The sequence below is a fragment of the Anabrus simplex genome, chromosome 13 (assembly GCF_040414725.1).
Source record: "Anabrus simplex isolate iqAnaSimp1 chromosome 13, ASM4041472v1, whole genome shotgun sequence".
Classification (NCBI taxonomy): domain Eukaryota; kingdom Metazoa; phylum Arthropoda; class Insecta; order Orthoptera; family Tettigoniidae; genus Anabrus; species Anabrus simplex.
This window is the reverse complement of record NC_090277.1, coordinates 79,318,235-79,440,130: the sequence shown is the minus strand read 5'-3', so window position 1 is coordinate 79,440,130 and position 121,896 is coordinate 79,318,235. Positions and strand designations below refer to the sequence as shown.

At 39.6% G+C, this 121,896-nt stretch overlaps 1 protein-coding gene across 4 annotated transcripts; it reads left to right on the top strand.

The window, feature by feature from the left end:
* The first annotated feature begins 9,750 nt into the window (after positions 1-9,750).
* On the top strand, positions 9,751-53,354 carry Vang (Strabismus domain-containing protein Vang). Of its 4 annotated transcripts, none has more exons than XM_067157584.2 (8): positions 9,751-10,055; positions 19,691-19,916; positions 21,709-21,826; positions 26,046-26,648; positions 29,681-29,890; positions 31,165-31,360; positions 51,616-51,824; positions 52,044-53,354. In XM_067157584.2, exons 2-8 carry the CDS (start codon positions 19,804-19,806, stop codon positions 52,260-52,262), a joined length of 1,668 nt encoding a protein of 555 aa, XP_067013685.1. In that variant the 5' UTR covers positions 9,751-10,055; positions 19,691-19,803; the 3' UTR covers positions 52,263-53,354. The 4 variants fall into 4 exon arrangements, 3 of the variants coding, with proteins under 3 accessions (XP_067013685.1, XP_067013684.1, XP_067013683.1); XR_010861465.2 differs by lacking the exons at positions 9,751-10,055; positions 52,044-53,354 and adding exons at positions 11,417-11,496; positions 45,200-45,362 and having other exon boundaries at positions 31,165-31,339; positions 51,616-51,752; XM_067157583.2 differs by lacking the exon at positions 9,751-10,055 and adding an exon at positions 11,417-11,496 and having other exon boundaries at positions 31,168-31,360.
* The last annotated feature ends 68,542 nt before the right edge of the window (positions 53,355-121,896 follow it).

Genomic DNA, 121,896 nt, shown 5'->3' with positions numbered 1-121,896 from the left:
TGGAAACAACATTTAACTTTCTGCTTCAGTACAGAATTATCTCCCGCCCCCCCCAAGTGTAGTTCTCTGCAAGGAAAATACAAGAAGTGAAATTGCCACAAAATGTATTTTTAAATCAGCTAGTGAATAAATTTGGAAAAGATATGTTTGTGATAGGTGGGCTTGTTTTATTTTGCAAATTGTGCAGTAAATTAGCTGATAATTATTTATGCAAACGCAGTGCAGTGAATAGAATGGGGATGTATTTTTCGTAAAACCATTCTTACTCAGTCACTAGAATTCACGTTTGGTCAAATATTTTTCACTTTTTAAATTTATTTTATAGCATTTTCCCATAAATATAAGGGCATTTTATTGATCATTTTCAGTGATTTCATTTTTAGCTCCCTCCTGTGGGTGGGGGATGCAGGCGAAGAATAAACCCACTGTATCCCCTGCCTGTCATAAGGGGCATCCAAGGGATGATCGAATTAGAACCATGAGACTACTTGTAACTAGTAACACCACGCGGGGAACATCATGGGTCGCTTTTACTTGCGCGTAGTACCACTATGTTAGGTACACAATAGGTCTGTGATTAGTAGCACTCTATGAGCAACACCATGGGTCTGCCTTTTCTGTGATTATTACCTACTATGTGAGGAACACCACGGGATAGTATGAGTCCCTGTGATTAGTACACCTATGTGAGGAACACCATAGTTTTGCGTTGCCTGTAATAGCTCCACAATGTGTGAAACACCATATGTGTGCATTTCATTTACTGTGAGTAGAACCATAATGTGCGGAATACTGCAAGTCTACGCTACTTTTGATTAGTACCGTAACATGCCAAATACTGTACCATGGTTCTACTTTCCTAGCTATAAGTACCATTATGAGGGGCCAATGGCCTGTATTTTGGACCCCTTTAGACTACAAGAATCATCGATGCAAGATTGTGCTTTAGAAGCAATCCCTTGGTCAGTAATACTATTGTTTAACGCTAGTTTCTGGGAATGTGGGGCATTACGGGTCGGATCCACTGACTTGTTTTAAATTCATATCCATCCATTCATTCTTTGTCATCATGTTTTGAATTCTGATCAGTGAATGATTTTGGACTTTTAAATTTTCATTACCATTCATACCATTAGGGGCCGATGTCCTAGATGTTAGGCCCCTTTAAACAACAAGCATTATCATCGTCATCTTTCTTTTTTTAGCACCTCAGTCCCCTAGTGATTTTTGCAGATGACATTATGATGTGGGGAGCGAATGGAGAGGAAGTACACATGCATGCAAAAAAAAAATTCACATTCCTGTATATTGCAATAGTGCTTTTCCTTCCAAAAGATTTTGACATTTACCTAATTATTAACACGTGACCACCCAGCCCTTACTGCTTCTCTCTATGACTGGCTTGAAGCATATCTGTAGAAACAAATATGAAACAATAAACAATGTTACATTCAGGCCTGGTTTCACTGGTGATGGTGGTAATTATTGTTTTAAGAGGAAGTACAACTAGCCAACCATCCTCTATATAACACTAACCAAGAGAGAAAAAATGGAAGGGATTCGACACTTCGAAAAATGGAGGCATTGGCCAAAGAAAGACAAGGGCCACGAAGGGCATGGAAATGAAAGCGGGTGATAGGGTGTAAGGGTACATCCAAGATGCACGCTGGTTTTCTGAGTCAGACAGTCGGCGCCGAGTCGACATAAGTATGTCCTGTGTTTTTAAGCGGGACTGGCCATAATGCACCTGCTCGCAGGAAGCCTGCGCACTGGTAGTCTGACTCAGATATTTACCGGAATGATTCGTTCATTCTGGTTTCAGACAACCTGCCGCGCACAAAAGAAAACAAAACTTATCCGAACTCATTCTGAAATATTCAAAAATCTGTTTTCGTCGACAAGTAACTGTGGAAAAAGGTGTTTGTACTCCCCGTAAATAGATCTTAATTCATTAATTGGATGTATATCACTTCTCATTCGTTTTGTAACATTCTCACTTAGCAGCAATAGAGCTGCAGCCTGTTCTCTTGTTAGTTCCATGCTACACTGATCAGTTGTATTTCATATCTTTTCTTTTGTGGCAGCTCTGTCTGCGCTGATAACCAGCTTTCATAATGACCACATCCCACCTGCCACTCGGAGTCAGACATTCAAAGGTCGATTGTCTGACTCAGAAAACCAGCGTGCATCTTGGACGTACCCTAAGTGTCTCAAGAGTATCACTGTCAGTACCTAGGTGTTAATATAAGGAAAGGTCTTCATTGGCATAATCACATAAACAGGATTGTAAATAAAGGTTACAGGCTTTTCAGGCATTTGCTCTATTAACCAGCGTTTCGTCTTAGGTCTGAGGCTAGACTCATCAGAGTGGGATGTGTCAGACCCTACCCACTGATGCTGGGGTGTATGCAGGTGAACTTATCAGAAGCCTATTATAAGAGGCACAGTCTGATAATTGCATACGGGAGATAAATCTCCACAATGAAATTATTAGTTCGCATGGAGGGAATTAGATATTTTTTTCACCAATAGAGCATGTCAAAAACAGATCAGATGTAAGGCTCTTCATATGATTATAAGGGTATGTAAAGGTTCCAGTGTATGGGTCCTTCACCAGGAGTACTTCATTCAAGAAATGGAAAAGGTCCAAAGGAAAGCAGCATGATTAGTTCTGGGTGATTTCACACAAACGAGTAGTGTTATGAAAATATTACAATCCTTGGACTGGGAAGATTTGGGAGTAAGGAGAGTAGCCTTTTTTTTTAACTAATCGGTATGTCCCGGGGAGATGGAATTACATCAGTAGGTTGGAATTCAAGAGGACAAATCAGTGGTAGATATTCATTTATAGGAAGAGGAGTTAGGGATTGGAATATTTTACCAGAAGAGAGGTTTGATATATTTGCAAATTCTATACAATTATTTAAGAAAAGACTAGTTAAACAATGGATAGGGAATTGCCACCTGGGCAACAGATGTAATTGTAGATCAGTAGTAAATGAAATGAAAGCTTCAAGAACCATAGCCAATCTTGAAACTTACGAAGTGCTCATATATGTTCCCAACAATAATAAAGGTAACATCTGTAATTTGCTGTAGTTTTCTTATGTGAAGGAATGAAAATTGAAACCCAAATCTAAATGTATTTCATTTTTTATTTTTATAAAAAAACTCTGGTACAGTAAAGCCCTGGTAATTTGAGCTAATTGGAACTTATGCTCCTTCAAATACTAAAAACTCAGAAATCAGAGGATAATATGCGAATTAATGTGTTAGATACAGGCTAACATTATCAAGTCTAAAAGAAACACAAATTTTAATTTTAAAGAAATTGTCCACAGTCTTTGTTTCAAATAGAGCCTCGTTTTTTTTATCTGCAATGCCGTGCCAGTATCTAGGAAGGGCAGTGTCGATCGGTGTAGCTTCCACTTGCTACTCGACATAACACAATGCTGCATCTCGCACTGCCAAACTGTCCGTGTGGATCATCACTGGTACGGTACTTTCAGGCACTTCATTAGCAAAATCATTTAAATTATTGAAACATCGGTCAATGTTAGGGGTAATGTACAAGTGTACACACAACTGTTTGCAATAACTGACAGATACTACAGTGTAACAAACCATCTATAACAATTGGTGTTAGGGTTGATTCCAGTAAGAGCATCCGGCTGTGAAACTAGGCCAAATCCATATCTAGTATCGACCTTAATAAGTAGAGATTATGGCTGGTAAAAGAAGATTGTCTTTATTCGAATATCCTTTTAAAAAGAAGCCATATTTCAACAGAATATTGCAATCTCTTACTGAGGGCTACCTGGCCGAAATACCTAGTAAATGCATGCTCGGTTCACCCAGAAGCAGTGGCGGTTTCTGGTATAGCGCAATGGAGCAATGAACCTCCAGTTTATATCAAATTTTATTCAACTACTTAATATTCATAACTCCCTTGTCAATCTCGAAGCTCTTGCTTAGCCCATCTATCCGTTATATACTCGTACTGGCTTTCAATTCATGTGAACTGCGCACGTTCCGTGGCTGGATACTTGTCTGGAATGAACCCCCTTCGAAGGCGCTCTCTCCGTCCGTACCTGGACGAAGGGAGTGGCGAGGTGCGGGGGGACATCGGCCGGCACGTAGACAACACCAGGATATCGCAGAAACAGATATCCTTGGTTTACGCATGCGCAATATGCCACTCTCTCTAGCCGTGTTGTCGGGGGTGTTGGGGCAAGGTAGACTGACCTTGTGTTGGGGTATGTGCCTGCCATCTGTTGCCCTTACAGGAATTCAACTACGTAACAGAAAATAGTACACATAATTAGCGCTAGTGTTGAAGAGCATCATTACTGCCAGCAGTCACATTAAACTGCCAAATTCCAATTGATGTATTTTCCCAAATGTTGCCTTCTTTGGAATAATTACTTTTTGGAGAGAAAATTAACTTAAAAATCACCGAGCCAAAGAGTAGCGGGGAATATAATACCAAAGAAAACGCTAATTGCCTAGCCACAGGAGTTCTTAAAATTATGTTACCAACATTGCGAACATGCATCCCTAAAGTTTACTCTGTTTTTCAAGTGTGATGCTAGTGTTTACAACAGTTTGCAATAGTTATCATAATTCGTAATATTATTGTACGCTGTGCAAGCGTGTGAGTGTTTTTCTGCACTGTTGTGCTGTTCAGAAACTTAATTTTTAGGACATAAAGAAGTTACAATATTTTCTCTGTGTGTGTATTTTTGTGCACTGTAGTTGCGTCCATAATTTTTGTTCCCGGGAAAGGTAAGGAGCTACATAATAAGTTTGAAGTGTGATATGATACTTAAGAAGACAACCTTTCCTTCTCTCTCTCTCTTGAGCGTAAAATTAAGATTAAGGATGCCGGACGCCCAATGCCTGATCTTGATATAACGAGGCATCCTAAAAGTAAAAGTAATGAAATCGTGCGTAAATTCAGATTGGGTTTATACCGTATAAAATAATCGAGTGGATCTGTGGGTGCGAAATTACTAACATGTTGATTTGTTTTCCTTTTTTATGATTCATGAGTGATGAAAGCAAAGTGACTTGGACCAAAGTCGGAGTGGTAGATATAGGATATCTGCCCAAAAAATAATAATAATAAAGAAACACAGAAGTTCTAAATCTCATATGCTTGCCCAGTTACAATGCGATCTCCTGGGAAGACACGATAACCGTCAGTAATTGGACTGTGCTTACAGGCAGCCTGTGGAAAGAGACAACGACCAAGTACGGAAAATTCGTTATGTGCTGTGTAAAGTATGTGGCGCGTTTGAGATGGCATTGCGCGGGCATGACGAAACAAGTGAATCATCGAATCCTGGCATATTTCGAGGCCTCGTCAATTTTAATTCCGAAATTGACGTTGCATTAAGAGACCATCTGTCCAAAGCTACTGTTTTCAAAGGCACCTCGAAAGACATTCAGAATGATTTGCTTTCGTGCATGTATGAAATCTGTCGTGAGAAAAAAAATCACCACAGCGCACTTCATTTCGGTAATCGCAGATGAGACCACCGATATATCAACTACAGTACAATTTGTTATCATTCTTCCCAACGGTAAGCCAGTTGAAAGATTCTGGGGTTTTCTCTACCCTCTAGTCATGATGCTAAGACAATAGCAGAGTGTTTAAAATTTTCTTTGAGCGAAGTTGTGGATAATAGAGATAAGTTGATTTCACAAGGTTACGATGGAGCAAATGTAATGAGTGGTCACCATTCAGGGTGCAAGTTCTAATCAGGGAAGATTTTAGGCATGCACATTATGTGCACCGTTATGCTCATTCTCTGAACTTAGTCATGGCACAGGTGACAGGGGGGTGAGGAGATATTGAGGGGAGGGGATATTTCCTTCTGTTGAACCCCCAGTGACGAAAGTCACGCGCCGCCACTGCCCAGAAGGTTGTTGAAACAGGTGAGAAAGGATATTTTTCACTTCCGGAGGTGCACATAGCCCTGAGGTTCACTCAGTCTACATCTGTACGCATGGCTACTTTTTCCTTACTGGTACTGTTTGAATGACTCATGCATGGATCAGATCTAGGAACATTCTTGGATGCAGTAGCGTAACCAGGATTGACCAATGGAGGAGATTATGGTTACGAAATGATGACAGAACATAATGAAGGTGCTTGTGCGTGTTGTTATAAGGACATTGATACAAGTAAATTATGTTGATATATTGCAGTACGTACCAGTACAGTACAAAATCTTGCATTAAAATACAGAACCGAAACAATATGATCAAGGTGAATAGTTTTACAGTGAATGGTATGTCCAGATTACAATCTAAAATACAACTTTAGAGGCTTTTTAGAAATTAGATCCAAGAAATCTGTTTGTTTTAACAGTGAATCTTCAAAAGAGTGGCGTATGCTGGGATCAAGACGTGGGCTATCATTGAACTTAGGTGTCCGGCTCCATGGTTTGCGTGCTGGCCTTTGGTCACAGGGGTCCCGGGTTCGATTCCCGGCAAGGTCAGGAATTTTAACCATAATTGGTTAATTCTCCTGGCACGGGGACTTAGGTATGTGTTGTCTTCATCATCATTTCATCCTCATCACGACGCTCAGGTCGCCTACGGGAGTCAAATCAAAAGACCTGCACCTGGCGAGCCGAAGTACTCGGACACATCCCGGCACTAAAAGCCATACCGGTACACCATTTCATTTTTTTATTTTTATTTTTTAACTAGGTTACACCTTTTTGATGGTTTAATGAATGAAGTCAAGCCTTCAGCATTTTGAGCTGCAGCCAATAGCCAACGGAGAAGCCTGCTGTGTTGTCAATGCTGCTTCACAAGCTACTGCCCTGGCCTCTACTACTGCCAATGCTCAACCTCTGATCAGTGGAAAAGGTAGCCTAAGGTTTAGCAAATTAAAGTCCGGCTTTGTGGCTAAATGGATAGAATACTTGCCTTTGGTCCGATGGCCCCGGTTCAATTTTCAGAATCAACCCCCTCATACTGTTAATTCCCCTGGCTTGGGGGCTTGGGGACTGGGGTTTATGACGTCTTTGCCATTCATTTTATCCTCATTAGGTCACCAACAAGCCTATACAGATGCCATGCACTAATTATTATTATTATTATTAGCGTATTCTCCCAATAATGGAAGACGTTAAGCAAACAACTCAATCAAGCTTTCTTTGGGTTCTTCTTGTTCTTCCAATAGGCTTTCATTCTCTCTGAGAAGGCTTGTTTACGTTCTTCCGACCATTTCGGTCTGCACTGTTTTTGCTTTGGTTGCTCTGATGTAACTTCCCACTTGTTGACTTTGTGTCTGAAGGTGTCTCTTTCTAAAATGTCTGTTGCACATATGTTTGCGTTTTTGAGGTCCTTTCGAAGTTCATCCAGCCAAGGTGTTGAATTCTTAAGTGAGCTAACATAATTTAATATTCTTTTTGACAGTCGATTTTCTGGTAATCTTGTGAGGTGTCCAAAGAATTTCATTCGTCTTTTCTTAATGTCAATTTCAATGTTTGAAACTTTTTCTGTTGTTTTGATTGATTGTAGCCTGTAACCATCTTGGGTATATCTTGCTCCTAGGATTTTCCTGATGATCTTCCTCTCTTGCTTTTTTATTTCTTCTAATTCTTGTTTACTGTTAAGTGACAATGTTTCACTTGCGTAAAGGACTGTTGGTTTTATGACTGTGTTGTAATGCCGAATTTTTGTCTGTCTTGACATGCATTTTTTGTTGTAGATGTCTTGAACTAACCCTAATGCCTTCTTGACTTTTTGGAGACGGTTTTGCTGTGAGATCTTCTCAAGGCCTGTCGGTTCGATGAATTCTCCGAGGTATTTAAAGTACGAGACCCGGTCGATTTTACCGTATTTTGTTCTCAGGCTCGTGATATCTGTCTTTGAACAGAAGAATTTAGTTTTCTCAAATGAAATCTGTAGTCCCACTTTTTCTGCAGATTCCTTAAGTATCTCAAGCTGCTTGATGGCAGTCTCCTCATCCTCTGTTAAAATCGCCAGATCATTATTATTATTATTATTATTATTATTATTATTATTATTATTATTATTATTATTATTACTGGTACTATTAAATAAAAATGTTGAAATTTGCAGCAGTCGTACCCATCGTTCACTGGTTAATTAGCTTCCTCGGGAGATCAGTGGCGTTGTCCGACCCATGATCACGGCTTTGATTCCAATCAACAAAAGAGAACACTAAACCTGAAAGACTGTATTTCATTTTAGGAGATCTACCAATAAAAAGAAAACCATATTGCAGCCCTTGCAGTGACTTCCTACAAGGATGTAGAATGAAACGGGAGTGAAATACCAGCACTCTGTTTTCTATGTAATTAGGTCAGAAGTATGAGGTGAGGAAGTATATGCATGGTTGATAGTTAGCAGTGGCGATCTGATGAACCGAGCCTAGCGCACCTCTTCTCCCCGGTCACCGCTCCTATGTGATATACAGCAGCAAGCCATGACGCGTGAGTCAAGGGAAAGGGACGAGAGTCTGCGCTGCAATATCAGTTTCCGATGCCTTGCTCTCAGAAATATGTGCAACGTTTTTTCTCACTGCTTTGAAGTTTTTAAAATGGAACAATGTGTAAGATGCTTACATTATAATGTGCTTTAGACTCCCATCATTCTCAACTGAGGTTTGGGCTTCACTGATAGCCTTGATTGCCCTCAGTATATGCCACTGCAACCCATTGAATTGACTTTCACTTGTTTATTATCAGTTTCTCTTTATCCCTGCTTGGATGTATTACCACAAGGTGAAGGAGGCAACATTCCAAAGTACAGCGGCAACGGGATAGTAATAATATACGGCAGTGAAATCATGAATATTTCATTTTTTTTTTACAATTTGCTTTATGTCGCACTGACACAGATAGGTCTTACAGTGACGATGGGACAGGAAAGGGCTAGGAGTGGGAACGATGCGGCTGTGGCCTGGTGTAAAAATGGGAAACCACGGAGAACTATCTTAAGAGGTGCCGTCAGTGGGTTTGGAACCCACTATCTCCCGAATACTGGATTCTGTAGTTGTCATTAATATTTCATCCTGGGGTGTGATAAGCGAGCTTCTCATCAAAGAGACCGCGGTTGGGATTTCGCTGAAGCAACGTTCTTGTGCTTCGGATTTCATGAAAATAACTTGAAGTACCATTGCTATATATGATCCCGATATCATCAGTCATGTAAAACTTCAAGATTCGTTTAATCCTCATTACCACTGCAAGCTTCATTATGTTGTGATAATACCATAAGGTACCGATAGCAATGTTGTTGTTGTTTAATTTTTAATAATTAATAATATAAGTGAAGCCGCTGTCGGTGTCATAAGTCAAAATTCGGTTCACCTAAGCAAGGCGTAGAAGAAAAGTAACGGCAGGTAGGAAATACCGCCGCCACGCACAGGGGTAGGCTAGCTTTTTATAGGTCTTTGCCTCTTTGGCCCCGAAGATAATCTTACGAGGCTGTTAAATGAAATCAACTCTGTTAGCTTACATTGAAGAATGACGCAATGTCCTTAACAAGTACACATTTATTGCTTTTATTTACAACACCGTACTGTCTTACTGTCTTGCTGGGAACACATATTCTCGTACCGTCGTAATTCTCTTTGGATTGGATGAGGCGGGTGAGGGTCAATGGCCATATCTTTTGACGGTGTAGCGTGTAGTGAACGCGCTCTGTAGTTGTAAATTTCCGCGGAAGGCTTTCATGTTGCCGTCAAATGATAGATTTGTGTCTTGTGTGAATTTGTTTACATAACGGAGAGTGGTGTTTAAAGTGAATGAACTTCAATAAATACATGTGTAGCTGAAAGATGAAGTGATAAAATCGATATAGCATGTGTTATGAAGTTTTAACAGCGTAAACCGAGCGTGCGCGGCAGATATATCAACAGTTACTTTGGGCCCGTTTGGGCTATTATATCCGTAATCGGTCCAATTTACCGAGAAAATGGTATGCGCTTTGTCATGTAGGATTGTAATTACCTGTATCAGCGTAGATTATTGGCGTTAGTACTCAGCAATGACATATAGCTGTTTAAGGTAAGATATTCCCTAAGTATATTTATCTGCATGACGTGTATGTTCTCTTGAAATATTCATGTGTCGTTTCCATTTCTGGACATTTCTTAGCTTCTATAATGAAATGTAAGCCGTCGTATTTATAGAGATGAGTTTTCTACTGTAGTGGCCAATGAGCTGGATTTTTATGAAAGAGCTTCTATTTCAGGGCAAGATTGATAGTTCATTCGATTTTTAAATGTCAAGAGACACTTTGGATTCTTCTCTTACATTAGCTTTATTTCTTTGAAGTCTGATGTGAGAAATGGTCAGTAATTCGTCTATAAGCGATTGCAGCTTCCATTAAATGTAATAAACTTGTCAGTTTCGCTTTTCGTCATAATAGTCTCGTAGTATGATCAAGAAAATCAGTACGTCTATACTTAACCTGAAAATTCATCAACTCGGTGAATCGGATCAGCTCACAATAAGTGCTTTATTTTTAGTAAGGGATGGGAACAGTTGTAGGGACCTGTTTTCGTATTGTTTCGGTAAATACTCAATTTTGATGAACAAGCTTGTCTCAAATATCTTTTATACTTGCGTGACATAGGTGATTGTAGTACTGTGCCCATTTCAGCCTTAAATTAGACTTGTTGGGGTTCCCTTTCCAGTATTTTAAGACTCTATGTAGGTTGTATAGTCTTTAATTTTGTACAGGCATGTATTTCTGAAAGTTTCCTCATTGTCTACCATGGAACATAAACATCATATGGTTAATGAAATTAAATAAATCAGTACCCTATGGTATTCATTCTTGGAAAACTTCAGAGTGAAGACTTCATTAGTTATATTTACATAATGTTTACTCCATTGTGAGGTCCAGAGACATTTATTGCATGACTTTGGCTGGAAAAATATGTAGCTATCGTACAGCTATAGGTATAGCCTAAAATATATTTGTCATAAGACAAGGATGATTTGCCACAGACCTAATACACTGATCCACTCTGGGGCTGCAGGTGTTGCTAACAGAAAATCAGACTAGTTTCTTTGCCCTTGTCTTGCATTTGGACTGAGGACTGTTCCTAATTAAATAGGAGCTGAGGGCTGCTTTTTATGCTCCAGAGAAAATGTAGCCTACACTGAGTCAGGTGAACATACTTAACTTGATCGTACTTATTTCTAGCCTCATCTCAACACCAGTTTCATTCCTGTTCCACTTCTTGCAAAAATGTCAAAAGATATTCATATATTGGACTTACAAGCAGTAAACATTTTAGACATTTGGTTTCACATAGAAACTTATCTCAATGAGCACATATTGTTTAATGATGTTATAATTTTACTAAATTTAAAACATTCCAGCTCAGATCTTCTGATCAGCATAGAAAAGGAAAGAAAAATGAAAAAATGTATGGCACATACAGTGAATATAGAGAACAACAAACATTCAAACTAAACAACAGGACTGACAGAAAATGTAAGTTTTAGAATACAAGTAGTTTGGCTATACCACACCGCTGCCCAAAGAATCATTGGATTGATTTCATAAATAGCTATCCATTAATAAGATATATGCTGATATTTTATTATCTGATCATTTAGGAAATTTCATAAATGGCAGTTTAATATTTTTATTTTATCATTACTCCAGCCCTGTTGACAAGACTTTCACACCCGCGGAACGACTGTCGTTTGTTTACACGCTCGTGGCCTTCTCGGGAAGGATGTTGTCAAGCGGTGCTCAGTGCTGCTAACCTCTGTACTTAGGAACTGATAGTTAGGATACGACCTAGATAAGACCATTGGTCTGGAGTGGTTCTTGCTTGGATCTGGGCATCACCTGTGATGATAGGGACAAGCAAAGGGGGTCTGGGGGCATAAGGCCCCAGGTTAGAAGCTGCAAAGCATCCCTAGCCCTGTTAAATTTCCTTGCGCTTTTATTGTGCTGGGGTTGGTAACCGATTATGATTAACATTATTGACGGGAACGAGATCACGTGCCAGTTTACATTGGCCAATAGGAATGGAAGTAGCTACTTCAGAAATGAAAATGGCATGTAATACTCTTCATTAGGTTTAAAAGTAAATGTACTTCTTGGGGTGGACATTGCAATGAACACATCTCTGCTCTGAGATGCACTCCAAGTAAGATTTCATTCATTTCCACTTACTTATAACATTAGAAATGTCTTGTCAACAGGGCTGGAGTAATACCAGTAATTTAAACTGGAACTGACAGATCTGCCACTTTTGTAGCTAAGTGTTTAAGACCACTGCACAATCGGATTTGAACCATCCCGAGACCTGAGATTCCACAACAGCTAATCCAATTGTGCTGTTATCCTTGCATTTCCTCCATGCTTTTGATGTTTATATTGTGTTAAGAAAACCTTTTATCTCTTGACAGGAATTGACTTAGGGCCAGTTTATACCGAGCCACTGGTTGTAGCCTACTTCCTCTTAAAACAACTGCTGCTGTTCATGATAGCAAAACATATTCTTGATGTGAATTTCATGGATATAGTTTTGTACTTGTCCTGTCAGTGATGAATCTGAACAGCTAAAATTTTCTTATTCTCTTTGTCACCAAGATCCAGAGGGTAGTATATTGGCACTACTCCTTAATTAGAAGACCTTATGCTCCAAACAACTTAACTTCTAAATTGACAGTTCATAAATAACACGGTGACAAAACGCCTTACCTATGCTGCCAATGGTCTACTGGTAGGGGAATTGCTGATGGGACTGGGAACATTTTCTGATATGGACAATTTTCCCGTTCATAAAGGCAGGTTTTACTATATATGCAAATAAGCCCATTAGTACTACGCAAAGTACTTAAGAGGCATGCATTTGCCTTCCTGTGTGTCCATATTATTTCTTTCATTCTTTTACTGTGGGCTCCCTTTCTGTTTTCAGACCAAGTTGTTCCAGTCTTTTTCTTTGGTCTTTTTTATTATTATTATTATTATTATTATTATTCATTTGCCCTTCTAAGCAGCATGTAGAACCATTAGTTATTATTGGTCTTCTTGTTCTCATCTTCTCAAAACTTCATCATCATGGTATGAACTTGTTCTTCTTTATGACCACGTGATTTTGAGTTACATATTTCTTGGTGCCGGTTCCTTGGGTGTGAAGTTATGCGATTTGATTTACTGACCATATATAATCCTTGTAGTTGCCAGAGGGTCAATTTCGACTTCTGCAAGATCCTTTTGGGTGGCTACTAGTCAGGTTTGTTGGGTTCCATTGATGAAGATATTCTTGGGCAATTGCTAGTCGTCCATTCATGATATATATCCATAGAATTTCATAAGTCTTTCCTTTGCAACTGAAGTAAATTGTACAGTCAGTGAATTAAGTTCTTCTGAGGTATGGTGCAACCAGAAACCATTTTGGACCTTGACGCACGTGTGATAAAACTGATATAACTTGAAAACAATATTCCTTCACCCATGGGTAAATAAGACAAGTATTGAGCTTGAATTATTATTATTATTATTATTATTATTATTATTATTATTATTATTATTATTATTATTATTATTATTATTTTACAATTATGATTTTTATTATCATTATGACTTGTAATGTATAGCTACGAAGGGTTTACTTCAATTTAGTATTATTATTATTATTATTATTTACATAGTCGAATGATAACATTGTTTGTGAGGTTATGTCATGAAACATGTGCTGTACATATATAAGTTTAGTTAATGTAAGAACCTGTAATTAATTTATTCTTACCTGTACATATGATCTGTAATCCACTACGGTATTGTGAAACACACTGTAACATCCAAAATGGTACTAGATAAACGAGAACTATGGAGAATATTCTGTACATTATATCTATGTATTAAGCACTCTAGAATTTACGAGGAGGGATTTTGTAACTTATCTTTCTAGAAGCCTGGCCAGGCACCTATTTAAGGAGGTGGTCTTGATGGTAGAGACGAGTTACTGTCTAGTTGGAGTTATGGTTTAACAGGCGTTGTACTTGTGACCACATGTTGTGGATGACATGCTTGTAAGCAGTCAGTTGTTGTAAGGTTGCGATCTCCATGTGGCATGTGCTTAGTGATAGGCATTTGTTAAAGATGGTGGTGTGTGGATGTTTTCGTAGTGAAGTATTTTGTTTGCAATGGCAGTGATTAAGGTTATGTGTATTTAATTTGTAAATAATTGTGAATAAATCCGTGTACACAAGTTGACAGCATTTTGTGTGCATCATTGTGGAAACTTCAACTTCGGTCTGAATATTTTTCATAGTATCTGCTGTCTCAGTTTCTAAGATGTGGATGTCTGTCATGTGTAGTAATTCTGGGAGAACAAGTAGGTGGTAGTGATGGAGTTTAACTTGGTGGAAAGTGATTCCTTGTTGTAGATATTCCAGGTGATTGTGTAGGCTTCACATAATTTTTCTGGCCACTCATTTGCAGTGTTTCCGATAATTTTGCCCTAGTAGTTGAAGTGATTCACTCGTATGATATTACCATGTTCGGTCACAAGTGATCCAAGGTTAGGTTTCTTGGAGTCCATGTATACTTGAGGACAAAACATGATGGTCTCAGTTCCTGGAAGCCAGCAGTCACACACCCTGCTGAGTTAATGAGTTCTAAGTGATCCTTGCTTGGTCTTGGAGAGGTTGCCAAACCACTTTCTTTCATACTCTATTCAGTTTTTACCCTTCCTTCGTGTCAAGTGCAGTAGACTATTTGGCAACTCTCGCTACAGTAGACATAGTAAATCCTATAAGCCGTTGATAAGATACCGGGCTGCCGCCGGAGAGTAGTGGTGTCAAGCGAGGTCATCATGTTTTGTCCCCGCGTATACTGTGTTTGCTCATAAGAAATTTTGTGGCCAATTTGATGGCAAATTTGTGAAGCTTCTTGAAGGCATGTCTGGCTTGCTCCGGAGTCCAAGTAATTTTGCTAGATTGTCAGCGAAGGCGAATCATTTTAGGTTGATCCGTTTACCTTTTGTTACCATATTTTCGTAGGATTTTGTTCTCCCATGTTTTAACTTATATACTACCAGTATAGTTATTCATCATCCATTTCCCTTGTGCGGCTCCAGCTGGGTTGAATGTTTTTTCGCACCTTTCCATCTTTCTCTATCCAACCACCATCATTTCTTCTTAACTATGTTCCAATCCTGGTTTCTTCTATTTATACTATTTTTGATCATTTTCAACCACCTCAACCTGAGTCTCCCTCTTGCCCTTCGTCCTCTGAGTCTCCATCATCTGCTCTGGCATCCTTCCCTCTTCGACCCTCTTAACATGTCCAAACCATCTAAGTTTATCCCTCTCCATTCTGTTGTAAAGCTATTCCACTTTGATTGCCTTCCTGGCATCCTCATTTCTTACTCTGTCTGTTCTTGTCTTTCCCATCATTTCATTTCATTGGACTGGATTTTATTCTGTCTTTTTTGTTAGTATCTAGGTCTCTGCTGCATATGGAAATATTAACAGTAGTACATCTGGGAAGAAAACAAAATCCTGGAGATTGGAGAAAAGGAATCACCATCCCTTTGTTAAAAAAGATCAACTGATGGCAATGTGGAATCTTTAGGGGCATAACGTTGTCACACACTCTGAAGGTGTTTGAAAAGATCATTGAAATGAGAATTACGAAGATAGTGGAACCTTTGCTTGAGGAAGAACAACATGGATTCAGAAAAGATGTATATACTGAGGATCTCATTTTTGCTGTAAGAATGCTTACAAAAAAGTACTTGGAATGTGGAAAGGATCTTGTAATTACATTTTTGGACATTGAAAAGACCTACGACTGTGTCCCTCAGAACAAGATCTTGGAATGCCTGGAAGACCTCAAGGTGCCGAAGTACCTGACTGACAAAGTAAAAATACTATACCAGAATTGCTCCAGCTGTGTTCAGAGAGGCAGTGGAAGATCAAACTGGTTTGAGACAAAGAGAGGTGTCCAACAAGGAAGTGCCTTATCACCACTCTTATTCATAACGGTAATGGACAAGACTATCAGAAGCTGAAGTACAGAAAAAACTGACCAAGTGGAACAGTGTATTCAATAAATTTGAGATGAAGATAGGTAAAACAAAGGCTGTAGAAATGAACATCAAAAGGAAATGAAGGAACCTCTTTACTCTGGGACTGCAAAATACCACAAAAAAAGCCAAAACAACCCTTTGCCACACCTACTTCATACCAATTCTCACATATGGTTTAGAGGCATTTACTCTACTAAACAGTGACTACAGCAGAATTCAGGCAACAGAAATGAGATTCATTGAAATGAAATGGCGTATGGCTTTTAGTGCCGAGATGTGTCCGAGGACTTTGGCTCACCAGGTGCAGGTCTTTTGATTTGACTCCCGTAGGCGACCTGCGCATAATGAGAATGAAATGATGATGAAGACGACACATAAACCCAGTCCCCATGCCAAGGGAATTAACCAATTATGGTTAAAATTCCCGACCCTGCCGGGAATTGAACCGAAGACCCCTGTGACTAAAGGCCAGCACGCTAACCATTTAGCCATGGAGCTGGACATGAGAAGGACAAAATTAGAAATGAAGTGAATAGAAAAGTAATAAGGAAGCATGGACTTCAATGGTATGGGCACATTATGAGAATGAAGACCGAGAGACCTGCCAGAAAATACTTTGACCTTACTGTTCAAGGAAATGCTGGATAGACACAGTGAAATCAGATGTGGAAGAGAGGGGACTCAAATGGGAAGATGTCCTGGAACAGAAGATTTATGCACTTAAGAAAATGGGGTTGGAAAATGATATTCATGAATGCATCTTGTTAACCAGGTCTCTACACTTCATTGGTACTTCCTTCCTCCACACCAGGTGCCTCACACTCTTGGTAGAATGCTTTTTCCTGTCGAATCCTGTTACTGATCTCCATGTTCAGCCCTGTATTCTGCATCTTTTCACTTCGATAATATTCGAAGCTCTCCACAATTTCAAGGTTTTGACCCCTTTTTAAAAAAAAATAGTTCCTTTCCATTCCCTTCCTCCTCTATTTAACACCATTGTCTTACTCTTTTTTACTCTGATTTTCATTCCATAATTTCCAATAATTTCACTCACAGTGTTGCCCTTGTACTTCCTCTCTGTTTACTCCCCACACCACAATGCAGGGATAGCAAACCTTTACCAGCTAGTGTATTAATTAACCTTTTAAGTGCTGAGTTACCAGTTGACTGTTTTGGTACCTCAGTGCTGAGTTTTTTTCGTTCATATGTAAAATTTTGTTGTAGAAGCCTCAATTTTTAACTTATCAGTGGGGTGATTGGCTTAAAATGTTTATAAATGTTGGTTGTTTATAAATCTAAATGCAAATGGAAAATCCTACACTTATGTTCAATATTATTTTGAGAGAAAACAAAATTACACTTGTGTGCCCATGCGTACATTATCTTTATACAAAATAGAGAGTCCAAAATAATAATATTTCCTAAAATCTGTAGGCAAGTAATACATATAACTTCTTAGAAGTATATAAGTTGATATTTTAAAATACTTTCTAAACCTGCAATGTGGTGATAGTTAAATGTTTTCTACTGGTTGTTTGTGATGCCGATTTGTTCAACTATCTGCACCAACTCCATTGGCACAAAAGTTTTTAAAAAATCAATGATTTTCGGGTTGTCATCAAACACTACTTGGCCCTCAGAGCCTGGCACAGTTACTTAAAAGTCTGATGAAGAAAAGTAATCCGTCCGTCACGAAAATAGTGATAAAATAGCTTTTGTACTCACCGTGCTTTTCTTCCTTCCTTTAGAAGGAGGCTCTGTTTCTCTCTCACATACAATATTTTCGGCATTCACTCTATCACTCTCGCTTTCAAAGTCACTTAACAATTCGTTAAAATCATCTCCATCATCATTTTCCGCTATGGTTAATAACTGAAAGATTCTGTGATCAGAAATAACCTTGCTGCAAGAGCAATTCGATTGTTGTTCCGCCATGTTTGTTTACATCGCAGATGAACTCCACAGACATCTATAAAAAGCTCTGTTACTTCCCGAAGCTATAATCTCTGATCAATTAGTTCTACATAATGCCCAACAAATGGCAGAACATGTCAGAGATCAAATTGGCACTCGAAAGTGAACTGGGAAACTCAATAAAATTAAAATTCTCGCGCACCGTCCATAGACGGGCATAGCAGTGCTGGACTGGCCGCGTCAGCTCGTCTATAGACGGGTTACGATCGTGCTTATTATTTTTTACTACCTACTGTGCCACCGGTTATTTTCCTAAGAAATCATCATGAAACCTTTCATTTGACTGAATGTTACATGGTTTTAATTTGCAAACCAAAAATAAGGTATATTTTTCGTTTAACCTAATAAAAATTGTAAAAAAAATACGGCCTCAGAATTAATTGTCCGCCTCTGTGCTGTAGTGGTTAGCCACCCCCGGAAGCCCGGTTTCGATTCCCAGGAGGTCAACTGAGTAGAAGGGGGTTTGATTCCCACCTCAGCCACCCCGGAAGTAGTTTTCCATGGTTTCCCATTTCTCCAGGCAAATACCGGGATGGTACTTCACTTAAGGCCATGGCTGCTTTCTTCTCTCTTCTCATCCTCCACAAGTCTCCTGTTCAGCATAAAAGGTGAGGCAGCGTGGGAGAGGCAATGGACCTCCTCCCCGGTTGTATACCCCGACCCAATGACTCACGGTCCAGGACACTGCCCTTGAGGTGGTAGAGGTGGGATCCCTTGCCGAGTCCAAGGGAACAACCAACCATGGAGGGTAAACGGATTAAGAAAAAAATGAATTGATAGATACTTCTTTATTAAAGCGTAATGTTAAAGTATGCTATATTGCTGTATTTTGTACCTATTTATTACATGTTAAAACATTCACATTTATGTTAGTATGTGTCTGATGTGTTTGTGTTTGCGTGTCACCTATTGGCATGTGTGTCATAGGTTCGCCATCCCTGCCACAATATCAGCAAACACTATTTACCTTCAGCTTTCTGTTCCCATATTTTACCTGTTGTCGCCTTCACAATGTCATTCATAACCATTATAAATAAGTGTTGACAGCACACTTCCTTGTTGTAGTCTACTGTAGTTTCATTCCATTGTGTCATTATTATTATTATTATTATTATTATTATTATTATTATTATTATTATTATTATTATTATTATTATTGGACAGTTGGTTGTCTTCTTTCAATGTTATATCTTGAGTTTAGATGTGTTATTCCTTGTAAAATATGTGTGATACAAGGAACAGGATTTTATTGGTATCTCAAGTGTTTCCTGTCAGTTTTATTCCATTTCTGTCTAATAAAAAAATTCTAGAAACTTTCTGATTTGCTTCATATATCATTGTTGCACATATGAACACCACTGTGTGACATTGTTGTCGGAAAAATACTGACCTACAGTTAAAATATATAATCAAAGAACGCGAATTCTGTGATGTGACTTGTACAGTAATGAACATTAAATTCTTGGCAGAATCTTACTGGCCAAACTTCTAAGGTGAAATATTTCACATGATGGTTTTCACATGCTCAAGCATCTGTGTATTTACTGATAATGAGTGTTTCCATTCTTATATTCTTTATCTTTTTGTCATTTTCCTTTTTTTTTAATTGTACGGAATAACCTCTATTATATATTTTTATGATGCTGTCCCTAATTTCAGCTATAAGCACTGATCTATCAGTGGTTCCTGTTCTCTGGAAAGTGGTTACTCAAAGAGGGGTGCCTGATGGTGGCGGGTGGCCGCGTGGGGAGGGACCACACACGGCGAGAGGGATGGAGACGGAGTCCGTGAAGTCTGCCCTGAGCGAACAAAGCTCCAGGTCGCGGCGGTCACGGAGCCATACACACAGGAACAACCATAGACTCCATCCGAATCGTAGCACAAGGTATGGGCCTTATCATGTAAAACATACAAAATATCATTCATTTCTAAAAGAGAAACTTATATATTTGAGAAAAAATTGAGAAAATGTCTCTCAGGAAGGTTCTGGTATCCGTTTCTTCACAAGAGTAGGTTGTTTTACTAGTGCTTACATTCAAATTAGCTCTCTCGGAAGCCTTCTTTGCCTTTCAGTAAATCAGTAAAGTTTTTGTTGATTTTAAATACTTGTCTACTTAGTAACAAGGTCTAAAAATGGCCACTCTGCAGGTGTTCATTTTTATTGTGTTTGCTATCACTTATGGGGTTTGAAACAGTGTCATTTTCAAGATAAAACAGTAATAATTAGCAGTAATGTATATTTCTTATCCTTTATTTCCATCCATACATTTAAATATGCTTAAAGCTGCTTTCTGTCCAATTGAATATCAAAGTCTGAGATTTTGCATAATCAGTATTCCTCTAGCACAAAATGTTTGTCCAGCCCTCGTCCTGTTTCTCTACGGGTTCGGGTATGAGGTGAGGTGAACCTGTTGTGATGGGTTTTTATGACTGGTTGCCCTTCCTGGCGACAACCTCATCAGAGGAGTTAATGAGATGAAATGAATGACGTGATATATGATAGTAGGAAGGGAGAGGGTAAATCCAGGTGCCGGCACATAGCCTACTCCTGTCAAATAGCACCAAGGGGTCTGCTCAAGGCTTACCGTCCCCATCTCATCGATGAATCACCATCAACAGCTTCATATACCCTCACTCCATATGAGCACTGTGGAGAGGTTTGGAATTTAATCCAGGCTTTTGGCACGCAATCTAGTGATTAGAAATTGTATACCACCACCTGTACTAACCCTGCTGGTCACCATTCTGATGGTGAAAATTATTTCGACCAACGGGACTCGAACTGGCTAACCATGGTGTTAGACCAACGCCTTAATGATAATGGCCACCAGGTGGGCTAGCACCAATAATTCTTATAAATGTAATGTGAAAAGTTTGGATGATTGTACTTCTAAAGACTTGAATTACAGTGTCATCTGTTAATGAGCGTGAGTCTTAAAATAATTGCAAAATAATGTACAGCATAACTGTCTTCAGCAAAATCGTAAGAGACAGTTAAAAATTTCTACTAAAGACAGTTTCTGCTTAATGAATTGTACTGGAAAATAGTATACATTCCGTATTCATTTGCACTAGATACTGAAAACATGTGGAATATTATCAGTATACATGAAATTGTTATTTATTACTGTTACAGCTCTAGACTTTACATTCTCCAGCAGTCAGTCAGTTTTCTCAATTGATTGGTTAACTTCTCACAATAACTTTTGCCTCAGAAATTCCACCAAACTTACTCAACTCATTCTGCTGTAGGGCAAATTCCTGTAGCTGCTTTAAAATCTAATGGCATTTGATAAAGTGGTGAATTCCTAAGAAAATTGACAAGCTAGTTGCTGAGTATAGAGTACCATTATGGAAAGTGTATTGTCCAGTCGGTCGAAGGAATGTTCTGCATACAGTACTTGCCCTTGCATCACAGACCATCTAGATTGTGTAGGATGGTTAAAATATTATAAATGATCCACTTGGAGGATTGGAAATTTTCTGTATAAAGGCATATTTTGCTTCTGTTTCCACGTTTGACAGTTTCTGCTTAATCGTTGGTGGTTAGCTTTACATTATACGCCCAAGTCAAGGGACTGGGAATTTTCCATTAAAGCTACATTTCTGCTTAGAGAGGGGGCCCATTTAAGACTTGTTTTACTGTGTTTTGAGATATGTACGGATTTTGCTTGCAGGAGTAATAGAAGTCATAGGAAAGCGGATGACCCCATGGCACCTTTCCAAACATCTGTAACTTTGAGTGATGAAAATCGAGATGGGCAAGAAGTCATCGAAGTCCAGATTCTCCCTCAGGTAAACAAATCAACTTGCATATTGCTTGTATAGAGCATAGTTGGCTGTACATTATTAACATGAAGTAACAAACTGTACATGCTGAAACATGGTATTAATAATTACTTATTTAAACATATTGGGCTCGATTGCAGAGACGGTATTTAGACGATGTTTATGGTTAAACAACGTCTAAGTATGGCTGCCACATTGCAAAGATGTTATTTATCACTTAGACACTGTCTAAAACTGATGTTCAACCGGCCATATTCAAACACTGTCGAGGAAACTGTTTAACCTCAAATTTCAGGAGTGAATCGCAATTAGAGGTTATGTACCATGAAACATATGACACAAGGGACAGTCCGGTAACTGTCAACTTGACTGCAGTTCTTGACAACCGATATATTTTATTATATTTGAGATAATTTCCCTGGAATTATAGGTCACTTCGACTACATCTATATCAAAATAACTTGTCCCGATCGTCAAAGGGCTGTCACGTACATTATACGGGAGAGATTCAGTTATTACATTTAATGCCAAGTAAGCACGCGTAATAGTGACACTAAAAAAGCAGGTTGTGTGTGTGTGTGTGTGTGTGTGTGTGTGTGTGTGTGTGTGTGTGTGTGTGTGTGTGTGTGTGTGTGTGTGTGTGTGTGTGTGTGTGTGTGTGTGTGTGTGTGTGTGTGAGGGTTTTTTTTTCCCCCAGATAATCATCGCGCTAGTTCAGTTCATTTTTTTGGAAACTATGATATCGGAAAAGGCAAGGACTGAGAAGGAAGACCTGGGGCCATAATAACCCCACTATTTGCCTGATGTAAAAATGGGGAAACTACGGAAAACAGTCTTCAGGGCTGCCGATGTTGCGTTTCGAATGTATGATCTCTAGAATGCAAGCTACATTTATATGGCCCATACATCTCATTCTGTTACACAGTAATATAGTTTCATCTTCGCTTCCCAGAGGCTATTTCGATTACACTCACCATAACAGCACTATTATGAAAGCTACACTTCCTCGTGCGGTGGCGTCTCTCTTTAATGTCGATAATATTCATTTCCATCGGAAGCGGTATCTTATCTATGGGCAAGCCGTACTCGTGCTTAGCCATATTTGAGTAATGTGCAGGAAGATGACAGCTGACTAACATTGGTGTACTCGCCGATGAATTTCATTGGTTGCAACAAGCAAAGAGTTGCATGGAAGATATATCTGTTTCCATTTTCGAACCAATATTGAAACTTTAAATGACGTCTGGTTAAACACCGGTTAAACATTGTTTAGGCAAAGGAAGGTCGTGATCGACTAGGTTGTCTAGGTAGACGTTGCATAAGGCTTAAAACTAGTCATCGTTTTTGCAATCGGCCCATTATGTATTTGTTTTAAGCATTATGTACAGAGTTGTATTTTTAAGAATAACTGGTAGTATTATAGAGTAAACGAAAAATGGTTGGAATATAATTGTCCTAAATTGTCATATATGTTATGCATTTTTAAGATGTTATAAGGGGACAATCATTTAGTAATTACATGATTACTCTTTTGTTGACCCCTCAAGTTCCCGAGATTCTGAGGCAAAATGTGTGTGGACGTATAGCTGCGAGTAGCTTGTCATGACGTACTGGCATCCTGGTTCTGTGGCCCTTCACAGTTTAATCGTTTTTGCGTTGTTGTTGTTGTTGTTGTTGTTGTTGTTGTTGTTGCTCATGACTTTGTCTGTACATTCTCCTGTGATGCTGTAACATACAGACACAAATTAACCCTCCAGCAGGCGTGCTGGGGTATAAAGTACACCGCTGCTAATTTTTTCAACTTGGCAACACTGTAGCTTTTCTAAGATTGGTTGCTCGTCTGCTGTTCCTCCAGTGTGACCTTAGTTGTTGAATGTGATAGTTTGTAGTCTCCGTGAGTGCACAAAATGGCTGTATTTTAGCTTCAATTCGGAACATGTCACAGGTGGGCTACAATGTACCCCGTGCGCCCGATAGAGTATTTCGACTACATTGTTTACAAATATTTTCAAGCGCGTCACCATTTAAAACACAAAATTTATTATTATTTCTCTCTTTACAATATATTTCCCGTTTATTTATGATATTGGCGCCTGAGGAAATAGCCAAATTACTTCACGAACAGCCAGAGGAAGACAACTAGGACAGCACAAAATCAGGTGAGGAATATGAAGTGATCATGAAACTGAATATGAGGAAGGTCTCACTTCAGAGGACGGATTTGTCTCGGAAGTGAAAATGAACGTTACGAATACTTTATTGGAAAAGACAAAATCACCAGGTGGAGGAAAACTGATTTTTCAAAGGCATGCAAAACTAAAACCAAAAACGGTGTCAAAGTATTTCCTGGTCCTAAACTTAATGCAAGAGGAATCAAAGATAAAATATCTTCCTTCCATAAAATAGTTGACAGAGATATCGTAGATGACACCGTGACTCGTACGAACATGTACATTAAAACTTGTGCAGAGCCTATGTATTAGAAGATTCTTGTGTAATTGGATCAAATTTCTGAAAAGTTTTCAAGCATGCAAATAACATTTATTGTTGCATTATCACTTGCTACAGTGTATAATATGCTAACATTTGTAATAATAAGAGATGTGGATAATTAAAATTGGATGGAAATGAGATATTTACTATTATTATCTGTTGTTGTAGTGTGGGGTATAAAGTACACCAGGCGCCTGGTCATGTATCATTTTTAGGCACGCCTGCTTTAGGGTTAAATGAAACCCGACATGGGCTACTGTTTGTCCTGTCCAATATAAAAAACAAGTGTTAAGTTATTGTTCGAAAAGTACAGATAAATAGACACATATACGTATATCATACTTGTCAACTTTCCCAATTTGGGTGGGAGACTCCTGGTTTTCGGCAGTTCTTCCAGCCTCCCGATTATTCTATTATTTCTCCCGATTTTTTGTTATTTATTGGTGAACTTCAACATGAATATCGCGACGTGTTTATTGATTGTCAATCTCTTTCTCGCTTGCTATGTTCGTGTTCGTTCACATCAGTCTAGTCAATTGTAGAGACGAGTCGCTAGATTTGGAGTCATTTTTAGTAATTTAGTGACAGAATTTCAAAGCGACTAGTGACTTTTGAAATTTTAGTTGGAGACAGTTCTCGCAAATTTTACTTGATAAAAGTAGCATTGCGCTAAGCATTATCGCGCGGGCGCGTGATGAAATGTATTGATCTATGGATTTGCTAAGTAATGGTGTATGTATAAGTGCATGATTGATTCACTGGTGTGGGACACACGTCCATTTTATTTTCGGAAGGCTTCTAAGAGACAGATCATCTCACTCGTACTTCCTGTGAGGGAATAGAGATGTGTAATTTTTAGCCTTGTAGCCTCGTATACCACCAGTCTGGTTTTGAGACAATAAGTATTATATACCATAGTAGGCTACTCCTGTATTGCACAAGACATGTAGAATAAGCAGTTTTTACCAATTGTGTTTCCTGATTTTTCCTGATTTTCATATCAAAATCTCCCGATTTTTGGTTTTGTAAAGTTGACAGGTATGGTATCTAAACAGGTTGGTCAGAAACAACGTAAACTTTTTATATGAGCATTAGAGGGTTGGTCATACTGTTCAATAATTTTAAAGAAATCATTCAATATCTCGTGCAATTGTCATTTTATCAGCTGTTGGAGTTGGCCAATCAGATCGCTTCATGGGCGAATTCAAGTGGGCTTTGCGCAGCACTGTTGCTGAATCTGCACACGACTTTAGAAAAGCTTGAGAGCCCTGACAAGAAATCAGCATCAAATTCAAACATCTTTTGGTTTCACCACAGCTCGGAGGTCTCTATTCAAACCCTTCCCCTGGCGAAGTTTTATTCTTCAACTAGTGCTTTCATGTCTGTCCTAAGCCACGTACAGATTTAGCAATACAGCCTCGCAAAGGGATCTGATTGGCTAATTCCAACAGCTGATAAAATGACAACGGTGAGAGATACAGAATTATTTCTTTCAAATTATTTATCAGCATGACCAACCCTCTAACGGTGATATACACGCTTCATGTTGTTTCCGACCACCCTGTGGAGAAGAATATACTGAGATGATTTTGAAAGTAGTTTTGATCTGGACATGTCCATGAGGGTATGGCGGCCTCGGCTTGCACTGACTGTTCATTCAGAAAGAAAGAACATAATATAAACCAAAAGTAGCTTTGAGTTGGAGAAATAACATATTAATTGTTTGTTTTAGGATGACAACTGGGGTGAGAACACGACAGCAGTCACTGGGAACACATCTGAGCAGTCGGACGTCGAGGAGATTGGTGCTGGCACATGGCCGGGAGAACCTGATACAGGACTCACGTTCATGTGCCACAGATATCTGGGCTCCACTCTTACAGGAGTGTTATCTGTGGCAGCCTTCCTGAGTCCCCTTGCTATGGTAGTTCTACCCAAATTGGGTTTCTTCCCCGCACTAACCCCAGGATCTCAGGTGCTGGCGTGCGGGGCCGAGTGTAAAGGACTTCTAGTGTCTTTGGCCTTCAAGCTGGTGCTGCTGGCGGCTGGAGCTTGGGCCATATTCCTGCGTCGACCACGAGCGACTATGCCACGCATTTTCCTGTTTCGAGCTGCTGTTCTGGTCCTTGTGTTGGTGTGTACGTTCGCATACTGGCTGTTCTACGTAGTGCAAGTGACGGAAGGTGCCTTGGCCTCGACCTCCGGTGGAGAGGCGGTGCAGTATCGGGGTTTGGTGGCTTATGCTTCCAGTCTTACAGATACTCTGCTTTTCATTCATTACCTGGCTGTTGTTCTAGTGGAAGTGAGACATCTGCAGCCAATGTACTATATTAAGGTAAGACTTTGGAAGAATTTGTTATACAAATAAATTTTGCAGCTGCTATAATTAATATGGCTAAGATTTTTATGAGTAGGGACGCTGACTTTGTAAGAAATAAATTTACAAGAGGGTCCACCTTTCACAATACAATATATCAAGTAAATAATATTACATCAGTCTGGGGACTAGTTTCAGCAGCCACTTCTAATATTGCACTTCAATACAGAACAAAAATGACATTTATAGCTAATAATAATGACTTCGCAAGGCGTTTATTTGCGAAATCTGCCAAAATTGAATCAGTTGATATATTTCTGGTGATTAAGTGATTATGGAATCAACATAACACCAAATTATTTATTTTACATGAAATCACATAATAAGACTCTATTGGAAGGCTATGAACAAAATTTTAACAAAACCAGTTTGTTAGAGTTTTCAAAGTTAGGCTACTCTGACTTGCAGTCATCGACTATTGATTACGTGCTGTTAGACTGTTCTCGATTATCCGGTAGGACTTTTTTTCCTCCCTTGTTGCTTTATGCTGCCTTGTTGTTTATGGTACTATTCTCCTCTTTTACACTGATATCATCATCCTGGGACGAGGGGTTCAGAGTTGTGGTCCTGGTGAGATACAGTTGCAGATTGTGCTCTCTCTCCTTAATATGGGCTAGATCAGGTTTGTTACTTTCATTTTTTTGGTCATTGTCTCATCCTTGGCTTTGACAGTTTAAAAGTGACTGGAGTATGAGCGATACTAATAACACCATTCCTTATCCAGCCAGTCTTTATGATGAATGGTGTGAAAGTTTTGTTCAGAAAGTTCGTTTTTGAATACTTTTCAATGGGCTCGGCAAACTATTACGTAACAACACCTTCTGGTTTGGTGAGGAAAGTATCGGGAAATTAAATTATATCTCGCTCCTCATTTCCCTAGTATGCTTCTTCAGCAACACCTAGGCTACTTATGGTAGCTGATGGTAGGTCCGTCTAGGTTCCAATCAGCTATGGGCTGAGGACTCAACATACATACATTCTGTGCTAAGAGGGTTAATTTCTTTTTTAAGCAATGAATCTTCCTTTTCTTTATGTTCTCGGTATGCTCTTTTTTCTCTCTCTCTTTTTGCTTTGCAGTACATTATTTCTATAATTATTATCATTTGAGACTTGTTATAAATTTACGATTTTACTAAAGGGTTTACAACTACAGTATTTTGATCTTTTACAAGAATATTATCTGACCAAAATGTAATTTGTGTGACATTTTCATTGTGTTCTTGTTTCCTTGCCCTTATTAAAACTTACTAACCACGAACCTACTACGCTGGCGTAGCAGGGAGAGAGGTGATACTCCCAGGTGGCGGATAGAGGGCTCCTAACGGGCTTGCCGGTGGACTTGAGGGAAATTTAATACCTCTCGCGGACCAAACACACTACCCCCTGCGGGTGGGGGATGCACATGTAGAGTACAACCGCGGTATCCCGTGCCTGTCGTAAGAGGCGACTAAAAGGGGCCCAAGGGGTTCTCAACTTGGGAGTGTGGATTGGCGACCACGGGGCCCTTAGCTGAGTCTTGGCATTGCTTCCACTTACTTGTGCCAGGCTCCTCACTTTCGTCTATCCTGTCCGACCTCCCTTGGTCAACTCTTGTTCTTTTCCAACCTTGCCAGTATTAGAGCATTCGAGGCCTAGGGAGTCTTTCACTTTCACGCCCTTCTTGGCCCTTGCCTTTCTTCGTCCGTTACTTCATTTTTCGAAGTGACGGATCCCTTCCTTCTTTTTTCTCTCTCTCTCTACTCCCTGTGGGTGGGGGACGTAGACAAAAAATACACCCACGGTATCCCCTGCCTGTCGTGAGAGGCGACTAAAAGGGGCGACCAAGGGATGATTTTCTTAGAACCATGAAACTACTTTTGATTTTTACCATCACGTGGGGAACACCATGAGTCGCCTTTACTTGCGAGTTGTACCCCTATATTACATACGAAATAGGTTTGTGTTTAGTAGCAACAGGGAGGTGAATCAGTATGGGTTTTCGAGTACCCGTGAGTCGTACCCATGTAAGCAACACCGCAGGTCTGGGCGTTGCCTGTGAGTTGTACCACTATATGAGCGACACCGTGGGTCTGCGTTGCCTGTGATTAGTACCCACTATGTGAGGAACACCACTGCATAGTACGAGTCCCTGTGGTTAGTACACCTAGGTGAGGAACCTCATCGGTTTGCGTTGGCTATAAGTGGCGCCATTGTGTGAGAAACACCATAGGTCTGCGTTAACCTGTACGAAGTACAATACTTGTGAGTAGTACCATCTTGTGTGGAACACCATGAGTTCGCTACTTTTGATTAGTACCCCAACATGACAAATACCATGGTTCTACTTTACTCACGGCATGCACCATTCTGAGGACCGAGCTCGATAGCTGCAGTCGCTTAAGTGCGGCCAGTATCCATTATTCGGGAGACAGTAGGTTCGAACCCCACTGTCGGCAGCCCTGAAGATGGTTTTCTGTGGTTTCCAATTTTCACACCAGGCAAATGCTGGGGCTGTACCTTAATTAAGGCCACGGCCGCTTCCTTCCCACTCCTAGCCCTTCCCTGTCCCATCGTCGCCATAAGACCTATCTGTGTCGGTGCGACGTAAAGCAACTAGCAAAAAAAAAAACCATTCTGAGGGGCCCTAGACCTGGATTTTGGACCACTTTAGACATCAAGTATCCTTGATTCAGGGTTGTGCTTTATAAGTAGTCCCTTGGTCAGTAATACTATTATTTATTATCTTTTTTAAGTCGAATCCACTGTTTTTGTTTGCTTGTTTCTTGTTTTTTTGTCGGTTTTTTTTGGGTTCATGTCCATCCATTCATTCTTCATGACATTTTTTAAAACTTCGGTCAGTGGATGATTTTGAACTTTTTGTTGTTATTTCATTTCCTACCATTAGGGGCCGATGACCTTGATGGTAGGCTCCTTTAAACAACAAGCATCATCATCATCATCATCATCATCATCAAAACTTACTAATATCTCTGTTAATCTGTCTTTCACAGGTTGTTCGCAGTCCGGATGGAGAGAGTAGGGCGTATGCTATTGGCCAGCTCAGTATACAGCGGGCTGCTGTCTGGGTGCTCGAGCGCTACTACACAGAGTTCCCTATATACAATCCGTATTTAGAACGTATTCCTGTCTCCAAGTCTCGCAAAGGTGGATCCAGCTTCAAGTTCTATGATGTTGACGGCATGAACAACACTTCACTGCAGGTTTGTCTACTATTTGTAACGGCCTGACACATGTTTGGTAGCTATGTGTTTTTGTACTGTAGTCTCTTTTCTATCAAGGTTACTGTAAACAAAGGAGACTGTAATTGGTGGTGTTATTTACCGGCTTATATACTTCGCGTTATACACTACCTAATGAAAACTATCCGAACACCCTTCTGTATCTTTCTAAAATAATTTTTATTTTTTGAGTCCACCTTTTCAATACATTATGGTTTTTTTATTGATTTACATGAATATTTTTATATTATTGTTGTCATGTCATAAGCGGGGCATGTTTTGCCTATTTTTAGGCATCTTCAGCCACTGTTCCTACTACCCAAGATCAAAATAACCAGGATTCCGGATATTGCTTTAGTAATAAAATACTTAAAATGCTTAAGCTGGCATTAATTGTTTTGACTGAAATAATTGTGTGTCTATTCTGTGTTCTTTAGAAACATCTGGCTGATGTGGATAGTTATGACTAGTGAATTGTGTTAACAAGTACCATACATACAAACATTTAGCTTGTATACAATTGCTCTGTCTAAAAAGAGAATGAGTTTACAATTATTATACATTTGTTAAAAGCATAATGATATGCTTTAAAAAACTTGTGATGACATTCGGTTGGTTTAGGTTATATTAGTCTCTAATATCCAATGTGTATGCTCTCACTGGAATCTTCATCAGACACTGAATCTGCATGTAAATGTTGAAATACTTTGTCGTCACATAGGGCACGTAGCTATGGGCAATGATTGTACAGCGATTCTCAGCGCGTAAGAATATCATGTATAGACGAAGTTTCCATGGCTACAAAGACCGTACAATTAAAAAAAATACATTGACACTAAAATCTATGATCCCTCTACTCCATGACAGGATTGAAATTAGTTAAAATTATAGCCAACAGATAGCACAGGAAGCTACAAACTATGCCTGTGTCTAAAAACTGAGATCTCCGGGGTCCATCAACAACCACTCACCACTCCAGAGATCTCTGGGGCCGGTCATCAATGTGTTAACTTATTTGTACACTTTCATTCAAATTAATTTGATCTTTATAAAGTGGATCCCAAATTATTGCTGAATATTCTAATTTGCATTTTTCTAAATATAAATATAAGAAGTTTGGAGAGTATTTCATCTCTCAGAATGTGGATCAGTATTAAACGGAGAACAATTAAAGCAATAAGCATGTCTTATTACTTGTCTTACTGTATTTGATAAATCTTTCAATGTGATCAATGTGGACTTTTTAACTTTTCAAGCAGAGTCAATCGAGGGCTATGTTGGCTGCTCATGCTCGTCGTCGTGACTCCAGCCACAACGAGCGCTTCTACGAGGAACATGATTACGAGCGGCGTGTCAAGAAACGCAGAGCACGGCTGGTCACTGCGGCCGAGGAAGCCTTCACGCACATCAAGAGGCTCCACGGTGACCAAGGTATCTCCTGCACTGCTGCAGGTTGGTGTGAAACAGCAAATATCCATTCCCTTTTCTTTGTCACTAATATCATCAGACCCTTTATTTCTTCTCCAGAAGCACATTATTTTACACATTACTGTCTTTGTGTTGATATTTTTTCTGCAGATCAGAGAAAAATAAGTTCTTGTTGCTCTTTCAAACAAAAATTGTTTGCAACCTATGCAGTTGAGAAGAGAGGGAGGGAGGGAGGGAATAATTGAAGATTACTCCACCCCTTTATCGTTCTGCTTTTTGTTGATTGGATTGTATCTCAACTTGATTTTTGTTGTTAAATTGGATGTAATACTTTTCATTGTCGACTTAGTTAATATAACCCTTCAGTTTTTCAGTCTTTTTGACCCAGGATACAAATTTATGAAAATACTATAACATACGTGTAAAAGAAAACAGTTTAATAACAAAATTGCATTGACTGCTGCTGCGCATCAGGAAAAAAAATGCAGCGTTTGTAATAATGCTGAAAGATTTTAATTAAATGTCATTGATAGAAGGTAGCCTCTTATGTTAGACTGCTATACGGCTTAGTTTAATGGTGCTGATTGCTGTTTTAACTTGATAAGTTCTACGGTCATCCAGACTGACTTGACTTAGCAATTCTGTCAGTACTTGTTTTGTGTGGAGACGATACTATCATTCTTGTTCATTTTTAAGCGCTTAATTGATCTCTGAGATGTTCTGTCATCTTTTGGGCAATCTTTTCCATGCAGAAAATTATTGCTCCGTACTTCCTGCCACAATATTTTCGTCACATTCATAGCAGAGAGTACTCTTTCAATGCTCTATTGAACAAAGGTGTTCTTCACTGAACTTTGTCAATCAATAAATCATTGTCAGTATCCACATCTTATGCTGATTGCCCCAACACAGGTGGTAGCAATTTTGCCATTTTATATAACACGTGTTTCCATCTGCCGGGGCACACTGCAGCTGACTATTGCTGAGTGAGGTTTCATTTTGTTATCAAAAGTCAGTAGTAAAAACAAGACACATAATGAAAATGCCATGAAAGACCAGACACATTACGAAGAAGAAAATACAGCAAAAACAAGGCTACGTGTGTTGTGTGTGTTCTAATGTCTGGGCATTTGAATACGAATCCATTGATGATGAAGATGGTAGTTTCCGTTCTTCATGTAGTTGTGAGCAACATCTTTGTTCAAGGAGTTGGTTACTGTTTACCTTGGAAGCGAAAATCATTACACAAGTGAATATGTTTTTGTGTCCAGTGTGTCGGCTGCCTGTTATGTGTTGTATAATATGTGATGATGAGAGATTGAAATACATTGTCAGTGCAGGGCCTACTCCTGTCAAATAGCTCCAAGTCTCTACATCCTCATCGGACTGATGAATCTCCCTCATCAGTGTCGTGCCCTCATTTCATGTGAACGTGGTAGGAAGGTTTGAAATTGAACCCAGTCTTTTGGCATGACCCCCACTGTCAGCAGCCTATCTGTGTCACTGTGATCTAAAGCCAATTTTAAACAAAATTTGGCGTGATATCTAGTGTTTAAAAAATTGGTTACCACAACAGTTTCTATCCTGCTGGCCAACGTTCTGATGGTGTGAAATTTTTTCCACCTTAGCACATGAACGGATTAACCAGTGTTAGACCATAAAGGCTTGATGCCTTAATGATCATGGCTACTGGGCGTGCTAAAAGCAAGACATATTATCTGTTATAATTTTGCATATATCGCTTCCTTTTTTTTTTTTTTTTTTTTCTCAGTATAATATGCTTTGAAATAAGGAACAGGGCTACATCAGTCTTCACAGATATAGGATTCCCTATTTGTCTTCTTTCCCTTTGCACTGGAAGAGGAATTTGTCAAAGGATCATCCTAGGAGTGAAGTTATATGCTAATTTGTGGTTACTTTAGTAACAAAGTGCACAGAATAAATTTATATATTCAGGTTATGAGGTTTAGTTATTGCGTACTGTAAACTTATCTGGTTGTTATTTTTTCGTACATTTTAAAACCTGAGATATTGCAGGTTTTTAAGTACAATGGTTACATCGTTTCAAAAAATAAATTGTGTTTTCTGTATCATAATTATAAATGTATTCCGGTGCTTCTGTCGTTTAAGAATTCTATGACAGTGATTGGTCTATTGTGTTTTTCTCTGGAGATGTAAATAAAGAGGTCATGTTTACTAAATGTGTCTAATCAAGCATCATTGGTGTGCTACTAACAGATTATTAACACAAATTCATAATGGATCTTCGCTTGTCTCAAATACTGACCTGTAATCCTATATCTTGCTTTGCCTGTGCTTCTTAAGAATGGTTTACAGTGGAACCTGTGATACATTGTTTCTGGCGAGGGGAAAATGAAACGCTAGTTGAGCACATGAATATAAACAACTCCTATGATCGTCGAAGCTAAGACCAATATTGAACAAGACATGGACATCCTCGTATTAGCAAACAAGGGCCCTTTACTCAACATAATGGAAAATTACTACATACACCTAGACCAATACTTTAATGCCAGTCACAATCTCAATGAAATCTCAGAGAAACCCAACATACTCTTCGATCTATTTATCACTTTCCTCAGAAACAATAATGCAGCCAACCTAAACTCAATCCTAAATTTAATCAAAGGTACTTTTCCAAGACAGTTACACTTTCTCCCGCACCCTTCAGCCCCACCTTAAGCCCTCTTCCTAAGCCATATTTCATTTCAATACAAGAACTTACTGATTTCCATGATTATAATTTTTACAACACCCCATTTATACTTTATTCTTTGTTAAAAACCTCTTAGTATGTATATTCCTTGTATTATTAACTATTACCATAACATCTCACTTCACTTGTTATTCTTTAAAATAACATTTTCTTAGGATTTCGCCACAAATGATCTTTGCTCCAATACGGCTGATGATGACCCCTAGATGGGTCGAAACTAGTACCGTGTAATTTGTAATTTTGTGAATATATTGTAGTATTGAAAAGGTGGAAACGTTTACGTTGTTATTATTATTACTTATATATGATTTTGTGTAAGCGAACTGTGTGGAATTTGAATAGTGTACAGTTGTGTATGGATTCCAATTAAGATTTCATTCATCTCTTATCATTTCTATCTGATTATACAGGGTGGTCGGAGACAGCATGAACTGCGTATATCAGCGTTAAAGGGTTGGTTATACTGATGTATAATTTGAAAAGAATAATTCGATATCTTTCATGCCATTATAATTTTATCAGCTGCTGAAGTTAGCCAATCAGATTGTTCTGCGGGCGAATTGAAATGGGCTTGAAAGCACCAATCGAAGGAAAAACTTCACTAGGAGAGGGATCTGAACACGGACCTCCGAGCTGTACCAAGCACGCTACTGTGACACTGGCTGAAACCCACGGTGTGTTTGTGGCTGATTTCTCAGCGCGGCTCTGAAGGCGGTCTTAAGTCACGTGCAGATTTCGCAACACCGTCCCGCATAGCTCATTTGAATAAAATATTTGTGTTGATCTTGACGTGAATGAGAACTTGGCACCTCTGAACCTACTTTTGAACGAGTTGAGCTTTTCAAGTTCCTAGGAGTTATGATTAGCGAACAGAATCAAAGAGAAGTGGAAATCAGTGTTAGAATACAGAATGCTAACAAGGTGTACTACTCTCTACAGCTTCTATTGGGATCAAAATGTTTGACGAGAAATACAAAACTGATAATATACAACATTGTCATCAGGCCAGTTCTAACTTATGGTTCAGAATCATGAAGTTTAACAAAAAGAGAACAACATCAGTTGCAGGTTTTCGAAAATAAAGTTTGCAGGAAAATTTTTGGACTGTACTTTGATTCTATATCTCAAACTTGGAATAAAAGATCAAATGAAGAAATTCACTATCACAGTAAGCACCAGTAATCAACATCATTTCCAGAAGACTTCAATGGCTGGTCATCTTCTAAGGATGGAAAGTGAAGGATAGTCTTACGAATCTTTAAAGAACTAACAGGAAAAAGACCAGTGGGAAGACCACGTAGCTCCTGGAAAAACGAAATCTTCAAGCTATGTAGACATCTGAATGTGAACAACTGACAAGAACTCGCCCAAAACAGAGTTCAATGGAGGCAATTTGTGAGATCGGCGCAGGATCTTTGTGTCCCATAGAAACCTGCTGAGTGAGTGAGTGTGTATATTTGTGTTGATTAGGAAGAGCAATGTTTTCAGTTTTCATTGTCATTGTAATCATCAACACGGAGATGAAACTAATAAATTACATAGTTCGATTGAATATGCCCGCGAAGCACTGTGATTGGTTAATTTGAGTGGCAGATAAAATGACAACGGTGCGAGATACCAAATTATATTTTTCAAATTATTTATCGATATGACCAACCCTCTAACGCTCATATATCCCGCTCTTGTTGTTTCCAACCACTCTGTATATACAAAACCGAACTTACAAAAACACCGGGTCTCAACTGATCAACATTTAACAACAACGTGTTAAAAATGACATACATACGAACATTTGGTTCATAGTTCACTTAACATGTTAACTTGATATGTTGAAGTTAACATATTTAACGTGTTGGCGTGTTTTCCAGTGGGGTTGGAAAACATTTTAAATCAATTCATTGTTCATGCAGTATCGGCATGGCTTCAGCAAAGTTTGTGTAAGTAAACTACATTAAAATCATGCTCAGACATTCTTAGAAAGTTTTTAAATTCAAACCTATCTTTTACTTTAAGCTCATTCAGAATTTCATCCATGTTGTGCCTTCTATTCAGATATTGTTGTACCCACATTCTCCTCTCATTCCTTCTCAAGAAGGGCCAATGACCTAGATGTTTAAACAACAAGCATCATCATCATTCTTAAAATCCTGTAAGAAGCAACATTGGCAATAACAAAGGCAAAATCTTCATCTGAATCCATTGTCCTTGTTTGAAAATGCAAGAAACCAACTGAATGTATTAACACAAAGTGATACGATGAACTAGCAGAGTATAAACAAAGGAACACAAGTTTAACATGTTTATAAGTGTGGACATAATGTTAAATGAAACAGTATTTACAATTTAACAGTTAACTTGTTGGTGGTGTCACCAGTGAAGACCGGCCTTAAGATAAACACAGTGATAGGTCAGTGTGGGAAGTGTCAGAGCAGCAGAAAGAGAAAATTAAGACAAATATAAAATATGCTAAGACAATCTGTACATTTTCATACACTGCCACCTTGAAGCAATGTGTTTTCCCCTCATCAAACCCAATTGTTCTACATCTGTATCTTCTCAGCCCCCGACAGACTTGTTTCTGCTTTCCAGCTTCACCAGAAGGGCAGGCTACGGAACTCATTGAGGGGCCATCTTCCTGATCTTTTTATTTATTTATCAGTAGCGAAGTTAGGGGTCGTGGCCCTGTCTTACACAGATCACATGGAATGGCTGGGGCAGGGCGGTGCTGAGCTTGACGGAGCTTCTGTGCTTACATGTAATAAATATCTGTGCTTGTTGTTTATCCTCTTCACGTCATCGTCGTTCCTCTTCAAAGACTGAAACTGATGTAGAAACAGTTTAGCGTCAAAGTGTAAGATTCTATTCTTCTTCATCCGTTCCCTTTTCCAGATTCTCTCTGGGTAGGGTAGTGTACCAAAGCGCTCCACCTTACTCGATTTTTCCACCACTCCTCTTCTAGTACTTTATTGTGCTATCGACTCCTCTATTTGCAACTCCTCCATCTCATTCTAGGCCGTCCCCTAGGCTTCTTTGCAGTCTCTGTATCCATGAATGAATGAATGTAAGATTCTATTATAAAACAAATTTACAAAATAATGTAAGATTCTATTATAAAACCAATTTACAAAATAAAACCTATATTCACCTTTTTTTCTTTTAAAATCCTCCCTTTCCCAGTGTGTATCAAGTTCCTTCTCATCAGACACCACCTACGTCAAGACTGAAGGTTCTTGAAGATGGCCCCTCAATGACTGTCGATGCCTACCACTTGAATGAAGCTGGGAGGGGGGAACGGACTTGTCGGGGACTGAGAAGAAATGGATATGAACGGACTGGGATTGTTGAGAAAGTTGATCTGCATGAAGACAACAGTAATATAAGGGTGTGAAGTTTGTCCTGCTTCTCTCTGTTCCCACAACGACTCCTGTTTATCCCAGTACATGTTTGTATCATTGTTTTATTCTTCCTGTGTTCACAATAATTTATTATCCTTGCATAATAACAATATTTGTAATGTAATGGTTTGGGAAACTGAAAGTACACAGAGCTGAGATTTCAAGATATGCAATGCAGATCAGTTTGTAAAGAAAGATATATGTTTGCTCTGAAATGGTGTTTCAAGGTTCCATTGTAATTTTGTGTGTGATTTAGGTGCTTCTAGCCTTGTGTTGCTTAAAATGTGTCTGTATGAAATTTAATGTATTAACCTGCAATTTTTATGTTAGCTGTATGTAAATAATAAGTTGGTTAATAACTGTTTATTTTTATATTAGCAGTGTGGAACTGACAAGCTGCTTAATGACTGTGCAAATTGCTTTTAACACTAGAACGGCAGAGAATCTGACATCCTAGAACAGCGGTAAGGGGTCATTTTGACCCATCATAAGAAATGCTTGGAAACGTTCAAAATAGAACACAATAAAACATGTATTTTCTTCTAATGCGTTTCCACAACTTTATTTTACACATAAGGACATGACATTAGTGTATGGACCTTTTATATTACTGATGGACACATGAATAATCACAAACAACTGCACCATGTTTCGGTTTCTCTAAGGAGTTTTCACAAAATTAACCAATTGAACACCTTTTCTTAGTCTTCCACATTGCAACTATTATACATTTTCAGTAATTCTTTAGGCAAATTAAAAACACACTAAACACATTTTGCATACACAACTTCTACTTTTCATGCATATTTTCTGCCCACTGCTTTGAGGCACTTGCTGCAGGCATCGCTAGACTTGTTGCCTTTACACAGACCAACTTGGCACTTCTTCCATTTTTTTAAATGGACAGGGTCCCACAGCCTCCTCCTCTTGTTGTTGTTGTTGTTGTTGTTGTTGCCCTTGCTTGTCCCGCCTTGTTAGTTCACTTGCCAGTTGGAGGATGAACTTCCTACCTGTTACTTGCTCGTACATGACCCAAGCATTGATAGCTGTTGGGTCCAGGATAATGTAAAAGACATAAATTAGCCACCTCCTGCATGCACCCTTGGTGGTATACTTACGGGACATTTGGTCGACCACTCGGGCTTGTTTGTCATAAATTGGTTAAATCTGCATCTGGGTTTGCTGGGAGGTAATTGTTCATTGACTGTAATATTTTCACTTGGGCGGTAACAGTGAAGGCAACTTTCCACGAATTTGTCCCAGATTTCAGACACGAGCGAACCTGTTAGCTGGCAGGCGCTCAGCTCAAGATGATTTCTCATCGAAACAGAAGAATTTAAGAAGCTCTCGAAATCTATCTCTTGACATTGTGTCCTTCATGAACTGCTGTCCACAAGAACGCGACCATAATTCATGCACAGGCACACCTTTTGACCACAGGACACCGCGGGTATACATGATGGCAATCATAGCCTCCGACTCCTCGAGCAACACAGTCCAGTCCAGTCCATGAAGTTCTTCCTAATTGTTTGATTCGGTGTGTCGTTTCATTAGACGAAGCATAGATTCATCAAAGAGGAGACGAAAGGCACTAATGGCAGAGTCGTAAACTCGGTGGTAAGAATATGTGATGGGACCTCCCTGCTCCCTCAGGACGTTCGCTGAAGCCCGCCTTCCAGATGAAGAGTTTGAATCCAAGACCTCCCACTCGGTTCTGTCTCGGGCAACCATCTTCACTGATGAAACAACCTAACTGAGACTGAGAATCTGGGGCGAGTTCGGAGATAGATTAGCATTTTCAACTTCTCCTGCGGATAATTCATCCTCTTTCTCATTGTGATTTTCGTCCTCACTTGACTCTCTTGTCTCAAGCAAGAAAACACCATCTGAATTGGATAACTTACCTTCAGACTCAACGACATGCCTGTAAGAACACTTTCTAAATGAAAAGATAAATACAATAATCCCCCTAACTGGAGCACTCATCTGACAGTAATAATGTTATTTGCTTTACGTCCCACTTACTATTCTTTTATGGTTTTCGGAGACGCAATGTGCCAAAATTTTATCCCGCAATAGTTCTTTTCCATGCCAGTAAATCTACTGACACAAGGCCGACATATTTGAACACCTTCAAATACCACCGGACTGAGCCAGGATCGAACCTGCCAAGTTGTGGTCAGAAGCCAGCGCCTCAACCGTCTGAGCCACTCAGCCTGGTTTATCTGACAGTAAGAGCTCAACAGTACTAATAATAATGGCCGGATACACACTGTTGTCTAACAATGCAAACTGTTGTAATAAGGAATATTGTACAAGTGTCAAAATGAGCCCTCCCGCTGTCCAGGGTATGCCATATCAGAAATCAATGAACATGTAAATATTTTGCTGGGTGCGATACATCACCGTGAACGGGACGAAAAACTATGAAAAGTGAAGATATTTGAAGAGAAATGGTACAAGAGTGCACACGTTATAGAAAAATTGAAGGTGGGTGTCATTTTGACCCTTTCCGCTGTTCTAGTGTCAATATGTGATTTTTGGTGGTGTGTTACTCATTTTTGACAATATTTTTAAAGGTTATCTTCCAGCAAGCAGCAAATTTGGAAATGCTATTAAAAGTATTACACATCTTATTATTGGACTTCAGGCGCTTGCATTTGATGTGGTCCACACTGGAAGAAGTGTTGATTTAACATTTTACTTCAATACTGAACATTGGTTTTATAGAACTAGGAGGCTATTGTAAAAAATATTTTTCATTCTACAGGAAGACAGCAAGTCCAGTTCCTGGACTGAATAGTCAGCGTCGCGGTCTTCAATTCAGAGGGCACCGGGTTCACTTCCTGGTCAGGCTGGAGATCTCTTCTGATTTAGGAACTAGATGTTTGTGTTAGCCTTAATACCCAGCCAGAGGTGACTTACGCAAGTGAAACGATTTTCAAAACTACTAATACAACTGAATTTGATAAAATACTTGAGATGGAAAGAAGAAGAATTAGAACGTGTATAAATAAACAATATCAAATTAATGGCCATTGGAGAATAGCTTGGAATACCGGACCAGTTGGCCGTGCGGTTAGGGGCTTGCAACTGTGAGCTTGCATCCAGGAGATAGAAGGTTCAAACCCCACTGTCGGCAGCCCACGACCACTTCCTTCCCACTGATAGGCCTTTCCTATCCCATCGTCGCTGTAAGACCTATTTGTGTTGGTGCAATGTAAACCAAATCAAATAACACAGTTTATACGGGAATCGAACCAGTATTGAGCACAATTAGAAGGAAGCGCATCTCATTTTTTGGACATCTTATTAGAACACTAGAAACTAGAATTAAAAGAAAAATTACGGTATAACAATACCAGAATTAAATGGATCACAGAAATTAAAGATGATTGAACTCCAAATAACACAGAATAATTTTAAGAATAAAACAGACAAATTAAAATTCTGAACGACTCAACGTGTGAAACTACAAACCAGAGTAGGGTAGGTGTCACGATCCAGCTGTAAAACTCAGCCAAATCCAAGAAATTGGGGAAGTCCGAGAAGAAAGAAGAATACAGGAACATAGGAAAATAATGATTATAATAATAATTATGAGAGTAAAGAGAGAGAAAGATTCTCCATAGCATACTTGGCCCAAACTACAAAAACAGGATCTACATAAGAAAATCCAGACAAGAGATTTGTACTAAGATAGAGATGATCACTGACGCAATGTGCAAACTCGGAGCTTGCTACTACGGTCACCTAAGATGGATGGACAACTCTCAACGCACAAAACGCTTTCTTTCTTTGTCTCAAGACCAAATCAACAATTCCGTGCTACATTAACGTCGAGAAAGACCTTGTACAAGTGGGTCTACAACCAGAAGACTCTCGCAAACAAGACCTTTTCAGAACATCATGACTTTTGGGACTCTCTGAGATGAGTAATGGAGAAATGGTGCAAAATAGTTGGCTGAACACCGTACTTAACACAGCAAGCTAATGAAAACCTACTGGCTCATACGAAAATTGAATAAACAGCAGAATGTAGAATGAAAGTTATGGTCACTAGTTGGCCTATAATAACTATATTAATCATCGTATGACCTCAGCCACCATCTACAAGCATTCTAACTTGATGCTATTTTCACTGCCTGTGTGTCAGTTCTGTCATTCCATTTTACTCTGCTAGATGTCTGAGTGAACCAGATCTCTGTTGGACGATTGTGACTCAGTTATTATTAATTTTGTTGGGTAAACACCAAATGTATCTCCAGATATCTTTTAAATTCCGACATTGTATTAATTGGAGTGTCGAATGGACCTTTTTCTCTCCTTCAAACAATTGTACTACCTCTTCTGGGTTTAAACCCATTATGTTGGGATCTGGAGGCCGACACTATACCACTCATCCACGGAGGGAGCTGATAGAAACACGAAGGGTACACATAATGACAGGCGGTATAGCAACATAAATACGAAACAAGGACACCCTTCAGGTACACTCCTCTCTCCTCATCAGTCCGAGTTTTCCATCCGTTTCTTCTCAGCACCCAGCAAGCTCATTTCTGCTTTCCAGCTTCATCAGGTGAATAGGCTTCAATACTCAATGAGGGGGTCATCTTGACAGATCTTTCTTCTTGAGAGGGAAAGTGTAGGATTAGAAGAAACCTGGATAAAGACTGGAAAAGGACGGAGTAAAGACTATGAAGATGGATGGAGGAGGTAAGAAAACTAGATACACAGAACAAACACAGAAAGATCCCAACAGGTCAATAGATGTAATAGAAAGGAACAACCTGGTGACAAATCAGTTGATACCTAGAAAGAGAGGAGCAAGGAAGGCATAATAACTTGTCATTGTGGAAGGAGTGAGCCTGAGTTGTGCAATGCACTGGTGCTCGCCTGTCTCAGATGAAACCAGCCCGTGATGATCTTGGCTGCATCGTCTGTAAGTGGCTGACTGGTAGAAACATTGGTTTAGTGCAGTACAATGGAGTGCATCCTGTCAGATGGTGAATATGTGAGATGTGCTTTGGTTACCGTTCTGCTTCGTCATTTTATAATTCCGATATAATTAGTGGTGATTGGAAATTATAAATTTTCCAGCTAACTCATTCTTGGTTGCCAGCATTTCTTCTGTTTATCTTTTCCTTCAAGATTATTGTTCATGTCCATGAAAAGAGAAGAAAAGGAAAAATTAATCTTTGGACACTGCTTAACAATAGAGCCAGATCTGAATGTAGAAAGTCCTATTTGGTTGGAGTTTCAGCCTGTTGACAATGGCGATTGTTCGTTGGTGGTATTTGAAGGTGCCGAAGTATACCTGCCTCCCACTGGTAGATTTACTGGCACGTGAAGCGAAATTCTGGCACCTAATTGTCTCCAAAGACCGTAAAAAAAGTACAAGGCATATCTGGAAAATGATACGTCACATATAGACCGAAGGGCAAACTTATAATGCATACTGTGGCTCCACCAGCCTTGGCCATGATCTTTTTGCTTTTTACCATCGGTTCATTTGGCAGGGGTATGCCGAGTCTTCTTCGTGTAACACATGTTGAGAATGGCTGCGCTGATCCATAATCCCACCAAAAATGGGGTTTTTTCCCCGTCCTGCCAAAAATACATTGAACACCCCGCAGAAATTCATTGGCAGGTTCTTGGTGCTTTGGAAACGCTGAGTACAGAAAATGCCACATGCCAGCCCTCCTGGTAATCTTAAATTAGTAATAGTATCAGAAATTGAAACCGGGTCACCGGACACAGCAGCCAGTATTGCTGTAAGACTGTGGAGTTGGACGCATGAGCAGTAACGGTTAATGATCTTCTCTCGTTGACCTGTGGTGGGTTCCTTTCAACGTTTCTATCTTTCTGTGTATGTCCTGTATGTATACTAGGGATGATGGAATCCTTGTCTAGTCTGAGCGAGCAGGATTCCTGTAAACCAAGTCATATAAATTCAGTTAACCATTTTGTCCTTGTCAAAACATCCCATACCAAGCAATTTGGGTTGCACAGCTGTTAGCCTGCATTTGGGAGATAGTGGGTTCAAACCCCACTGTCGGCAGCCCTGAAGGGGGTCTTCTGTGGTTTCCCATTTTCATACCAGGCAAATGTTGGGGCAGTATCTTAACACATTGACAACCGGCCCCATAGATCTCTATAGTACTGCGGCCAGCGGTTGTTGACGGGTCCCGTAAATCTCTATTTTTTACACACGGGCATTGTTTGTAGCTTGTTGTGCTATCTGTTCGCTATAATTTTAACTACTTTCAATCATGTCTTGGAGTAGAGGGGTCGTAGTTTTTTTGTTTTTCTATTTGCTTTACATCTCACCCACACAGATAGGTCTTATGGCGACGATGGGACAGGAAAGGCCTTGGAATGGGAATGAAGCAGCCCTGACCTTAATTAAGGTACAGCCCCAGCATTTGCCTGGTGTGAAAATGGGAAACCATGGAAAACCCTCTTCAGGGCTGCTGACAATTGGGTTCAAACCCACTATCTCCCGGATGCGAGCTCATAGCTGTTTAATATGTTTAATATGTTTTTTAATTAAATAGTTCACTTGTAAATTGATCTGTATTAATTGGGTGGACCAAAACCTAACATTGTTTCTTAGTTTTAATTGTTCAATACGGATCTATACAATGAATTTCGTAAATTGTACTAGACCTATCTGTGCCGGTGCGACATATAAAATCCAAGAAGGTTAATGCACCCTGTTTCTCTCTTTCCATCCTGAACTATGTGGTGTGGTTTAACTTCACTATCCTTTTTTCCTCTTTATTGCTGTTTTGTTTTCACTGCGAGGCCTGAGCACCATCAATTTTTTAAAAACATATTCTCACTTTTTGAAAATCCAATGATTATTCCCTAATAGGAACTTAATTTTTGATGTACTGTCGTTACCACCTCTAAAACTATGGCTCACCATTTATGTTCAGCCACAGACCTATAGGACCTCTTCTCCAGCGCCAGGGTTTACTCCGTTCCTTGTTCTTGTGGGAAGGTGTTTATAGAAACTACACACGAGCAGAAAAAATGCAAACATCATTGTTAGGTAAACAATCCTAAAATGTACTGTAGCTGGGCATACTCTCTTCCATCTGGACTATGGTACATTTGAGGAAACCGGGCAAGTTGGCCGAGAGGTTAGGGACGCACAGCTGTGAACTTGCATCTGGGAGATAGTGGGTTCGAGCCCCAATGTTGGCAGTCCTGAAGATAGTTTTCTGTGGTTCCCCATTTTCACACTGGGCAAATGTACCTGAATTAAGGCCACGGCCACTTCCTTCCTACTCCTAAGCCTTTCCCATTCCATCGTCGCCATAAGACCTATCTATGTCGGTGTGGCGTAAAACAAATTGTAAAAAAAAAATTTTGAGGAAACTGATGTGCTGGCTACCACCCTCCAGTTCCATATTTGTTTCCATCAAGAAATGATTGAAATACAGGAGCATTAAGCAGAGTTTTGCTCCTAGAGCTAAAAAAAACAATAGGCTTGGAATTATTTCTCCAGAATTCTGAACTGCACAGTAAATGTTCCTATCTCAACCCATATAGGGAGAAATCAATTCTATCTGATAGCCACAGACTGTCACAAGTCTTGCTATGGAGATATCAACACTCTTAAGATAACACCTTTCTGTTAGATATCAGGTGTGCCATATGTGTTTCATATTCTAAACCATGCCTTTCTGTATATCTACTTTAATTGTGTTTCTTTCTCTGCAGATGGTGGCTGTGTTTTTGAACTGAGCATGTTTTCTGACTTGTTCAAGGATGATCTCTGCATGACAAGAAATATCCTGTGTACTTGTGGCTTATGCTTTTGCATGCTGTTTTAAACAATTAATATTTCCTTGCTTCTGGAGATTTATAACTATTCTGTTGTAAGGTAAGACAAGTTTATCTTTTGTAATTATGTTGCTGAACATAGTAGCTATGCAAAATTTTACTTGGTGTTTCGAACAAAATTTTAAAAAACTAAAAAAAAAAAAAAAAGAAAAGAAACTAAGGTTGCCGTCATAATTTTGAGTCTCTTATGATCGTATTTAAGATACCAAGAGGGTAGATTAACATGTTAAAGTGGTGACCAGAATGCCCTTAAATTTGGAGAATATATGGGGTGCTAATCTTTTATTCCAAGAATAAGGATTTTTTTGTGTATTAAGAGTTAATTTACACACATGAAACTAAATTTAGTAAAGGAGAATTGCAGTGATACAGTATTGCAAAATGTGTGCCACTTGCACATTAAACTTAAAGTCCAGTTTCTGCTGAAGAAAATGTCTTTTCATAGAACGGACAGTTTTTTGTCACATAAACAGATTACAACAAAATTTGAGATACAGCATTTACACGTTGCCGGTACATAAACTAAATGAAGACTCGCTGAGGGAGAAATTTTGCATAGCAACTGACTTGCAAAGTTGAAGTGCTCATGCAAGAGCTGAAGACTTGGGAATGTTAAGTTTGGAGAGATGTCAGCGAGTCCAGAGATAGAAACCTCACAAGCTAGCCTCAGTCCACCTGTTCAGTAAGCTTCTTATACAGAGCATCCTTTGCGCTACTGAAGTAATGTGTAACTAGGCGTTGGACAACTGAATGCAGTCTCTCCCAACCCACTCGCTTATTTAGGGTCTCGAGCGATGACATTGAGTTTCAGCTGGTCGCCTGGGCCTGCTCTGCCGGCGAGAACTGGATACAAGTCGTGCTGCGCGCGGGATTCGAATACCGGCACCACAACAAATTTGGACCCCTCATCAAACAACACAAATAAAATGCATCTTTTTAGTGACTTAGCCCCGTATTCACCAAAGCGAGTAAAAGCTTTTATCTTGGTTTAAAGCTAAGAAAAACGAGATAACAGTTACATTTGTATTCACCAACATCATTATCTCAGTTAACTGGTATTATCTCGGTTTAAAATTTTACTGGAGAAAAGTTGGCTGGTAAAACAGGAAATCTTCCAAGATGGCAGCTAACTGAAAGAGAAGAGCACGACGACGAGGAATATGACCAGGATTATGCAATACAACGTCCTGGATGGAGGAAAAAGAATGCGCTACATACTTTGAGGACTACAATGACACTGATTTTGAAACACATTTTAGGTTATCTAAAGCTTCGACACTCAGTGTTATCCATGACGTAGGTAGGCCTAAAATGAATTATCGATTGTAGCTTATATCTTGTACATTACAAAATGGGTGATTTTTTTATGACAAACTACTCTTTGAGTGAAATACCCAATATTTAGGCTGTAATTTATTTTCTTATTCTGTATGATGTTAAAGCTTTGTGCCACAAAATTTAATGACAATTCTTTCACTTGGAATGTCATATTAGGCTTCTTGCTTCATTTTTGGTTAATAGTGGACATAGTTTACTATCAAGTATTTGCAGACACCGAATGTAATTAAAAAGTTGTTTACATTTCGATAGTGGCGGCAGCAAGTAGTCATTTGTTTTCTGTGCGAAAGTATGAAAAATTTAAGTTCAAATTCAGATTGAAACAAAAACTTAGTTTTGGTAATCCAAGATGATAAATTCTATAGTGAATACAGAAGCAAGCATTGTCCGAGATAATGATATTATCATAGGTTTATAAATCTAGGATAACAGCAAAAGTAACTGACGTTGGTGAATACGGGCCGTACTATATTTTCCTAATTTCAGCTTCTAGCAAATGCTGTAATGGTATCTTTTATGAAGTATGGTCACTTATTTCTCTGTCGCGCCAGATATCTTCGCTATTAATAATGATTCGCGAGCCCCCTAATACTGTTGAAGGACATGAAAACAGAATATCAATATCTTCATATTGCTTACACTGCAGCAGTCGTGGTAGTTGGTTTGCCAGAAAGGCTGTGTTTTATCAGAAACGGTGTCTTACCTGAAACCAAGATTGAAGAAGCACGGTGGTCAGCAAAGCTAAAGTTCAGCTTGAAGCGCGGTACAGCATTACACAGAGAGGAATGTTGAGCTGAATTTTTGAGTTTTTTAAAAATAGATTTTCTGTGGTTTTGTTTCTGATTGATGTTTGAAATGAAATTTGGTTGAAAGAATTCATAAGCATTGGGTCTTACAGTATAGCATGAGACCTTAGCATTTATAGCCAATTGAAATGCTTGAAATTAGCCATACACTTCATTAAAACATGTCAATCATCATAATAAATTACCTGTAAAGTGGCTAAGATCCAGATTAAGTTAAGAATGGCTGGAGGTTTATCCATATAACCATGAACTAATCAGAAATCCATCAACCAAGACCGATACGATAGCTCACTAGTCAAGGAATGTGCAAGTACCTAATACTCGTGGGATTTTTGCCGGAACAGTCTTATGTCCAAGTAGAAAACATAATAGTAGGGGAGTGCCCCAAAAGATAATTTCCTGTGGGCTACAGGTCTTAAGTAGAGCAAAAGAGGAGACCATTACATGGATCAGGTTATGAAACATAGGTACAATCTGCTTTACACACAGACAGATAGGTCTCATGGTGGTGATGGGATAGGAAAGGGCTAGGAGTGGGAAGGAAGCAGCCGTGACCTTAATTAAGGTACAGCCCCGCATTTGCCTGGTGTGAAAATGGAAGACCATCTTCAAGGCTGCCGACAGTGGGGTTCGAACCCACTGTGTCCCGAATGCAAGCTCACAGCAGCACTAGATGCTGGTTTTGTATATACACCAGACCTTTGTTTTAATGACATACTGGGAACTGATAAAACTGTGTCATCGTAACTGAGCTTCATGCTGACTGTCGAGTGAGGTGGAAAAGGATATAGAACAAAACTTAACTTTAGATTGTACATTAAAGTCCAAATTTTATGTATGTACAACGTGAAGTATGGCATCATTTTTTTTTTTTTTTTTTGTTGCAGTTAAGCTTACAAGTAGAGAACAGTATGCACTGTACTCACAAAGCCTCTTCTTTTAGGATTAATAATGTGGAATGCCTGTCTTCACCACCTTGCCCAATATACACTTTTAAAATTAAATTTTATGTTCATTATTTGTATCACAATTTCACTGTACCTTCCCGACTTTTCTTCTCCCTCCTCTTCTTGGTCACTGTCGTCCTTATTGTTCCCTTCTCTTAATAATGTCATCTATTGTTACCAGGCCATTGTCTACTGTTGCATAAATTTCATAGTTGATTGATTCAGAATATTATGAGTCTATTGTATGCAGCAATTCAGATAACTGTGAATTATAATCACTGCCATCGACTTTATATTCAGCAGCATTTATTACTTCAGTTGATAAAATTCCCACATGGCAGAAATCTTAGTCCAAACTAAGGTTTAACATGTCCTTATATATGAGGTAGCCGGCCTCGTGGTGTAGGGGTAGTGTGCCTGCCTCTCGCCCGGAGGCCCCGGGTTTGATTCCCCAGCCAGGTCAAGGAATTTTCTCTCGACCTGACGGCTGGTTCGAGGTCCACTCACCCTACGTGATTAGAATTGAGGAGCCATCTGACGGTGAGATAGCGGCTCAAAAGCTCAGAATAACGACCGAGAGGATGCGTCGTGCTGATCACACGGCCCCTTGTAATCTGCAGGCCTTCGAATTGAGCAGCAGTCGCTGGGCAGGCCAAAGCCCTTTCAAGGATGTTAAGTGCCGTGGCGTTTGGTTTTTTCATATATGAGGTAGATGCATGTATGTTTGCAGCAAGGCTAAAAGACACCTTATGAGTAATATGTTGCTACCACAGAACATCTGATACTATAGATGAGGTGTCTGTCGCTTTAATAAAGTTCTACTCTGGACATAATTTAATGTGTATATCATTTAATATTATTTTTTAATTGTACAATCATTCATATGATGGTGATCTCCTTTGGGTTTTTAAGACATTCTTCTTTGATGTAAAATCAGTCTGTAAAACATTTCTGCCCTACTTCTAATCCATTCGAAGGAGTGTCAGGTAAACAAGACATTTTCTGTGGAGATCAAAACATCCAGGTTGGAGGGAATAACATGTACATGCTCCAGATGGCTTCAGCGAGGACTGTGTTGAACAGAGGGCAGTTAACAGTTTTAAGATGGGTGTTAGGAGGTCCAAATCTTCTCTTAAACATTGGGGTTTCATATCAAAAGTCACTAGGTGCATCTATTGTGAAACATGTGTCAGTGTCCTTTGCACAATTGTGGACAAAAGCTATCTTATGGATGAGTTTGATCAAATCAGTGTGTTTCTTTATCTTCTATGTATAGCTACAGAGAATTTATCTTGTTTTCTTCTGCCTGGAATTGTAGATGGCCACAATCTAATTACCGTATTTACGCAAATAATCCCCGCCACCGAATAATCCCCGCACCCCGATTTCGTGCCTCAGCTTTTTAAAAAAATATGCGGGTATTATTCGCGTAAATACGGTATTTGCTTCATAGGGTTAGTACAATGTAAGAGGGTTACTATTTGAAATAACATAGTTCTTTTATACAGTAAAACCTCGTTAATTCGAAGTCGTTGGGACTCAAAAATCGGACTTCGAATTACGTGATTTCGAATTAACCGCCAATTCGCAATTCAGAAGTACCAACCCTTGCCGCGTTACAAAATATTCTAAGGCCCGTTACTGCATGCATTTAACCTTGATTCACAGTTTATACCTTTCAAAAGCCATGAAAAAAGAACTATTTCAAAAATGTATCCAAGAAGGTGCATTTACAGTATTCAAATAATACACTCGGATATCTCACTGGTAAACATAACCTCACGCAACGAAAGAAAGGAAAAAAAAAGCACGATTCAAAGACGAGGAGAAATCTATGCTCGCTCCCATGTGCAAGTGCTTTATTAATTGGATTACTATACTGTATGCATTTTAGATGCCTTGTATTTACACACAAAGTACCCCATGCCTTTAAAATCGAACTTTCCTATGACTCGATCCTTGTACGATTTCCCACCATGGCACTTCTCTCGTACTTCAGAAATGACACTTGCCGCGTCACGAAGTATTCTAAGACCCATTAATACATGCAATCATCTCGATTCACAGTTTAAACCTTTCAAATGCCATGGAAAAAACTATTTCCCAAATGTATCCAACAAGGTGCATTTACAATGTTCAAATAATGCACTTGGATAAATCACTGACAAACATAACCTCACGCAACGAAAGAAAAAAAAAATCACACAATTCAAAGACGAGGATAAGTTATGCCGGTTCCCCTGTGCAAATGCATTATTTTTTGGATTTCTTTACTGTTTGCATTTTTATTATAGATGCTTTGTACTGGCATGGAAAGTGCCCGACGTTCTTAAAACATTGCGGCTTATCGAAGTTTCCTATGACGAGGGGATAAAGTATCTCGCTTCCATGTGCATTGCAACGCACTACTATGACCCCCATCCCTCACACTACGATTTCCCGGCTGGCAATTTCTCCTTTAAAACCATAAGACCGTTTGGGCTTGCAATAGAGCAATGCAGTTTCACCGGCAATGTCAATATTATTCGGTGCCTACGAATTTATTATATTTGCCACGTTTTTTCGTCAACTGTCGGTATCGCCAGTGTTCGCGGATTCTGTTTTCCCGCACACTGCATGTTGCGTGATATTACGGCGTTCCTTAAAAGGTTGAACACAAAAGAATTCAGATTTCATTCAACTTAGCAATCATGAAGCGCCGAAGTGAGTGTAAGTGCGAAAAGTTACCCCTCCACGATCCGGAACGCGCGTTCTATTATGACGCGGAGCGGATAAATTTCGAGTTGAAATTACTCTGTAACATACTATTGTTTTAAAATGTAAAGGCAGTTTCGAATTAAAAGTCTGAATTTCGGTAATGGGGCCGACATTGTACTTCGAATTAAGAGTTATTCGTATTTCGAATTAAACAATTGAAATAACATTCAAAACTGTATCTTATGTTTCCGGGAACGAGAGCTTCTTCGAATTAGGCGGGATTTTGAATTAACCGATTTCGAATTATCGAGGTTCTACTGTATATCTTTCCATTGTGTTAATCGGTTTGTAAAAAAAGTGGAAAAAAGTCTGATATCATTCCTCCATGTACGATGACATTTTATTTCTATTTTGCCATTGTAAAGGGATAATTGTAATCTCATTATCACCCACATATTTCTGTGTATACAAATTATTTAATGTAGTCTTATCCATTTGTCTCCAGTGCCTGCAATACCAATGGATCCTCAGGAGGCGGCTCAGGCTGTGTTCCCATCAATGGCACGGGCCTTGCAGAAATACCTCAGAGTGACACGTCAGCAGCCTCGTTTCTCCGTCGAATCGATCTTGTCGCACCTCGCCAACTGCCTGAGCCATGATCTCACCCCACGTGCCTTCCTTGAACCCTTCCTAGTTCCAGCGCCAGTTCTTCAGGTAAGAATTGTTTTCTGGTCTAACAAGTATCTTGGTCTGTAGTTAGTCCTGCCTAAGTCGGGTCAAATTTTAGTACAGTCTAAGGCACAACTAGTGAATATTTAGGAATTGCACCCCGTGTCTTTGTAATAGGGTTGAAGACCATGCTATTAAGGTTTTATAATACTTGATATTGTTCCATGTTATTTCATAACTTTTTTTCGTTTTATCTCTTTCCAGAATGAAAAAGAGCAGAAGCCTGTACAAACCTGGGCATTAATATGTGACGAACTCTTATCTCGTCCCATTGGTAATGGAACAAGTTTCCAGCTTCGTCAGAATGATGTCTCACTGTTGTGTCAAGTGAAAGCTTTACCTCATTTTAACATCACCGAGGAGGTGGTTGATCCAAAATCTAACAAATTTGTTCTTCGCCTCAATTCCGAGACCTCTGTCTGACCTCAGTGTGTTACTTAATTTATTTAGTATTAAGTTTGCTTACGCTTACAGCGAACAGAAAGTCTTGTAAACATCATTGAGATTCCATTTTTTGGTCACAGTTGCTCAATAATGTACTTTTTTATACAGTTTATGTATATACAATTTTTTATTTGCTCTGTAAGATATTCATTACGTTACTTCATCTCTACGAAATGCTCTCATTATCATTACCCATCATCATTATGAAACGTTCTGATTCTCTTTTCATTTTTTCTATCATTGTAGAGCAGTGAAGTGAGAAGCAAGATCTTCCGCTATGAGCTATAATAATGGTATGTGGCCTCCAAAAAGGCCTGGTGCAGGTCGGCTAATTGGCGCCACATAGGCAACTTGTATCTGTGGAGATGTCAGTCTTCGTGGCTGAATGGTTAGCGTGCTGGCCTTTGGTCACGGGTCCCGTGTTCGATTTCCGGCAGGGTCGGGAATTTTAACCATAATTAGTTAATTCCCCTGGCACGGGGACTGGGTATATGTGTTGTCTTCATCATCATTTCATCCTCATCATGATGCGCAGGTTGGCTACGGGCGTCAAATCAAAAGACCTGTACCTGGCGAGTCTAAATCCTCTGACACATCCCGGCACTAAAAGCCATACGCCATTTCATTTTATCTGTTGAGATGGGATCCTATCTATATCTATGATGAATTCTAATGCTGAAGACGGCACCCAGCCCCCACCCACCCACCTAAGCCAGCGGAATTAACCAGTGAAGGTTAAAATCCCTGACCCGGCCAGGAATCAAACCCAGGAGCTGCTGGGCCAAAGGCCAGCATCCTAACCATTTCACCATGGAGCCGGACATTACGAGCTAACATTTGTAATATCTGAAGCCATTTCTTTTGAGTTTCAGCTCTGTTAATTTATAACTGGTAGGCTCTTCAGTGTGTTGAAACTAACTTTGAGTAAATAAATTTATGAACTACCTGAAAGAGGAAACGTGGTATCAGCAGTATTCTCCTAGGGCCACCCTGCTCTTTTTACAGACTGCCCGGCTAACATAACCTAGACAATGTGCTAGTTGTATAATATTAATACATATTTGAGTCATAGGGTGCTCCAAGTTAAAATATAAATAGTGTAAAACTATGTATTTGAATGATAAATCTGATTTATTGTCGGTATAATTGTACCTATTACAACCGAGTTTAAATGTTTAGCTTGACTATCATGTAGTGTCGTGCGCAAGTTGTGTCTCGATTACCGTAGAATTGCATCCGAGCACTCAATTCCGCATGTCGTCACAAACATGCATGGCACTCCACAGTAACAGAGTGGTAAGGCGCGGTGTTACGTTATTATGATCGAGCTGTAGAATACCAGAAGTTCAAAATACTCTGTTATATCTTATTTGCGATAATAACACTAAAATAGTTCAGTTTTTCCAGTTAGTGTCAGATATTACTGTTAATGCCCTGAGGAGAATAAATTGAAATTTTATCATGTTAATTTTTTACGTAGTATTGCCCGCGCAGCTACTCATTGCTGCCACCCGGCTTACGAAAATTTCTGGGGAGAACCCTTGGTAATGGTATTACACCAGGAAAAGAATCAACTTAATTAAGTTTCCAGGTTCCTGCAGATAATTTTAAATCAACAGTAGGTGATACATAGAGTACACTCTTAACACTGTATGATACTTATGTACCTGTGCTACTAATAACAGGTGTCATTACATCGGGGTAGTTATTATGCTAAGTTTGTCAGGAAGCATTGAAGCATAACCAAATTATCGTCTAGCTCCTTGGCTGAATGGTCAGTGTACTGACTTCCAGTTCAGAGAGCCCTGGGTTTGATTCTTGGCTGGGTTGGCGATTTTAACTGCGTATGGATAATTCTTCTGATTCGGAGCCTGGGTGTTTGTGTTTGTCTTGATTGCACATCTGCACACAACACATCACACTACAAACCTCCAGGAAAGACATCCAGCCATAAATTTGGGATGAGTTCATACAGGCGAAAGGCCTGCGAGAAGATTGCTCATCAATATTATCATCTGTTTAACATCTCTTACATACAAATGGTTGTAGAGATTTGAGCATGTTGAAAATAAATGGATTTCTTTAACTTCTCACTGGATCTATTGACACATATCGCTTACCGTAGATAACAGTTTTTGTACAGGATTCAATCATCATCCTACTCCTGCTAGCTCGCCTGGTTCCCGTGATCGTCAAGTTTGAGTCCTGTTGGTCGAAAAATATTTCAGCATCAGAATGTTGGCCGATAGGGTAGGGGAGATGGTGGTGCACAATTTTTAATCACTGGATTGCGTGCCAAAAGCCTGGATTAAATTCCGTACCTCTCTGCAGTGTTCATATGGGGCGAGGGCATATAATGCTGTTGATGGTGATTCGTCCATCGGATGGGGGCGTAAAGCTTTGAGCAGATCCTTTGGTGTTACTTGACAGGCGTAGGCTACGTGCTGCCACCGGGTTTCTCCCTCTCCCTACCTCATCATCATCATCATCATCATCATCATCATCATCATCCTCCCACATTCAGACAGGCATATAGTAAGACCTGCACCTGGTGAGCTGAACATGTCCTCTTACACTCCCGGCACTAAAAGCCATACGATAAATAAAATAAATACTCCTCGACAACATGCAATGCATATAGTGCAGTTCTCTCATTATACTTTGTGTTGTTTCTGTCGTATCATTTGCAATATCAAGTGAAAATCTTATAGAAATTTCACTGCTCTACATTGCTGTGTAATTTTTAATTTATATCACTTTGTGCATTTAACTTTCTCAAAATAGCCAGTGGCATACTGATGAGAGAGAAAGAGAGAGAGAGAGTGTGTGTGTGTTCATTTTTTTACGAAGTTTACATAATTGGCACTAAAGACCATGGTGCCTGTTTTGGGAAATAGAATGTTGCTTTTTTTTTTTTTTTTTAAGTTCTATTTCCTACCTTTTTAATGTCGTGACAACTCAGGTTTTTTGGGACGCTGGTGTATGAGAGGACAGTGCCTGATGTGAGAAACCGTATAAAGCAGTACTCATTTGAGATACTGACGATAGAGTTTGAACCTACCCTCTCTCAAGTGCAAGCTTACAGCTAATCCAACTCATACCACATAGCGAACTTGCTCTCATGAGTAGTTTGGGATTTCATGTTATAAAAGATTTCAGGAAAGGGTTCATAAGATTTATGAGGTTAAGAAAAATATATAGAATTTTGAAATGGAGCTTGTACTGCAATATGTATAATTTGAACGGTGATGATGTATGGCTCGAATAATTATATAGCATCAGAACTTGGCACTTGGAGTTACCTCTGCTGATCCAAAGATAGCATTCTCTCAGCTTCTGTGTCTGGGCCACTAAAAAGTCTTTCTTTCTCAAGGCAGCTTCTGGTGTTCGCCACCATATTGTTCTTGGGTGCCTTGGATCTCCGTGGCTCTGCCATGGCAAGAACTTTCTGGACCCTCGCGGTTTCACGTGCCCATACCAGCCAAGTTTTCTCACTGATAGCAGTGATGCTGAAGGATCCTTGCAAGTGGTCATTGTTTACTTAATCATTCAGAGAAATGCCCACGCGTTTGGAGCCATACCTTCTTGTAGATATTACCTTTTAGCTTTATGGGCATCTGTCTGACGCACAAGATACCTGTCAGTGTTCACCCTTTCATCCAGCCAGTATTCATACAGTGTTTGGCATCATCATTGATTGTGGCATCAGTAGCAGAAGCAGAACCATGATAACCTGAACCTATTTGTCATCAGTGGTTTTCTTGTTAGTAAGAGAATGTGAGGACGAAGCAGCTTTGCCTCTGTGAAGTATCAGAATGTGTTCTGTCTCCTTAAGGCTGATGCTGGGTCTGTTTCTCTTCCATGATGCTTTCCATTGTTCTCCTAAGGTTTTGTAATCCCTCTTGCTGGCTCATTTCTACGTGTAGCTGTATGACACTAGCCGACCGGGATGAGTGGCTCAGATATTAGACCAAAGTGACCTTCTGCCTCTAAGCTGACAGGTTCATTATTGGCTCAGTTGGTAGTATTTGAAGATGCTCAGATAACCTGCTTCATGTTGGTAGATATATCAGCTGATAAAAGAACTTCAGCTGCTGTGAGCTTGCGTCTGGGAGATTGTGAGTTCGAATCCCACTGTCGGCAGCCCTGAAGATGGTTTTCCGTGGTTTCCCATTTTCACACCAGGCAAATGCTGGGGCTGTACCTTAATGAAGGCCACGGCCGCTTCCTTCCAACTCCTAGGCCTTTCCTATCCCATCGTCAAAAATGACCTACCTTTGTCAGTGCGACGTTAAGCAACTAGCAAAAGAAGGGGAGGGGGGGGAATTTCTCGGTCCTGGGCGTCTCCAAAAAGCGTAAAAGTAGTTAGCTGGACGTCAAATTATTATTATTATTATTATTATTATACCCCAGGCATTGTTGACATGTTGAAGATTCTTTTTCGTTGCTAATTCCAGAACACTGTCTTCTTAAGACCAATAGTAGTTAACACAAGTGTTATACACATAGCATTATTATTATTATTATTATTATTATTATTATTATTATTATTATTATTATGTAAATGTGAGTTAGGACTTAGGATTAAATTACTTTGCTAGAAATAGCATAAAAATGTGTAAAGACTGCAAGTGTCACGTTCCTTGCCCTTGTTAACACATTGTTGCCAATTCTACAGAATGATGTTATACTTAATCCTGAAACTTTTTAAAATATTTAAAAGGTGGTTTGAGTCTGGTCATATTGGTATGCCACTGGAAATGTCCCACCTGCATTTACTTGAAATTTCCTGAGAACGTTTCATCCAATATTACCAATGATATTATTAGGTAACTGCTCAAAGCAGTGTTTTCAGACTTATATACAGTTTTTTTATAGGTGTGATATTTTGAAATAATTTATTGTGTTCACTGACTTACCTGGTGAATGTATGGAAGCATGCTCTCTTCTTATGTTGTGAAATCTCTTTCAAGGATGCATGGCTTGATGTCGTGGGGAAGTCTCTGCCTCTGATCAGCAAAATATTTCTTCTTTCTGGGAGGAAAGGGACATACTGTTCTCTTAAGCTGTTTAATCTAGGAGATATTGGATTGTCGAACTACTTAATCCGAGGCTTGTTCTACACTTGCTGAAAAGCCCTCTGTTTCCTCTCCTGCCAACTTGCTAGGCCTAGCACAGTCGAGGGTTTTTCTCTCAAGATGAACTCTCTTTGCTTTTAGTAGCCCGTACTTCATCTGCTTGGCAGCAGATTAAGTACTGCCCATGTTCCAAAGCTCCAGTAAGGACATTGTCACCACAACCATGACGAATAGAATACCTAGTGTGATCACTCCGCTCTCACAACATTGTTGTTGGTGGCCCCGCCAGAGTGTGGCACTGCAGTCACAACGAATCAGTGCGCCACATTGTCGACAAAGGTAATAGCGTGTGTGCATAGTCGTGGTGATAATTTTATCAATTATCAAGGGAATTTGCTTGTATTATTATTTTCTGAAAGTCTGTGTTGGTATCTGTGCAGTGCTTTGTGTGTTCAGTCAACTAGTTTTCTATTATTTCCAGAAAATATTGTACTGTTTCGTTCCTGGTTGTAAATCGGGTTACGGAAGGAAGCTTGATGGTAAACAATTTTTTTACACTTTCGAAAGAAAGTAATATTTGTGAAGTGGGTGTGACTTATTCTGCAGAAAGATTAGGGCAATTGTCAGCCAAAAGCAGGATAAGAGACCTGCACTTTTCTGCAGATTTATTTATAAAGGTGGACTGTTTTGTTGTGAATGGTGAAAACATTGAACTTCCTCGTTATTAAACACTCTTTAAATATTTAAGACTCCAATCCTTCGATATAAAACTGTTTAGTTTATCAGGTGGCTGGGTATGTTGTTAGGTTACGGATCTGGCAATGGCACGAGGTTTCTAACACATCCATCTGTAAGTGTGTGTGTGTGACATTCTTTTCCAGACTGAAAGGAAAATTAATGAAAAACTGAGCTTGTTTAGGTTGATGTGAGGCGATATTTTTTCACTTCATTGTCCATGACTTCTACATCGGTATGTAACATCATGTTTCCAAGAAATTCTAAATAATAGTCCTTTCCTCGCCTCTAAGTAAGAGTTCATCTGTGTACTCGGTACACACTGCAGAAACCCCATGGTGAGATTAAGATAAGCTGATTGGGAGGTCTGAATGTCAGTATACTCTACTTAGCTTTTAGCTCTAGGTAAAGTTCACAATTTCCTTCAGGTGTGGAGGTACACTTGTGACAAGGGAGTAAAATTTTCATCTTTTCTCATGCTAAAAGTAACCAAAGAGTATTCCATCGAAAAAGAATGTCTTAAACAGGACTAAAGCGGGATATAATATAGGCAAATTCTGCTGATATGTTTGGTCTTCTCGCATGCATTTTGCGTTAGCGAAGGGCGTTTGTAGCAACATGTGCTCTAAAATTTTTTATTTTCCAAATTAAAAATGAAGCCCCCCACTAATAACACCAACAAATCAAGATATTAGACACGTACAAGACTAATTGGTTCTGCTTAGGGTCCTATTGTAAAAAGTGGAACTGGTAATACCAACATGACAATCTCGTACTTCACTCTGATATAAGCCTTTGCCCCATATAAGTACCAGACTTGTGCGGGAACGTCACCTGGCAATTCTCCTTTTCAAAAGTCTCAGTGTTTTGCCATTTTCGCTATTATTTTCTGGCCAGTAAAGAATAAACAACAAATACACCCCGTCCTATGTTTGTGAAAGTACCTTTCCGAGGGTGAATTCTCACAGCTCCTGAGGTACATCTGATGTGGTTGTTGTCTCATTCCCTAAATCACTTGTAAAGAACTACTGAAAGCAAGATATCACCAGAACACAATACTCTAGCACAACAAGACAAAAAGCTTTGTAGTGGAACCATGAGATGTTTGGGTGGTCAAAGTGCACTCACCCTGTACAAATTTGACCTAAACCTACGGAGTTAGTACTAGGGAGGTGAGCACCGAAGGAAACTTGCACGTATATTAGTAATCAGTTCTTCCCAACTGGAACTGGCCATGCATTCAAAGTAGAGAGATTTCACAACTCGTCTGCTAGTGGTGTTCTTCTACCAGGTAACACTCCCTATACAGTGCAGCTATATAATTATTTATTGATATTGTATATTACTGCTATGTAAACTGCTATTGTGTGTGTTTTTTACTCTCTAAATGTTAATATTGTATGTATCGTGAGTGTGTGTGGCTACAGTCAGTATTGTAAAGTTCTAAAAAAGGTTGTATGGTGTGACAATAAGTGTAGCTTTTTTATAATACTCTTATGAGACTAATGTACAAAAAATATAAACAACATGTACTTATATACTGTAATAAAACCATTATACATCTCGTAAAGAATATTATAAATCTGTTTTAAGTGGATGTAATTTTCTTCTTCTAATTAATCCCTTGTCACAGGTGATCATTTTATAGTTTGCTAGGGATCAGTGTGTGTTTTAGGTATTACTCCACTGCAAATCTATGTAAATAAAGCTCTAAAGGTCTGTTTTATTATGAAAACTTTTTTGTGTGTGTATGATGTTTCTATTTCTATCCATTTCATAGCTTCTGGAGTATCTTGTAAGACATTCTTTTTAGTGATAAATAATCACGTACTAAAATGTATCGAGTGGCGAGAGCTCTGCCTAAATTCAGTGAATTTAGTACAAATAAAAGTAGCCTAACCCACATTCCAGACATTTAGGGATTCATTAAGGACTACTGTAAAAAAAAAATGTGAAATGTTGTTCAAAAAATTAAGTAGAGCGCGCGAGAGAGAGAGAGGAGGGGGGGGGGGGGATTTTTTAAATGGGTGTGGTCGTTGAGGTTAGTTTGGTTGGCTTCTTTTAGTGTAAATTTCTATAGTTTATTTACTGTTGAAGAATTTGCTTTTATTCTCAATGCAAACAATTTTTAGATCTGTGTTGATATCTGTTAACCGGTTTGATTTGTCGAATACGAGCTCTAAAGGCTGAATGCCTATTGTTCCTAATCACATTTTCGTGTTCTTTGTATCTTGTGTGGAAATTGTTTTGTTTAGCTTGCAGTTTGATTCTTGACATTTGATTTTTTTAAACTCCTGATTTAGAAACAAATTCTTTTCTTGTTTGGGTTACATTTGCTGATGTGTCTTTGCAGTGTGCTGTTCGTTCTAAAGGCTACTTTTAGAACTTGTTTTTTTGAAAATATTAGCTATTTTGTACATGTTCATTAAGGACTAATGCAAAAAGTGTGAAATGTTCAGGAAATTAAGTAACGCGAGAGGAGGAAAATTTTTGAAATGGATGCGATTGTTGAGGTTGGTTTGGTTGGATATTTTTACAGTGTGAATTTCTGTAGTTTCTTTGATGTTCAAAGAGAGATTGTGTGTGTTTTTCTCTTTCATCTGTGGTTTTTCTGGTATTTTTCCTTTGTTTACTTTCTTACTTTATTTACTGTGTCAGGAGGATGGTTGTTTTATTTCCTGATTTGTTTTATTGTTAGTATTTCATCATTGAAATCTGTTGTGTTTATTGGTAGGGAAATTGCTCTGTGTATGATTGTATTCTTCGTAGGATGCAGTCTCCCTACGATGGTTGGTGATCCAATTGATTATTTTACTCTTGAAACAGTGGCTTGAAATATTTCAGCAGAAGTTTGTCCGTACTAGTGGGGAGAGTTCTTAAGCCAGGAATTTTTCTGTCTCCCCACAGATTGTTTTCCTTCAATTTTCACCCTCAATGATGAGTTAGAGAAGTTCATATCTTTCACTTCTCATGATGTACCTTTCGTTCCTTGATGGTTGTTAGAAGCTCTTTTTCACATTTAACAAGTTGAGGACTTCCTCATTGGTCTTCCTTCCTACCCAGGATATTCAAAGCATTCTTCTGTACATTTTGAACGCGTCAGTCTGCCTCTCCAGCGAAGAACACATTTTTGGATAAGATTTCATTCTTGCGATCTCAATACTCATTCATTATAGCTCAAGATATTTTAATAATAATAATACATGTTGAACAATTGTGTTATTGATGTACTGGGAGGCCTGCTTAGGTGTTTTTTGAAACTACAGTCAGCTTGGTTTTGTCAGTATTTATGAACAGACCAAATGCTGCACTGATCCTTACAATGTTGTTGATGATAATTTGAAGATCAGTAAGGCTACTGGCTAACACAACTGTATCATTAGCAATGTAGATGTTATTAATGACATTGCCATTGATCTTGATGTCTTGGTTACCATCCTCGACTGCTTCTATGAACACAGCCTTGTTGCACGCCTCTTTGTATAGCTATGTCCTTGGTTGTGTCTACCTCTATGTTGACCTCTGCTGTTTGGTTCTAGTGGAGCCAGCACCAGCCTCAACACCAGTAGTTCTTGAAATCCTAGGAAGTTTTGAATGAGATACACAATCAAAAGTTTTTTGATAATTAAGAACTAATAGGCCTATTAGGTTTAATGATACGCCTAATCAACACACTTCACTTTACAAGTTAGAATACACTCTTAACATACTTTTAAAATATAAATTATGCATAAAATAAGTGTATTCTCACTTGTAAAGTGTAGTGTGCCGGTACTGATTAGGTGGATCATTAAACCTAATATTAGTTCTTAATTAAATTGTATATAATGAAATTTGTAAAATGCGACAGCTTTTCGAGAGTCAGAAGTTTATGTACATATCAACATTCATATCCAGGCATCTTTTGAGTCAAAACATTCAAAGAGACTTGCGAGTTCACAGTCCATTCTTAAAAGTGAAATTCGGCTTATAAACACCACATTAAAAATACACACACAATCATAAGGAAGATTATTAACACGTTGACTGCCAGGACACAGCAAGAAATAACCTGGTGACCAAAACTTTCTTTTTACTGTGCATATAGTAAATCACAAGTAAAACAATATTCTTAGTGATAGTTCACTTCTTAAATGTTCAATATATGTACTAAACACCCTGAGGAACTACCATGGCCCCACAGAAAAGTTCACTGTATGGTTTTGGCTGGATGGCCAGAGCGGTACAATCTAGCAGGACTAGAAGCTTGCATTGCTTGCTAGTACTCGTAGTCAACAGACTGTGCCATGTTTTGTTTACTAGCACTTAACATTACTATCCCAAGGCACTCACTATTCTACAGTACGGTTTGTATGAAACACTTCCGAGATATATCTATGTTTATATATCATTTATCGGAGAGTTTAGTTTATAAAAATTAAAGCCATTTTCTTCACAAACTTTGAAGATAATGATGCTAGTCCTTCAGTCCGAGAATTCTGGTAAGTAGTGTCCATTTCAAGCTGATCTGTTACATTTTGCAAAACAAAAAATGCTTTACCAAATTGAATTTGAAACATATAAAAGATAAAAATTATAATTTGGAAACCAAGCAGAACAGGATTTGCTGCGAGGCCATAGTGGTGCGGTAGCATGGCAAAGTCAACAGCACAGTGGTTCGCCGGCCCAGCAGGGAAAGGCATGTAACAACACCTATCAGCGGTACTTTGTACTCCCGTGACCTCGTGAGAAACAATGTACCACTCCGGCAGCCAACATGTTAAGATGACCATCGAAATGAGATGGAAAATGTGAAAAAAAATAATACGAGGAAAGGGAGATGGGATTGAGACTCCCTTGACCTTGGATTCAACAATAATGTTACACGACTGTTGTTCATCGAGGTTGCATGTGTATGTTCTTTTTCAAATGCCATTCATCCCTGATAGATATTATTACTGCTGTCAATTGTACAAACAGCTTAGCAAATAAATTCCTTACTTGTCAAAAAATAATGTGTGGTGATATCTGGCAGCCACTACATTGTATGATGGCTGAGCACAAGCATCTAACCTTAATGTCATATTCCCATTGAGTAGACTTGATACATGCTGATACTAGTTTCATGATAGAAGTTAATTGGATGTCTTGTGGCTTGTCACTTTCTTCACAAACTCCGAGGATAATGACGCTAGTCCTTCAGTCTGACAATTCTGGTAAGTAGTGTCCATTTCAAGCTGATCTGTTAGAGTTTGAAAAAGTGTGAAGGCAGAGTTAATCATTTATATTGATTAATACATATGTCGCTTTTGTTAGCATACAACATGTCCTATAGGTGACTATCTGTCAAAGTAATTTATCACCATTAATATACACTCCTGACAAAAAAGTTACAAAGCACCCAGAAGAAGTGGTCCAACATCCCACTTCGGTATACAGTACATGCACACCATTGATCTGTGAGTAAATGATTAGATTTACAAGGATCTGTAATGTGTAGAATGCCCACCAGAGGGCATTCGTGATGGCACCGTCCTGTTAAGTTGTTACCAGTCAACAGTTGAGCAAGACGTGCAGAGTTGTCTGTACAGCATGAAGCACCCATGGTGCCTCGCAGACGCGTTAGACAGTCTGTCCACAAATTGACAGCATACAGCAGAGGCTGCATTGTGGGACGCACGAGGCTGGTAGGTCGTATTGTGCAATTGCCAGCTGTGTGGGCCATTTAGATGTCGCAGTGGCCCGATGGTGGACACAATGGATACGCGAGGGCACCCAATCACGTCAAGCAGGTTCACATCAACCAAGAAACACCACCCCGAGGGTGGACCGTCGTATGGGGTGCCAAACATTGCGGGGTCGCTTAACTTCGGCACCCGCCATTTGCGAACATGTACTAGAGTACTCTACAATATCCTGTGAGTTTCCGCACAGTGTCTCGACGACTCGCATCCGCCGGATTGGGGTCCTACTGCCGCATGCGTCAGTTGCCATTGACACCAGAACACAAACTCCTGCATTTGGAGCAGTGCTGCCAACTTTTATTTTCAAGACCCGCTAAATTCCGCCAAGAAATCCGATCTCAAATAATGAACAATAAAAAGTAAATGTCTGCACTCATCTGATCTGTGAGTTTCACTGGGATTAACCCCCTGCCTGTGAGCCGGTGAGCTAAAACTTGTAGGCGTTTTACTGCTGGGTGCAAACAAGGTGAATCCCGTACCTCAAGGGCCACACACAGAACAGGCCAGTTCATTAAACAGTCTTCCTTCATAGCATAAATAACTTGTAATGTTACTCTCTCACAGTTGCATTATCTGTCGTCATTCGTCAACTAAGAGATAAGTAGCCTTTCCCCACGCATTACAAATTTATGATACCATGATCTCATAACATCAAATCCAAATATGTTTTCCTCATATGACTGCTAGCTCCTGACGAGAAATACGGTATAGCTCGGAGACGGACTAGAGTACAAATTGAAAAAGAAAAAAAAACAACGTAAAATGGATAAAACACTAAATTCCGCCCCAAATTCTGCTGTCCACTAAATGATATATTCCTCCGCCGACAGTCTTCTAATTCCGCCAAATTTAGTGGAAAATCCGCTAAGTTGGCAACACTGATTTGGAGTGATGCCTTGTCCGGGAGGCATGGACAGAGGTCGACTAGCATCGCATTATGTTCAGCATCAAGTCCCGCTTCTCCATAACCTCCAATGACCATCGTGTGTGTGTTTGGTGGCGCAGAGGTCAGATCCTGCCCATATTGTGGAAACACGGGCGTAATCCCTGGCATCATGGTGTGGGGAGCAATAGGATATGCGTTCAGGTCACCTCTAATAGCGTTTCGGCAGACTTTGACGGCACAGACATTCTGGTTCCGCACGTCCTACCCCTTACGGCGTAACACCCTGGGACAGTGTTTCAACAAGATAATGCACGTCCACACACAGCACGTGTCTACGAACTGACTAGAGCATGTTAAGGTCCTCCCGTGGCCAGCAAGGTCTCTGGACCTCTCCATCATTGAACACGTGTGGGACAACAGTACCAACCTAAGGGATCTGGAGGGACAGCTGCAACAATTGTGGACGAAGTTGCCTCAGGAGAGGATCCCAAGGTTATTTGACAGCATTGCGAACCGCATAAGGGCATGCATTGAGCCGGGGAAGGGGTTGGGGTGCGACACCCTACTGACCTGGCGCCAACATTCCACCTGTAACTGTCAACGGCCTTGTCTCTTTCATCCCATATTGAAATCAGTTCATTAAAAGCACATGGTTGTTCAGCATATCGTCGCTGCCGGGACAAAACCTCCTATGTGAAATAATTTTAGCTTAGAACTTTGGCTGGTAACGTTCTGTCATCTAAGGTGCAATATCGTGTGCATATTGTCAAGGCATTCTCGCTCTTCACAATGTATGTGCTGCGGGTCAGTATATCTCCAAAACATATTATCACATAGGAGGTTTTGTCCTGCAACGACGATATGTAGTTTCATTCACTTTCAACCACTCTTTTTGGGTGCTTAACTTTTTTTGTCAAGAAGTGTACATCAAAGACAGTATAGCTACCTGCACATAGGATATGAATTTTGTAGCTTTCCACCTGTCCAATACCTGTTTAGTACTTTTACGAGATCTTTATCATTATTAAGAGTTACGACCTACAGAACAGCACACGTTTCAACTCATCGTCATCTACAGCTGCGAAAGAATTACATAAAAGGACATACATTCATAATTAATAGAAACAATAATCTTGTTGATATGATTATAAGCTTTTGGGCTTTTTTTATTTTATTTTTTCACTTCATTTTATTTATTGCTTCTTCTACCACATTCGTTTGATGGCCTTGCTGTTTGCTTTGCCGCACATACGATGGAACAAGAAACATCTTAAGTAGAGTTCTGAAGGCTATCACACAGTGAGCTATCTAGTGACAAACGAAAGTACCACTCACTATATACCAGTGGTAAAGCATTCTTAAATTCAAAACTTAATTGTTAGAGAAGTCTTACTTGTGAACAGACAAGATTTTCTTCTGAAAATGCAGAGCAAAGTTCTCAGTGAAACATAAAGAATTTCACCTTATTTTCTTGACACCACAAAAGTCTAAAAGCTTTTCATGATGTCTACAATTACAGGCCCTGGAAGCATAAATCTAAATAATCTTGTTAAAACTTCTTGAATCACTTGAAGGTTAAAAACTCGTGGATAGAGGTATATTTTAGCAGTAGCGATAAGCACGACAAGGAAGCCATTTTGAGATATCTTAACGAATCATATGATTCTGGTTAAGAAATTTGTGATTTTGTTTTCACGAATTACAGGGAATTAAAGCGACAAGGCCATTTTAAGCTAAATTTGCAGATTGGCTGTGAAGGCGCTACTTATTCATAACTGGAGTCTGCGGCAGTCCGTTGCAATCTCAGTGCCTAACCCTGCACGTCTCATCTCACGTGCCGCAGAATATGGCTTCGAGACCATAGTGTGAGGGTCAGTTCCTGGCAAGTTCAGATCCTTAAACAAATCCACACCGGTGGCACTTTTCCTGCTACTTTCTTCATTTCGATCAAGTCCACTGGCGATGGGGCAAGGATAGTGGAGACAGGTTTAGGGTAAAGTGGGAGTCTCTAGTCGGAATCTGCATGTTGGCAGCAGATGTGTGATGGTCGTCTTCATGAGATCCGATGGCTAATCAAGAATTCGTCCTGTTCTGTGTCTGGGCAGGCCTATTTAGGACCACCGCTGCCTACCCCACATGGGATGGCCCTGGAAAATGTGGGCTAAACATTGGAAGTCACCATTTTGCCTGGGCAGCCGCACCCAGCGGGTAACCCTACACACAGTCGGGGACTGTAAAATCATAATTGGATCCTGGGATGTCAGAACATTGCTTAATAAGAACAACGGTGACAGACTGGAGAGAACAGCTCTCATCACCCATGAGCTTGCTAGACTAAACATAGATGTTGCTGCACTGAGCGAAACTAGACTATCAGACGAAGGGAATGTCGTTGAGTCTGGATCGGGCTATACCATATTTTGGAAAGGGGAGGAGAATGGAGAGAACCGTATTCATGGGGTTAGATTCACAGTTAAGACGAAACTGGTGATGATCATCAGCTAACACCCATTGCATTCAGTGAAACAAATCAAAAAGTAAGTTAGTGAGATTGAACTTGGTGACTTAAAACCAAGCCAATTACTTCGAAAAATGAAAGGTCTCGTTGGTACTGAAATTTCGGATACACTTTTGAAAACATTGTGGCTTGAAAAATTACCTCAGGAAATTTGCAGTGTATTAATTATTGCTGACAGTGATGATAATTAACTTGCAGATATTGGTGATAAGATATGGAAAATTAAGTCCCCTCTAACCCCACTTCTGGTTTCTCTCTTCATGAAATCATGGAGAAAATATGTGAGTTAGAACGACAACTGAAGCGTCGTGATAATTCTCGTCCCATTTCGCAAAGCCGTAGCTGCAGCAGGCCCAGATATAGACCTGAAGGAAAATACTGTTAATAACATTTCAGGTTTGGTTCCAGGTGCAAGCCTGAAAAATGTGTACCACCATGCCAGTGGAATCATCAGGGAAACACGAGGCAGCAGCCACTGTAGCGGTTGCATGTGCTGTTAATGATTCACTGAAATGCTGTTCACATAACTACCATCCGTTTGTCAAAGATCGTCATTCAGGACAACGTTTTCTGGTTGATAGTGGAGCTGATGTTTCCGTTATACCAGTAACAAAACTGACAGGAAGTAAACCATCAGATTTCAAGCCTTTTGCAGCCAATGGGACTCAGATACAAACTTTTGGTTCGAAATTAATGAATATTGATTTAGGACTAAAAAGAAAGCTTGGCCCTTTATTATTGCTCAAACATCAAAGAGTATTTTTTTTTCCAATTTGGTTTATTAATTGATATAAAAAACAAACAATTGATTGATAGAAACAACAGTTGACTGTTTCAGCTGACCTAGCAACTGTATTGGAGGCTGATTCAGTTAGTACATTGAAAGCTAACTGCCAATTTTCTGGTGATTCTTTATTGAACCATATTCTAAGCCATGCATGGACCTGCCAACTGTTGTTAACCAACTTTGCCACAGAATGAACAATTTAAAGTCGCTGAAACAGCTTCAAGAGAATAAGACAACGGTATTCATCCACAAGAATCTCCACGAAACCTCTCACATCTTTGTACGAGTTGATCGAGTTAAGTCATCCCATGAAAGGCAGTATGATGGTCTGTATTCAGTTATTAACCGGACTGAGAAGTATTTCACTTTGGGCATCAAGGGAAAAGAGGTGAATATTTCAATCGACCGACTTAAACCTGCCTAATACCGAGCTCGATAGCTGCAGTCGCTTAAGTGTGGCCAGTATCCAGTAATCGGGAGATAGTGGGTTCGAGCCCCACTGTCGGCAGCCTTGAAGATGGTTTTCCGTGGTTTCCAATTTTCATACCAGGCAAATGCCGGGGCTATACCTTAATTAAGGCCACAGCCGCTTCCTTCCAATTCCTAGGCCTGTCCTATCCCATCGTCGCCATAACACCTATCTGTGTAGGTGCGACGTAAAGCAAATAGAAAAAAAAAAATCTGCCTACCTCCTGGCTGATCTTGACCAAAAGGCTGATCACCCAAGACTACGTCCAGATCATCAACATCACCATTCTGGTGTTAATGATTCTGACAGACCTGTTCGAACTTCACAGCAACAGCAACCACAGAGAGAAACTCGGACTCGCAGTGGAAGAACGGCTCATTTTCCAGGTAGATTCATAGACTTTGTACACTGAGGGGGGAGTGGTGTAGGGAACCACATTCTATTCTTTGACTCTTGATATAGTTTCCGAGAAACCTTCTGCTATTATTAACCAAGAAGGCAGTGATGGTTTTGAATGAACAAGTGATAGTGCTTGCATTAAATTGATGCTGCATTTCAGTTAAAATAAAAATGAAATGAATTTTGGTTATTACGTTACATGTAGGCTAACTTGTTCAAGACCTACAAGTCCATCATTTTAATCACTTGAATATATTTCAGAGAGTTGTGTCGATGCCAGTTTCTGGTATTTTCTATTCACATTATGACCACAAAACATAACAAACACTATCTTCAAGTGTTCAGAGATTCTTATAAAATTCAATTTCCGTTCATTTTACAGTCTAATAAAGGAAACTATTATGCATTTTGTTCTGTCTTTGTTACATTTACTTGTAGACATTTTTATGTTTTCTTAGTTTAAGATTTTAAATTTAATGGTCAATTTGCATAGTAACTGTAGGTATCATCCTCGCTCTGGCAAACTAACGAATGTGCAAATTGTCAAAAAATTAGGAGAGCTGAAAGAAGGTTGTGATTTCTCATGTCAAATCAATTTTTATATTTAATGACCGATTTTATGTGTTAGGCATACAAAATGAACTGCAGATGTGAGACATTGTCAAAGGGTAGACATCATATAGGCTATATTGTAACAGTAAATGTGGTGCTTCGGTGAGCACGAGAAACGCAGGGCGTGTACCAATCTGTTGAAGTGCATACAGAGGGAGAGGGTTTATTTTAGAGAAAATCTTTCAAAAAATTTTTTCCTGAGTTTATTAATGAGTTCAAAATCATGTCACCTTTGTACAGAAGACACAGTAGAAAGTGTTTCTCGCCCTAGGGTTGGCGATGTCCTTGGATTCCAACAGCTCCTCTCTTTTCCATACCAGTGGACCACCATTCCTCCCTCGATGGAAGTTCTAGAAGATCCATACGGTGCTGATGAAGGGCGTTGTAAATGATGAACATGAATGAACACCGTTAAGCCTTGGGGCGAGTTGATGCAAAAACTGCTTTCGAATGAGCATATAAGTTTAACACTCATAAAATGAAAATCTACTCGAAACTTATCGTCGAATTTCAAAATAGTCACTTAAAGTTTGTGGCACTTGGCATAATGTGAAGTTATGCCACACGACTTAGTTCTTAGTTTGAAGCACCATTCAATGTAATCAACTGCACTGGAAAAAATAAGGATGTTTCACTAGTGAATTCAGACTTGTTCACGCATTGGTAATGACATGAAATAAAAATAAAACGAAATTAATCATGTATTAACAGTCCTCGGTTCGACTGTTCATAGAATCGAAACGCACAGCTGAATGTTCGTAGAAATGAAATGTACAGTTCTTAATAGAATTGAAATGCACAGTTCACATACACAGCCTACAGTTCATTACCTACAAATATTTACACAGTTCATGAAATGGTAAATTAGTGACGTAGTTATGCTTGCAATTTGAGTAATTCTGAATTAAAGCACAGTCTTGTTTTTTTTTTTTTTTTTTTTTTTTGCTAGGGGCTTTACGTCGCACCGACTCAGATAGGTTTTATGGCGACGATGGGATAGGAAAGGCCTAGGAGTTGGAAGGAAGCGGCTGTGGCCTTAATTAAGGTACAGCCCCAGCATTTGCCTGGTGTGAAAATGGGAAACCACGGAAAACCATCTTCAGGGCTGCCGATAGTGGGATTCGAACCTACTATCTCCCGGATGCAAGCTCACAGCTGCGCGCCTCTACGCGCACGGCCAACTCGCCCAGTCACAGTCTTGATAACTTGAAGTATTCAGTACTTTGTAAGGAGCAAACTGTTCCAAATCCTGTCCACAACATTAAACTTTAAATTACGAGTACTTGAAAAATATTCACAAGTCTTAGACACTCGTGTAGAATAAACAGTCACTTGATGATGTTCAGATGAAGCACAATTTATATCACGCCCCGTTGGAGCAGAATTTATCACTCACAGTTTAAAGAAACTCGTACAAGTTCATACCCGTCGCGATTGAGTTAAAGTCCACGGACTCGAAGTATGACGGCCGCTTCACGCTATATCGCGGTTCTCGCGAACCGACTGCACGAATTCCACTGCCATGTGTGCACATACACACACTGGTCACACACTGCTCTGCTAAGCGAAGCAGTACTGTATTTATATCCGATCTGTGCCTTCACATCTCATTCCATAACTTCGTCGTCTCATGTCGGATTTACGTGAAATTTTGCAGGAACGTAGATAAAGGATTGGGCTACACGATGATGTGGTTAATTTTATTTAATTATTATTGTGGGGAATGTTATTATCCATAGAAACTCGAGGAACATTCCACACTACTCTAGGCCCTCTGTGTGTTGCGGTGAGGCAGGCTGTGACGTCACTCGTTCTACGTCACACGCACACAGCTGTTGCTCGCTGTTCAGTCAGTCTGGAGCGTAATGCGTAAGTTTTTAAATTTCCATTACGGGGACTTAGTTTTGTACCGCCGTTACCGGTACAATATAATAAAATCTAGACCAGAACTTTAGAACTACAGATTTCCTAGTTCGTCACTTTTGCTAGTTTGCCATAGTGGGGACGACAAGTATACCTTTCATCTTGTCTTTTTTTTTCACCAAGAGCGTGGCGCAATATACGAGATGAGATCCAAGAAATTTTTATTTCTGAAAGTTGGCAGGTATGATATACACATTCACATTCATTCCTTCATATCCTAAAAGCAAGGTCTTGTCGCTGCAATCATATTTGTCTCTCCTCTGCTGAGTGTTTCAGGTCAACATATTTTTTCAAATTCAGCCTGTCCATTACGGAATCCAGACACTTCTTCCTCGGCCTTCCTCTTCCCTTCTTACCCAGAACTTTTCCTTCCAGCAGAGTCGTGAGGAATGTGTTATGCCGAAGTGTGTGGCCAAGGAATTTGGTTTTCCTCTTTTCTATAGTGTTGATCAATTCCCTCGTTTTGTCTATTTTCTTAAGGACCCTATTGTTTGACTTTTTCTCTGTCCAACTAATTTTCAGCATCCTCCTCCATATCCATATTTCCATTGCTTCCAGGAGTTTTATATCCTGTTTTGCTAAGACCCATGTTTCGCAACCATACAACAAAACACTTCACACAAACATTTTGGCAAATTCTTTCCTAATTTTAATGTTGCTGCACAAAGTAAATTAAAACTGAGACACTGAACTAAATACATTAACTGCCTGTTATTTTGTAGAGCAGGCCTATATGAAAAAGAAAGCCTTATACAATAGATCAATAACTCTTGACGATTTGCAAAACAAAACAGAAAATTTAAAGAAACTGAAAACATAAAAATAAGTTTTAAACCAAAAGCAGACAAACGACTTACAAAGAGATGGGTATTTACTGATGAGGACCAACAAAATATAATCAGAACGAATGGAAAGTAAACTTATCGAAGAAGATGACGAGAAAACGATTAAAGAAGAAGAAAAATAATCAAAGTAAAAGAAGACTAATATTTACTCTGGTGTTACACGAAAAAGTTCCTGACTCAGTGTAATACACATCTAGCTAATAATAATCATATGGCCTAAGCTACCATGAGCACGCATTTTAATGTGATGCCATCTGGCTGCCTGCTTGACAATTTCAACGCTCCGTTCCACCTTACTCTAGACCTACTAGATGGCAGTGTTGTGGTCTGGGGAAAGAACAGCAAAGAAGTGCAACAACAACTAGATGTACTGAACAAAAAAAAACTGAGAAGTATGACACGAAAATAAGTACAGAGAAAAGCAAGACTATGGTGATGTTGAGAACGGAAAGGCAAGGAAAGGGCACTGTGAAAATTGGAAGTCAGAGTCTGGAAACTGTGCACAGCTTTAAATACCCAGGAAGTGAATTAATGCAAAAATGCTCGGGTGGACATGGAGATTAGCAGTAGGGTACAGCAGAGTAATGTATTCTACCAAAGATTAAGAAAACTTGTTTGGAGCAAAGAAGTGCGAAGGAAAAGTAAAGAGATAATGTGCAAAATGTACTATGTACCCATACTGACTCATGCAGGTGAGACTTGGACTTTGACTGGCAGGCAAGAGAGTAGAATTCAATCTAGTGAGATGAAATTCCTAAGAAGTATGATAGAAAGACAGATTGAGAAATGAAGATGTTAGGAGGGAAGTTGAGGTAGGAAAGCTAAATGCAAGAATTGAAAAGAATAAAGTAAGGTGGTTTGGACATGTAAAGAGGATGGAGAAGAATAGAATTCCAAGACAGATCTGGAGGCAAAGTGCGAGGGCAAGGGAGCAAGAGGAAGACCTAGAACAAGGTGGATTGAATCAGTGAAGAGCGGAATAACAAGACAAAATTTAGACTGGGACAAGATCGTGGAAGAGGAATGGTGGAAAGAAGGAAGAAGATGGAGAAGTGCCATAAAATACCCCGACCTGGCAGGAGCAGGATAAGGGGAAAATATGATGATGATGACTGTCAGGTGAACACTAAATGTGTCGCCAAAGATCTTTTTACATGCCGACATCGAGTGTCAAAAATGGATTTCTGCCCACCCGTAAAAAATCCGACTACCCCAGTCGGGTTTGTACCCTTAACCTAAGCATCCAGAGATCAACACTCTACTACTGATCCACATAAGGAACTGTCTAGCTACTAAATATATGCAAGGAGAAGGAAAACCAATCTAAGAAGTTTCTGACCTAATTCTTACGGGTGTGCTGGTACTCTGTAAAACATAGCTCCACAAGGCTGACACCTGTATCGTGACTCCTTCATCCTCTTCTCTCTCTGAACACGTAATAACAATGACAGGTTGGATTTGCTTTCTTTTCTTTTTCCCAGCAGATGGTTCCAAGATGGGGAAATGTCTCTCAGTCTGTCTGAGAATGGTCTGTAGAAGATGTGGATGGCCTACGAAGTTTTTGACTTTCTGGAACTATGGTATTTCTGTAAAATTTGCCAAATATTTTGGATGTAAAAATCTGCCTTTGAGGGTCACTTGCCTGAGGAGAGACAACAGAGGAAATAAGAATTTATAAGTGCCAAATAAAAAAAGTGAACAATAACTTTTTATACCGCTTCATACTTTTACGTACACTGTGCAATGAGCTAAGAAGCATGTCTATCTTATCTACAGTTCTGATATTCTATTCATACTATAATCGATTACGGCCTGACATTTCATAATAGCGACTCCAGATTTACGATTCCTGCTTCCTGTTTTGTTAAATACATTTTCATGTATGATCGTGAAAATAAATACATCCCTCATAACATGCCACTTCACAGTCATAATTTTTTATTGGACATCATCTCCAGTTCTCCTTTCCCCAATCTAATTTTCAGGGGAGACATATCCTTTCTGTTTTTGTGGACAGTCACATGCATTTGGGGATCGTTCATGAAGTACGGTACTTGAAAAATTTGTGGACTATTGTACCAATTGTCTACAAAGAATGTATGCCCCCTGTCAAAATTAACATAGGTGATAAAATCTAAAACATATCCTGTTTTACAGTTGCAGAGAACAACTACTTTGATTCCAATGTGATGGTGCTTTGTTTTTATATATTGCTTGAAAGCTAGGCTTCCTTTAAACAAAATTAGACTCTCATCTGTACACAAATAAGCAAACGGGTTTATATGATGTTTGTTTTAATGTTTAAAGATAAAAATTTCATTGTTCCGTATTGAAAAGTATCACAGTTTCTTATCCCATCTTTGCCATAAGACCTGTCCCCTCTTCCATTTCCCTGCAAAGCCAGCGCCCAACAAAACTTTTTTATTATTATTTTTTTAAATGCTATTTGTTCGTGGTGTCGACCTCTATAGATCATTTGCCACTACCTGCACGTAAGTGTAATTGCGGAAGTGTAGAGTGTTGATTGTGAGGAAACGAACGTTAAGGACGACACAAACACCCAGTTCCCAGGCCAAGGATATTAATCATTTACAATTAAAAATCCCTGACCCGGCCGGGAATTGAATCCGGGGCCGCTGGGTGACACGCGGACACGTTGCTTCCTACACTGCAGGGCCGGACCCCAACAAAACTTGCTCATACAGTACAGTTCACCGTCTGCTACCACAATAACCAAAGGAACAAAAATGCAACATGTGGTCAACAACATCCATTAATTTGTAAGAAGAAGTGGTGACCCCTTGAATTAAACAACTTTGATACACACACACGAGAGACAATCATTAACGGTGACATCATAATGTTACTAGCCACATCAATGAAACTATTTTCTAGGAAGTCTTTAATTCATCTCCAGCCAACTTTCATCCTATTTCTTCTCCTGATCTGTTTAAGTCTGATACTCCTAGAGTAGTATCTCTGCTCCAGCAGCAAGACTATCACAGCCAAAACTATGCCAAATGCTAGCAAACTAAATATGGCTCCTGTCTGTTGAACAGTAACACTTGTAATACCTTCTTCAGGGATGACTGGGCTCTGCCGGTGAGATTCTAGAAGTTGACGCTGAAGTAACCCTACTTGTCGCATGGCTCCCAGTCTGAAACAAAAGAAACTTTTTATGTAGGAGATGATTTAGGAAGCCTCTCAACAAGAGTGAACAAATTCAAGGGGATCACTGTAAGTACACTGACTGACAGAGCAAATGCAACACCAAGAAGGAGTGGTTCGAAAGGGATGAAAGTTGGGGAAAAAACAGAGACGGCACGGACGAATAATTGATGTTTATTTCAAACCGATATGCAGGTTACACAATGCGCACGGCATCGACTCAGTAGGATGTAGGACCACCGCGAGCGGCGATGCGCGCAGAAACACGTCGAGGTACAGAGTCAATAAGAGTGCGGATGGTGTCCTGAGGGATGGTTCTCCATTCTCTGTCAACCATTTGCCACAGTTGGTCGTCCATACGAGGCTGGGGCAGAGTTTGCAAACGGCGTCCAATGAGATCCCACACGTGTTCGATTGGTGAGAGATCCGGAGAGTACGCTGACCACGGAAGCATCTGTACACCTCGTAGAGCCTGTTGGGAGATGCGAGCAGTGTGTGGGCGGGCATTATCCTGCTGAAACAGAGCACTGGGCAGCCCCTGAAGGTACGGGAGTGCCACCGGCCGCAGCACATGGTGCATGTAGCGGTGGGCATTTAACGTGCCTTGAATACGCACTAGAGGTGACGTGGAATCATACGCAATAGCGCCCCAAACCATGATGCCGCGTTGTCTAGCGGTAGGGCGCTCCACAGTTACTGCCGGATTTGACCTTTCTCCACGCCGACGCCACACTCGTCTGCGGTGACTATCACTGACAGAACAGAAGCGTGACTCATCGGAGAACACGACGTTCCGACGTTCTGCCATTCCCTCATCCAAGTCGCTCTAGCCCGGCACCATGCCAGGCGTGCATGTCTATGCTGTGGAGTCAATGGTAGTCTTCTGAGCGGACGCCGGGAGTGCAGGCCTCCTTCAACCAATCGACGGGAAATTGTTCTGGTCGATATTGGAACAGCCAGGGTGTCTTGCACATGCTGAAGAATGGTGGTTGACGTGGCGTGCGGGGCTGCCACCGCTTGGCGGCGGATGCGCCGATCCTCGCGTGCTGACGTCACTCGGGCTGCGCCTGGACCCCTCGCACGTGCCACATGTCCCTGCGCCAACCATCTTCGCCACAGGCGCTGCACCGTGGACACATCCCTATGGATATCGGCTGCGATTTGACGAAGCGACCAACCTGCCCTTCTCAGCCCGATCACCATACCCCTCGTAAAGTCGTCTGTCTGCTGGAAATGCCTCCGTTGACGGCGGCCTGGCATTCTTAGCTATACACGTGTCCTGTGGCACACGACAACACGTTCTACAATGACTGTCAGCTGAGAAATCATGGTACGAAGTGGGCCATTCGCCAACGCCGTGTCCCATTTATCGTTCACTACGTGCGCAGCACAGCGGCGCATTTCACATCATGAGCATACCTCAGTGACGTCAGTCTACCCTGCAATTGGCATAAAGTTCTGACCACTCCTTCTTGGTGTTGCATTTGCTCTGTCAGTCAGTGTACTTAGGTGTTAATATCAGGAAAGGTCTTCACTGGGGTAATCACATAAGCGGGACTGTAAATAAGGGTTATAGTCTGTGGTAAGATCATACGATCTAGAATAGTTATGGAGAAATAATAGACAGAATAAGAATGGGAAGTAAGGCAGAGTGCAGTGGATGGTACAAGGATGGTACAAGGAAATGAAACATCACCAATATAGGTTATCTACACCAAGATTCCTGGTACGATATTCACAACAGACATAATTCAATGCCATGAAGTGTAATAAAGAAGACCATATTCGGGAATGTATAATATTGGGGAAATCCAAGAAGAGTAAGAACTAACCTCACAATGAACAGAACTCCAAGATATATATATATTCAGAATTCTCAAAAGGACAAACATCCAAAATCGGTACAGTAATACAAATATAGAATAACGGTTTGCATTCAAGAATCCAATGAACGTAGGTATAACAACCACCAGTAGGTGATACTGACTATATTTACCAATACTATAAGCCGTTTTTTCACCACCTTGACATACCTTAATTAAAAATCAGATACAGAGAAAGTAAAATCCAACAACCACGTATAAATAACGACCAGTGTCCACGTAGTACATTTCTCAAATAATACCAAACAATTTGTATAAAGTTGATAATTTTACAAACATGATTTACACAATGGTAAATATTACATCAAAGAGGAGATAAATATTTACAGTCATCCCAACCATCAATATAGTACAAACTCCCAGGAAGATCAAAGAGAACTACAATTACAAAGGAGCGGAGTAGTACAATTTACAAGAAATTGCCGTATTTCCACACTGTCAGATCAGCACCACTCTCACAGAGAAAATAAGGACATAATATCCTTCTACAAAATGGTAGAGAAAATTAAGTGTGGCTGAAGGTGTTTTTAAACATTCATTTGAAGTAAAGTACTTATTATCCATTCATATAACCTCTTCAGTTATTCAACAAAGGGTAGGTCATATAATAATAAGGTTATTGGCTTTATGTCCCACTAACTACTCTTTTACGGTTTTTGGAGACACCGAGGTGCCGGAACTTTGTTCCACAGGAGTTCTTTTATGTGCCAGTAAATCTACCAACACGAGGCTGATGTATTTAAGCACCTTCAAATACCACCGGACTGAGCCAGGATCGAACCTGCCATGTTGGGGCCAGAAGGCCAGTGCCTCAACCATCTGAGCCACTCAGCCTGGCGGTAGGTCATATAATATTACTTCCAATAGCAAAAGTTCAGTAGATGCCAATAACTCCAAAAGAACCATAGTGTTCATACATCAGTAGCTTCCTCATTCTGTAGTATCATGAAGGAGAATCAAAACAATGCTCATCAAGAAAACACTAGTCACCCTCTCTCCAACAAGCCTGGAATCCAGCTCAACTTGTGTAAAGATATGGCCATCGTTATACAGTATGTTGGAGAGTGGGAAAAAGTGGGGAAGAAGCAATGTGAGTACACACAAAATGATGAGAACTTGGCAGAAACTGAGTAAGAGTCAGGTGGTTGTGACATTATCAAGTCGAGCAGCAGAATGTGGCAGGACGTGATGGAAGATGGAGCCGTACAGCAGAACGGCGAGTCAAAAAAGATGCAGTAGTGGTAACTAGAACATGCTTCAAGTCGCTCTGGTCTAAGACGGAGCCTCAGCCTGCAGGAGACTCTCGAGCTCATATAGCAGATCTCGTCATTTGCTTTATGTGTGAGAGTGGATTAATCAAGAGTATGTAAATTAAAAGTGTTCTGTTACTCAGGAAACTTGCGTTCCCTTTTGATTTGTTAGTAACCTTTCTGGCTCAACACAATAAGTTTTGTTTTAAATTTATTTTCCACATAATTTGTTCAGAGAAGATGATTACCTAGTTGTACTTCGTCTTAAAACAAAAAACACCACCACTATCTTAATTAACCAATAATAAAGTAAACAATCTGGTATGTCACAATTTACAATTCAAATATAAAACATTGATGAAGTCTGATAACACAGCCAAAATTGAAATCAAATGACACATCAAAACTGCTGTGGTTGGTTCCAAGTCGCTCCAATGACAACCAAACGTTCCTGGGTTGATTTGGGAGTTGGCATTCTCCATCAGTATAGACAAGCCACTTGGTTTATAAATGATGTTTTGTACAATAGTAATGTGGGTATTGGTTTGTTGAAGGGGAATATTCATAACTTGAATAAGTATTCCCTTTTATCAGATGTAGTGATCTATTCTTTAATTTGGTTTGAAGTGAATGTCTCTATGTTCCTCTTAAATTGTATGCACTTTGTACGGACACCAACACCAGACTGACTGCTGAGAGGGAGCTGTAGTACTATGCCTTTGATAGTACAAATCTTCATATGGTTATTTCATGCTCCCATCTACCATCGCAGCAGAATGAGAATTACAAAGTTTAAGGGACCGCCGCCTAGAAATCTGGCCTGAGTTCTACAGCACGGGTGCGATGATCGATAGGACCTCGACGTCAGCAAACTTCGAGATGGGACACGTACTAACAAGACTGTCTGTGCATGGCTTCCATCATCACCTCTGTGAAAACAAGGTGTACCACAATCTGATGAAGACTTGCATATACCAACTGTGTGAAAAAACGTGTGATCGTTACCACACTGAACTGTGTACAAAGCGAACAAAAACCATAAGTGAATATGCAAAACTAAGTATTAATAGAAATAATATTTAAATTATTTCTTTTGTTGTACTCTGCACATTTGTGTGCACTTCCAATAATATAAATCTTCATATGGTTATGAGGGTATTTAGGAATTGCAGTAAGGATGTAAAGAACAGTATGGTTTTAGGAAAGACAGATCAAGTTTGACGTTAAGACATGTGATGGAGAAAAGATGGGAGTTTGGAAAAGATGCAGTGATAACATTTATTGACACTGAGAAAGCTTATGACAGTGTGCCCAGACATTTGGTATGGGACACAATAAGAACATTACACAGAGATTGGGAGGACAGGCAACAAAAGCCATGCTGTTTGTAGATGTTATAGTGATATGGGGTGAGGATGAAACAGAAGTGTAAAAACAAGTTCAAAGAAAAATCGTGGACTACAACAAAACGAGAGGAGAGTAGAATACAGGCAGTGGAGATGAAATTCCTAAGAGGTACTGAGGGCAAGACCAGAAAGGATAGAATTAGAAATGAAAAGATAAGGAAAAGGACAGGAATATTGAAACTCGAAGACAGAATAGAAACAACAAAGCTAAAGTGGTATGGGCATATGATGAGAATGGGAGAAGAGGGAGTGCCAAAAAAAAGCTCTTTCAGGGAAGTTAACAGGAAAGAGACCAGGAGGGAGTCCCCATAAGAGGTGGACGGATTCAGTGAGGGAGTGCATAGAGAAGAGAGGAGGAAAACCAGAAGATGTACTTAGAAAAGGAGAAGTGTGGTAGAGAGACAGGCAGCGATGGTGGTCCTTGATTTACAACCCGACCCAGGAAGCTGGAAACGGTAAATGAAGATGATGATGATGATGATGAGTAAGGATGTAAAGGAGAGGGCATGTAAGTCACTGGTAAGACCCCACTTAGAGTATGTTTCCAGTGTATGGGACCCTCATCAGAATTACTTGGGAGCTTGACTAAGCGGAATGTCTTATATGATATCAATTTCATGTTTTCTGTTTTGATGAATCCTTAATTAATTAAAATACAAGGAGGTGACTGATTAGGTGGAAACATCCCCTCCTTGTATTTTAATGAATCAAGCAGAATGTTTTGAGCTGTCAGTGGCAAGATATTTTGGAATGACATTAGTAGATGAATAAACTTGAGTGGAGTTTTTAAGGGTAGAAAAGATCATAAAATTAAGATAAAGTTGAAATTCAAGAGCACAACTTTGGGCAAATATTTGTTTATAGAAGAGGAGTTATGGATTGGAGTACTTTATCAAGGGCGATGTTTGATTAATTTCCAACTTGTTTGAAATCATTTAACACTTTGCAGTCCAATTTTCTGTCACATGTTCCAACAGTCTGGGCCAAATAAATTTTGCACATTTTTACCAAGTCAGATTAAACTCAGAACTTTTATTAGCAACTATAATTATATTTTTATTATGATTATTATATTCTATAAACATGAGTCTAGTGAGTTATTTACAGCTTTACACAACGGACTAATGTCTCATTTGCCAGATATGAAAGATTACCGGTCTAAAGAATCTGTTTGTCGTGTGCCTTTCTTCAGTGAAACTTTAGGAAACTTTTTTTTTACAAATATTTTGGATGCTCCATTTAGAAAACACTAAAAATCAAGGTACCAGCCTTAGAATCGGAACTGAGAAAGTCAGTAATTTTCTCAAATATGTTGACAGTAAAAGTAGGCAATATTTTATACCTGGGCCAAACTTGCTAGTTGACGAGTCTGTTGTTGGTTTCAAGGGAAGAATATCCTTCATAACCTACAACCCCAAGAAATCAACTAGTGAGGACTCCGTGTGCATGTTTTGGCGGACTCTCTTTGTGGATACATTGTATTCTTTGTGCCTTCCCATGGAAAACTGACAACTTGCAATGCTGGAGTTCACTACACATTCATCTTCACTTAAGAGTTCTCTAAACTCTTCGTCTAATTCAAATAAATAATCATCATCACTGCTGCCTAAATAAAAGTGCATACATATTTCTTCTTCTTCTTCTTCTTCTTCTTCATATTTGCCGCTTTTATATCGTAAATTTAACTGACCGGTTAAGTTGGCCGTGCGGTTAGAAGTGCGTAGCTGTGAGCTCGCATCCGGGAGATAGTGGGTTCGAACCCCACTGTTGGCAGCCCTGAAGATGGTTTTCCGTGGTTTCCCACTTTCACACCAGGCAAATGCTGGGGCTGTACCTTAATTAAGGCCATGGCCGTTTCCTTCCCATTCCTAGGCGTTTCCTGTCCCATCATCGCCATAAGACCTATCTGTGTCGGTGCGATGTAAAGCAAAAAAAAAAATTAACTGAGACAATTTGCATTCACAGATAAACGTGCCTAGTACAACAAGTGTGCAGCACTACTCAATGTAAACACAACTGACAGGTCGTGGGTAACCATGACGATACACGCCTACAAATATATCTCGTATTATTTCAATTGAGATAACAGAACAGCTTCCTTTGTGCACAAAAATTTGCTCTAGAAACTCCAGTGATATCAATTGACCTCAATCAGGCCAAAGAAATTCAATAAATAACTTCTCAAATAGAACGAAACATAATGTCGAGGTCAATCAATCAATCAATCAATCAATCAATCAATCAATCAATCAATCAATACTGATCTGCATTTAGGGCAGTCGCCCACGTGGCAGATTCCCTATCTGTTGCTTTCCTAGCCTTTTCCTAAATGATTTCAAAGAAATTGGAAATTTATTGAACATCTCCCTTGGTAAGTTATTCCAGTCCCCAACTCCCCTTCCTATAAATGAATATTTGCCCCAGTTTGTCCTCTTGAATTCCAACTTTATCTTCATATTGTGATCTTTCCTATTATAAACGCCATTCAAACTTATTAGTCTACTAATGTCATTCCACGCCATCTCTCCGCTGACAGCTCGGAACATACCGCTTTTTCAATACAATACAATATGATCCACTATTTCATATGGTCAAATATTTTTTATACATAATACATAAAAGTCAAAGGTACATGTTTCACCCTCCTTACGGGCATCATCAGCCTATATCAATCTTAAAATCAATACGGAACCAAAATGAGAATAGTTACTTGTAACATACCGCTTTGTCGAGCAGCTCTTCTTCTTTCTCTCAATTCTTCCCAACCCAAACATTGCAACATTTTTGTAACGCTACTCTTTTGTCGGAAATCACCCAGAACAAATCGAGCTGCTTTTCTTTGGATTTTTTCCAGTTCTTGAATCAGGTAATCCTGGTGAGGGTCCCATACACTGGAACCATACTCTAGTTGGGGTCTTACCAGAGACTTATATGCCCTCTCCTTTACATCCTTACTACACCTCAACGTTGGACCAGAAAACTGTTAGGGAATCTGCCACATGGGCAACAGCCCTAAATGCGGATCAAAGGTGATTGATCGATTGATTGATTGATTGACTGATTGATTGATTCTTATTTCCTGAATATAGATGATAAGCTTTGAATAATCTATTTTAATGGCTACTAACAGCTGCCTCTGTGGATCCGTGGTAGAGTGTCGGCCTCCAAATCCCAAGATAGCGGGTTCAAACCCGGCAGAGGTAGTCGGATTTTTGAAGGGCGGAAAAAAGTCCATTCGACACTCCATGTCGTATGATGTCGGCATGTAAAAGATCTCTGGTGATACATTTGGTATTTACCCGACAAAATTAATTAAATCTCAGCCATAGACGCCCAAGAGAGATCCGGTTTACTCTGTCTGCCATCTAGCGGACCTAGAGTAAAACGGAACGTCAAAATTGACAAGCAGATAGCCAGATGGCGTCAAATCGAAATGTCTGCACACGATAGCTGAGGCCATACGATTATTATTATTATTATTATTATGGCTACTAACCTTCAATGGAATGAGAGATCTTACCTCACAGATTGACTTTGGAGAACATATTACCCACCTAACTGAAACACCACCACATCTACCACTAAGCCAGACAGCATTATCAGTTGTGTGGGGCTGAGAATACAGTCAGATAAAATGAAGTGGTGACAGCGTAACTGACCAAATGACCGTGTAACAACACATGCTGCAAGATGTTGACCATTCCACATACCTTGGTGGTATTATCCATTATGAAGGAGATGCAGTTGCTGATATTAATTTAAAAGCTGGAAAAGCCTCCACAGTCTACCAATGAATGTGCTGCATATGGAGGTAAGCTTCAGTTAACAGATCCATAAAGCAAAGACTACTGTCGCAGAGAAAACATATAGACACCTGAGTTAATATGTTAATAAAAAGTTTTTCCTTTGTACCACATATAAACAAGCTACACGAAAATTTATTCTATGTTTAAATATGTGTAGAAATTTTCATGCAAGCAAAAAGCACTTTTAATTTAGCCTGATATTCTCATGAACTATATAACAAGCCAAATTTGTCATGGCTATGATCACCCAGTAATGAGAGTTGTTTCACAAAGTTCACAAGAACTTTTTCACAAATATCAGATGAAATGAAATGGAAATGGCAAATGTCTTTTAGTGCCAGGAGTGTCCAAGGACATGTTTGGCTCGCCAGATGCACGTCTTTTGACTCAACGCCAGTAGGCAAACTGCACATCATGATGAGGATGAAAGGATGATGGACGATGACACATACACCCAGTCCCCATGCCAGCGAAATTAACCAATGATCTTTAAAATTCCCGACCCTGCCAGAAATCGAACCCGGGACTCCTGTGACCAAAGGCCAGCACGCTAACCATATAGCCATGGAGCCGGACATCAGGTGAAATAACTTGGTATACAGATCAACAATAAGTTACTTTAACACGTTCAGTACCTGCTTCTGAGCGGGACACTTGAATGCCTGGACCAGCCATTTTCATGCCCGGCTCTCTTGACGTGCATTACTTAATAAAATTTACCATTAATCCTGAACTATAAGTGTTAGAAACATGATACTTTGTGCTAAGCTCTGGTAAATATTTAGGGTGTGATATCTAGTGTCACAGGTTCCAAAATACGTCTAATTTTATACAGCCTATCTGTACTTTCGGCATAATGATTACTGTCACTGTAGTGAAGAAAGGGAAGAATATGAAGGAAGTGTATCCGGAACATTGTTTTAGATAATATCGGGATATGAAAAACAGGATCCTCGGTCCAGTACATTTTTATATCAGGATTTTGGAATAATCGGTTTCCATGATTACATGAACGAATTCTTCGTGAAAGGCCGGGGCGCCGCGCCTATCACTTGACTCGCGTATAGATTGGTCTGCTCGCACACATACTGATAAAATTCGTCATTCATGAAAATTCTCACGTAACTCAAAACATCCTGCTTATTTTCTGTTTGAATGTTTATACCTGAATTATCTCTAAATGATGGAACAGGTGGACAATAACTAGGATGATATGTATCAGGCACTTCAGTTTCCTTTATAGGCCTATTGGATTCGGGAATTGGAAATTCCTCGTCACTCTCACTTTCACTATCTGAGTCTATTTCAGGAATAAGTTAATCACCAGAATCATCATTGTGAACAATATCTGATAGTTTTATTCCGTAAGAAACTTTGTTTTATAAGCCATTATGCTACACTCGGTAAGAACGACATGCACTGCATTGGAATCTCAAGTACCGACTTGACACGCGAGGAAGTGCTGAGATATTCCCACTAAAACAGCTAAGATAAACATGAGCCCACTCAACGCGGGGGTTATCTCAAAAATGTCAACCAACTTCCTGCTACAACCAGTAACGCTGACTAAGGTGTAGGAATACATAGATGACGAATATAAACAGCATTGCTTCGCGCGGAACATTAAACGTCTTACGCCGTCCACGGCCCGCAGCATAGGAGCAAGCTTAAACGTCTTACGCCGTCCACGGTCCGGAATGAGTTAAGATGTATTAAATTTTGGTAACGATCAGATCAATACTTTTAAAGTTAGGAATTTTCAAAGTGGAAATGGAAAAAATACCAGCAGTTCTTTTGTTCAACCTGCGTTAAAATTTTAACTGGGTAAGATAGAAAATTCTACTCCACCTAATTAAACATAGAATAAAATAAGCTAAATTTTGGTGTAGCTTGTTTCTGTGTCGGACAAAGCATAAACCTTTTATTAACGTATTAACTCGAGTGTCTATACTATTTGCCATGACATTATGTATCGATCGTTCTGCTGATAGCACTATACTGTACTTGTGTGAAACCTCGAAGATGTCAGCAAAATCAGCGTGCAAGCTCAGTATTTTTTAATCAATGGTGTCTGAAGCGATCTTTAAAATAAGCTACCATCACATGTTATTAATGAAGAAGTTCTGCAAGGAAATGGTCTTTGTAGCCAACACAATATCACCGCTAAGAGAAGACTACGATTTGCAGGGCATGTTCTATCAAAGGGTGATGAAAGAAACATGAAATTGACACTGATATGGGTACCATGAGACAGACGTAGAACAAGAGGATGGCCACATTTAAACTGACGCCAAACGTTCCAAACGGATATTGAAATAATGGACGTTGGCTGGGATGAAGTTGAAAGTTCCCTGGAAGAATATAGGCAGCAGTAGAAATGGGTCTAGTGGAACAGGAGTGGAATGAGAAGAAAATCCATGTAGTCCTGACAGTTTTCTCCCTTAACAAAACTCAATAGCACATGAAGTATAAACAACCTGATACGCTTACAACTACTTTACAGTCTTATTACTCACTTGTAGTTGATAATTCCGAGCCAAGGACTGTTCTTGGTGAAGGGTAGAGCCATTGCTGACTGCATGGCGAAGTCCGGTAGAGACAATATATCACAGGGCAGGTAACGGGAGTAGGAGATGGCATAATCCTCCTGAAAATTAACACGTCATTTCAGGATTTTATATTTGTTTTCCATTTTTACGGGACTCGCTATGCAGAAGAATAAAGAAAAAAAAGTATTATGTGCACTGTAGAATTTTAAAAGTATTCAGTGTCTGATAATTATCATCATCACCAATGTCCCACTCCAGTTGCCCGGGTGTGGTTAACAAGCCTTCTCCAATCCTTTCTGTCCTACCACTTTCCCCGATCCATTACGTCTGCCACATCTAATCCAGCTTCTCTAATGTCCTTCCAAATCTGATCCATCCACCTTTTTCTTGGTCTTCCAACTGGTCTCTTTCCCTTAACTTCTCTTTCCAATTCCCTTCTTGCTACCCGTTCTCTTCCCATTCTTTTTACATGTCCGAACCATTTCAGTCTTGCTTGCTGTATATTCTGTACTAACAGTTCTATATTTAGCTCTTCTCTGATTTTAATATTTGAATTCTATCTCTTCTTGTCTTTTTAACTGGTGTTCTTAAAAATTTCATTTCTACTGCTTGGATCTTACTATCTTGTCTCGTATTAGTTACCAGCGTTTCTAGTCCGTATGTTACAATTGGTATGAAATACTGTTTATATAATGTTAATTTTGTTCTCTAGCGTACTTTGTCATCCCATAAAAGCTCTCTGACTTGATGATAAAATGTTGTACCTCTACTTAGTCTGTTATTAATTTCAGGCTTGATTTCATTACTTCCATTAATAATGTTACCCAGATATGTAAACTGTTCTACATTCTCTAACCGTTCTCCGTCTACGTTCACTTGACTTCACTTTTTCTCTTTTCCAAAGTGCACAACTACAGTTTCCTTTTTATTAATTACCAATCCAAACTCCTTCAGATTTTCATTACAAATGTCCAGTATCCTTTGTACTTCCTTTTTCTCCCTTTCCCCAAATCACCACATCATCTGCAAATACCAAAGCATTCACTTTATCACTACTGATACTCTGTTTTACACATTTTATGATTTCATCCATCAATAAATGCTAAACTTCAACATTACTGTTCCGTCATTAAACCTGAAGCAACTTATGCTTGTGAAACACTATTTAAATTGAACACCAAAGCAACAACTGATACACTGCAAAAGGTTGACAGAAGGATACTCAGAACAATCATTAATAAAAAACATCAGGTAGATGGACAATGGAGATTACTGCGTAATGCAGTGGTTTATAGGGAAAGTGAATCTATAATAGATACGATGAGAAAAAGAAGAATTGCCTTTTTCTGTCATCTTTCTAGATTAAATGATAATAGGATAATAAAACAACTATTTAATTACTTTTGGAAAAGTAAAACAAAAAATAATTGGTTTAAAGAAGTTCAGAATGATTAAGAAGAGCTGAATATTACAATGAAGCAAATTGAAAATAGAGAAGAAAAAAGGATTCTCAAGAACAAACAAATAAGATTGTCATTAAAAACTGTACAACACAAACAATATGTCATATCTGACGAAGAAAGGGCAGCCAGGTCAGCCAGAATGAAGAGGTTTTGGGAAAGGAAGAAGATGATGCAAGCTAAATCTTCAGTTAATTCTTTGTTAACGTAAATGTATTTGGGTTTGATTTAAGTGCTCCAATGTGGGCGTAAACTATGTAAATAAATAAATAAATAAATAAATAAATAAATAAATAAATAAACAAATAATAAACAATAATGGCAACAGTGCACTTCCTTGCTTGAGACCTTTTTTTGTATACAACGTTTCAGAGTCACTCCCCACTTGTACACTGCTTTTACTCTCATGATACAACATTTTTATCTTGTTAATTAATTATTCTGGTACATTCATTTTCAGTAGGCATCCCCATACATGATTTCTCTTAACTGTATCATAAGCTTTTTCCAAATCCAAAAATACGAAGATGATTTCCTTGTTCCTTTCCAAATATTTTTCCATTATCGTTTGCACTGCAAATATCAAATCTATTGTTGATCTATTTGGCCTAATTCCTCTAACTGTGTTTCTATTATATCCCTCAGTCTTTTGTCTACGACTTTATTATTTTTAGCCCATGTGATAATAAAGTTATACCTCTATAATTTTCACATTTCTTCCTATTTCCTTTTTGGAACAATGGTACAATGCTTTCTTTTTACAATCTTCAGGTATCCTTTCATCCTTCCATATGGCATTGAGGGCTCGGTATAGCCACTGTAGTCGAATGCTTCCTGCTGCCTTAATCATATCGATATTGAATTTGTCTTTTCCACTTGCTTTACCTTTGGTCATTGCTTTCACTGCCCTTTCAAGTTCCAACCATTTTAGCAGGTTCTCTTCTTTTTCTCCATCTATTATTTCCATTTTCTTATCTCCTTCTTCCTCTGAGCAGTCATCCTCATTATCAAGTTTTCAAAATAATTTGCCATCACCTTCTGAAGACCCTTTTCGTCATGTACTATGGATCCATCTTCCCTCTCTAATGCCTTAATTTTTCTTGATTTATTCTTTTCGATTTTATTACTCTGTATAATAGTTTCTGATTTCCTCGACTATCTTGCTCAATTTTGTTGATAAACTCTCCCCAACATTACTCCTTTTCTTCCTTGATACTCGTCTTTACTTGTAGTTTCAATCTTTTGTATTCCACATGTAACCTTTCTATCCTATTCTCATCCCTCTGATACATTTTTTGGTTTTCCTTATCCATTTCTTTCTTCACCTTGTTCCTTTCTTTTATTTCTGTTTTTATTTTCTCTGTCCACCACCGTGTCTCCTTTCCCTTAACCTTTGCTTTTGTTTTCCCGCATACCTCAATTGCTGCTTCCACAAATGTCTGTCTTAAATTGTACCACTCTTCTTCTCCACTTTGTATTTCCATCTTAAGCAACTTCCTTTTTATACTATCATGGAATGCCAATCTTTTATCCTCCTCCAATTCCCAAATCATGATCTTTGGTTTCTTCTTCGATATAATTTTAGGGAATTTTACTTGTTTAATTCCACAATCAATACTCTATGATCACCTTCCATATTTTCACGAGGGATTATCTTCGTATTCATGACGTATCTTTCCCATTCTCGGTCTGTTATTATAAAATCGATGAATGTTCCATACTGTCCATCCCAACTATATCGGCTGATCTTATGGCTATTCCTCTTCATAAACCATGTGTTCTTTATTATTAGGTTATTTCTGATACAAAAGTCCAACAGTTTCTCTCCATCTTCATTTCTATCACCACACTCATGTGGGCCCAGCATATTCTCATATCCCATTCTATCAGCTCCTACATAAGCATTCAGATCTCCCATTATCATGATCCCATCTCCAACAATATGTGTTTCCAGTTCATTGAGGAACTCTTCTTTTTCTTCCATGCTATATCCTGTCCGTGGAGCATACACCTGTATTATCTTCAGTAGTTCCTTGTTTATAAAAATACGAGGACGGTTTGAAAAGTTCTCGGAATCACCACTAGATGTCAGTGCTAGAGCAACGAGGTTCCGGTGCAATAATTACACATCCTTTGTGAGTGAACACATGGCGCGTCAGTGCTCTAGCTGTAGGAGTGCGGTAGTGACGACTCTTTGTTGTTGTTCCCGTGTAGTGATTTGTGACAATGGAAAAAACTGAGATTCGAGCAGTGATTAAATACTTTGTAAAGAAAGGTATGAAAGCAAAGAAAATTCATGCCGACTTTCAGAACACACAGGGGGACTCTGCTCCTTCATTTTCAACTGTTGCCAAGTGGACCAGCGAGTTTAAATTTGGTCGGGAGAGCTTGGATGATGATCCGCATAGTGGATGGCCAAAAGGTGTTACGACCCCAGAATTTATCGCAAAAATGGTCATGGAGGATCATCGACTGAAAGTGCGGGAGATTGCTGAAGCTGTAGGGATGACTTCTGAATGGGTATATTATATTTTAACCGAAGAATTGGGTATGAAAAAATTATCCGCAAGATGGGTGCCGCGGCTCTTGACATAGAACAATAAACGCACCAGATTGGAAATGTCCGAACAAAGTCTGGCCTGTTTTCAGTGCAACCAACAAGATTTTTTGTGTCGGTTTGTGACTACAGATGAAACTTGGGTCCACTACTATACCCCAGAGACAAAACAGCAGTCAAAGCAGTGGAAACATGCTGATTCACCACCACCACCAAAGAAAGCAAAGGCAGTGCGTTCAGCCGGAAAGGTCATGGCCTCAGTTTTCTGGGATGCAAAAGGCATTCTGCTGATAGATTATCTTCCTACTGGCCAAACAATTACGGGGAAATACTATGCAAACCTCCTAGATCAACTACAGGAAAAGATACGCGAAACAAGGCCTGGTTTGGCAAGGAAAAACGTCATCTTTCATCAGGACAATGCTCTGCCGCACGCAAATGTTATTGCCATGGCAAAACTTCATGAACTGGGGTACGAATTGTTGCCACATCCACCTTATTCACCTGATTTGGCACCATCAGACTTTCATCTATTCCCCACGCTGAAAATTTTCCTCGGTGGACGGAGTTTTTCTACAAGGGAAGAACTGACAGCCGAATTGGAGAGGTATTTTGCAGGCCTGGAGGAATCTCATTTTCGAGATGGGATCAAGGCATTGGAACATCGCTGACCAAATGCATTAGTCTACAGGGAGACTATGTTGAAAAATAAAAGCAGTTCCACTGAGGTAAGATGCTTAATTCTATTTCATTCCGAGAACTTTTCAAACCACCTACGTACACATACATGTAAACAAGAAACCTTAATCGTAATTGTAAAAATCATGGAAATTCAAAAGAAAATGAGAAAACCAGGTGTATGCATAAGTTTTTGCCAGTTTTTGTGGTAAAGAAAACACGTACTTTTCAAGGGAAATTCAATTTTTGTTTATTCAAAATATTGGCCATCTGCTTCTACACACTTCGCCCATCTTTCAGGTAAGTTATGAATGCCATGCCAGAAAAACTGCTTGTCTTTTGCGGCAAACCATTCGTCAAGCCATTTTCCAACTTACTTGAAATTGTTGAAGTGCTGCTCTGCGAGCGCGTGCCCCATTGATGCGAAGATGTGATAGTCAGATGGCGGGAGGTTGGGGAGTACGGCGGGTGCGGAAGGATGTCCCATCCAAACGATTTCAAGGTGTCTTTTACTGATTTTGCTGTGTGAGACGTCGTATTGCTGTGTAACAAAATCACTTTGCCATGTCTTCTGGCCCATTCCAGTCATCTTTTGATCAATGCGTGATTTAATTAATCATTTGTTGGCGACAGCGTTGTGCGTTATGGAGTTCACAGTACTCAGTACTGCTCTGGTCCCACCAGACACAAAGCATGGTCTTCTTGCTGAAGTGATTGTCGAAACCATGTCTCACATGTAGTGTGCATTTGATGGCCATCCAGTTGGGAGTGTTGTTGCTGTGTGGTGTTGAAGTGAAGGGTGTCGATTTCACTGCTTTAAAGCAAATTTTCAAAATGTGATCAGCGTTCATTGATTAAAATCGAGGTTGTCCATGGCAAAAGTGCATCAGAATGTTATCGAGCATGGTCTTCTTGCTGAAGCGATTGTCGAATCCATGTCTCACATGTTCTAATCAATGAAGCATGTTCACCATATTTTTCTACCAGCAAACAATGACTTTCCACAGCCTTTTTCTTTTGATTAAATAAGAAAAGCAATGCGTGCTGCAAATGATCTTTTTCAGGCACAAACGTCGACATGATCACTGAACAATACAACAGAGACGCTAGTGTTTTGTGGACTCAACTTGTGTGTGTTGGTATGTTAATCTCAGATGAACAAACTGACGTATGTGTAAAATTTATACGCTGCATACTGTTCACTGACACAAGTATGAAGGATGAGTTCTCCACGTAATCAATACTTTATTTTACATAGTGCCAATATTATTTACATAAAAGGACAATACCAGTTTCGACCTGTAAATAGGTCATCTTCAGCTGTTGAAGAACCAGCTTAATAGTAACTGTACAGAATAAATACTACTAAAATTAAAATTAAACAAGAATGCCACAACAATGTGCAACATGCTCCCAACTATGCTCGAGGACATATCCAGCTAACACACACACACACACACACGCACGCACGCACGCACCCCCCCCCCCCCCCCCCCTGTACACAACCTATTTAACAGGCACTCTCTATCAGTTATTCTAATACCTACCTTCCTTTTCTTCTTTCTCAGATTTTTTAAATTTACCTGAGGGAACGCAAGTATGAAGTGGGGAGCACCCGCAACTCACTTTCATTGATTTCAATATGTCGCACACAGCAACGTAAACCTCAACAAGGAAGTTTAATATAGACTAGCATGTTTTTCAGCATTGATATAGACTGAGAGTGAGCTATGTATCTGTAAACAGGTTACTGAACCTCTTATTCTAATGAATATGACATTCCCGCATATTTGCTGCGCAACTATGCACTTTGAAACATCTCATAAAGTTGTTGGACATAGTGTTGGCATTTAACATAGATATTTGAACTTGACACCAGAATGTCAGTGAATTGTATCCAACCTCAGCACATATAATTTTTGAAATATATAGAAATCATGGGGCCAGGGAAAAAGCCCTCTAACCCCCAAAACTGTACCATATGCATATATCTTAACCTTAAGTATTTTTTAGAATAGTAACATTCATGTTTATTTTAATGGCAGTCTTGTTTAATTTTAATTTTAGTAGTATTTATTCTGTACAGTCGCCATTAAGCAGGTTCTTCAACAGCTGAAAATGACCTGTTTACAGGTCGAAACCGGTACTGTCCTGTTATGTAAATAATATTGACACTATGTAAAATAAAGTATTGATTAGGTGGAGAACTCATCCTTCATACTTGTGTGTTTGAACTATCAATACGGGCTATGAAGCTAATAGATTATAGTATCTCTTAGTGAAACCAGAAAAGACTTAACACATTCACCTGGTACACCTAAATGTTAAAAAATATTTTTTAAATGCAAAATGTGGGAAAAAAAGCATTCTGATGCCCTACAAAAACCCCATATAACAAATTTATTTCAGTATAATTAATTGGCCCTAATCATCGTCTCCAAGTTATCAAATAAAAGATGATTTCTCATCCAAATCTGGCTCCTAGTTATAAGTCTTGCTTGTAACAAGACTCTAGTACTCTAATGCTGACAGACATTAATGCTTGGATGATTATAGAAAGACTTACCAGGAGCAGAGCAACCACCCTGCTGTAACACAGTACTTGCAAACTGTCCCAGTATGTCTCGGGGAACCAAGTGGTATTTCTAATCTCAACATCATCGATAAATCGCGAGAAGACAGGATCATGAGTGTTCTGGAAAAGAATGATCAGAAACTATAATAAGAATACGATATACTGTACTGACACAGCAAAGTGTTTGGTATTTGTAGTCGGTGGTTTGTGAACTTGAAAACAGGTGGGCCAGGGTGCAATATGGAGACATGTGGTTGAGGACATTTTCAAGAATAATAAACTAAGATTTAATACTATTTTATTTAGATGTCTCCCCCAATAACTGAGGCTGGACAGAATATATTAAACAACAGTGGTACATAAAATATGAGGGTGGTGAGTAAAGTTGTGGCAACGTAGACCAGACACTCGCAGGAGATCAGGCATGCACAAATAGGATATGGGAGTGGTCAGGTGGCGCTGTGGTTGATACATAATGTGCATTTGATGGTCATCCAGTTGGGAGTGTTGTTTCTGTGTGGCATTGAAGTGAAGAGTGTCTATTTCACTGCTTTAAAGCAAATTTTCAAAACGTGATCAGCGTTCATGGATTAAAATCGAGGCTATCACTGGCAAAAATGCATCAGAATATTATCGAGGATTACGTGAAACCTTTGGTGAGAATGCATTACAGTACAGGATGGTTGCACAACGGGTCAGAATGAGACTGCGGATTTGCACCACACATCCATCCTTTCCTCAACAGTGTAGCACATACTGACGAAATGTCATAACAGGAATAAAACTGCGCCCTGTTGGATTCCACATCAACTCACCGACATACAGAAATGGCATCAGTATGCACTGGGTGGCATCCACCTGGACAGATACCACAACGAAGGAGACGCATTTCTGCAGAGTATTGTCACCATTAATGAGGCGTGGGAACGAGCCTACGAACCTGAATTAAAGCGTCAATTGAATTAATGGTGTCACCTAGGTTCGCCACGTCCACAGACATTTTGACAGGAACCGAATTGGGTGATGCTTATGCTGATTGTTGCGTATTACTACAAGGGTGTTATTCCTACATGTGTTGTGCCTGAGGAACAAACCATCAACAGTGACTACTATTGCCGATTTCTGGAGCGACATCTGCATCCGGCTATACGCCGCAAGCATCCACATTTATTGCGAGACGATTACCCTATCAATGGTCACAGGAATGAGACCACTCATGATGTCAATCTGAACGCTGTCATGTCGCAAACAGTGTCAAGCTCTTACTGCAACGGTGTCATTGGAAGGTCTTGGAACATCCTCCGTACTCACCAGACATGAGTCATGGCTTTGACCTGTTTCCGAAGTTGAAGGAACCCCTCTGAGGCAGCTGATTTCCTGACTGTACTCCACGGAGTAGGGCGCTCCGTTGCTGTCATCAACACAAAACACTTTGCGATGGTCCCAAATGGCTTCCCAACATTTGAAAAAAGGTTATAGAGTTTGCAGGTGATTACACCAAAGGGATGTAATGCAACGGCACTTGTTAGTACGATATGTACAGCCCTTGTAAAATACAGTTTTAAAATTAATTTAACTTACAACCTTATTACTGTGCAGAAAGAAATTCATTCTTATTAAAATGGTTATATGTCAGCTGAATTATTCGTGAACACTTGTCTGAATCCAAACAAGTTGTTACTGAGGATGGTTATGGAACCCTGCAGGGTGCTAGGCTCTTGTTCTAGGCAAAATTATCAGCCAAACTGGACAAAATGATGGCTGATAATTCTTCTAGACTCAACTATAGCTGATAATTATGAAGATATCTGGCAGCTGGTCTTTGTGATGGGGAATTATAGCATTGTAGATGCTACACTCATCGATGGCGAATTCAGCTTGTTGTTCTACGCGGATCTTCGGAGATACAGTAGAACCTCATTAATACGGACCCCATTAGTCCAGACTTCGCTTAATCCTGTGGATCAAAATGTCATCTACACAGCCAAGCATCTGTACAAAAGAAGCTTTTACATGAAATTTTGGAAGTCATGGAAGCAGCTGCAGTAGAATATAGAAGAGGGAAAAAGATGTTACAGAATCTCAAAAATTATCATTTCAGATCCACAATTTTCAATTTCGCATTTGCTGTCAATGATATAAAACCACCAACTTTGATTAATATGTGGAAAAAACTTTTAATAAACGAAGAGGTTGAACTAAGGTGGTGAACATTCAGCTATACTGGAAGACAATCAGTTGTGGCTAGAAGCAGATGAAGATGATCCAGATTATCATATTTCAATAGAGAAGGAGATCGTTGAAAGTGCAATTGCTGCAGAAAGCTCTGAAACCAGATCAATGTGGCTTCACTGTACCATGGACCTCTTCATTGTTCTTCATCCAGAGAACTTCTCCAATTAGCGATCAAACTCGACGGTGCCTGGCAATCATCGTATGGACAAGCTCCCAAGGCATGACCAAGGGTTTATTTTATTAATAGGATCTTTCTTTTATTTTGGAAAAATTATTCTCGGGGGGGGGGGGGGGGGGGAACTGGTCAATTTTATTTATATAATTATTTTCTGTCAATATAACTTTCTTCTTCTTCTTTTATCATAGCCGATCCCCCAGATGTTGGCAGCCACCCAGGAGAAAACACCCATTTTTTTTTTTAGCTAACTTGAAGAGTTGTTCAGTGTTGTTGATGCAAGTCCAGTCTTTGATGTTTTGAAGCCATGACCAGCTCCACTTTCCTTGTAATATGAGGTCTACTAGCTCATAATTCCTGCCTTGTAGAACATGGCTTTGATGGTGTTTGCCAGCTTAAGCTCATCTCTACCTCTTGTTATGGACTTCAGCTGGTTGTTCTGCATGGACCTCAATTCTTTCTGTAGTGTCGATTATCCATCCCATGCTACTATCTTGGAACGCTATCATATCTATTCTCCTTGTACTGTGATTTTTTAAGATACCATGGACCTCTCCGTACACAGAATACTTCTTCTTCAGGAGGGCTTCTCTGATTACTATAGTATTGCCTTTATCAGCTGTTGTGACTATTAACCCATCCGCATCTGCCTCCTCCTATAGCAGAAAGAGTTTGGAAATCATGAATTTTCACACAATTTGTTCAGTTTGTAGACCTCTGAATAAATAGGCATAAATTCCATGTTTAGTGACATAATTCAAGATTCTTTACAGAAAAAGGGTTGTCATGTAACAGTTATATATATAATTTATGCACTGGCACGGAATAGGTTCATTGTTGCTTGGAGTCCGGGATTCGAAAGTCAGTAGGCCTTTTTTGTGTGGTATGGCTGGAAATGCTCTGGACAGAATGGAATATTGCCGGAGTCACATTGCCATGTACTTTCGCTTCTGCAAAATACAGTCACACCTCGATATCTTGAACCTCCAATACTAGAATTTTCAGTATCTCGAAGTAACTTAAATTTCCCGGCCGTTTGTCTATTCTTCACGTGTATTTATTTCTCTATTACTCAAAATTTGGTTACACAAAATTTTTGATTTCTCGAAATAAAAACTTCCCCCCTTGAAGCAAAAAATGCTCTGCAACTCAAATTTTTTGCAACATAACTGTGCAATACAACATTTGTGCTTGTGAAGAACAGTTAACAAGTAAAGAAAGGTTTACAGTGATGCTACGAGCTAATATGATGGGAACCGAAAAACTAAAACTTCTAATGATTGGAAAATCAGCGAAGCCTCGCAGTTTCTTGGGTATGAATTAATTACCGGTCACGTATGAAAGCAACCCATGAATTCGCAGATGACAAGCTGTGTGGTATTGATGAGAAGTGTCAACGTGAAGGGAGGAAAGGTTAACAGGAACAAACAGAATAGACTGCCAGATTTTTTCCAAAGATGTTAATCAAGGTGTATTTCTTGTTTCACTGTTGTATGTACTGTATTTTGTCTTCTAAATAGTTACTATAATAAGGGTTATAATTAAAGCGATGCTGTAAAATAGAGAGTTTGTTTTCAATATAAGCTCGTAGATACATATGATTCAATTATGTGCTATACATGCTCCAAAACAGTATTCTCGATAACTCGAAATAAAAATTAGCTCCCGAGATGTTTCAAGATATCAAGGTTCCACTGTATAACCTGAGTTCATCAGATGATATTTTCATAAACTGGCTGTCACTAGACCCAAACTTGTTGGTTTGATCTACTATAGGCTATAATCGACAAAATTATCATTCATGTACAAAGCAAATATTGCCGCCCTCCTAACACCAATATAAATGGTCCGTTATTGGACATCAAAAATTTTCCAGCAAACTCATTCCTGGTTGCCAGCGTTTCACCCCAGTGTGCTAAGTTGGGCTCATCAGCTGGTAAATAGCACACCCACCAAGATGCATGGCTAGTGCATACCCTACGCAGTGGCCCCCTCAACTTCTAATTCCATATTGTTCTTCCTCCATTTTCAATCTACATTTAAAAAATTGTGAATTTTTAATTTATAGTTGAATTGGACCGGGTGGATCTTTTAATAAAATAAGGTTATTACTTGTAATAGCTCTAGCAAGCACTCTGTGGCAAGCAATCCTTGTTAGGTAAATGAACAACGTCCCTCAGCCTACGGAAATGGATAATAAAGGCATATGTTTGATCTGTTGTGTTGTATTCTCCTGAAACCTGGACACTTATTAAGAAAGACATAAAGGGGCTGGAAGCTTTCGACATGTGGTGCTGGCTTCAAACGCAGAAACATACCTGCCAACTTTTAGAAATCAAAAATAGGAAGATTTTTTAATTCTTGGATTTCATCACATACATTGTGCCACAGTCGAGGTGAAAAAAGGACAGGATAAAAGCATACGTATCTACAGTTACAATGCGTATTGACCATTAAATTTAAAATCCTAAACTAAAAAACATATTAATGGTTACAAGAAAATGTACTTAATCATTCTCATTTATGACACATACAAACAAATAATAATACTAATAATAATAATCACATCAACACACACAACAAAATATGTAATAGTTTCCTTTTAGACTGTAAAATGAATAAAAATTTAATTTTATAGGTATCACTGAACACTTAGAGATAACGTTTGTTATGTTTTTGGCCATAACGTGAACAGAAAATACCAGAAACTGTCACCGACTCAACTCCCTGAAATAAATTCAACTCATTCAAATTATGAAGTAAGAATGAACACTAATGCACTGAAATACACAAAACTACTACATACAAAACAGATCAATATGTCTCGTATATTATTAACATACCTCTTTGACAAGGGGAAAAGCACAGAACCGCAAGAAAAAGCACGTTGCCGACAACTCCAATGAAACTATGCACAGAAACAAAAAAACAAAAAACAAAAACACATGCACTCACGCACTATCCCTCTCTCTCTGCTGTGGTGACCTGGAAACATAATACACGAAAGCGGCGGATGATACGCACGCGTAAATTATACAAGCACATAAGGATTTAGCTTCATCCTAGGGGAAGAGTAATGACCGTACTGGAGGTTATATCGGTCAAAAGTAGAAAGAAGTAAAAATAAATCGGAAAATTGGAAGATGAGTTAAAAAACGGAAACTTTCCGGGTAAATTGGAAGGGCTGGCAGTTATGCAGAAAGTAAGCTGGACAAGGAGAATGTTAGACACTGTACTAGAGAGGAGACAGCTTCTGAGTTGACCGTGTAGTTAGGGTCACACAGCTGTGCATTCGGGAGATAGTGGGTCCAAACCCCACTGTCGCCAACCCTGAAGATGGTTTTCCATGGTTTCCCATTTTCACACCAGGCAAATGCTAGGGTTGTACCTTAATTAAGGCCATGGCTGCTTCCTTCCCACTCCTAGCCCTTTCCTGTCCCAGCAACACCGTAAGACCTATCAGTGTCGGTGCGACATAAAGCGAATTACATACATACATCTGTACATCTTCTTCTGTGAATTTACTAAACGTCACCACAATCCTCTATTTGTAACTAGTGCTGTGGCCTCATTTAGTTCTATACCCCTTATCTAAAAATCAGCTTCATGGTCCGTATCGCACTTCAATAGATTCACAATTAAGTAATTTATTTTCCACCTAGTCGATACAATGATTGCTTAAGGGAATTTAATGGTTAAAAGTGGTACATGTTTCGTATATTATCGACATCTTCAGCCACATAACACTGTTTAGATGAAAAATATATAAATTGACAAAGATTGTCAATCTTATGTTAATTTTAAGGACACTTCCTCTAAAGCATTACTTTGTCAATTTAATATATTTTTCATATATTGACAATCTTATGTTAATTTTAAGGACACTTCCTCTAAAGCATTACTTTGTCAATTTATATATTTTTCATATATTGACAATCTTATGTTAATTTTAAGGACACTTCCTCTAAAGCATTACTTTGTCAATTTATATATTTTTCATCTAAACAGTGTTATGTGGCTGAAGATGTTGATAATATACGAAACATGAACCACTTTTAACCATTAAATTGCCTTAAGCAATCATTGTATCAACTAGGTGGAAAATAAATTACTTAATTGTGAATACCCCTTATCTTTAAATCGTTACAGACCGAGTGTAACTATCGTCATCTTGGTCTACCTCTACTTCTCTTACCCTCCATAATGAGTCCATTATTCTCCTAGGTAACCTACCATCCTCCATTCGCTTCACATGACCCCACCACCGAAGCTGGTGTATGCGTACAGCTTCATCTATCGAGTTGATTTCTAACTTATCCTTTATCTCCTCATTCCGAGTACCCTCCTGCCATTATTTCAACCTGTTTGTACCAGTACTACTCTCATGTCTGTTATTTTTAACTTATGAATAAGATATCCTGAGTCCACCCAGCTTTCATTCCCATAAAGTAAAGTTGGTCTGTAAAAGGACCGATGTAAAGATAGTTTCGTCCGGGAGCTGACTTCCTTCTTACAGAATACTGTTATCACAACTGTGAGCTCACTGCATTACCTTTACTGCACCTTGATTCAATCTCACTTACTATATTACCATCCTGGGAGAACGCCCATCCTAAATACTTGAAATTATCGGTCTGTTCCAGTTTTTTATCCTTGAGCCGACATTCAATTCTCTTTGATTTCTTACCTCATCATCATCATCATCATCATCATCATCATCATCATCATCATCATCATCATCATCATCATCAAGAACAATGTGCCTCCATTTATTATGGTCCTGGTATGCTTCTTTTCTCTTTATGACATCCCATGTTTCTCCTCTCTTCTCTAGGTATTCTCTTATCCGGTCTAACCATCTTTTTCTAGGGCGTCCAATTGGTCTTCACCCTGGAACGATCTTTTAAAAATACTCCCTTGGTGTTCAAGTTACCTGCATCCGCTTAACATGTCTTAGCCACTTCAGCCTGGTCAGGTTGACCTGCAGGTCTCTTTGTGTATAATAATTCCTAATTCTTTCCTTTCTTGTTTTCTATACAGCTGATCTAAAGAACTTCATTTCTTACCTACTGACATCAATTTAGTCTTGGAAAGGCTAATTTTCATACCATACTCCTTGCATCTATGTTCAAGTTCCAAGATATTGGACTGCAGGCTTTCGGCACCATCTGCCATTAACACAAAGTCATCAGCATAGGCCAGACTGCTTACTACATTTCCACCTACCTGACTCCCTCCCTGCCACTTTATATCTTTCAGCAGATGATCCACGTAAACTATGGAAGCCAATTGTATTTTTAAAAACTAATTGAATCAGGAAGAGACAGCTCATGTGGTTAGACCACAAGCTTTGGCATGGCAGTTTGATAACTGATGTGATTGAGGGTAAAATACCAGATAAGCAACCTTGAGGAAGATCTTTGTGAAAGCACTGCTTGAAATTACCAGTCTGCTAAGCTATGAAGAAGACAAATATGCTGCTTATCTCGGGGGCAGACTGAATTTTTCACAACAATGACATAGACATATTATTTTGGCAATTCAGATTTAAGAGAACAAACTCACTGTCATGAAGTTGTGTTCTGGAGATCCCCAGACTACTTGAAGGTGGTACTTGCGGTTGAGACTCAAACCTTCGATGTCAGTGAAAGGCAGCTGTGGTTTTTGAGATGCAAGGAAGGCGATAAGTTGACCAGAATACATATTCATGAGCACCAGAGCCGAGAGGAACGAGAAGAGTAGCGTGATCTTCCCCGAGGCTTTAAGTCCGTCACAGTTCTGACCTAGAACAGCACAAGAAAGAATAGTTGAGGTAACCGTTTGTGGTTTAATTACACAAATAAAATAATCATCATCATCATCATCTTCCTTCCAAGTATTGGGCCATGTGACCCGTTACGGTCTTGCATTTTACTTTTTGCAAGACTTGAAAGCAATCAAATGTCCTTCCGACGGGTTGCTGTTTATGAAATCTTAAACAAAGTAAAAAAACTTAAGGTTTAACAAAAGTGTTGCACCACAAAATGAAAACAACAGGTTAGGAATCATGACAACCACAGAATGGATGTGGAAAGCAGCATGGAACCCTGAGAGGAAATGGAACATAGCCGTTTGTGAAGAAAGAAAACGTAGAGGATAATTGCCCTTGGTTACACACATTTATTTTAAGAAAAAGGAAATAAATCAAAACTCATAATAAAAAGGAATAAATTAAGAACTCCAAAATAGAAAGATCTTTATAAAAAGGCAAAGTCATCTCCGTACAGACCATGGAGGCCCTTGGAGGAGTGGAAGGTATTCGTATCCTCAGCACTTGATGGGGTAGAGTGTTTAGCTCTACGCCCGGCTGCCTTTGCCCCACAGGAATTAACCTGGTACTCATTTTTGGTGTAGGCTGAGTGAACCTCAGGGCCATGCGCACCTCCGGAAGTGGAAATCTCGTTTCTTGAATTTTACGACTTTCTGACGGGGAATCGAAACCACGTCCTGAGTACGCCTTTACTGCCTCGGCCAGTCAGCCCCTAGATCTTTATAAAACACAAATTAAATAATTGAAGGGCTCGGTGGAATATAGTCATAAGCCACCATTTTGTTGTTTTTGAGATGTCCATGCCATCGTATTCTTTAAATTTCCCTCTTTAATATCACACTAAGAAGTTTCTTGTATTTATAAAAGATGGCAGCATATGTTAGGTGGAATTTCTTTACTTTGCCATATAGTGACAATTTCAGAACTAAGTCATAAGCCACACCAAAATGGCGTTGAAATCTAGAGTGAATGGGGATTTATCTCCTGTTCAGAGGACTTTTGAGAATAATGAAGCTGAAAGTGCAGAGTCAGATCCATTTGATACAGATGGTGATGATTCTTGGCACCCATCAAGCTACAGTTCCAGCTCTAATGACAACTTGGTAAGAGTATAGACAAATTTTATCATGGATAACCTCTAGTTTGTGGCTTGTGACTGTATTTTACTCATTTTACTTACTTTACAAATAACTCGTATCTTATGAAAATGCATGAACAATAGCGTTAGATTTGATAACCATAGAATAATAATTTAGTAAAACTACCAATATTGACAATAATATTTACATAGAATATCATGTGAAAGTAATTAACAGTTAAATTTCTGTTGATGTGGCTTATAACTATGTTCATCTGAAATTGTCGGAATTTGTTACTCCTAATTTTATAGCTTGAAGTTAGTAGAATGCCTGAGGAATCACCAATAGTATATGCCCCAGATGAATGGGTGGATGTTGTAAAGTCAGCAAGTCCAAAAAACTTCATTGTGACAAAAATGAAAAGAGATGACTTCAAAACTTTAGATGATCTCAAGTCATTGCTATCAATACCCACTAAATTCACAACTAGAGATTCAGTTCACTTCAGTGAAGCTACACAATTTCAATTGAATTTCAAAGACCCTTTTGAGCTAGGTAGGGGCTGCCTGGCTGAGGTGGTAAAGGCGTGCTCGGTTCGCCCAGAAGGACGTGGGTTCGAATTCCCGTCAGGAAGTCTTACAATTTAAGAAATGGGATTTCCACTTTCGGAGGTGCATATGGCCCTGATGTTCACTCAGCCTACACCAGAAATGAGTACCAGGTTAATTCCTGGGGGCAAAGGCGGCCGAGCGTAGAGCTAACCACTCTACCCCATCACGTGCCGAGGATAACAATGGTGGAATGCTTTACCTTCCACTCCTCCAAAGGCCTTCATGGCCTGTACAGAGCTGACTTTGCTTTGCTTTCCAGCTAGGTGTTAAGCACTGTTATACTACATTAGGGCCAGTTCAGTATGCAAACATTCGCACCAAGAAGAAAAGAAGATTTGTGGAACATGATCCATTTCAGCTAAGAGTAAAAAACAGAAATCAACTCCCTGTCAACCAGGAGTAATTTACTGATGTCATGTCTCTCATGTCATTCATTCCTGTAGCCAATCAACTTATCTTCAAGTCCCTTACAGGATATAATGTTGAAGATAATGATGTGGAAGAATTCCCTTGAGATACACATTGTTTTTCTTTAAAGTATGTGTATTCATTCCCAAATATTGTGTTTTCTTAAATTAAGAGTGTTCATTCTCAAATATTGTGTCTTTATAATTAAGTGTAGTCTTATTAATTCTCTAATATTGTGCTATTCTTGATAAATAAACATTTATTCGCCCTCAAGTTCTTAAATTTATTTGCGGGAAATAAAGTCATAAGCCCATGTTAGTTACCTCATTCATCAAAAATGCTCTTAAATCATATAGTAGGGCAAACTGTTGTTTCACTGTCTCCCATATGTTTTATAACATATACAAGTGTTCATTTGTACAAGGAAAGTTATTACAAATTTGGTGGATGATTTACAGATTTGCGCTGAACTTTAATTTGTCATTTACTCAGAACTAAGTTATTGTGGCTTATGACTATATTCCACCGAGCCCTTCAATTGTTAAGCATGCCTGTAGACATGCACATAACGTAAAAGAAACTTAATCACTTAATTTGAATTGAAAGAAAATTATCCAACGATATATGATGATTAAAATTGAGGGCTAATCCCAATCTACACAAAGTAGAAATAAGACCAAACCCAGAGGAACAGAAAACTTGCATCACTACCTAAAACATAGACTTTCAGTACTTATGTAAGGTGACACAGAAATACGGGGAGGGAAACCTGAGGGATAAGTTAATTACATTATTAGTTACAATGTTAAAACAAAAGATTTGCTGTGAAACAAAGGGACAAGATTTAGCTGAAAAGCTAAGTCATTTCAACAAATTTTAGCAATGAAAGCGAATCTCGAGGATAAACTCCTGCATAAGAAAAGAAATTATTACATTTAAAAGAAGTTAAAAACCAAAATAAACGTAGAAACAGTGCTTACCCTGAAACCAGGTATTCCACGACGGGACTGAAGGAGGAGCACGTCCGCTCACTACGATGGTCAGATAATCAAAGACATAGATCCTACTTTGCTCCCACTGAAGCAGCAGTGTCAGATACAGAAACAGGAAATGGTGCAACCGCCAAAGAGAACCAATGAGAATTTAGAATTTACCCTCGACTTTCACATTCAACAATTACATTAACTCTTATTTTCTCCAATCAAAAGTCTCTTCGTTCTTGCTGATAATAAATGTTCCAGAAAAGTCTTAGTTTACATAACAGGAAACACGCTTCCAGAACTACACATGTAGGTACACGCCATTTCACAAATTTTGATAACAAAAAAAATTAAATAAATAAATAATTAAGATTCACAGATAAATGATAATTTTGATACAACACATTAAAAAAAAGAGTTTCCAAAACATAATTCTTCCAAGTCCAAAACTCCAAACAAAATAAAATCTTAACACAAAAAACAGAAAAATTAAAACAATAAATTAAGAAATTTCAATCAATTCTCACTGCTGTCTTAACCTCCTGAGGCATGGCGTCCTTTTAAAAGGACACTCTTTAAAAATGGAATATCACATAAAAGAAATATTTTAAGAATAAAATAAATAAAAATTGACCTTTTGTTGGTGCTCCACATTTTTGGGAATTCATTTACCTTGGTGTGATATGCTTCTCACTTCACTGTCTCCAACCAAGACACCATTAGAGAAGTAAACACTTTTATGACATTTGACCAAAAGAGAAATGTTCTGGGCCTCAGGAGGTTAATACTGCCACAATCATTCACATGGAGGACTTGAGATACCCTCCATCATGAGTCCCTTGTACTTCTTAAGCGTGTGGAGCTGATGTGTTTATTTTCAGAGCATATCCACATGCATAGTTAGGAACTGAATGGATGCATGCAAAAATGGGCTAACCATCAAATGTGTGAAAAGTGAGTTAGATGCTGCCACCTACTATTAATGATATAAACTATACTACTGTGCAAAACTTAAGGATGAAAGTAACTTTCGCAGGTTGTGTCACTGCCAAGTAACATAATTTGATGAAACTTGAACCATAGATAGGAAGAACTGCTACAGTATGGTACAGTAGGCAACTGAAAAACTTGTGGGATGAGACAAACAGAAATGACACTTTTATACAGAGACAAGTCACTGCGACTCATGATGGTCCCCTGGACATCACAAAAGAAGGAACATGGTTCATAAAAGGGTGTGTGATCACCATGGACAGCGATGCATGCTCTGCAACGTGTTCCCATGCTGGCCACAAGATTGGTAAGAAGTTCTTGTGGAAGGGCGTTCCATTTTTCCACCGGCACGGTTGACATCTGCAGTCATTGGTGCATGTGGATGGGCTGCAATACATCTGCCCAATACATCCCACACGTGCTCGATGGGATTTAAATCGGGGGAATGGGTAGGCCAGTCCATTCGCTGAATATCCTCTCGTTCCTCTGCGCAGTTCGATGCGGTCTTGTATCGTCATTCATAAAAATGAAGTCAGGGCTGAATGCACCCCCTGAAAAGACGCATATGGAGAAGGAGTACGTTGACTGGTGAGTGTACTGCATTCAAAGATTTGGAGGTTGGTACACCCATGCAACTATGCCTCCCCACACCCTAACACTTGGACCACCAAAATGGTCATCTTCGATAATTTTCCTGGGTGTATTACGTGTTCGCACCTCTCCAGATGATGGTATATATGGAATCACTACTCAGGCTGAATCATTTGAGAAGGGCATGCAACCCCACTCCTTGTTGGTCTTATCACCCTCGCAAACATTGCCGCCGATGTGCGGGTGTCAACGGAACACAATGTAATGGTCGGCGGGCAAACAGACCACCCCCATGCAGTCGCGTGGCGTGTAAGATTGGGTACCTTGCAGTCCTGTTAAATGTGGTTGCAACTGCATCCTTTGACGTGAGTCTCTTCTTGCCTGCTGCACAATGTAGCGGTCATCTGCTGCTGTAGTTGACGGTAATCAACTCCCTCCTCTCCTTCGGGCAGCAGTGCCTGTGGTTTGGAACGGTCTCCATGCAAAACAATGCTGTGAGCAATACTAAACTCCTGGGCTGATCGTCCTTCTTCCAGTTTCACGATGATTCTTCTCTGTGTGAAGTCATCCAAATTTTGAGTAACACCACTGCAGTGCACCATAACAGCTTGCTATTGACTCACACTGTCTTATCCTGTAACTTCTACTGCCTCACTTTGTGGAGCCACAGTCATTTGGCGCTATAGTCGCGCTGACCTCATGCCAAGTTTCTATGCACATGTGGGAGACCTCTGGCAACACGTTACCACACTTTCATTCATTTCCACCGAGTGGAGCAGTGTACATCAGGGAATTACCTATAAAGAAATACAAGGCTTCGAAGTTCTTGGGATATCTAAATTGTCTTGACAGAATTGCAAAAATGGGGTAACTAGTTGTTAGTAAATGTTTGTGTGTGATGGCGCCACAGTATCGACAGGGTAGCAAACTCTATGGAATTTGTTAGTCCATGATACATGTCTGTTCTGGTACGATGATAATTCGAAATGAAATCAGAAATGCATATATTATTTTCATTTTTATTATGCATTGTCTTAGATGAGTGTTCGGTGCAATAAATTAATGTAAATTATGAAGTGTTATAAGGACAATTATTGTTTCTTATTGGCCATATTGTCTGTCTACAAACCAAGTAAAGATGGCTTCTGCTTTTGAAGGTGATGATAATTTATGTGAACATAATCAGAGTTCTGACAGTGGAAGTTACAGAAAACGTAAAATTAACCTCAGAAACTGGGAAAGGGAAAAGCATATAAGGGAAAGGGTTAGTTTTGATACTCACATTACGTACAGAGGTGAACCAAGGGAAAAGGAAAAGTTGGGTGGAGACTAAATGTGTGCGAAATTTAATACTATCGCTAAGAAATGGTAAAAGCATTTTGTGTTTTCATATTCTGGTCCAGTATTTTGTGTTTCATTCGCCTCCGTGGTTGAGTGTGTTTACTCTCACTGCACGAGAGGACGGAGGAGCTGCGACTTTCAGAGATCTCTGTGCGGACAGCAGCTATCCAGGGTGGCCAGAAAAGGGTTAAACCACAGCATGTTTTTAAATTTTAAAATACACAGTTCTAGCCCTTCAGGCAAGCAACTCAATGATGAAACATTCTAGCGTTATGAGCTACAAATTTTAGGTAAATAAAATACTGTATAATAAAGTATGAGAATATTTTTTTCATTTATTCATAAAAATTACAATTCTTTTCTTAATCATTGTTATCTGGTCAATTAGATTAGCGCAAGCAGTAATGTTAGTCAATGCACACTAAAACCCTTATAACTACATTCAGTGTGGACATTAAAAAAATAAAAACACCTGAGGGTATTGAACCAAAGAACACATTACAGAAATTATTATGTAAATAAGTTAATTTGGCTGGGATTTGATTCAAAAAGAAAACGAGTAAAGAAACAAGTGATTTTAGGCTGGTTTTCCAGAACTGCATTTAGACTGGAAGTTATTTTTGAAATGTATTATTCTTATTTTGATAGAGCTGTCCAAGACTCACAATTTGAAATGTTTCTAGGCCCTTTAGCCCTTCAACTTTTGGTACAATTGAGGAAATTGCATAATTTTAAGTTTTTTCCACTATGGGGAACGATCTAAGCATTTTCGAGGCTTAGGTCTTGTGTGAGCCAAGTGGGAAGCTTCTATACAAAACTTCAATATCTGCAGCCATCTTCTTCATGTTAGAGACAATCTCCTTCACGCTATCAGAGACTTTCAGGCAGAAAAGAAGTCACTATTGGAGAAGTTGGATGTTGATGATACTAATAATCCATTTACTGGTCGGCGAAGTCTAAAGTGCTGTGAGAACAAAGTTCTGCACTTGGACACTGCACTCTTTAAGAGGGAAAGCCATTGAAGTTTAAGCCAATCACACTAAAGCAAACTTCTGGATAACTAACAGGAAAGGACTGTCAAACTCTGAATGGACAAATGCTCTCAAAATGTCAAGCAACATCTCGGCGGTTTGAGAGTTCTTGGTATATGTCCTGGCACAATACACTGTCATCATCCAGACTGCGGTGAGAATGAACTCTCGGTCATGTGTTAGGATACTGCCACAAAGGAGAATTGCTCAGGAACACCTGTCATCTCAGAGTGAGAGCAGCCTTAGCCTCTGCACTGAGAGATTTGAAGTGGAGAGTTTACAAAGTCTCACAACATAAAATATGAAGGTCAGATCGTTTAGCACGACCAGGGATTGTACCAAGTAAACAAGAATAATAGATACCACGTCACTTACCGCGTAATCCCAATCAGAAGGTCGTCGCAATTTGTAGAAGCAACAGAGCCAAGAGGCCAGGCGAATCAATTAAACAAGTTAAATTAGCTGAATGGCTGAAATAATAACTAGTGAATAAATTTGAAAGAAAAACTTTAAGTAACAAAATCTTTTAAAGAAAAATACCGACCTCTCCAACTACAATTTAAATTTCACAGTAATTCGCCCCGAAAAGAAATTAATTGAAAATTTAAATCTTGTAACTGGAGCAATTAAAAGGAAAATCAACTGAACATTAAACCTTCAAGGTCGAGACATTAATTAAAGAGAATCAAATGACAATTAAAATCTAGAAGTTCACAGTTACAGTCTTGAAGATGAAAACTTCTCTAATGACAATCTCGGTCATAGCCCACCAACCCATATTACTTCAGTAATCAGCAAGAAATAATCCAAATGAAGATACATGATCACCAAGAAAAATAAAATAAGAGAACATTACACCAGTGACCGAAACTTAAATCACTTGAATATCACAAACAGCAGCAGGTCCTCTACTCGGCGGCAAAAAATCATGACCATCACAGCACATGGTTCTAGCCGTTAATAATCATATCAGATCCTCGGCTGTCACATGCAACAGGGCAACGCCCACCCACGTGTGCATTCTATTACATCATACAGTAACAAAACACAGTCACAATAATTCAAAATGGCTACACCAGTACCGAGTAACCATAGAAAAGCTTTCATCTAAACAACATTCCAACATTACCTAACACCCTCGAATAGGTTTGAAAAATTTAGTAATCAAATAATAATTATTATTATTAAAAGGGAAATAAAGAAACATGGATTAGGTTGCTCCGATACTACATACATATTTACCTTAGTGAGGAGCTCCTCAAATATAAAATCTTGCTTCATGCGCATGAAACTTTAAGTAACAGAACCAAAAGTCAAAATTAATATCATAGTTACAATCGAAATTTGAAACCCCCAACCTACATTGAATCTTACAAGCTCGTAACGAAGACCAGTTGGAAAGTCCTTCACTTTAAATGCTCAAAACAAATGTCCGAAACATCAAATTTTCCATTTCTCACATATCGTAACCCTTAAAATTCTGTATGTCTTCAAACGTCATTAATAGTAGTTTCATCGGCTAGATCAACCCAGTCCAGAAGTACAAATGAATCTACTTACGAGGTCGGAGAGTAGAAGTGGATAAATCAATTTTTTTTTTTTTAAAGGAACAAACCAAACTTCGATCCTAACGCTCAGATGGAAATCCATCAACCCGGATCGAAATTCACCAACATCTTCTTTTCTTGAGCAATAAATTTGTCGTTAAACCACAACCAAGAGCTTAGCTTCAGAGCATCTCTTCAATTCAGTCCCAAGAATCAAAAACAAACGCTCACACATGCATTGTCGAGCACGGTCCCTCGCATAGTAAACTTCACTTCTCGCGGCCAGATCGCAGCACACACTAGCCAACTCGTATTTCTAGAACCAAGTCCACCGCAAGATGGCTCCCCATTCACAAATCAGAGCAAGGTCCATGGTATCTCGAACTCTGAATTCGTCGACACGCACACCATAATATTAAAACATAAATGGAATCCAAAATATATAGTACTAAGGTAATGGAGTAATTGAAACTCCATTACAAAAGAAATACACTGTATCTCTTCCACAGAGTCCTTCAGCAGAGCAGATATTGTTGCCATCCACCAGCAGACTCGAACAGCTGTTATTCTTGATCCAACCATCTGGTTCGAAAGAGACTTATCCTAGGGCAAGGAAGGGTCTGCTATTTGGAAGCAGAGGCAGTGTACCTAAGCATACGTGTGAAATCTTGAAAAAACTTGCAATCCAGCATACAAGTTTGGAAAAAAATTATGGTGGACATTTTAAAAGATTCAATGATATTTTTAAATCATCACTTGTCTTTTCCTTTCTTCTTCTTCTTCTTCTTCTTCTTCTTCTTCTTCTTCTTCTTCTTCTTCTTCTTCTTCTTCTTCTTCTTCTTCTTCTTCATCCATTCCCTTTTCCAGATTCTCTCTGGGTAGGGAATGTACCAAAGCTCTCCACCTCACTCGATCTTTCCACCACTCCTCTTCTAGTATTTTATTGCTATCAGCTGCAATACAGTCCACAACAGAACTCCTCCATCTCATTCTAGGCTGTCTCCTAGGCCTCTTTGCAGTCTCTGTATCCATGAAAGTTCTCTTTGATATTCTTTCTCCTGGCATTCTCAACATGTGTCCAAATCATTTTAGCTTTGCTATATCAATCTGTTCTTGATGTTTACACACTCCCACACTTCTCCTTATTCCCTCATTTTGTATTCTATCTCATCTTGTCATTCCCTGCACGCTCCTCAAGAACCTCATTTCAGCTGCTTGTATCTTACCTTGGTTCCGCTTAGTCAACGTCCAGGCTGCTGAAGCATAGTTCGGTATAGGTTTATAATAGGATGGGTATAAAACCTTCTTGCACTTCGTTGGCACATCTTTGTTCCGTACAATGTCTCTCACACACTGGTTTTTTTTTCTTTTTTGCTAGTTGCTTTACGTCGCACCGACACAGATAGGTCTTATGGCGACGATGGGACAGGGAAGGACTAGGAGTGGGAAGGAGGCGGCCGTGGCCTTAATTAAGGTACAGCCCCAGCATTTGCCTGGTGTAAAAATGGGAAACCACGGAAAACCATTTTCAGGGCTGCCGACAGTGGGGTTCGAACCTACTATCTCCCGAATACTGGATACTGGCCGCACTTAAGCGACTGCAGCTATCGAGCTCGGTAACACACACTGGTAGAGACTTGTATTCTTAAATCAATTTCTCCATCCAAATTTCCATCTTGTGACATCATGATACTACTCCTAAATGATAAATCATCTAATTATTACAAAATATTAGATCAGTTTATAAACCCCTCTCACAATTTAATTGAAATCAATGGAAAAAAAGAACATTCTACTTGAAACATTCTTTCCATATATTTGTCAGAACTTCTATAATACAAACAAACCCTGCCTCTATCTCTCCAACTTGGCACCACTCCCCCCTCCCCACCTCTCCCTCTCCCCACCAGCCCTGCATCCCCTTCTCCCTCCTCTCCTCCCATGCTCACAAACACAGCTGAGCCAACAATAGACATGATCATACGAACAGGACCGTTAACTTTGAGAAGACTAGGCCATTTCGAGAGCACAACCACCTTCTAAGTGCCATAAGTTTACCATTTTTTTACAGCCATTTTACACTTTTTCCTTATTAGGCCAAGTTTCTCATACAACCTCGTTTTTCCATTACAGATTGGAACTTCATTGATGGTTTCCACTATGGTCACTTACAGTTTACCATGCACCTGTTATCTTCTCTAACACAACTTCTCAATTTTGTTGCTGCCCTCCTGACTATTTCAAATGAGGCCAACACACCTAGCCAATACTGGAAACAATCATCAAGAATGGGACCACTAAATTGAGAAGAAACTGAAAATGCTGCTATTCTAAAATTTTTAATTCATCAGCGTTTTTCCATCACTTGTCATATACATTCACCTGGCACGTTGTCTCCTCTCAAACTTGGTTTATCAAGCTTTTTCGCTCCCCTCCTTGTTATTCGTGGTGTGGTGTTTTTACAAAGACAGACTGTCAGCCTGAATTTTCAACACAGTGATTTTGTCTTGTGTTTGAATTGTTATCAAACTGAAAAAATTTTTGACTAAGAGGCCCGCAACGTCACTATAAGCACTTATTGTTCGTTTCCGTCTATCATTTGTTTTCATTTCTTTTCTTCTTAGGTTTAACACACTTTTTAGATTCATTTATATTTTATATTAACCTTTTTTGACTGAGTTTGTCTCAACGAGTTATTTATTGCTCCATCTAATGATGGAAATATTGTATTGTTTTTATTTCTGTCATGTCTATTGTGTTTTTCATTTGTTCCTTCATTATGTTTTTAGCACATTTTTAGCTTGTATTATGTAAATTACTTTAATCCCCTTATTTTCACTGAAGATGACTTAAATGAGTTGAAACATGTTTGAAATTTATTACTCCATCTAATGATGGAATTATGTTATGTACTGAATAGGAAGATACTTTTATTTTTTTCCTTTCTAAAATAAGTCATCTAATGTTTCCTTTCTGTACAGTAATTTTAATATTTTCAGTTATCATCACCTAAATTCCCTTGTGGTCATATAGAATATTTATTTACAGATCATACCTTGTGAGCAGTAGATGCCGAGAGCTAAAAACGGAGACTGTAGTCTAGACATCGAGTCCTGTGCTGTGAGAACAAGGCAGAGAGCAGTCAACACAATGACACCTCCTGTAGCCAACCAGAGTTTATGCGAGAAGGGAGCTATGTAGGCAGAACTGTCCAGAGATTCACTTCCTTGATACCTGATATACAGCCTGTACCTGGAACAGTTACGCTGTTTCACTCATCATGTCATCTCTGCTTTTCCTGTCATCAGATACAGCAGGTAAGAAATTATTTTTTGATGGAAATTCTGAGTTCCAATTTGTCTCCCAAATCTTTGTTTGTGGACAAAATAAAAGTGACCTAGAAAATATTTACAATAGGACTGACATGGGATTGACCCTTGTTAACGAATACCACAGAAGATGCTGGAAATGGTCTCATCTAAAGAATTTAAAAACTGAGAATCCAAAAGTTCTGACTCCATTTCACTCAGAAACCACCTGAAGAACTCAACACGCAAAGGTTCATCTGTCTGCTTTAACCCTCTTGCACTCAGCAGGCCAATCTATCGGCGCAAGAGGTTATGAAGAGAATGCTCACAGCGGCGATATATTGGCTCTGTCCTATTTAGGGATTTTGGTCATTTGTGTGGCTGTTGAATGGTAACATATGTTTGTGACAGTAACTTAAAGCGTTGACTTTGTATTTTATTTAAAAAAGGAGCGAGATAGTTATCACAACTAGAAAGAAGGAGAGACCTACAAGAGGGATAATCCTTGGAGGGGAACAGCTTAAGAAGGTAGAGAGTGGAAGAAATGATAAGGAAATAATTGAATGTGGAAGACAAGCAGGAGCATTCCTGAAAAGTGTCAGAAGCCTGGTTTGGAGCAAGGATGCCCCTCAGAGAAGCTAAAGAGTGATATACAGGATGTACTATGCACCTATTCTGACGTGTGCAGCAGAAATTTGGGTAATGAGGCAGAGAACTGTGATTAGGATACAGGCAAGTGAAATGAAATTTCTGAGAAGCAGGATAGGTGTGACAAGAATGGATAAGATGAGAGATGAGAAGGTCCGAGCTGTAGTAAAAGAAGAGCCACTACAGAACAGGATAGATGCATCTAGACTTATATGGTACGGACACATGAAGAGGAAAGGATTCCCACGAGGATGCATGCAATGGAGATAACGGGAAAATGACCAAGAGACAGGGGGATAAAAAGAGAGGACTGGGTAAGAGTGATGAGGGAGAAGTGTTGAGAAGACAAGAGGAGATGGAGAGGCTTATGTTCGAAGCAGACCCGGCCAACAGCTGGAAACTGCATATGATGATGATGATGACTTATGTTATATACTCTGACTGACAGAGCAAATGCAACACCAAGAAGGAGTGGTCAGAACTTTATGCCAATTGCAGGGTAGACTGACGTCACTGAGGTATGCTCATGATGTGAAATGCGCACGTAGCGAACGATAAATGGGACACGGCGTTGGCGAATGGCCCACTTCGTACCGTGATTTCTCAGCCGACAGTCATTGTAGAACGTGTTGTCGTGTGCCACAACGTATAGCTAAGAATGCCAGGCCGCCGTCAACGGAGGCATTTCCAGCAGACAGACGACTTTACGAGGGGTATGGTGATCAGGCTGAGAAGGGCAGGTTGGTCGCTTCGTCAAATCGCAGCCGATACCCATAGGGATGTGTCCACGGTGCAGCGCCTGTGGCGAAGATAGTTGGCGCAGGGACATGTGGCACGTGCGAGGGGTCCAGGCGCAGCCCGAGTGACGTCAGCACGTGAGGATCGGCGCATCCGCCGCCAAGCGGTGGCAGCCCCGCACGCCACGTCAACCGCCATTCTTCAGCATGTGCAAGACACCCTGGCTGTTCCAATATCGACCAGAACAATTTCCCGTCGATTGGTTGAAGGAGGCCTGCACTCTCGGCGTCCGCTCAGAAGACTACCATTGACTCCACAGCATAGACGTGCACGCCTGGCATGGTGCGACTTGGATGAGGGAATAGCGGAACGTCGTGTTCTCCGATGAGTCACGCTTCTGTTCTGTCAGTGATAGTCACCGCAGACGAGTGTGGCGTCGGTGTGGAGAAAGGTCAAATCCGGCAGTAACTGTGGAGCGCCCTACCGCTAGACAACGCGGCATCATGGTTTGGGGCGCTATTGCGTATGATTCCACGTCACCTCTAGTGCGTATTCAAGGCACGTTAAATGCCCACCGCTACGTGCAGCATGTGCTGCGGCCGGTGGCACTCCCGTAGCTTCAGGGGCTGCCCAATGCTCTGTTTCAGCAGGATAATGCCCGCCCACACACTGCTCGCATCTCCCAACAGGCTCTACGAGGTGTACAGATGCTTCCGTGGCCAGCGTACTCTCCGGATCTCTCACCAATCGAACACGTGTGGGATCTCATTGGACGCCGTTTGCAAACTCTGCCCCAGCCTCGTACGGACGACCAACTGTGGCAAATGGTTGACAGAGAATGGAGAACCATCCCTCAGGACACCATCCGCACTCTTATTGACTCTGTACCTCGACGTGTTTCTGCGTGCATCGCCGCTCGCAGTGGTCCTACATCCTACTGAGTCGATGCCGTGCGCATTGTGTAACCTGCATATCGGTTTGAAATAAACATCAATTATTCATCCGTGCCGTCTCTGTTTTTTCCCCAACTTTCATCCCTTTCGAACCACTCCTCCTTGGTGTTGCATTGTCACTGTCAGTCAGTGTATGAGCAATCTAAGAAACCAACCTTGAGATCTGAATAGGCACTGTGAAGGAAATAGGAGCAGACCATAATTTAGATATCGCTACTTGGTCCAGACCCACATCGGCACCACGTAGACGAAGTAAGTTCTGAAGACCTTGCTGCGTTTTCTTTCTAGCATCCACAAGCGAGACCCTGTAATGAAATTGAATATTGTCTTTCAAATCTGATTATAAACAAATGTTAACTATGATACAGGACAAGAGAAGCAGGGAAAATTATGGTTAGATTCAGTTTTTATTCAAAGTAAGAGAACTAGAAGCCAGCAAAATGAAATACTTATACTCCGCATTGCTTTAATTCTAAATTGACGCTTTGGCCAACTTTGGCTCTGTCTGGTGGTTATGTGCTGAAACATAGACATGCAACCAATCCCAAGCTACCATTCATATCACCTTGTATCGGCAGAGTGCGACAAAACCTAGTTGCCAACTCTAATATTTACATTCACCACAAGGTAACTAACTCAGCGTGTATGGTCTTCAGTAAGATTTGCGAACTTTTGTATTTTTCTCCAGTAAGTAGTGTTTTTTATATTAGTCTTTATTTATCTAGTATAGTACAGTATAGCTTAGTTTACAGTTTAGCATAGCATAAGTTAGTACAATACAGGTTTAATAATTGAGTGTATAAAAATAGCTGTAGTTGTATTTATGTCCGTGTATTGGTTAGGGTACTTAGTTTGTGTGTGTTTAGCATGTCTCAGTGTAGTTCGGGAAAAACAAATGGCAGAAAAGTGACTCTGAGATCAGTGGAGTGTTCCCTTCGATGGCCATAACCTCCTTTCTTTGCCAGCCATTAGCGGTGAGTGATGTGTTATTTCCTCATTCTCTTTAATTCTTACAGCCTCAGACCAAACAAAATGGATCGCGGAACGCTGTTTTTCCTTGGTGGAAACAGAGAGTGGCGTGGTCATCTTTATGTCGCAACAGTGCAAGCTGTACTCATCTGATAACACTGAAACCTACCACAGACGTAGACAATGGTGCCATCTAGCGGCTGATGAGCACACAACGCCCTAGAGCCAACCTAGAGACAATTAGAGCAAAATTGCAGATTCTTGTTGACTTGCCCTCGTACATATCTACAATGGTGTTTGGTTGTCTCCTCAAAAGAATCTTCGACAGCCATGGCACTGATGTCTATGTCTATGACCCATAGCAAATGTATAAAAACATACAGGTACATAAACTGGATTGTAAATAATATTTTCATATCTCTTTGTATGGTTTTATGAGGGTATTTGGGGGTTGTAGTAGGTATGTAAATGGGAGGGCATATAAGTCACTGGTAAGCCCCCAATTAGTGTGTGGTTCCACTGCATAGGAACCTCACTGGGATTACTTGGTTCAAGAATTGGAGAAGTTACAAAGGATAACAACACGATTTGCTCCAAGAAGTGTTACAAAAATGTTGCAAAGTTGGGGCTGGGAAGACTTGGGAGTACGGAGACGAGCTGCTCAGCTATGTGGTATGTTCCAAGCTGTCAGTGGAGAGATGGCGTGGAACGACATTAGGTAATGAATAAGCATGAATGGAGTTTATTAAAAATAGAAAAGATCACAATAAGAAGATAAATTTGGAATTCAAGACGACGAATTGGGGCAAATATTTGTTTATAGGAAGAGGAATTAAGGATTGGAATAATTTACCAAGCGGAGATGTTCGATAAATCTGCAACTTTTTTGAAATTATTTAAGAAAAGGCCACGTAAACAACTGACAGGGAATCTGCCACCGGAGGGACTGCTCTAAATGGAGATCAGTGGTGACTTAAGTAGATATGTTTAGACTACCAGATGTGTGCACAAGTCTTTTCCGGTTTCACTAAGAGATGGCACCAGTGAACAGTACGCAGCGTATGAATTTGACATATACGTCAGTTTGTTCGCCTGACATTTACCTACCAACACACACAAGTTGAGTCCACCAAACACTAGCGTCTGTGTTGTATCGTTCAGTGATCATATTGAGTGCCTAAAAAAGAACATTTGCAGCACGCATTGCTTTTCTTATTTAATCAAAAGAAAAATTCTGTGGAAAGTCATCGTTTGCTGGTAGAAAAAAATGAAATGGCATATGGCTTTTAGTACTGGGAGTGCCCAAGGATATGTTCAGCTCGCCAGGTGCAGGTCTTTTGATTTGACGTCCACGGGCGACCTGCGTGTCGTGATGAGTATGAAATGATGATGAAGATGACACATACACCCAGCCCCTGTGCCAGAGAAATTAACCAATGATGGTTAAAATTCCCGACTCTGCCGAGAATCGAACCGAGGACCCCTGCGACCAAAGGCCAGCACGCTAACCATTTAGCCATGGAGCCAGACTGCTGGTAGAAACATATGGTGAACATGCTCCATCGATTAGAACATGCGAGACATGGTTTTGACAATTTAAACGTGGTGATTTCAATGTGAAAGACGGTGGGTGAGCTCTGGGAGAGCACAAAAGTGCAAATACGAGCAATTGTCTGGCGAAACCATTAATGCACAACGCTATCGCCAACAAAGGATTAATTTAAATCATGCATTGATCGAAAGACGATCAGAATGGACCAGAAGACATGGCAAAATGATTTTGTTACACAACAATGCACCATCTCACAGAGCAAAACCAGTGAGAGACACCTTGAAATTGCTTGGATGGGTCATCCTTCTGCACCTGCCGTACTTCCCCAACCTGGCGCCATCTGACTATCACCTCTTCGCATCTATGGGCATAGCTCGCGGAGCAGCACTTCAGCAATCTCGAGGAAGTTGGAAAATGGCTCAATGAATGGTGTGCCGCAAAAGACTTGCAGTTTTTGTGGGATGATATTGACAACTTACCTAAAAGGTGGGCAAAATATATACTGTAGAAGCTGATAGCCAATATTTTGAATAAACAAAAAATGAATTTCCCTTGAAAATGATGTGTTTTTCTTACCACAAAAACTGGCAAAAACTTATGCATACACCTGGTATTTTTGTTATCAAGTGATTTTATTGTGTTCTGTGTTAAATGTTCAATAAAAGGTTGACAAAAATATAATGTGTACATGCTTAGTGATTTTCCCATTAATGTCAGGTACAGCAGGTAGTCTAATTATACATTCAAGAAGGTAATGTAATACACTTACGTAAAATTCAAGCTGCGCATGAGATCAACCCATACACTCCAGACGAACCCAACTGGATCCATGTACTCAACACCTGGCACCAGAGAGATAAAGGGATAATTCTGTGGGGAAAGAAGCAACACTTGTAATATGTAAAATAACTTCAGGAATATGAGAAATGACTCTGATGAATGTTTATGGTAATTAAAATTATTTGTATCAAGAATGAGGCTTGAATGAGAATTAATGGCAGTATATACAAGGGTCGAGTCATAATCATGGTAACTATTTTTTTTCTCGCGAACAGGAGACAACACGAAAAATCTAAGATATACATTTGGAAATATAGGGCATGTACTTTGTACTTATGCATAGTGCCTGAAGACAAATTTGGACTTTAGGAGATTCTCGTAGGAAAGTGACAGAACACAGGCCATTGGTAAACATTGTTTTATTATGGTATAGACAGCAAATGCACAAGACTACGTACAAAGGACAGGTCTCCACTGGTTACTGACCTTCAAATAATCACCTAAGGCTTCCACTGTGCGTTGCCAGCGGCGGAGCAGGCGCTGAATACCATTCGTTGCATGTGTATCGCTAACGTGTGACACCTCTCTCCGAAATGCTGTTATGATGTCCTCTTTGTTAGCAAACCATTGTCCACATAATGGCTTCTTGACTTTGGGCGTGCATTTCTGCCGTGGAGAACTGCTATTTTAATATACGATCGTTGCTCCTGCTTGTTGACTTCCATTTTGTGACGCTCTCACTCACCCACTGCTTAGACCCACACTGTTGTTTACATACACCATCGAGTGGCATCATACGCAAGTACATACCGTACGTTTCCAAATGCATATCTTAGATTGTCCGTGTTGTCGCCTGTTCGCAAGAAAAGAAATAGTTGCCATGATTTATGACTCGACCTACATATAAACTCTTTGTTAAAAGTAGTTCAAGGAGTTCCTCAAGGGTGTAATCTTTCCCCCACATGGTTCATAATGTACCCCTAGAGTCTGGCATTGCCTCCACTTACTTGTGGCAGGTACTCTCTTTCAACTTTACTATCTAACCTTTCTTGGTCAACTGTTGTTCTCCTCTGAGGTGGTGGTATTAAGTTTGCGAGTCCCAGAAAGTCTTCCATTTTATGCCCCATTCTTCTTCTCTGCATTAATTTTCTCCTGTTGACTGACGTGAGTCTCAAACTTTATGGTAGGGTCTATGATGTGCCCTTGTGAAGATAATTACAATTTATTTTACGTCGCACCGACACAGATAGGTGTTTGAGTGGCATCTTTGGCACGTTTCAGCAGATTCTGTCCTGCCCATGCTGTGTCACGTCGCGTTGATGTTTGAATGAACACTAGAGGCCGAAAGATGGGGAACTCCAACAGGCATAAAAGAACTGCCAGTAATTCTGACACTTGAGTTTCCACATTGACATTTTTCATGAAAAGTGTTCTGTCCAATCAGTAAAAAAACACAGTTCCACAACATTTGAATGAGAGAGTTCCCCACAATTCAGTCCAATAAATATTCGGACAATTTTTTATGACTAGAACATTCTAGAACAGACACGCTAATGCATTCCATCCCGTGGGCTCCCAGTACTGTAGGTGGGTGGGCTGGCAGGCGATGAGCATATGCTATTCAGCCACAGTGACGTGGCTAGGTTGGACGAAGTTCTCCCAGTCACTCCCAATCACTGCTGCGATACCCGAGTTTGAAATGGAGGCAGAAAATAAAAAAAAAGGAAAGAGGGCAGAAATCCATGTCATTTTCAGTTTACATTGTAAGAAATAACTTATTTATGTTCATTGCAATTTATATATTTTGACCAGGTACAGTAAAGAGTTAGGCCTACAACCTCAAATATTTTTATAATGTACGTAATGAATTACAGTTTTCACTATTACATTTTAAAAGGTCCTTTAGAAACAGTTCTAATATAATACGGAGTTAAAGTAGTTAAGCTGTGCCTTGTGGTTGTTTCGGTTTAAATTATCTGATAAACTCAACAACAATCCAATCATGCTTACCGGGAATAACATCAATTAGGTTATTTATTTGAAGGCATAATGTACATCCAGCTGGTAGATATATTTACACTGTCGCTGTACTTTAGTCTTGGATAGATAATGGGGAGATAATGAAGAGAAAGTACAGACACAAGTTGATTTATGGAATGAGGAAATAAGAAATTTTGGAATGAAGATGAGTACTGTGAAAAGTAAGACTTTGATCATGACGAGAGGTAACAGAAAGTCCAGGGGAGTGATAAAAATAGGAAATGAGCCTCTTGAAGAAGTGAACATTTTTAAATATTTGGGCAGCGTGATATCACAAGATGGAAATTTGAATGGAGAAATTGATTTAAGAATGAGGTGTAACACTTGTACACACACCAGTGCGTGAGAGACACTGTATGGAACAAAGATGTGCCAATAAAGTGCAAGAAGGTTTTATACTTGTCCTATTATAAACCTATACTGACCTATGCTTCAGCAGCCTGGATGTTAACTAAGCGGAACCAAAGTAAGATACAAGCAGCTGAAATTATGTTCTTGAGGAGCATACAGGGAAAGAC

Excerpts from the sequence above, each read along its gene's own strand:
- Vang (XM_067157582.2), top strand. The coding sequence starts at position 11,427 with ATGTATGGCACATACAGTGAATATAGAGAACAACAAACATTCAAACTA. Across the intron at positions 19,917-21,708 it reads CATCCGAATCGTAGCACAAG|GAGTAATAGAAGTCATAGGA; the intron begins GTATGGGCCTTA and ends TTTTGCTTGCAG. Across the intron at positions 21,827-26,045 it reads AAGTCCAGATTCTCCCTCAG|GATGACAACTGGGGTGAGAA; the intron begins GTAAACAAATCA and ends TGTTTGTTTTAG.